We start from the raw sequence: 144,179 nt of genomic DNA, 5'->3' as shown, positions 1-144,179 counted from the left end.
AATATCGTTTCCTAAACTGCAGTCACAATAACTCCACCATATGCTTCGCAACCGCTGCTTTCAGTCTGCCGACAACAGTAAACAGGTGTTTCACTGTAAATGAGGGGTTTTTCGTTCAGGTAGCACTCCACACTGACAGATGACACTTGATATTGAGTGGGTGAGGGAATTTCAATATGGGGATTCTGGCTGTACATATTGCAATGTCTACACAAAGAATATGGCTTTTTTGGTGTCGTCAGCCCTTTGTAACCAACCTGCAACCTAATGGTGGAGATAGGAGGTTGGTTGTTATTGTAGGTTTGTTTTCAAAGGGCTGACGACACCAACATTTGCCAAAAAAAGCTATATTCTCTGTGGTATAGGGAGGACAGAGCTATTCGATGGAGCCCGCCCCACATAAAGAAATATAAAGTTATGGGAAATCCTGGTTGTTGTAATGTAGATGGTAAGGTGTAGACTGGAGAGATGACGTAGTCATAACCGGTCCGTTCTCCAGCCTGCAGTACCATGGGGTCTGTGTTAACATGCAGAGCATGAGCTGCTGATAGATGCCAGCCAGGGTGGGTGGATCTGTCTGTCTGTCTGTCTGTCTGTCTGTCTGTCTGTCTGTCTGTCTGTCTGTCTGTCTGTCTGTCTGTCTGTCTGTCTCTGTGTGTGTGTGTGTGTGTGTCTTTCCCAGTCTTGCATTTAATGAACGTTGGGCCTTTCATGACAGCTTTCATCATCATTCTTTTGGACAGTGTCAGAAGCACTGCAGTGGCTCATCTTTAGCCGTCCTTTTCACATGCACACGCACGCACGCATACACGAGAGGTGGGGGGGGAATAAAAAATTAAGTCTGGTTAGCAGACAGCATGTTGCTGTGCTGGGTACAGATCAATCCTTGTTCATATCCTGGATATGATAAATAAGATCTACTACTGCCATCTAGTGGTCAAGATAGGAGCTTTCCTCTTTTTCTATAATGTAATATTTCAAAATATGTTTAAAACGATCATGTCGATGTCATGGACTGTAAGTCCAACAATCATTTTCTAATAGAATCGTTACATTTCCCCAGCCCCATCCCTCAAACTATGTGACAGGACTACTGTTGGGGTGAAACACAAGCCCAGGATGGAGGTGTTAAAGTACAGAAGAAGTGAGGATTTTAGGGATTAGGGACTACTTGATAAAGTATACTGGAAATAAATTAATTTGGATTACATAGTTGTGTACAAGTATGATGTAACTTTCACCTCCACTTACACGCACATGTGCGCGCATGCACAAACACACACACACAGAAAATCTGTCAGCACCAACTAGCTTTTCAAACACTTCATGACAGATGGTCCTTCCTGTATGTGTGAGCTTGTAATGTATTCCCCCATTCTGGTGTGTGTGTTTCTGTGAGTGTGTTTTTCTGTGTGTGTATGTGTGCGCGCGTGCATGTAGTGTGTGTGTGTGTGTGTGTGTATGTGTGTGTGTGTGTGTGTGTGCGCGTGCATGTGTGCGTGTAGTGTCTGTGCATAAGAAGAAGAGTTTATTTGCAGAGAGGGGTGAAAGGAACGAAAGCAGGTGTTAATGAAACAAAAGAGAGGTGGAGGAAAGAGTTTTATGCTAATGTTCCTCTGTCGTCTATTCTAAAAGTCCTAAGGTCAGTATAGTTACATTGAGAGTAGACCTGCTATGCCTCCTTCTCTTCCCCTCACTCTCTTCCTCTCTCTCTCCTCATCCCCATCTCTCTCTCCCTCTCAGAAGTGCACTCCTGGAGTTAGTATACTTTAGTTACAATGAGAGGAGCTTCATTTAAATATGGAGGATGGTGTTGTTGATTGGATTCATGCATGGTACAATGAGAGTCAGATGAGACTGAAACTTTGAGATGAGAGCAACGAAATGATACATATCGTAGAAATTGACTATAGATGTCTATCTTTTTATCACACGAACGCACACAGACACTCCAACTCCACACACAATCCAAACCAAGAAGCTGTAAACACAGTGTAGTTGCGATAAGGTGAGAAAAAGGTGAGTGAAGGTTTGGAGGTAACACCTTTCGGAAAGACTGCAATTTCCCTGGAGCAAGACGCATGCTGTCAGAATCACTCCTGTGTGTGTGTGTGTGTGTGTGTGTGTGTGTGAGAGAGAGAGAGAGATTTTTTTTTATATACAAAATAAATACTTTATTTGGCCCAAAAATGTACATCATTAAAACAAACTTTATTTCATTTGAACAGACTAGAAAGGGGGGGCATAGCAGTCATCAGACTTTATGCCAACACTACTATCTCCAGGATCTCGCTCACTTCTATTCAAACTCTGAACACAGCAATGGATAACACAACACCTGCTGTTTCTACACTGAACAAAAAATAATTGCAACAATTTCAAAGATTTTACTGAGTTACAGTTCATATAAGGGAATCAATCAATTGAAATAAATAAATTAGGCCCTAATCTATGGATTTCACATGACTGGGATTACAGATATGCATCTGTTGGTCACAGATAACTTTTTTTTAAAGGTATGGGCGTGGATCAGAAAACCAGTCAGTATCTGGTGTGACCACCATTTGCCTCATGCTGTTGATTGTGGCCTGTGAAATGTTGTCCCACTCCTCTTCAATGGCTGTGCGAAGTTGCTGGATATTGGCGGGAACTGGAACACGTTGTCGTACACGTCGATCCAGAGCATACCAAACATACTCAATGGGTGACAGGTCTGGTGAGTATGCCGGCCATGGAAGAACTGGGACATTTTCAGCTTCCAGGAATTGTGTACAGATCCTTGCGACATGGGGCTGTGCATTATCATGCTGAAACATGAGGTGATGGCGGCGGACGAATGGCACGACAATGGGCCTCAGGATCTCGTCATGGTATCTCTGTGCATTCAAATTGCCATCGATAAAATGCAATTGTGTTCGTTGTCCGTAGCTTATGCCTGCCTATACCATAACCCCACCACCACCATGGGGCACTCTGTTCACAACGCTGACATCAGCAAACCACTCGCCCACACAATGCCATACACACCGTCTACCATCTGCCCGGGACAGTTAAAACCGGGATTAATCCGTGAAGGGCACACATCTCCAGCGTGTCCGTGTCCATCGAAGGTGAGCATTTGCTCACTGAAGTCGATTACGACGCCGAACTGCAGTCAGGTCAAGACCCTGGTGAGGATGACGAGCACGCAGATGAGCTTCCCTGAGACGTTTTCTGACAGTTTGTGCAGAAATTCTTCAGGTTGTGCAAACTCACAGTTTCATCAGCTGTCCGGGTGGCTGGTCTCCGACGATCCCAAAAGTGAAGAAGCCGGATGTAGAGGTCCCGGGCTGGCGTGGTTACACGTGGTCTCCGGTTGGACGTACTGCCAAATTCTCTAAACCGATGTTGGAGGCGGCTTATGGTAGAGAAATGAACATTTAATTATCTGGCAACAGCTCTGGTGGACATTCCTGCAGTCAGCATGCCAATTGCATGCTCCCTCAAAACTTGAAACATCTGTGGCATTGTGTTGTCTGACAAAACTGCACATTTTAGAGTGGCCTTTTATTGTCCCCATCACAAGGTGCACCTGTGTAATGATCATGCTGTTTAATCAGCTTCTTGATATGCCACACCTGTCACATGGATGGATTATCTTGGCAAAGGAGAAATGCTCATTAAGAGGGATGTAAACAAATTGTTCACAACATTTGAGAGAAATAAGTATTTTGTGCGTATGGAAAATGTCTGGGATCTTTTATTTCAGCTCATGAAACATGGGACTAACACTTTGCATGTTGAATTTATATTTTTGTTCAGTGTATACATGTGTGTCATACACATTGCACACAAACAGATATATTGCAGTTTTGATCTGGTTGACTGGGGGTTCAAACCTGTCAAATCGCCCAACAGTCAAAAAGTCAGAACTTGCATTTACATTTGTACATTTTAGTCATTTAGCATAGGGTTTCCTTCTTCAGATGCACACTTACAAACAGTATCGACCAAGGCAATCACGGAAACCGTGGAGACTCATTCCAATACAATATAATTCTGTTTGGTAGCCAAACCAATGAAAACCCAACCATACACCACTCAATATTCATTTAATACATCAATTTTGGGAATTATGTTAATGATATATACCCATTGATTCTTACAGAAATGCCTCATAAGCTTAGTTCAACTGTCGTACCCCATCAGAACCCAAAATGTAAGCTTGTATTACTCGAATGTTTGTAAACAATCTAAATGTAAACAAACTGTATAGCCATGGTTAGAACTATAATTTTGATATCATGGATGGTCAGCCCTTTCACTGGGGATGGGACACTTTCACATGTCCCCCCCCACATTCTGAAATTGCATTTTAGCCCCCCCCAGTTTTATCATTGGAATGTGATACAAAACAAGGTTACGGTGTGCTTTAGGACCATGCAGACGCCTCCGAGCAGTCGGGTAGACTGTTTGGAGTGTATACCCGACTGGATACAAAAATATATATATATATATATAATAATAATAATATTATGTCCCCCCCCCACACACTTCTGAAACCAAAGTTGCGCCCCTGCTTGCATCCATAGCTCTGTCTATTAATTTGAGCGTGGTTACATTTCTCCAGGCCCATCCCTCAGCTTTTTACCAAATCAGAGGTGGGGTGACCGCTTTTGTTATTGTTTCAATTAATGATTCTAACTTTAAAGCACGCTCACTAAAAGAAGCTAGGAAACAAATCAACTGGGAGAGTGGACAGTAAAACAGATGACGAGAGAGTTGGAGTCAGTGCACTTGAGGACTGCAGTGTCTGCTGAATTTAGCTTCTTAAGACTTGACTTAGCAATGAAAGCCACATGTGTGCGTGAATGCACGCACACACACAGTGACATAACCAGCAAAGGAGTCAGATAGCTACTAGAAGCAGTTCGACTGACTGCAAATACTGCTACACAATGGAAATGTATTATGCATTCCACACACACACACACACAAACACACACACACACACACACACCTCGCAAGGACTTTGTCCAGAGCATGGCAAACCCCAGATAAGAGTGTCAGTGATGAGAGAACAGCTGCTGTGTGCTGTAGAATAGCCCTACCCTATCTACATTCACACAGATATCTACAAGCACTATTCACTTTAATACAATACAGTGTTTTATCAGAAATATGCTTATTGGCTGGAAAGAACATATCAACAAAGTATGACTCGTCTATTGTGGTCAATGTATTTCACATGCCATACAGTGGTTTAATTTCCTAACCAGCAGAGGGCACTGTTCACTATCAAACCCATAGCACTCACTTCTGTCATCATGAAGTGCTTCGAGACGCTAGTTAAGGTTCATACCACCTCCACCTTACCCGACACCCTAGACCCACCTTAATTTGCATACCGCCACAACAAATCAACAGATGACGAAATCGCCATCACACTGCACACTGCCCTATCCCATCTGGACAAGAGGAATACCCATGTAAGAATGCTGTTCATCGACTACAGCTCAGCCTTCAACAACATAGTGCCCTCCAAGCTCATCATTAAGCTTGGGGCTCTGGGTCTGAACCCCGCCCTGTGCAACTGGGTCCTGGACTTCCTGACGGGCCGACCCCAGGTGGTGAGGGCAGGCAACAACACCTCCGCTACGCTGATCCTCAACAGGTGGGGGGCCCACAAGGGTGCGTGCTCAGCCCCCTCCTGTACTCCCTGTTCACCCTTGACTGTGTGGCCACATATGTCTCCAACTCAATCATCAAGTTTGCAAACGACAAAACAGTGGTAGGCCTGATTACCAACAATGAAGAGACAGCCTACAGAGAGGAGGTGAGGGACCTGGTGGAGTGGTCCAGGAAAATAGCTTCTCCCTTAACGTCAACAAAATGAAGGAGCTGATCGTGGACTACAGGAGACAGCAGAGAGAGCACGCGCACATCGACGGGGCCGCAGTGGAGAGGGTGAAGAGCATAAAGTTAATCGGCGTGTACATCACTGACAACCTGAAATGGTCCAGTCACACAGACAGTGTGGTGAAGAAGGCACAACAGTGCCTCTTCAACCTCAGGAGAATTAAGAAATTCAGCTTGGCCCCTAAGACCCTCACAAACTTCTACAGATACACCATTGAGAGCATCTTGTCTGGCTGTATCACCGCCTGGTACACTTCAGCTACCACAGCGACTGAAATGACAGCAACACTTAAAGAGCTGCATTTCGTTTCAGAATAGGTGGCAAGGAATAAGTTAGTCCTAAATATTTCAAAAACTAAAAGCATTGTATTTGGGACAAATCATTTCTAAACCCTAAACCTCAACTAAATCTTGTAATGAATAATGTGGAAATTGAGCAAATTGAGGAGACTAAATTGCTTGGAGTAATCCTAGATTGTAAAATGTCATGGCCAAAACATATTGATGCAACAGTAGCTAGAATGAAGTCTGTCTATAATAAAACGCTGCTCTGCATTCTTAACAGCATTATCAACAAGGCAGGTCCTACAGGCCCTAGTTTTGTTGCACCTGGACTACTGTTCAGTCGTGTAGTCAGGTGCCACAAAGAGGGACTTTTTGCAATTGGCAAGGCTGGCCCTTGGATGTACACAGAGAGCTAACATTAATATTATGCATGAAATCTCTCCTGGCTCAAAGTGGAGGAGAAATTGACTTCATCACTACTTGTATTTATGAGAGGTATTGACATGTTGAATGAACCAAGCTGTCTGTTTGAACTACTGGCACACAGCTCGGACACCCATGCATACCCCACAAGACATGCCACCAGAGGTCTCTTCCCAGTCCCCAAGTCAAGAACAGACTATGGGAGGCGCACAGTACTACATAGAGCCATGACTACATGGAACTCCATTCTACATCAAGTAACTCATACCAGCAGTAAAATTAGATTTAAAAAACAGATACAAATATACCTTATGGAACAGCGGGGACTGTGAAGCAACACAAACATAGACACATGCATACAAACACACGATAACATACGCACTATACACACATGTACACATGGATTTTGTGTTATAGATATGTGGTAGTAGAGTAGAGGCCTGAGGGCACACACTGAATAGGTTGTGAAATCTGTTATGAATGTATTGTAATGTTTTTAAAATGTATAACTGCCTTAATTTTGCTGGACCCCAGGAAGAGTAGCTGCTGCCTTGGCAGCAGCTAATGGGGATCCATAATAAATACAAATACAAATTGCACCGTCCGCAACCACAGGGCTCTCCAGAGGATGGTGCATTCAGCTCAACAAATCAGAAGGGCACACTGCCTGCCCTCCAGGACATATACTGCACCCGGTGTCAATGAAAGGCCAAGAAGATCACAAAAGGACCTCAGCCACCCAAGCCATGGCCTATTCACCCTGAAACAATCTAGAAGGCGGAGACAGTACATGTGCATCAAAGCTGGGACCGAGAGACTGAAAAACAGCTTCTATCTCAAGGCCATCAGACTGTTAAATAGCCACCACTAGCTGGCCTCCACCCAGTACCCTGTCATGAACTTTAGTCACTGTCACTAGCCGGCTACCACCCGGTTACTCAACCCTGCATCTTAGAGGCTGCTGCCCTATGTACATAGACATGGAACACCGGTCACTTTGATAATGTTTACATACTGTTTTACCCACTTCATATGTATGTACTGTATTCTAGTCAAGGCTCATCCTATATAACTACTGCTGTACACACCTTTTCTATTAAATACTGTCCATAATGTCTATACACACCATCATATACATTTATATTCCGGACATTGCTCATTCTAATATTTCTAAATGTCTTATTCCTTTATTTCCTATTTCTGGGATTTGCGTGTATTGTTTTGTATTGTTTTGTATTGTAAGGCATTACTGCACTGTTGGAGCTAGGAACATAAGCATTTCGCTACACTAGCGATAACATTAGCAAAATATGTGTACGCAACCAATAACATTTGATTTGAACAGAAAATTTTAATCTGAAAGAGGGCTGTTGCTAATCAAGCTGGTTGTCTTTTCTACATCGCTTTACTAATACCAGTGCTTGACATGGGCAGGAGCTGAGTACTGGCACCTCAAATGTTCTACTTCTTGAGCTCCTGTTCCTCTTATAGAATATTTGCTCGGAAGTATTGTGGAGCTCCTGCACCTAAATATAAACAGTACTGGCACCCAAAATGAGTACCGGAACCTATTTCAGTCCAAGTCAAGCACCGGCTAATACGCAGTAATCTTTATGATGTAATTGTGGCATTTCCCTTGACATACTCAGGTATTACTATAGATGCCTTTATACAATTTCTATAAGAGTAAAGAGCACACACTCACATTATTATTTGGACATAATTATGTCTTCCATTTCTAGAAACGTCCCTTTTTCAGGACACTGTCTTTCAAAGATAATTAGTAAAAATCCCAATAACTTCACAGATCTTCATTGTAAAGGGTTTAAACACTGTCTCCCATGCTTGTCCTCTGTAGCTCAATTGGTAGAGCATGGCGCTTGTAACGCCAGGGTAGTGGGTTCGATCCCCAGGACCACCCATACGTAAAAATGTATGCGCACATGACTGTAAGTCGCTTTGGATAAAAGCGTCTGCTAAATGGCATATTATTATTATTATAAACAATTAATGAACATGCACCTGTGGAATGGTCGTTAAGACATTAACAGGACGGACAGCTGATCATCCTCGCAGTGGCAGACCACGTATAACAACACCTGCACAGGATCAGTACATCCGAACATCACACCTGCGGGACAGGTACAAGATGGCAACAACAACTGCCCGAGTTACACCAGGAACGCACAATCCCTCCATCAGTGCTCAGACTGTCCGCAATAGGCTGAGAGAGGCTGGACTGAGGGCTTGTAGGCCTGTTGTAAGGCAGGTCCTCATCAGACATCACCGGCAACAACGTCGCCTATGGGCACAAACCCACTGTCGCTGGACCAGACAGGACTGGCAAAATGTGCTCTGGGACCTGTTGGATCGGAGGGTGAGGGCTAGGGCCATTCCCCCCAGAAATGTCTGGGAACTTGCAGGTGCCTTGGTGGAAGAGTGGGGTAACATCTCACAGCAAGAACGGGCAAATCTGGTGCAGTCCATGAACTTGTTCAGTTTATGTCTCAGTTGTGGAATCTTGTTATGTTCATACAAATATTTACACGTGTTAAGTTTGCTGAAAATAAACGGACGTTTCTTTTTTTGCTGAGTTTATGACAATGGAGTGATACATGTGGAACTGAGACCTGTCCCTAAAGTGGCTATAGAGGGCAGCAGAGAGGAACCCACTGACTCACCAGTTTGGCTTTTATCAGGCCGTCGTGGGTCCTGCCCTTCTCAGGCCGTCGTGAGCCTCCCCTTTCCCCCCTGCTGAGGTTGCTGTTGCTGCTGCTGCCTGGAGCACCGCTGCACCTCTCTCCTTCTGGGCCAGCCGAGATAGTCGCTCCTGAACCTGGGCCTGCTCCAGCTCAAACCTACACACAGGACATAATGACACACGTGAAAAACACAACACGTGACAGTGAAGATCTATAGAGCAGGGGTGACCAACCTTTAGTATATGGAGCTATACACCTTTAATGATAGTCCATAACTCCCTTGTGTTTAACATCCAATCAGTATCACTCTTGAGGTTGAAGGTCAAGGGGATATGTAAATGTATGGTCTTGCAGTTTGATGTGTGCCTGCATGCACAGTGTTTACCGTTACCATGCTTCAGATATAAAGCTAAAAGTAATAGTACTTCAGTCTCCATTGTCAAGTTAATTCTACCGTGCCATTCTACCGTGCCATCTAGAGCACGACACAACCTTCCTTTTTTTGTGATGAATTGTTTATTTGATTTGAGGAACAGGGGAAAACACACATAACAAAATAAAAAACAAAAGGGAAGGATGACCACTAACGTTACAGCATGACCACTAACGTTACAGCATGACCACTAATGTTACAGCATGACCACTAACGTTACAGCATGACCACTAACGTTACAGCATGACCACTAATGTTACAGCATGACCACTAACGTTACAGCATGACCACTAACATTACAGCATGACCACTAACATTACAGCATGACCACTAACGTTACAGCATGACCACTAACGTTACAGCATGACCACTAACGTTACAGCATGACCACTAACATTACAGCATGACCACTAACATTACAGCATGACCACTAACGTTACAGCATGACCACTAACGTTACAGCACCATGTTCCAACATTTTGATGACAGTAGCTAGGTTTCCATCCAATTGGCGACAGACTTTCATGTGAATATTCAAAAATCCGCATAAAGAAATTATGCAAATTTTCCACCAGTGGTGTGTTTCCACCAAAAGGACTTGTTGCAGATAGAAATCAGTGCGTGATGACGAAGTGCACATAAAATGTACTTTTTAGCTCAAGTTTTCATGTACCGAATACAAATCTAAAGTTAATTGTGTTTCCATTGTATTTTCAACTCTACCGATAGTTTTGTCACAAAAACTGTTGCATTAAATAGCAAATGTGCCTACTCTGGTCTTGGCACATGCGCTCTAGCCAACAGCTGGCAGATACAGTGTGGGTAGGCTAGTCTACATGATGATGATTATTATGGATAAACGCGAGAATATTTTCATTTGTCAAATGTTAGTGAAGCATCGATCATCATGTCACCAGAATAAGACCCTCGATATTTATCGGAAAGGATCACTGTGCACTTTCACCACCCTGTGAAGTTCATCACACATAATAAACTGCATGGTTTCCCGAGTAGTAGTGGGAGGACCACAAAACATATTGTGTGAAGTCAAGTTTACTTCGATATGATGGTTATTATGTCAATGCTCGCACATAATGAAGTTTCCTCCACCATTTCTCGCAACAACAAAAAATTATAGACACAGACCTGCTTGGGCCAAGAAACACGAGCAATGGACATTAGACCGGTGGAAATGTGTCCTTTGGTCTGGAGTCCAAATTGGAGAGTTTTGGTTCCAACCGCCATGTCTTTGTGAGACGCGTTGTGGGTGAAAGGATGATCTCCGCATGTGTAGTTTCCACCGTAAAGCACGGAGGAGGAGGTGTTATGGTGTGGGGGTGCTTTGCTGGTGACACTGTCTGTGATTTATTTAGAATTTAAGGCACACTTAACCAGTATGGCTACCACAGCATTCTGCAGCGATACGCCATCCCGTCTGGTTTGGGCTTAGTGGGACTATCATTTGTTTTTCAACAGGACAATGACCCAACACACCTCCAGGCTGTGTAAGAGCTATTTTACCAAGAAGAAGAGTGATGGAGTGCTGCATCAGATGACCTGGCCTCCACAATACACCGACCTCAACCCAATTGAGATGGTTTGGGATAAGTCGGACGGCAGAGTGTTCCAGGTGAAGCTGGTTGAGAGAATGCCAAGAGTGTGCAAAGCTGTCATCAAGGCAAATGGTGGCTATTTGAAGAATCTCAAATATAAAATATATTTTGATATGTTTAACACTTTTCTGGTTACAACATGATTCCATATGTGTTATTTCATAGTTTTGATGTCTTCACTATTATTCTACAATGTAGAAAATAGTACAAAATAAAGAAAACCCTTGAACGAGTAGGTGTGTCCAAACTTTTGACTGGTAGTGTAGGTTAGTTAGAAAGTAAGTACTACTATACAGTGGGGAAAAAAAGTATTTAGTCAGCCACCAATTGTGCAAGTTCTCCCACTTAAAAATATGAGAGAGGCCTGTAATTTTCATCATAGGTACACGTCAACTATGACAGAGAAAATGAGGGAAAAAAATCCCGAAAATCACATTGTAGGATTTTTAATGAATTTATTTGCAAATTATGGTGGAAAATAAGTATTTGGTCAATAACAAAAGTTTCTCAATACTTTGTTATATACCCTTTGTTGGCAATGACACAGGTCAAACGTTTTCTGTAAGTCTTCACAAGGTTTTCACACACTGTTGCTGGTATTTTGGCCCATTCCTCCATGCAGATCTCCTCTAGAGCAGTGATGTTTTGGGGCTGTCGCTGGGCAATACGGACTTTCAACTCCCGCCAAAGATTTTCTATGGGGTTGAGATCTGGAGACTGGCTAGGCCACTCCAGGACCTTGAAATGCTTCTTCACGAAGCCACTCCTTCGTTGCCCGGGCGGTGTGTTTGGGATCATTGTCATGCTGAAAGACCCAGCCACGTTTCATCTTCAATGCCCTTGCTGATGTAAGGAGGTTTTCACTCAAAATCTCATGATACATGGCCCCATTCATTCTTTCCTTTACACGGATCAGTCGTCCTGGTCCCTTTGCAGAAAAACAGCCCCAAAGCATGATGTTTCCACCCCCATGCTTCACAGTAGGTATGGTGTTCTTTGGATGCAACTCAGCATTCTTTGTCCTCCAAACACGACGAGTTGAGTTTTTACCAAAAAGTTCTATTTTGGTTTCATCTGACATTCTCCCAATCCTCTTCTGGATCATCCAAATGCACTCTAGCAAACTTCAGACGGGCCTGGACATGTACTGGCTTAAGCAGGGGGACACGTCTTGTACTGCAGGATTTGAGTCCCTGGCAGCGTAGTGTGTTACTGATGGTAGGCTTTGTTACTTTGGTCCCAGCTCTCTGCAGGTCATTCACTAGGTCCCCCCGTGTGGTTCTGGGATTTTTGCTCACCGTTCTTGTGATCATTTTGACCCCACAGGGTGAGATCTTGCGTGGAGCCCCAGATCGAGGGAGATTATCAGTGGTCTTGTATGTCTTCCATTTCCTAGTAATTGCTCCCACAGTTGATTTCTTCAAACCAAGCTGCTTACCTATTGCAGATTCAGTCTTCCCAGCCTGGTGCAGGTCTACAATTTTGTTTCTGGTGTCCTTTGACAGCTCTTTGGTCTTGGCCATAGTGGAGTTTGGAGTGTGACTGTTTGAGGTTGTGGACAGGTGTCTTTTATACTGATAACAAGTTCAAACAGGTGCCATTAATACAGGTAACGAGTGGAGGACAGAGGAGCCTCTTAAAGAAGAAGTTACAGGTCTGTGAGAGCCAGAAATCTTGCTTGTTTGTAGGTGACCAAATACTTATTTTCCACCATAATTTGCAAATAAATTAATTAAAAATCCTACAATGTGATTTTCTGGATTTTTTTTTCTCATTTTGTCTGTCATAGTTGACGTGTACCTATGATGAAAATTACAGACCTCTCTCATCTTTTTAAGTGGGAGAACTTGCACAATTGGTGGCTGACTAAATACTTTTTTTCCCCACTGTATGTTCCGTGACAGTGAGGAAAATGTAATTGTGACAGAGAACCAATTGTTCTGAATGCCATAGCCAACCAATATACATCAAAAGCATACATCATGATGAATGTGAACGTACAAAATTAAAACATTGCATTTGATAAAATATGAATACATCGCATTTTTATGCATTAAATCTCTGAAGATCAAATCAGTCAGAAATAATTAGTGTACAGAAAAACAGAACAGAATGAAGCATCACATCTGGGGACCGTCACCATCAGCATGACTAGCATCTATGTGGCTCCTACCACAGTTTACACAGCTCAGCAGTACCACTGACAAAAAACCCAGGATAGAGGGGCTGAGTGAATGTGGTCTGGACTCTGTGGAGGAGGGTCATTGTGTCAGAAACACTGTAGAAGGACAGAGTACCTGCCTTGTGGTCCTGGTACACACCTACTCTGGAGGACTGAGGGTCTGATACTTTAGTCTCAACATTATTGTGTCTGAAATGATAACCACCATTAATGCAAACTAAACTCCAGGACTTGTCATTGTGTCCAAATGCATTACCACTCCTTGTTCTGCTGATGTCTTTATATGAGACTGCTGTAAAAACCCACTTCCCACTCCACTTCACCTCCCAGTAACAGCATCCAGACAGACCCTCCCAACATAGCACCATCCGGTTGTTTATGAATCTGTCTGGATGATCAGGATATGGTTGTGCATGGCGTTTAGAGGTCACCTTTCTGTTCCCCTCAGACAGAGAGAGTTCTGTATGTGCTGTGTTTGAATCCAGTGTGAGCTGACAGGAATATTGTAAGAATTGTTCTCTGGTCTTGGGCTCTGGAGGCAGTAAAACATCCACTTTATTGACTGTAGTGGAGATCTTGGTCCATTCTCCTTCAAGGAAGTCTTCTAGTTTCTCTCTCAACTCAGACACGGTCTTACTCACATCTCCAAAGTTTTGAAGAGGACGGACAGCGATGCTGGGTAAATCTGAAGATACACTGGGACTGGAGAGAGACCGATAACTCTGGAGGAAATGGATGTGATCCTCTGTGTTTGAGAGCTGCTCCAGCTCAGTGCTTCTCCTCCTCAGCTCAGCTATCTCCTGCTCCAGTTGCTCCAGGAGTCCTTCAGCTAGACTCACTTGAGCCTTCTCTTGGGCTCTGATCAGCTCCTTCACCTCAGAGCGCCTTCTCTCAATGGAGCGGGTCATCTCAGTAAAGATCTTCTCACTGTCCTCCACTGCTGCCTGAGCAGAGCACTTGAGAGACTCCACAGCCTGTTGAAGCTCCTTCAGCACTTTCTCTCTCTCCTGGACTCTCTCCTGGACCTTCTGCTGACGCATCCCCAGCTGCCTTTGTTTCTCAGTCCTCTCTAATGCAGCTGACACTGCATCATGGCCTTTATGTTCATCCATTGTACAGATATAACAAACACACTGCTGATCGGTACGGCAGTAAATATCCAGCAGTTTGTCATGACGAGAGCAGATCTTCTCCTGTAGTTGTGCGGTGGCTTTGACCAGATTGTGCTTCTTAAAAGCAGGAACTTCATAGTGAGGCTGGAGGTGAGTCTCACAGTAAGAGGTCAGACACGCCAGACAGGACATGAGGGCTTTCTGCTTTCTGGTCCCAGTACAGAAATCACACGCCACATCTCCAGGTCCAGCATAGCACAGAGCAGGAGGGGGAGCAGCCTGGAGTCCTGTCTTCTTCAGTTTTTCCACCACCTCAGCCAACAAGTTATTTTTCCTCACAGCAGGCCTTGGAGTGAAGGTCTGTCTGCACTGGGGGCAGCTGTAGATCCCTTTGTCATCATCCTGATCCCACCAGCCTTCAATACAGATCCTACAGTAACTGTGTCCACAGTGAATAGTAACCGGCTCCTTCAGTAGATCCAGACAGACAGAACAACAGAACTGGTCCTGGTCCAGCAGAACTCCCTGTTGAGCCATTTAGACTGTTGTTGTTCACTCTCAAACATACAGACGACACAGAGACTCAGATCAGTTTCATTTCCTCAGAAGATAATTTGTGGAAGGGGGAGGGACTTCCTGGTTCTACCAGAGGGGTAGGGTTAAAGGGAGCGAGTGAGGGAGTGAGGAAGGGTTAGGGAGAGACAGAGAGAGAACTTCATGCATCTTCAAGAGAGGACAGAGATTTGTGTTCCTAGGTTAGGGCCCTTAATATGGAATAAATCAAATAATGAACCTTCTCAAATGTGAGTTGTTAGAATATATGAAATAGATGTTGTTCAAAGTCTAAGGTTTTTGTGTAAAAAAGGAAGCCCTGATATAAAATCTATGGGTAACACTTTCTATGAAGTACATGTATAATGATTTATAACATCCTTTTTAATGCCTTATAATATACTTCTAATGTATTATGAAACTGACTAGATGTGTGCATAATTACTTATACTTATAACGTCCTCTCACTGTCAACTGGGTTTATTTTCAGCAAACTTAACATGTGTAAATATCTGTATGAACAGAACAAGATTCAACAACTGAGACATAAACTGAACAAGTTCCACAGACATGTGACTAACAGAAATGGAATAATGTGTCTCTGAACAAAAGGGGGGTCAAAATCAAAAGTAACAGTCAGTATCTGGTGTGGCCACCAGCTGCATTAAGTACTGCAGTGCATCTCCTCCTTATGGACTGCACCAGATTTGCCAGTTGTTGCTGTGAGATGTTACCCCACTCTTCCACCAAGGCACCTGCATGTTCCCGGACATTTCTGGGGGAAATGGCCCTAGCCCTCACCCTCTGATCTAACAGGTCCCAGACGTGCTCAATGGGATTGAGATCCGGGCTCTTCGCTGACCATGGCAGAACACTGGCATTCCTGTCTTGCAGGAAATCACGCACAGAACGAGCAGTATGGCTTGTGGCATTGTCATGCTGGAGGGTCATGTCAGGATGAGTCTGAAGGAAGGGTACCACATGAGGGAAGAGGATGTCTTCCCTGTAACGCACAGCGTTGAGATTGCCTGCAATGACAACAAGCTCAGTCCGATGGTGCTGTGACCCTCCACCTCCAAATCGATCCCGCTCCAGAGTACAGGCCTCGGTGTAACGCTCATTTCTTCGACTATAAATGCAAATCCGACCATCACCCCTGGTGATACAAAACTGCAACTCGTCAGTGAAGAGCACTTTTTGCCAGTCCTGTCTGGTCCAGCGACGGTGGGTTTGTGCCCATAGGCGACGTTGTTGCCGGTGATGTCTGGTGAGGACCTGCCTTACAACAGGCCTACAAGCCCTCAGTCCAGCCTCTCTCAGCCTATTGCGGACAGTCTGAGCACTGATGGAGGGATTGTGCGTTCCTGGTGTAACTCGGGCAGTTGTTGTTGCCATCCTGTACCTGTCCCGCAGGTGTGATGTTCGGATGTACCGATCCTGTACAGGTGTTGTTACACGTGGTCTGCCACTGCAAGGATGATCAGCTGTCCGTCCTGTCTCCCTGTAGTGCTGTCTTAGGCGTCTCACAGTACGGACATTGCAATTTACTGCCCTGGCCACATCTGCAGTCCTCATGCCTCCTTGCAGCATGCCTAAGGCACGTTCACGCAGATGAGCAGGGACCCTGGGCATCTTTCTTTTGGTGTTTTTCAGAGTCAGTAGAAAGGCCTCTTTAGTGTCCTAAGTTTTCATAACTGTGACCTTAATTGCATACCGTCTGTAAGCTGTTAGTGTCTTAACGACCGTTCCACAGGTGCATGTTCATTAATTGTTTATGGTTCATTGAACAAGCTTGGGAAACAGTGTTTAAACCCTTTACAATGAAGATCTGTGAAGTTATTTGGATTTTTACGAATTATCTTTGAAAAATAGGGCCGTTTCATTTTTTGCTGAGTTTAGGTGGTTATAAAACTCTGTACAATATTTTACAGATAATTAATGGGGAAGTTCACCCTTAGATCTTATATGTTTTTGTCACGGATTCAGCCGAAGCTGTTCCTCCTCCTTGCTCGGGCAGGCTTCGGCTAGAGTACTAGCTGCTACCAATCCATGTTTCTATGTTCGACTGGTTTTGTCTGTATTGGTCTCACCGGTTTCCCAATATGTAATTATGTCTTCCCTATTTAACCCTCTGGCTCACACTGTGTGTTGTGCGTGTTTGTTCATGTTTTGGTTGTCGTATGTGAGCGGGTTTGTTCCTCCCTGCGGAGGTATGTTCATTATGTTACCTACGAGTAAAGTACGTTTTTTGATTAGCTCTGTCCTGCGCCTGACTTCGTCCTACCGCATTACACTGACACCTTGACAGTTTTGTTCTATGAGATAATCTTCATCAGCTAACGTCACTTTTTGTGAAATTTAAAGCATTTATGTAGTGAAAAAAATCACAAAGTCTTCATTTTTAATTTTATTTTATTTCACCGTTATTTAACCAGGTAAGCCAGTTGAGAACAAGTTCTCATTTACAACTGCGACCTGGTCAAGATAAAGCAAAGCAGTGTGATAAAAACAACAACACAGAGTTACATTTGGGGTAAAACAAAACATAAAGTCAAAAATACAACAGAAAATAGAAAATATATATACAGTGTGTGCAAATGTAGCAAGTTATGGAGGTAAGGCAATAAATAGGCCATAGTGCAAAATAATTACAGTGGGGAAAAAAAGTATTTAGTCAGCCACCAATTGTGCAAGTTCTCCCACTTAAAAAGATGAGAGAGGCCTGTAATTTTCATCATAGGTACACGTCAACTATGACAGACAAAATGAGAAAAATGTTTCCAGAAAATCACATTGTAGGATTTTTAATGAATTTATTTGCAAATTATGGTGGAAAATAAGTATTTGGTCACCTACAAACAAGCAAGATTTCTGGCTCTCACAGACCTGTAACTTCTTCTTTAAGAGGCTCCTCTGTCCTCCACTCGTTACCTGTATTAATGGCACCTGTTTGAACTTGTTATCAGTATAAAAGACACCTGTCCACAACCTCAAACAGTCACACTCCAAACTCCACTATGGCCAAGACCAAAGAGCTGTCAAAGGACACCAGAAACAAAATTATAGACCTGCACCAGGCTGGGAAGACTGAATCTGCAATAGGTAAGCAGCTTGGTTTGAAGAAATCAACTGTGGGAGCAATTATTAGGAAATGGAAGACATACAAGACCACTGATAATCTCCCTCGATCTGGGGCTCCACGCAAGATCTCACCCCGTGGGGTCAAAATGATCACAAGAACGGTGAGCAAAAATCCCAGAACCACACGGGAGGACCTAGTGAATGACCTGCAGAGAGCTGGGACCAAAGTAACAAAGCCTACCATCAGTAACACACTACGCCGCCAGGGACTCAAATCCTGCAGTGCCAGATGTGTCCCCCTGCTTAAGCCAGTACAAGTCCAGGCCCGTCTGAAGTTTGCTAGAGTGCATTTGGATGATCCAGAAGAGGATTGGGAGAATGTCATATGGTCAGATGAAACCAAAATAGAACTTTTTGGTAAAAACTCAACTCGTCGTGTTTGGAGGACAAAGAATGCTGAGTTGCATCCAAAGAACACCATACCTACTGTGAAGCATGGGGGTGGAAACATCATGCTTTGGGGCTGTTTTTCTGCAAAGGGACCAGGACGACTGATCCGTGTAAAGGAAAGAATGAATGGGGCCATGTATCGTGAGATTTTGAGTGAAAACCTCCTTCCATCAGCAAGGGCATTGAAGATGAAATGTGCCTGGGTCTTTCAGCATGACAATGATCCCAAACACACCGCCCGGGCAACGAAGGAGTGGCTTCGCAAGAAGCATTTCAAGGTCCTGGAGTGGCCTAGCCAGTCTCCAGATCTCAACCCCATAGAAAATCTTTGGAGGGAGTTGAAAGTCCATGTTGCCCAGCGACAGCCCCAAAACATCACTGCTCTAGAGGAGATCTGCATGGAGGAATGGGCCAAAATACCAGCAACAGTGTGTGAAAACCTTGTGAAGACTTACAGAAAACGTTTGACCTGTGTCATTGCCAACAAAGGGTATATAACAAAGTATTGAGAAACTTTTGTTATTGACTAAATACTTATTTTCCACCATAATTTGCAAATAAATTCATTAAAAATCCTACAATGTGATTTTCTGGAAACATTTTTCTCATTTTGTCTGTCATAGTTGACGTGTACCTATGATGAAAATTACAGGCCTCTCTCATCTTTTTAAGTGGGAGAACTTGCACAATTGGTGGCTGACTAAATACTTTTTTTCCCCACTGTACAATTAGTATTAACACTGGAATGATAGGTGTGCAAGAGATGATGTGCAGATAGAGATACTGGGGTGCAAATGAGCAAAATAAATAACAATATGGGGATGAGGTAATTGGGTGGGCTAATTTCAGATGGGCTGTGTACAGGTGCAGTGATCGGTTAGGTGCTCTGACAACTGAAGCTTAAAGTTAGTGAGGGAGATAAGAGTCTCCAGCTTCAGAGATTTTTGCAGTTCGTTCCAGTCATTTGCAGCAGAGAACTGGAAGGAATGACAGCCAAAGGAGGTGTTGGCTTTGGGGATGACCAGTGAGATATACCTGCTGGAACGCATACTACGGGTGGGTGTTGTTATGGTGACCAATGAGCTAAGATAAGGTGGGGAGTTGCCTACGAATATGTAGTGAGAACCAGCCAACAAGAGCGTACAGGTCACAGTGGTGGGTAGTATATGGGGCTTTGGTGACAAAACGGAGGGCACTGTGATGGACTACATCCAATTTGCTGAGTAGAGGGTTGGAGGCTATTTTGTAAATGACATCGCCGAAGTCAAGGATCGGTAGGATAGTCAGTTTTACGAGGGCATGTTTGGCAGCATGAGTGAAGGAGGCTTTGTTGCAAAATATGAAGCCGATTCTGGATTTAACTTTGGATTGGAGATGCTTAATGTGAGTCTGGAAGGAGAGTTTACAGTCTAACCAGACACCTAGGTATTTGTAGTTGTCCAGATACTCTAGGTCAGACCCGTCGAGAGTAGTGATTCTAGTCGGGTGGGCGGGTGCTAGCAGCATTCGATTGAAGAGCATGCATTTAGTTTTACTTGTGTTTAAGAGCAGTTGGCGGCTACGGAACGAGTGTTGTATGGCATTGAAGCTTGTTTGGAGGTTTGTTAACACAGTGTCCAATGAAGGGCCAGATGTATACAAAATGGTGTCGTCTGCGTAGAGGTGGATCTGAGAATCACCAGCAGCAAGAGCGACATCATTGATATACACAGAGAAAAGAGTCGGCCCAAGAATTTAACCCTGTGGCACCCCCATAGAGACTGCCATAGGTCCAGACAACAGGCCCTCCGATTTGACACATTCAGGCAGGTAGCTTAGTGGTTAAGAGCGTTGTGCCAGTAACCGAAAGGTCGCTGGTTCTAATCCCCGAGCCAACTAGGTGAAAAATCTGTCGATGTGCCCTTGAGCAAGGCACTTAACCCTACTTGCTCCTGTAAGTCGCTCTGGATAAGAGTGTCTGCTAAATGACAAAAATGAAATGAAATGAAATATCTGATAAGTAGTTGGTGAACCAGGCGAGGCAGTCATTTGAGAAACAAAGGCTATTTAGTCTGCCAATAAGAATGGTGGTTGACAGAGTCGAAAGCCTTGGCCAGGTCGATGAAGACGGCTGCACAGTACTGTCTATTATCGATCGTGGTTATAATATCGTTTAGGACCTTGAGCATTGCTGAGGTGCACACATGACCAGCTCAGAAACCGGATTGCATAGCGGAGAAGGTACGGTGTGATTCTAAATAGTCTGTGATCTGTTTGTTAACTTGGCTTTCAAAAACTTTCGAAAGGCAGGGCAGGATGGATATAGGTCTGTAACAGTTTGGATCTAGAGTGTCACCCCCTTTGAAGAGGGGGATGACCGCGGCAGCTTTCCAATCTCTGGGGTTCTCAGATGTTACGAAAGAGAGGTTGAACAGGCTAGTAATAGGGGTTGCAACAATTGCGGCGGCTAATTTTAGAAAGAAAGGGTCCAGATTGTCTAGCCCAGATTATTTGTAGGGGTCCAGATGTAGCAGCTCTTTCAGAACATCAGCTGTCTGAATTTGTGTGAAGGAGAAGCGGGGGGGCATGGGCAAGTTGCAGCGGAGGGTGCAGAGCTGGTGACCGGGGTAGTGGTAGCCAGGTGGAAAGCATGGCCAGCCGTAGCAAAATGCTTGTTGAAATTCTCGATTATTGTAGATTTATCGGTGGTGATAGTGTTTCCTAGCCTCAGTGCAGTGGGCAGCTGGGAGGAGGTGCTCTTATTCTCCATGGACTTTACAGTGTCCCAAAACTTTTTGGAGTTAGTGCTACAGGATGCAAATTTCTGTTTGAAAAAGCTAGCCTTTGCTTTCCTAACTGCTTGTCCTAACTTCCCTGAAAAGTTGCATATCGCAGGGGCTATTCGATGCTAATGCAGTACGCCACAGGATGTTTTTGTGCTGGTCAAGGGCAGTCAAGTCTGAGGAGAACCAGGGGCTATATCTGTTCTTAGTTCTGAATTTTTTTAATGGGGCATGCTTATTTAAGATTGAGAGGAAAGCACTTTTAAAGAACATCCAGGCATCCTCTTCTGACAGAATGAGATCGATATCCATCCAGGATACCTGGGCCAGGTCAATTAGGAAGGCCTGCTCACTAAAGTGTTTTAGGGAGCGTTTGACAGTGATGAGGGGTGGTCGTTTGACCACGGACCCGTTGCGGACGCAGGCAATAAGGCATTGATCGCTGAGATCCTGGTAGAAGACAGCGTAGGTGTATTTAGAGGGTAAGTTAGTCAGGATGATATCTATAAGGGTGCCCATGTCGTGATGGATCAGCGGGGCTCCGTGTCGACTCTAGGAGGTCCAGTCCGGTTGACAGAGAGTTAGATAGCCGGGAGATGGGCCTGACTCGAGGTTAGCTCAAGGCTGATTAGCCAACAACAACATCCATTTGGTTGCAGCTAGCTAGTTGTGATGATCCGGAGTTAAAGGTCCAGTGATTCAGGTGATTCCGGCAGAAAAACCGATATGTTCTGGGTCGATAACGCGCTGTGCAGACAGTGCAGACTGGCCGATAATAGTCCAGGCTAGAGCTGGCTGGTAGGTAGTGCAGGCCACGGACAATGGTGAAAAACCGCTCATGGTGGCTAATAGCAAGTAGCTAGTTAGCTGGCTACTCCCGTCCAGTAGACAGCGAGGTAGATAGCCGGGATATGGGCCTGGCTCGAGGCTAGCTCAAGGCAAACTGGTGCTTGCTTCGGGGGCAGTGGGGATTAGCCAACAACAACATCCATTCGGTTGCGGCTAGCTAGTTGCGATCCGGTGTTAATGTCCAGTGATTCAGATATTCTGGCAGAAAATCCGATGTTCTGGGTGAAAACCGCTAACAGTGTCTAATAGCAAGTAGCTAGTTAGCTGGCTAGCTAGTTTCAACTGGAGATTCTAGATAAAAGGTAAGTCAATAATAGAATCCGTTCCACATTGAGTGAAGCGGGTTGCAGGAAAGTACACTGCTCAAAAAAATAAAAGGGAACACTTAAACAACACAATGTAACTCCAAGTCAATCACACTTCTGTGAAATCAAACTGTCCACTTAGGAAGCAACACTGATTGACAATACATTTCACATGCTGTTGTGCAAATGGAATAGACAACAGGTGGAAATTATAGGCAATTAGCAAGACACCCCCAATAAAGAAGTGGTTCTGCAGGTGGTGACCACAGACCACTTCTCAGTTCCTATGCTTCCTGGCTGATGTTTTGGTCACTTTTGAATGCTGGCGGTGCTTTCACTCTAGTGGTAGCATGAGACGGAGTCTACAACCCACACAAGTGGCTCAGGTAGTGCAGCTCATCCAGGATGGCACATCAATGCGAGCTGTGGCAAGAAGGTTTGCTGTGTCTGTCAGCGTAGTGTCCAGAGCATGGAGGTGCTACCAGGAGACAGGCCAGTACATCAGGAGACGTGGAGGAGGCCGTAGGAGGGCAACAACCCAGCAGCAGGACCGCTACCTCCACCTTTGTGCAAGGAGGAGCAGGAGGAGCACTGCCAGAGCCCTGCAAAATGACCTCCAGCAGGCCACAAATGTGCATGTGTCTGCTCAAACGGTCAGAAACAGACTCCATGAGGGTGGTATGAGGGCCCGACGTCCACAGGTGGGGGTTGTGCTTACAGCCCAACACCGTGCAGGACGTTTAGCATTTGCCAGAGAACACCAAGATTGGCAAATTCGCCACTGGCGCCCTGTGCTCTTCACAGATGAAAGCAGGTTCACACTGAGCACAGGTGACAGACGTGACAGAGTCTGGAGACGCCGTGGAGAACGTTCTGCTGCCTGCAACATCCTCCAGCATGACCGGTTTGGCGGTGGGTCAGTCATGGTGTGGGGTGGCATTTCTTTGGGGGGCCGCACAGCCCTCCATGTGCTTGCCAGAGGTAGCCTGACTGCCATTAGGTACCGAGATGAGATCCTCAGACCCCTTGTGAGACCATATGCTGGTGCGGTTGGCCCTGTGTTCCTTCTAATGCAAGACAATGCTAGACCTCATGTGGCTGGAGTGTGTCAGCAGTTCATGCAAGAGGAATGCATTGATGCTATGGACTGGCCCGCCCGTTCCCCAGACCTGAATCCAATTGAGCACATCTGGGACATCATGTCTCGCTCCATCCACCAACGCCACGTTGCACCACAGACTGTCCAGGAGTTGGCGGATGCTTTAGTCCAGGTCTTGGAGGAGATCCCTCAGGAGACCATCCGCCACCTCATCAGGAGCATGCCCAGGCGTTGTAGGGAGGTCATACAGGCACGTGGAGGCCACACACACTACTGAGCCTCATTTTGACTTGTTTTAAGGACATTACATAAAAGTTGGATCAGCCTGTAGTGTGGTTTTCCACTTTAATTTTGAGGGTGACTCCAAATCCAGACCTCCATGGGTTGATACATTTGATTTCCATTGATAATTTTTGTGTGCTTTTGTTGTCAGCACATTCAACTATGTAAAGAAAAAAGTATTTAATAAGATTATTTCATTCATTCAGATCTAGGATGTGTTCTTTAAGTGTTCCCTTTATTCTTTTGAGCAGTGTATATTTAGTAGAATGATGAAAAGTGTGATAGGGAAATATGTACGAAATATGTACGAAAAATACAAAAAAAATACAAAAAACAGGCTATTTACACGGACACACACATAGTACACGACCGCACTGCTACGCCATCTTGGATATGAATCTTCATAATTCATAAAGGTCATGTTAACTGACTGCTATTATCTCATAGAACAGAACTTATCAAATCTCCAAAGCCTGTGTTAACCTGACCTTATTTTCGGTGTTTATTCCGAAATACTATTCATTTTTCCCATAGGGATGGCTGAAGGAAGCAGAGGTAACTCCTTTCCGGGTTTTAGGACTACAGGCTGACAAGCTCTATTACGGTTAACAGTTACATTTTCTTCTTGTAGCCTACCAACTGCTACAGTGTTGCGTCCTGTCCAGTCCACAACGCATAGTGTCTGTATTTCAACAACTGCTGCACTACAGTAGAGTATTTGACAGGTCTACAATAATGTGAGAGCGACAGTAGCAGCAACAGCGCCTCATGGACAAAATACTCCAAGAAACAAGGTCAGTTCCAGGCATAGGGCCCCCGGCCGCTAGGGGGCCCCCTTTAGGAACTCAGTCGGTGTCTCAGGTTACTATTTAGATTAAGAAAAGTAGAAAAAAACAGGTGCAATTTCGAAATTTGCAGTTTTTCTCAGTTAACCATGTCAGATAATTTTTAGATCGGTAGTTATTCTAGCCAGTTAACTAAACTTGTAATCACGTGCCCAGGGGACCTGACCTCTAATGGGTCCCCATTGATTTTGTTCGTCATTCTCACTCAGATATCATATTAACATGGCAAGTCATTACAAAATGTGGAGAATTGCAGGAAATTAGCTTTAAAACTGCTACAATTTATCTCCAATCCACATGAACAAACATTACAGTTTACTATAGAATACTATTGTACTTACTATAGAATTCTGTAGGAAACTGTAGTTAACTGCAGAATACTATACTTCACACTGTAGTATCCCTCAATTGTGTAGTGCTTAATATAGAATTTTGTAGTATATTGTAGAATGCCATATTACACACTGTACTATCCCTTGATAATTTGAAGTACTTACTATAACATCGTATAGTACATTTAAGAAATAAGGCATGAGGGGGTTTGGTACACTACATGACAAAAAGTATGTGGACACCTGCTCGTCGAACATCTCATTCCAAAATCATGGGCATTAATATGGAGTTGGTCCCCCCTTTGCTGCTATAAACAGCCTCCATCTTCTGGGAAGGCTTTCCACTAGATGTTGGAACATTGCTGTGGGGACTTGCTACCATTCAGCCACAAGAGCATAAGTGAGGTCGGGCACTGATGTTGGGCGATTAGGCCTGGCTCGCAGTTGGCGTTCCAGTTCATCCCAAAGGTGTGAGATGGGGTTGAGGTCAGGGCTCTGTGCAGGCCAGTCATGTTCTTCCACACCGATCTCGACAAAACATTTCTGTTGGGACCTCGCTTTGTGTATGGGGGCATTGTCATGCTGAAACAGGAAAGGGCCTTCCCCAAACTGTTGCCGCAAAGTTGGAAGCACAGAATTGTCTAGAATGTCATTGAATGCTATAGCGTTAGGATTTCCCTTCACTGGAACTAAGATGCCTAGCCCGAACCATGAAAAACAGCCCCAGACCATTATTCCTCCTCCACCTAACTACGCATTGGGGCAGGTACCGTTCTCCTGGCATCCACCAAACCCAGTTTCGCCTGTCGGACTGCCAGATGGTGAAGCGTGATTCATCACTCCAGAGAACGTGTTTCCACTGCTCCAGAGTCCAATGGCGGTGAGCTTTACACCACTACAGCCGACGCTTGGCCTTGCGCATGGTGATCTAAGGCTTGTGTGTGGCTGCTCGGCCATGGAAACCCATTTCATTAAGCTCCCGATGAACAGTTGTGCTGACGTTGCTTCCAGAGGCAGTTTGGAACTCTGTAGTGAGTGTTGCAACCGAGGACAGACAATTTTTAAGCGTTACGCACTTCAGCGGTCCCGTTCTGTGAGCTTGTGTGGCCTACTACTTTGCGGCTGAGCCGTTGTTGCTGCTAGACATTTCCACTTCACAATAACAGCACTTACAGTTGACCGAGGCAGCTCTAGCAGGGCCGAATTTTGACGAACTGACTTGTTGGAAAGGTGGCATCCTATGACGGTGCCATGTTGAAAGTCACTGAGCTGATTTTATACACCTGTCAGCAACAGGTGTGGCTGAAATGGCCAAATCCACTAATTTAAAGGGGTGCCCACATACTGTTGTATATATAGTGTTTATTGGTAATATGCCACAGCTAAGGGCTGTTCTTATGCACAACACAACGTGGAGTGCCTAGATACAGCCCTTAGCTGTGGTATATTGTCCATATACCTGATAGATTAATTATTAATGACTAATTATTACACCCTGAAACTGTGTATAATGTGTTAGAAATGTGTGAGTGTAGGACCAGTAAAGACTCAGCAATGTGAGTAAGAGTTAGGCCAGACAAAGGACAAGGAGAACTGTCTACAGACAACTGAGAAACCAAGATAAAGAGGCCTCCCAATTTAGGGAGGGGAGAAACTGTTATGAAAACATGGTGCAGAATATTGTGAGAACGGCAATAACTGAGGAATGCAGAGAGTAGGCTATGATAAGAAAGTGTGTATATCTGTGTGTGTGTGTGAACTGATGGTCAGGAGAGCAGTTTTAGAGTGGAAAACTACAGCCCGCCTACAGAGGGGAGGGATTTTTTTGTATGATGTATGAGTATAAAAGATGGACTCTGAAATTGTGATGGCAGAATTCTCAATGAATAAATATCTCTGACTATGCAGACCGGGACTCTGTCCGTTACTTAAATCCCAAAAGACTTACAACCTTTTGGGAGACGCACAGAGACACTGAAATTGTTTGTTAAATAATTCACATAACAATACCATAACCCATCGAGGTGACTTACTGCCATTATAAACTGGTTACCAATGTAATTAGAACAGTAAAAAGTCATTTTTGGTCTTACCCGTGGTGTACGTTCTGATATACCACGGCTTTCAGCCAATCAGCATTCAGGGCTTGAACCACCCGGCTTATAATGTAGAATACACTACACTGTCGTATCATCATCATCATGTGTAGTACTTACTATAGAATGTTGTAGTATACTGTAGAATACTATTGAAAATACAGTATTATCTGCAAAAAAACACTAGTAAATACTACAGTAATGTCCACAAAAACAATACAGTATTTAATGTGCATAAACACTCAATCCATTCCCCTCCCCAATATCCCAATGTGTGCCACCCATGACTGAGAAACTTACATGCCAAGTATAGACCATATATTGTGTTCCCTACAAGTTATAGAAAAGAGCAGAAGCTCTGAACTACCCATTCAGATTCCAGTCCTACCTACAGGTTTTGGAAAATTTGCTCTTTTAGCATTTGTCCTGTAGGTTTCCTCAAAGAGAAAGCACCCACATGTCCAAGATAAAACAAAAACACTACAGTAATGTCCACAAACACACTATAGTATACTACAGTCATGTCCTCAAAAACACTACCATACTACAGTAAAGTCAGCAAAAAATCTACAGTGAATACTATAGTATATAAATATACTAACCTCAGTATTTATACCAAAGTATACTACATAAAAAAAAAGTATGTGGGACCCCATGGCAAAACTGGTAGAATTACAGGAAATTAACTTTTAGAAAATAAAAATATTCTCTCCACCATCAAGAGGGGGGGGCACTAAAAGGTTTTGCTTGCGAGATGCCCCCCCCCACCCAAACCTTGCTTAGGGCCTCCAAAAAGGCTAGAGCCAGCCCTGCCAAGAAAGGTCACTTTCCAGGACATCCAGTATTCTCAACTGGCCAGTATTCTCTACAGTATAGGTGGATGACTAAGTCGCTTTGGATAAAAGCGTCTGCTAAATGGCATATTATATTTATATTATATAAAATAATCAGTATGCAATTACATTTGACCATGTATCATAGGCGACCATAAGGGGGCTGGGAACTGTACTTCTGTAGTCATCCCCTGCCTCCTAGAAATCAAAATCTCCAAATGCTATGTATGTTTGTACAAGAAAGATGATTGGATATGCAAAAAAAAAAAATATGTCATACATTCCACGCTTTGGCTAACACATGAAACATGAAACAATGCATGCATCACTGAAAAACTTACTGGGACTACTTTTCCATTTGCACTACCACAACAAAACACCAAGAGGAGACACGGTCCAAAGAAAATACATACTGGCAGGCTATAGGAATGAAAAGGAAGCATGTTTTAATAGTCTCTCATGGAATGCTGAAACACATCAACACCGTTATTTTATAGCTCAATGATCATGGGTTGAATTTTCTACAACGATATACTATTAAATTAAAATAAATTGTTCACAAATTGCTGGCATCAAGTATCCTCACTCTTTTTCAAAGTTCTTTCACTTACCATCTTAAATATTGTATTAAATCTTTAGCCTGACTGCACTTGCATTTGAAACCCACACCCAAAGACCTTATAAATATTATACTCAAATCATTGTGAATAATTTTGTACCTCAAATGCAACCCTTCGGACATGTCTATAGAAATAGAAGCCAGTGTTTGAGAGCAAGCTACAGTCTGTTGATGCAGGGCAAGTGTTGGGAAGAGCAAGGTAGAAGACTCCTATAAAATACTATAATGGCAATATAAACGCTTGCTTTGTGGTGGCTTACGCTTATGAAAAAATAAATATATTTATATTACATACTGATGCTATCACAGGGCAGAACAGGCTCGTGGTAATGACTGGAGTGGAATCAGTGGAATGGTATAAAATACATTGTCATTCCATTCACTCTGTTCCGGCCATTATTATGAGCCATCCTCCCCTCAGCAGCCTCCCCTGGATGCTATATGTCACATGAATAACTTTACCCACTTCATATTTTACCATACCAAACGTATAACATTCCAAGGAACAATTCTCTTTGGGAGAATTAATATCAGTGACAAAATCAAGTGGGCATAAACAAAACTAAAATAAAAAAAGGGACATCGTAATTCACACAAACTAGAATGACATTGTTTTCAGCCACCAATGGAATTGGTTTCCCAGAAAGCCATGTGTTGTGAGCTACTAAGTTCACAGCAGACATACAAGTAGGAATTAATGCAAGGAAGTAGCGCTTCATGAAAATTGGTCTTTAGGGTGCGTTGAGCATCATGAGCAATCAGATGGACTGTGTTTAAAAGTTGCTCTTTCTTTGTGATGAAATCAGGGCTTTGACTATAAAGAAAACATGGGCAACACCATAAGGTGACTTAATCAATAATTTCATATATTGAAAACCACAAATGTCAAGTCCTTAAAATAACCTTGAATACAATGTATATGGGCATGAATATTTATTGATATAAAAAAGACATAGTTTAACCACAAATGCTATTCCTGCCTTCTCCATCTCATTTGATTGGTGGTTGGAAAGTTTTACTTTCAGCAGGAATGATCAGCTGATGGAACTACCTATCGACATAAAACCGAGCAGTAACTAAAATAAATAAAACAGTCGGCAAACAATAACATAAAATAGGTAGAGGTGATGCAGGTGCGACATGGCGTCCATTTTGGGTCTCTCCCAGTTCCAGCAGCAAGTTACAAGGATACCAGTTGCACTGCTAATAGTCTGACACGGCATACAAAGCCCCTGCAGACTCAAGCCGAAGAGTTCTTCAATTAATACAATGACGGTACACTGTAGGCTTTCAATCATCAACGCGAGGGGAAAAAAGGACTGATAACAAAAATAAAAAGAATTAAGCACACTTGATCTATTATGAGTGACACAATTTAGAGAAGGGTCCTAGCGTGATAAGAACAGGTCTGGCCTATAGGGAGCGAGGCACAGTTGTTCAATACGAGATGATTAACGAGTAGTCACATCTAATACAAGGCCACAGTTAATGGACTTGACCTCACCTGACCCCTTCGATGGGAATGTATTGGACATTACCTTTACACTTAACATAGATTTACATTGTCTTCTTATCTTTGTCGTCCACAGACTCACTTACAGGGGGGATAATACTTGACTGGACTGAAGCTGTGGAAATATCCCCAGCAGATAATGGTAGGAAATGTCATGTTTGAGCCAGAATGGATGAGGCAGCAAGAACCAAAATGGAGAATATGGAAAACAGATAGGGGCTGAAATGAGTCAAACTCTCAATTCACATTGTCTCCAGAGGAAGAGGGAGAGAGAGAGCCATAGCAAACTCCAACCTCTCCACTCACTACTCAACCAGTCCCACATCTCCTACTAGCACACATCCCCTATCCTGCCCTTTCATTTCCTCTACTCTCCCCTCTTCTCTTAGGCGTTGATTGCCCTCCAGCAGTCGCTGTTGATGCTGCCCGCCCCGAAAGGACCAGAGGCCACGTCGTCCAGGTAGGCAGCTATGCCGGTGCCCATGGACACGGCAGTCAGGCCGTCTATCTGGGTGCTGGAGTAGAAGGAGCCCTGTTCCAGCTGCTCCTTGCGGCCCAGGCCTGAGGCGGGGGGCAGGTGGACATCCGTCTGGTCGTCCGGCTCGTCCACCTGGCACTTGTAGGAGAAGAGGACCTTGGGCTCCGAGCTGGAGGAAGGAGGAGAGAAGGATTAAGAGAGATGGTAGAGAGAGAGAGAGATGGTAGAGAGAGAGAGAGATGGTAGAAAGAGAGAGATGGTAGAAAGAGAGAGGGGCAAGGAGAGAAAATGAGAGTGAGAAAGAGAAAAGACAGGAGAGAGAATGTATCGCAGTAAAAAGCAACCAAACATGAATCATGCAGTCGGGAACATTGCCTGTGTCCTCCATCCTTCTTTCCTCAATTCATCTCAAAGCTCATTGGCGCAGAGGATCTAAGATCCCTCCTTTGAACCCCTCCTCCAATGAGCCTTGAGAGGAATTGAGAGGGGGAAAAAAGGACAGAGGAAGCAAGGATTTGACATCAAGTAACATTTTCAGACAAAGCCATCGTTTTTGGCCTTTGACCTACGTACCCGAAGAAGCCTTTGAGGAAGGTGACATAGATGAGTGGGGCGAACACAGAGAAGTAGAGGAAGGTGGTGACGTCCACACAGCTGTTCCAATCACACAGAAACACATCAGACTTTAAAAGGGAACTGACTGTTATTTATTTATTTTTCTTTAACCTTTATTTAACCAGGTAAGCCAGTTGAGAACAAGTTCTCATTTACAACTTTGGATTGGAGATTCTTAATGTGAGTCTGGAAGGAGAGTTTACAGTCTAACCAGACACCTAGGTATTTGTAGTTGTCCACATACTCTAGGTCAGACCCGTCGAGAGTGGTGATTCTAGTCGGGTGGGCGGGTGCCAGCAGCGTTCGATTGAAGAGCATGCATTTAGTTTTACTAGTGTTTAAGAGCAGTTGGAGGCTACTGAAGGACCCTAGGCGGCAGCAGTGACTAAAGAGCTCCATAGGCCGGCACCAGAATAACACTAGGCTTCAGTTAGGCTACACAGAAAACATCAGAACATGGACACTCCCAACACAAGCTGCTCTGCTTTGAGAGGAAAGTGAATTTCAGATATGTCCGAAGGAATAATACAAAAAAGATTGGACATTTTTACTTAGTCCCTCAGCTATAAGGTCTATGTAACACTGTCATAACATTAGGTCAGCAGATAAAAACCTTGATAAATCCATTGCTTTGCAGTTAGGCTACAGTTGATTGATTAAACACAGACCTAGAAGAAACAGGGGACTACGCGCTGCGATCAATGCTCCCAAGTGCGATTGATAGGAATGTTTTCAACCGTGTTTTGATCTTCATTAGGATTGCTTAACATATTCTTGAATCTCCAACACGTACAAAGCCAATGGAATGTTTTCTATCTTTTTTTCTACACACAGAAGCAGCCACTCACCAGAGCCCCTCTATGATGCCGGCACACAGCAGGGCACTGCCCAGCCCCTGGACCAGGTTGAGCAGGGACAGAATGGCAGCGTACACATAGAAACTCTTCTTAGCTGTGGAGGGAGAGGACCAAGATGAAACAAGGAGTATGCAGGTTAAGAATGGCACCGGAGGAGATGGCTGCCGTTTTACAGGCTCCTAACAAACTGTGCTATTTTGTGTGTTTTTTCACGTTGTTTGTAATTTCTTTTGTACATAATGTTTCTGCCACCGTCTCTTATGCCCGAAAAGAGCTTCTGGATATCAGAACAGCGATTACTCACATCGAACTAGACAAATATGTTTTATTTAACAAGTCGGATGCAAAGGATTTACTCAAGATACCTGACCAGGCCAAAATCCCCGTCATTCGCATGAAGAGAAGACGCAGATACAGGGGACGCAGGTCAGCGAGTGGGTAACCCACCTCTACCATCCATCCCAAGAACAACAAGGTAACCTGCCTAAATGACTACCGACCCATAGCACTCACGTCTGTAGCCATGAAGTGCTTTGAAAGGCTGGTCATGGCTCACAACACCATCATCCTAGAAACCTTAGACCCACTCCAATTTGCATACCGCCCCAACAGATCCTCAGATGACACAATCTCTATTACACTCCACACTGCCCTTTCCCACTTGGACAAAAGGAACACCTACGTGAGAATGCTGTTCACTGACTACAGCTCAGCGTTCAACACCATAGTGCCCTCAAAGCTCATCACTAAGCTAAGGACCCTGGGACTAAACACCTCCCTCTGCATCTGGATCCTGGACTTCCTGACGGGCCGCCCCCAGGTGGTAAGGGTAGGCAACAACATATCTGCCACACTGATCCTCAACACAGGGGCCCCTCAGGGGTGCGTGCTTAGTCCCCTCCTGTACTCCCTGTTCACCCACGACTGCGTGGCCAAGCACGACTCCAACACCATCATTAAGTTTGCCGACGACACAGTGGTGGTAGGCCTGATCACCGACAACGATGAGACAGCCGATAGGGAGGAGGTCAGAGACCTGGCAGTGTGGTGCCAGGACAACAGCCCCTCCCTCAACGTGATCAAGACAAAGGAGATGATCGTGGACTACAGCAAAAGGAGTGCCGAGCACGCCCCCATTCTCATCGACGGGGCTGTAGTGGAGCAGGTTGAGAGCTTCAAGTTCCTTGGTGTCCACATCACCAACAAACTATCATGGTCCAAACACACCAAGACAGTCGTGAAGAGGGCACGACAACGCCTATTCCCCCTCAGGAGACTGAAAAGATTTGGCATGGGTCCTCAGATCCTCCAAATGTTCTACAGCTGCACCATCAAGAGCATCCTGACTGGTTGCATCACCGCCTGGTTTGGCAACTGCTCGGCCTCCGACCGCAAGGCGCTATAGAGGGTAGTGCGTATGGCCCAGTACATCACTGGGGCCAAGCTCCAAAAGGCTTCTTAACAGCTTCTACCCCCAAGACATAAGACTGCAGAACAGCTAATCAAATGGCTACCCAGACTATTTGCATTGACCCCCTCCCCCTTTTTTTACCCTGCTGCTACTCACTGTTTATTATCTATGCATAGTCACTTTACCCCTACCTACATGTACAAATTACCTCAATTATCTTGACTAACCTGTACATTGACTCGGTACCCCCTGTATTTAGCCTCGTTATTGTTATTTTGTTGCTCTTAAATTTTTTACTTTAGCTAATTTTGTACATATTTTTCTTAACTCTTATTTTTCTTAAAACTGCATTGTTGGTTAAGGGCTTGTAAGTAAGCATTTCACGGTAAGGTCTACACCTGTTGTATTTGACGCATGTGACAAATACAATTTAATTTGACCTCTGCAGCTATAGTATCTACTGCTGCTGAACTATGAAAGACCACTCCTAAAAACATTTGTCTCTGGGAGGCTAAACAATCAATTAAAAAAATCTGAATGTGAATAGATTTTTAGATTAATTCTCAATGACAACATTCTAGAACTGAGTTATCACTCATCTAAGTCTGGAATCCAGGGTTATCTGGTTAATGATTATACAATGTTGTTATGTGGTTCTTTCCTTGTAGAATGTTGACAGCTGTATAGAACACAAGGCCACTCTCCAGCTAATCATTAACATGAGGGATAGTAAAAAAACTAACTGTGGTAGATGAGGAAAGGACCCTGAAAAAAGCCCTCTGACATCAGTACACTACATTGCCAAAAGTATGTGGATACCCCTTCAAATTAGTGGATTTGGCTATTTCAGCCACACCCGTTACTGACAGGTGTATAAAATCGAGCACACAGCCATGCAATCTCCATAGACAAATATTGGCAGTAGAATGGCCTTACTGGAGAGCTCAGTGACTTTCAACGTGGCACCGTCATAGGATGCCACCTTTCCAACAAGTCAGTTCGTCAAATGTCTGCCTTGCTAGAGCTGCCCCGGTCAACTGTAAGTGCTGTTATTGTGAAGTGGAAAAGGAGTGGTAGGCCACACAAGCTCACAGAATGGGACCGCCAAGTGCTGAAGCTCGTTGCGCGTAAAAATCGTCTGTCTTCAGTTGCAACACTCACTACCGAGTTCCAAACTGCCTCTGGAAGCAACGTCAGCACAATAACTGTTTGCCGGGAGCTTCATGAAATGGGTTTCCATGGCCGAGCAGTCACACAAGCCTAAGATCACCATGCGCAATGCCAAGCATCGGCTGGAGTGGTGTAAAGCTCGCCGCCATTGGACTCTGGAGCAGTGGAAACGCGTTCTCTGGAGTAATTAATCACTCTTCACCACCTGGCAGTCCCGATTAACAAATCTGGGTTTGGCAGATGCCAAGAGAACACTACTTGCCCCAATGCATAGTGCTAACTGTAAAGTTTGGTGGAAGAAGGAATAATGGTCTGGGGCTGTTTTTCATGGTTCGGGCTAGGCCCCTTAGTTCCAGTGAAGGGAAATCTTAATGCTAGAGCATACAATTACATTCTAGACAATTCTGTGCTTCCAACTTTGTGGCAACAGTTTGGGGAAAGCCCTTCCAGTTCCAGCATGACAATGCCCCCGTGCACAAAGCGAGGTCCCTACAGAAATGGTTTGTCGAGATCGGTGTGGAAGAACTTGACTGGCCTGCAGAGAGCCCTGACCTAAACCCCATCGAACACCTTTGGGATGAATTGGAACGCCAACTGCGAGCCAGGCCTAATCGCCCAACATCAGTGCCCAACCTCACTAATGATCTTGTGGCTGAATGGAAGCAAGTCCCCGCAGCAATGTTCCAACATCTAGTTGAAAGCTTTCCCAGAAGAGTGAAGGCTGTTGTAGCAGCAAAGGGGGGACCAACGCCATATTAATGCCTATGACTCACAAGGCAGGGATATCCTCTCCCTCACTGGGGTTTTGGGAAGGATGACAACCAAAGAGTAGCCCTGGAAGGAAAAGGACCAGTATTAACCTTTTTTATTCTCAAACAGTTTATTCAATTAGTGCTTTTTTGTTTACAATGGTTGATCCATTGGTACTTATTTTCATTCCAATCTAAACTATGAGACGGTTAAATTGCATGTCCAAATGTGTGGGACACACATATTCAATTCTACTCTTTCTCAAAACATACGAGTGATTAAAAACCTCTCATATGATAACTTTATATTTTATACAATTACATTAATAAGATTGTAAAAAATTTAAAGCACTGCATTTGCTTTGCAGCCATTGGCCGCTCACCAGGAAGAAGAAGGAGGAGCTGGCCAACCAAAACTGCCGTCCTCCGTGGCCATAGATGTTGAAGTCCTCGGCAGACAGGTGCTCGTCAGGGTACAGGATCTCCAGAGTGCCCTGAGGGGGGAAGGGGAATAGGCCTGGTTAAGAGAAAACGAGGTATCTGTGGAGCTGTGATTGGTTGAGCTGGTTGGGGCATGGTGCTTCTAACACCAGGGTCTTGCTCTGTAGGGCACAACATAGTAAAATGTAAAACATAGTCAAACTAAAATCAGCATTCAGGACTCTAGTCTTACCTGTGTGATTGAGTAGCCCAGTGCCAGTACAGCAGTTATAGCCAGCACACGCTTTATACTGGACTGACTCTCAAGGTGGCCTGTCAACAGAGGAAACGCTTAGAAGGGGCTTAGACGTCATGCATTCAACAGCACCACTAAGGAGTTGAAAGTGTCGGTCTTTAATAATGGGAACGAACACAAAATAAATGTAATATGACAATGATTCCACCATGCCAATTAAAATAAAAACAGTAGAATTTTTAATGCTGTAGTAATAATCAGGGATGTGATTTTTCCTGATTAAACAATAATACATAAAACAAATCTGTTGTCCTGCTCACACCCCTGGCTATGCCAACAGGTGCATACAGCTTTACTGTTTACACTGTCTATAAAGACCCTAATCCCACCCTCCTCTAGGAACACATTAAGTTTAAACAACTCATATATCCACCTCGGTTTATACAGTGCATGACTATATGAGTACATGTGTGACTGTAGTCATACCAGTTGAGGTGACCAAGTGAGACCGGCCGACAGGAAATTGTCTTGTTTTAGGTTTGCAGATCATTACAAATTTTGACTGTACATTGCAAATTAGTTTAACTAATGTGCTGTTTTTTTACTACCCCGTCCTGACACACACATCAGTAATGTACTTCTCCATATTGTCCTAACAAATTCAGCATGTGCTTGGTAGCGTTTGTTTTCAAATCCTGTGTAGCTCAGTTGGTAGAGCATGGTGTTTGCAACGCCAGGGTTGTGGGTTCGATTCCCACGGGGGGCCAGTATGAAAAAATTTATGCACTCCCTAACTGTAAGTCGCTCTGGATAAGAGTGTCTGCTAAATGACTAAAATGTAAAATGTAAATCCTTTACAATTAGCATGGGTGCCAGTCTGTTTCTGCTATCAAGGGGTTGACATGATAGCACAAGCAGATTCTGGGATCAGGCTACTGCATAATGGCTTTGAGTTACAGGAGATGGCGTTATGAATCAAAATACTGTGGTGGTTATTAGAAGACCTACCGAAAGCCAGTCCCAGGATAATCACACTGAGCTCAATGGCCAGCAGAAAGAAACGGGTGATCTCCCACAGCACCTAAAGGAGAAACAACATTATTATCTATGCATAGTCACTTTACCCCTACCATATGTACAAATTACCTTGACTATCCTGTACCCCACACATTGACTCTGTACCGGTACCCCCTGTATATAGCCTCGTTATTGTTATGTCATTTTATTGTGTTACTTTTTATTTTTTACTGTATTTCTTGAACTGCATTGTTGGTTAAAGGCTTGTAAGTAAGTATTTCACTGTAAGGTCTACACCTGTTGTATTCGGCGCATGTGACATAACATTTGATTTGACATTGAGAAGAGGTAAATGTCAGTAGTCTCAAAAAGCCTCTGCTCCTCTTCACCTTTCCTTCATCTGCACTTCTCTTTCACTTATCCGCTCTTCTCAGATCAGTGTCATTTTTACATTTTATATATGCACTTTTCTGCACCATGCACTTTTTGGGCATCTTGAGGTCCTAATAAATTATTTTTATTTTTGCATTTTAGCCTCTGTTTTGGATTTATCCACATTCTCAAAAGTGTGCAGGTCGGCAGGTAGCCTAGCGGGTAGGAGCGTTGAAACAGTAACTGAAAGGTTGCTGGATCGAATCCCCGAGCTGACAAGGTAAAAATATGTCATTCTGCCCCTGAGCAAGGCAGTTAACCCACTGTTCCCCGGGCGCCGAAGACGTGGATGTCTGATTTAGACGGTTGGGTTAAATGCGGAAGACACATTTCAGTTGAATGTATTCAGTTGTACAACTGACTAGGTATCCCCCTTTTCCTTCTATCCTTTCTATCACAGCAACCTATAAAATACGTTTTACCCCAGGACACTTTACAAGATGACTATCTCAGAAAATAAAGAAGCACTCAGATATCTGCCGTGTTTGTCCTGATCATGCTCTCTTTGTGTTTTCAGATAATCATCTTGTGAAGTGTCCTGGGTTATTATGCTTTTCTGGATTCCTAAGTCCCCCAGGGTACCCCTTTTCCCTTTTTACGCAAGATGGGCTGAAGCTGGGGACACTCTCTCATTCACTAATGATCTACCGCCATATAACATTCATCTGGGTGTAGTGCATTACAAATCCAAAGTATTTTTGCATCTACAAGGGCTGTTGAAAGGAGCCTTGAGCTGTTATGAATGATGATAAGTCTATAACACACTACAAGTGGGATAGAAGGCACTGTAAATACCATGAGCACAGGTGGTTCATAGTGTGTCACCATTTATGACCCACATGTGGCCTTACCTTGTCAATGATGGTGGCAGCACTGGATGCACTGACCGTCATGGACACTATGGCACGGGTGATTCCCACCGCTGCCACCACAAACACCTGGGAGGACAAGGGTCAGACATCCATTAAATGAGGGGTTGTGGGCAGGGGGGGGGGCAACAGGTTCGTCCGTATCCATATCTGTCAGTCTCATTGTGTTCATGTCTGTGTAGGGTAGAAAACCAATTTCTCAAGAGCCATGTTTGAGATAGCAATTACCATCTGATATTGTGAAACGAATCAATATGAATCCAGTTAACCCACTATGTTATTACTTTATTTTTGCTAAATTCTATATTTAGCATTTCAAGCATGTCAGAGAGCTGTCAAACTACAGGTAATTAGCCTTAAAAAATTAGCAAGAGCCTACTTTTTGTGTGTATACACTGCTCATCTGCACAAGTCCTACTTCCAGAGCTTGGATATAAGTGGTTACCTACCAGAATGTAGAAGGTAATGAAGATGGGGCTGGAGGTGAGTGTGATTTTGGCCCTGGCTGAGGGCAGCTTCCACATCAAGAACATGAAGAAGACTACATTGGGAATGAGCAGCATGAGGTCCCAAAACCGCACTCTGATGGGGAGAGAGAAATAGACAACAGCACATGAGGAGGAGATGTGAAAATGTCTTGGCAGCTTGTGCTGTGAAACCCTTGTTTTAGACCAATCCAAACCCTGTCACCTGCTGTGCATTTTACACTGAGTGTTCAAAACATTAGGAACACCGTCCTAATATTGAGTTGCACCCCTTTTTGCCCTTAGACAACCTCAATTTGTCGGGGCATGGACTCTACAAGGTGTCGAAATGTTCCACAGGGATGCTGGCCCATGTTGACAACAACTTTGGGTGGTGGACCATTCTTGATACACACAGGAAACTGTTGAGTGTGAAAAACCCAGCAGTGTTGCAGTTCTTGACACAAACCGGTGCGCCTGGCACCTACTACCATAACCCATTCTAAGGCAATTAAATATGTTTTCTTGCCCATTCACTCGCTGAATGGCACACATACGCAATCCATGTCTCAATTGTCTCAAGGCTTAACAGTCCATTAACCCGTCTCCTCCCCTTCATCTACACTGATTGAAGTATATTTGACAGGTGACATCAATAAGGGATCATAGCTTTCACCTGGATTTACTTGGTCAGTCTATGTCATGGAAACTCAGTGTAATGTTTTGTACACTCAGTGTATGTGGTCGTTATTTCAAAAGAGTAAGTGCTGTTCTTCCTTCACTACACCAGTCTTTATAACCACATTAAATACAGAACAACAGTTCCAGCAATGTGAATGTCACACCTGAGATGACACCTCTTGTCTTAACATGTTTCAAAATGTAGCATTGAGGTAATGCAGTACGTTGAAAATATGTACAATTATAGTGACAGGAACAACACAGTCCTATCTGGCTTACCTTAACTCGCCAATGTCCTCGTATAGGACCTGCAGACATCTGTGAGGCTCTGGTCCCCAAGTTGGGGTTGCTGATGTGTTCTCCACTGAGGTAGTAGGCAATACGCTGCCATTGTATTGCGCAGATCTCACCACCGCAGTCACGGTGTCAAGCATAATGCATTCAAAGCCTAGTAGTAGGGGCAGATATGTGTTACAGGGGCTACAATTGCCACAATGGGTTATTGTTATTCAAGGTCAATTAACAGCGGTTTTCTTGTTCCCCAACGTAGCTATATTTACATCTGCAGATAGATTGGGAAATTATTCAACAAGGGTTTCTTCGACACGCTTGCTGTGTCAGCTCTGTAGCCACAACGTTACGTTACTGGCTGTCTGTTCAAATGTGTATTTCTCCACGTCAGGAGGTAAACATTGAGTATCGGTGAATGGAACAGTGTCACGAAACTTACTGTTAGTTGGCTGACGTACAAAATCATTAAGCTAACGTTAGCTGGAACGCTTCTAACTAGATGTAACGCTAGCTAGTTTACTAAAATTAGCTAACTCCTAGTAGCTAGCTAAGTATAATGCTGACTGGCGCATCTAGTTACTAAACGCTAGCTATCTAACTTACACTACTAGTAACGTTAGCTAGGTAACTAGATAACGACGTTAAACTTAACAAATAAAATGCTCGCTAACGTAACGTTAGCAATCATCTTACCGTTTCAGTAGTCTCAAATTCAAGGGCAAGTTGTATATTCTGCAGGACAATAACTTTGGTAAACGCAACCTAGCTATCATACTGTTGTCTAATACTGTTTAATTAATAAATTATCCGAGCTATCTAGTCACCTGACAAACCACTTTCGTTTATTTTCTACATCGACCTGTGCGCAGGCGTAGCAGAGGGAGGTCTCTAACCGATGGACATTGTGTGGGGGAGGGGCTGGTCCAACATAAAAAATATAGGCATTTACATTTACATCATTTAGCAGACGCTCTTATCCAGAGCGACTTACAAATTGGTGCATTCACCCTATAGCCAGTGGGATAACCACTTTACTTTTTTTTTTTTGGGGGGGGGTAGAAGGATCATAGGCCTAACATGAAACATATTTTCACATGACCCTCCCCTTGTACTGTAAAATAAACTGAACACCCTCCCCTCTCATAGAATTAACTCAAAATAATGTTTACCACCACAAATAACAATAACTGTAGCGACCATGTGTTTATAAACGTGGATATCGACTTTGCCACAAAAGCAAGTCGATGCCACACAGGGCTACAGGTCAGAAGGTTGAGGGTTTGCCGACCACCACAGACGAGCTCACTCTCCCTGCCTGTTCCATTACACTACAATGATCTGCTAGGTAGGAAATAAGATTTTCAACATTTTGATGCCATATTTATAATTATATAAAACACATTTTTCAAACAACAGGTTTCTGTGCCAATGCACCACACAACCAATAAACAAAGCATACCAACTTCGGACACTTCAATATCATGGTTTGAGTTTTCAACACGACAATAAACAGACTATGTCCATTTCGACAACCAGAAAATACATCCCTCCCTACCTTGTACAGTCGTGGTCAAAAGTTTTGAGAATGACACAAGTATTGGTCTTCACAAAGTTCGCTGCTTCAGTGTTATCAGATATTTTTGTCAGATGTTACTCTGGTATACTGAAGTATAATTACAAGCATTCCATGAGTGTCAAAGGCTTTTGATGGTTGGGAGAAGTTGCTCTCGGAGGATGTGTTGGTACCATTCTTTATTCATGGCTGTGTTCTTAGGCAAAATTGTGAGTGAGCCCACTCCCTTGGCTGAGAAGCAACCCCACACATGAATGGTCTCAGGATGCTTAACTGTTGGCATGACACAGGACTGATGGTAGCGCTCACCTTGTCTTCTCCGGACAAGGTGTTTTCCATATGCCCCAAACAATCGGAAAGGGGATTCATCAGAGAAAATGACTTTACCCCAGTCCTCAGCAGTCCAATCCCTGTACCTTTTGCAGAATATCAGTCTGTCCCTGATGTTTTTCCTGGAGAGAAGTGGCTTCTTTGCTGCCCTTCTTGACAACAGGCCATCCTCCAAAAGTCTTCACCTCACTGTGCGTGCAGATGCACTCACACCTACCTGCTGCCATTCCTGAGCAAGCTCTGCACTGGTGGTGCCCCGATCCCGCAGCTGAATCAACTTTAGGAGACGGTCCTGGCGCTTTCTGGACTTTCTTGGGCGCCCTGACGCCTTCTTCACAACAATTGAACCGCTCTCCTTAAGTTCTTGATGATCCGAAAAATTGTTGATTTAGGTGCAATCTTACTAGCAGCAATATCCTTGCCTGTGAAGCCCTTTTTTGTGCAAAGCAATGATGATGGCACGTGTTTCCTTGCAGGTAACCATGGTTAACAGAGGAAGAACAATGATTTCAAGCACCATCCTCCTTTTAAAGTTTCCAGTCTGTTATTCTAACTCAATCAGCATGACAGAGTGATCTCCAGCCTTGTCCTCATCAACACTCTCACCTGTGTTAACGAGAAAATCACTGACATGATGGCAGCTGGTCCTTTTGTGGCAGGGCTGAAATGCAGTGGAAATGTTTTTGGGGGATTAAGTTCATTTTCATGGCAAAGAGGGACAATTAATTGCAATTCATCTGATCAGTCTTCATGACATTCTGGAGTATATGCAAATTGCCATAATCAAAACTAAGGCAGCAGACTTTGTGAAAATTAGTATTTGTGTAATTCTCAAAACTTTCGACCACGACTGTAGAATTGCCCAGTATCGAAGGCTTGGCTTGACAATCTCCGAATGTCATTAAACTTTTTGGTGTTTTGTAACAGAGGTCTCTTTCCATTCATCAATTGACCGCTGCACAGTTTGGATTGATTGATTTTATTTGTTAGTAAAAAAAAACATACTTATAAACACAAACATATTTTAAAAATGAACGCGATTGCACAATAAAGACGGGGACTTATTTCCGTTGTGGTCACAATTTTTTATACATAAATACATATACAATTACATAGATACAGACTAAAAAATGATCTACCTCCAGACGAGTATGAGGGGGGAGTTTAAGTACAATTCTTACAAGTTTGTTTGGCTGGTAGTTTATTCTTTAGATGTTTGGGGCTGCTGGTGAATCATGACGTGAAGGCATAATCAAAGCGATACTCTATAAAATAAATAAATATGCCATTTAGCAGATGCTTTTATCCAAACCGACTTACAGTCATGCGTGCATACATTTTTTTGTGTATGGGTGGTCCCGGGGATCGAACCCACTACCTTGGCGTTACAAGCGCCGTGCTCTACCAGCTGAGCTACAGAGGAGTACTTTAGGGTGTCTATAGCTAGGTTTCCATCCAATTGGCGACAGATTCTCATGCGAATATTCTAAAATCTAAGCCTATAGGCTTAGCTGTCCACTGTATTAATATTGGAATAAATATACAGTACCAGGGTTTTTCTTTATTTTTACTATTTTCTACATTGTAGAATAATAGCGAAGACATCAAAACTATGAAATAACCCATATGGAATCATGTAGTAACATAAAGTGTTAAACAAATCAAAGTAGCCACCCTTTGCCTTGATGACAGCTTTGCACACTCTTGGCATTCTCTCAACCAGCTTCATGAGGTAGTCACCTGGAATGCATTTCAATTAACAGGTGTGCCTTGTTAAGTTAATTTGTGGAATTTCTTTCCTTCTTAATGCATTTGAGCCAATCGGTTGTGTTGTGACAAGGAAGGGGTGGTATACAGAATATAGCCCTATTTGGTAAAAGACCAAGTCCATATTATGGCAAGAACAGCTCAAACAAGCAAAGAGAAACAACAGTCCATCATTACTTTAAGACATGAAGGTCAGTCAATCCGGAACATTTCAAGAACTTTGAAAGTTTCTTCATGTGCAGTCGCAAAAACCATCAAGCACTATGATGAAACTGGCTCTCATGAGGACCACCGTGTCTTTGTGAGACGCAGTGTAGGTGAACGGATGATCTCCGCATGTGTATTTCCCACCGTGAAGCATGGAGGAGGAGGTGTGATGGTGTGGAGGTAATTTGCTGGTGACACTGTCTGTGATTTATTTCGAATTCAAGGCACACTTAACCAGCATGGCTACCACAGCATTCTGCAGAGATACGCCATCCCATCTGGTTTGGGCTTAGTGGGACTATCATTTGTTTTTCAACAGGAAAATGACCCAACACACCTCCAGGCTGTGTAAGGGCTATTTGAACAAGAAGGAGAGTGATGGAGTGCTGCATCAGATGACCTGGCCTCCACAATCACCCGACCTCAACCCAATTGAGATGGTTTGGGATGAGTTGGACCTCAGAGTGAAGGAAAAGCAGCCAACAAGTGCTCAGCATATGTGGGAACTCCTTCAAGACTGTTGGAAAAGCATTCCAGGTGAAACTGGTTGAGAGAATGCCAAGAGTGTGCAAAGCTGTCATCAAGGCAAAGGGTGGCTATATTGAAGAATCTAAAATATATGTTGATTTGTTTAACACTTTTTTGGTTACTACATGATTCCATATGTGTTATTTCATAGTTTTGATGTCTTCACTATTATTCTACAAGGTAGAAAATAGTAAAATAAAGAAAAACACTTGAATGAATAGGTGTGTCCAAACTTTTGACTAGTAGTGTAGATATACAGTGCATTCGGAAAGTATTCAGACCCCTTAACTTTTTCCAGATTTTGTTACGTTACAGCCTTATTCTAAAATTGATTAAATTGTTTTTTTTCCCCCTCATCAATCGACACACAATAGCCCATAATGACATTACATTATTTTGTTATTTTTTTGTGTGCAATTTTTTATCATTTTTTAACCCCAGAAATATCACATTTACATAAGTATTCAGACCCTTTACACAATACTTTGTTGAAGCATCTTTGGCAGCGATTACAGCCTCGAGTCTTCTTTGGTATGACGCTACAAGCTTGGCACACCTGTATTTGGGGAGTTTCTCCCATTCTTCTCTGTGGATCCTCTCAAGCTCTGTCAGGTTGGATGGGGAGCGTCGCTGCACAGCTATTTTCAGGTCTCTCCAAAGATGTTAGATCGGGTTCAAGTGTGGGCTCTGGCTGTGCCACTCAAGGACATTCAGAGACTTGTCCCGAAGCCACTCCTGCGTTGTCTTGGCTGTGTGCTTAGGGTCGTTGTCCTGTTGGAAGGTGAACCTTCACCCCAGTCTGAGGTCCTGATCACTCTGGAGCAGGTTTTCATCAAGGATCTCTCTGTACTTTGCTCTGTTAATCTTTCCCTCAATCCTGCCTAGTCTCCCAGTCCCTGCCACTGAAAAACATCCCCACAGCATGATGCTGCCACCACCATGCTTCACCGTAGGGATGATGCCCGGTTTCCTCCAGACATTAAGTTTGGCATTCAGGCCAAAGAGTTCAATCTTGGTTTCATCAGACCAGAGAATCTTGTTTCTCATGGTCTGAGAGTCCTTTACATGCCTTTTGGCAAACCTTTATTTAACCAGGTAAACCAGTTGAGAACAAGTTCTCATTTACAACTGCGACCTGGACAAGATAAAGCAAAGCAGTGCGATTAAAAAACAACAACACAGAGTTACATATGGGGTAAACAAAACATAAAGTCAAAAATACAACAGAAAATATATATACAGTGTGTGCAAATGTAGCAAGTTATGGAGGTAAGGCAATAAATAGGCCATAGTGCAAAATAATTACAATTTAGTATTAACACTGGAATGATAGATGTGCAAGAGATGATGTGCAAATAGAGATACTGGGGTGCAAATGAGCAAAATAAATAACAATATGGGGATGAGGTAGTTGGGTGGGCTAATTTCAGATGGGCTGTGTACAGGTGCAGTGATCGGTAAGGTGCTCTGACAACTGATGCTTAAAGTTAGTGAGGGAGATAAGAATCTCCAGCTTCAGAGATTTTTGCAGTTCGTTCCAGTCATTGGCAGCAGAGAACTGGAAGGAATGGCGGCCAAAGGAGGAGTTGGCTTTGGGGATGACCAGTGAGATATACCTGCTGGAGCGCATACTACAGGTGGGTGTTGCTATGGTGACCAATGAGCTAAGATAAGGCGGGGATTTGCCTAGCAGTGATTTATAGATGACCTGGAGCCAGTGGGTTTGGCCACGAATATGTAGTGAGGACCAGCCAACAAGAGCGTACAGGTCACAGTGGTGGGTAGTATATGGGGCTTTGGTGACAAAACAGATGGCACCGTGATAGACTACATCCAATTTGCTGAGTAGAGTGTTGGAGGCTATTTTGTAAATGACATCGCCGAAGTCAAGGATCAGTAGGATAGTCAGTTTAACGAGGGCATGTTTGGCAGCATGAGTGAAGGAGGCTTTGTTTGCGAACTAGGAAGCCAATTCTAGATTTAACTTTGGATTGGAGATGCTTAATGTGAGTCTGGAAGGATAGTTTACAGTCTAACCAGATACCTAGGTATTTGTAGTTGTCCACATACTCTAGGTCAGACCCGCCAAGAGTAGTGATTCTAGTCGGGTGGGCGGGTGCCAGCAGCGTTCGATTGATGAGCATGCATTTTGTTTTACTAGAGTTTAAGAGCAGTTGGAGGCTACGGAAGGAGTGTTGTATGGCATTGAAGCTCGTTTGGAGGTTTGTTAACACAGTGTCCAATGAAGGGCCAGATGTATACAAAATGGTGTCGTCTGCGTAGAGGTGGATCTGAGAGTCACCAGCAGCAAGAGCGACATCATTGATATACACAGAGAAAAAGAGTCAGCCCGAGAATTGAACCCTGTGCCACCCCTATAGAGACTGCCAGAGGTCCAGACAACAGGCCCTCCGATTTGACACATTGAACTCTATCTGAGAAGTAGTTGGTGAACCAGGCGAGGAAGTCATTTGAGAAACCAAGGCTATTTAGTCTGCCAATAAGAATGCGGTGGTTGACAGAGTCGAAAGCCTTGGCCAGGTCGATGAAGACGGCTGCACAGTACTGTCTATTATCGACCGCGGTTATAATATCGTTTAGGACCTTGAACGTGGCTGAGGTGCACCCATGACCAGCTGGGAAACCAGATTGCATAGAGGAGAAGGTACGGTGGGATTCGAAATGGTCGGTGATCTGTTTGTTAACTTGGCTTTCAAAAACTTTCCTTTTACTGAGGAAGAGAAGTTTAGGCCTAACCACAGAGCTATAGAGATATACTGGTGGAATGCTATGACACCGACATGCAATTATTTATGTCAGATAGCTACTGCGTCTGCTATACATATATAGATCTACATGAGGGGGGTAATTCGTTAATTTTCTATCCGAATATTTTGTCTAAAGAAAAGCATTATATTGTTAGATTATAGAAGTAACTCCGGTAGGCTTAAAACAGTCTAAAAGCACATCACTCCGGTTCTTAAATCTTTACATTGGCTTCCAGTCAGTTACAGAATTGATTTCAAAGTGGTGCTTTTAGTTTATAAATCTTTGAATGGTTTAGGACCCGAGTACATGTCTGATATGTTTGAAGAATATAAACCGAGCAGGGCTCTTATATCCATGAACACAGGTCAGCTAGTAGAGCCCAGAGCCCAAACTAAACATGGAGAAGCTGCGTTTAGCACTTATGCTGTACACAACTGGAATAAACTACCAGAAGATCTTAGATGTGCCCCAAACGTATCCATTTTAAAATCCAGGTTAAAAACACTTCTCTTTTCACGTGCCTACGACTGAGCACTTAAACTTAACCACACTGTTTAGCCTTATAGCTTCCTATGTTTTTATCCCATTTTAAATTTTTTATCTTTATACGTTTTTTTTGATTGTTTTTTTATTATTATGATGTTTTCATTATTTTTGATAAACATCTTTGTAAAGCACATTGAATTGCTTCGATGTATGAATTGTGCTATATAAATAAACTTGCTTGCTTGCTTCCTCACCTCAAGTTCAACTGTCAGAGTCAGTTGGAGCGCCGGGGGCGTACTGCCTTCATATCATAGGCCTACAGTAGCTAAAGCTTAATAATAGCCACACCATACCAAACCTTCACAAACATTTCTAAACGTTATTAGGGTAATATCAAAAGTAAGTCAAGCCATTGTTTATAGGGAAAATATGAGCAGAAGAGTGATTGTAAACAAAGGAAAACACGCACTACCCTCCCCTGTGCCCAATAAAAAAAAAACACAAAGCAACAAAAAAAAAGTTTAACAACCCTCCCCTATTTTGGACCACCTCTCCGCCCCAGTAAATTTCAATCTGTACCTTACTGCATTGCATTGTAGCACATCTAGTGCATGCCAGGGCCCCCAGCTCTACCGTTTTGTTGTATCTTCACTTTATTGTCCCAAACAGTTTATTTCATTGAAATAAGGACATATTTGTTGGAGATTTACAAAGAATCTAGGCCTATTTGGTCATTTCAATTAGGGTTATGCTACCCATGGGTTATTTGTCATTCAATGTAAACTATAACTCTTTCCCTTGGGGAGAGTGGGGTATGTTGGTCAATTTTTTTGATTCAGCATCACTACATCAAGGGAAATATAGTATTCTTTCTAAAAATATATATCTACATTTATTTCAGGATGTTATGTATTGTATACCCGGAAATAATCAGAATTCATGTAAACATACGTTTTGAAAACATAGCTTGTCCAAAAAAAGTGGTCTCTAGGAACAACTTACCCCGGGTATGGGTAAATTGAGCATAGGGACAGGGTAAATTGAGCAGCCTTGGGGCAATACCATGTTCACGTGCTAGTCGGAACTAGGAAATGTACGCGTATAACTACAACTAGGTCTAGGCCATTTACCATATTTGACGATATACCGGTATTGATGCAAGGACCGGTTTGGGATTTTACTTTACCTTCTATAACGATATTTGAATGTTTGGTTTGTTAAATGTAATACGGCGTGTGTAACGTCCATTTTTACAGTTTACTTCGCTACTTGAGCCATCTCTATCAGCTCGCTCTCTCCATGCCGCTTTCCACACAGACCTAGCTCCGCCCCGTCACTCCGACCACGAGACACTTGCATTTAGTATGCATGGTCAATGCAGCACATGCAACAATGTTGATGAGAGAAATGCTGTTTTCACTTTGCTTCTTAATATAAATCCACTAGCGTTCTATAATTACACTATTAGTTTGTGTTTCTTACATCTGCAAACAGCTAGTTTATCTTAGCAAGTTGGGCCTAAATCTTGTTAGCCGTTAATGCTAATCGCTAGCTAATAAATGTACTGAGTCAGAGCAAACATAATTAGCTATACAGCCTGATAATACCAGTGATAGTGTAGACCTAAATCAGCATGTTGTTAGTGAAACAGTGTCTTGTAAATCAAAGAGGAATACTCAAAGCAAGAATATGTTGGCTACATTAAGTAGCTAAGAGAAAACTTTATTCTTCTTCTGTGGGTTTTATGGCAGACTACAACCCAAAAAGGTGTATTCCCGCAACTAACTGGACGGGTTGAAAAACCCAAACAAGGTTTTAAAAAATCCATATGTGATAGGGAAACTAACTTAATCCACCTAAATAAAAATAGTGCATTGACCAAAACAAAACTTCCACTTCTTCCTTCTTTCAAATCTCCATATCTCCCTTCTCAGGCTCTAGGGCCTGAGAGGATGGTACGGCTTGTGACAATATTCCATGTACAGTTGAAATCGGAAGTTTACATACACCTTAGCCAAATCAATTTAAACTCAGTTTTTCACAATTCCTGACATTTAATCCTAGTAAAATTCCCTGTCTTTGGTCAGTTAGGATCACCACTTTATTTTAAGAATGTGAAATGTCAGAATAATAGTAAAGAGAATGATTTATTTAAGCTTTTATTTCTTTCATCACATTCCCAGTGGGTCAGAAGTTCACATACACTCAATTAGTATGTGGTAGCATTGCCTTTAAATTGTTTAACTTGGGTCAAACGTTTTGGGTAGCCTTCCACAAGCTTCCCACAATAAATTGGGTGAATTTTGGCCCATTCCTCCTGACAGAGCTGGTGAAACTGAGTCAGGTTAGTAGGCCTCCTTGCTCGCACACACTTTTTCAGTTCTGCCCACAAATGTTCTTTAGGATTGAGGTCAGGGCTTTGTGATGGCCACTCCAATACCTTGACTTTGTTGTCCTTAAGCCATTTTGCCACAACTTTGGAAGTATGCTTGGGGTCATTTGCGACCAAGCTTTAACTTCCTGACTGATTTCTTGAGTTGTTGCTTCAATAAATCCACATAATTTTCCTTCCTCATGATGCCATCTATTTTGTGAAGTACACCAGTCCCTCCTGCAGCAAAGCACCCCCACAGCATGATGCTGCCACCCCCGTGCTTCACGGTTGGGATGGTGTTCTTCGGCTTGCAAGAAACCCCCTTTTTCCTCCAAACATAACGATGGTCATTATGGCCAAACAGTTCTATTTTCGTTTCATCAGACCAGAGGACATTTCTCCAAAAAGTACGATCTTTGTCCCCATGTGCAGTTGCAAACCGTAGTCTGGCTTTTTTATGGCGGTTTTGGAGCAGTAGCTTCTTCCTTGCTGAGCGGCCTTTCAGGTTATGTCGATATAGGACTCGTTTTACTGTGGATATAGATACTTTTGTACCGGTTTCCTTCAGCATCTTCACAAGGTCCTTTGCTGTTGTTCTGGGATTGATTTGCACTTTTCGCACCAAAGTACGTTAATCTCTAGGAGACAGAACGCGTCTCCTTCCTGAGCGGTATGACGCTGCGTGGTCCCATGGTGTTTATACTTGCGTACTATTGTTTGTACAGATGAATGTGGTACCTTCAGGCGTTTGGAAATTGCTCCCAAGGATGAACCAGATTTTATGGCTGATTTCTTTTGATTTTCCCATGATGTCAAGCAAAGAGGCACTGAGTTTGAAGGTAGGCCTTGAAATACATCCACAGGTACACTTCCAATTGACTCAAATTATGTCAATTAGCCTATCATAAGCTTCTAAAGCCATGACATCCTTTTCTGGAATTTTTCAAGCTGTTTAAAGGCACAGTCAACTTAGTGTATGTAAACTTCTGACCCACTGGAATTGTGATACAGTGAATTATAAGTGAAATAATCTGTCTGTAAACAATTGTTGGAAAAATTACTTGTGTCATGCATAAAGTAGATGTCCTAACCGACTTGTCAAAACTGTAGTTTGTTAACAAGAAATTTGTGGAGTGGTTGAAAAACGAGTTTTAATGACTCCATCCTAAGTGTATGTAAACTTCCGACTTCAACTGTAACTCCTCCGCCAAGAAATCTTTCAGTCCCAGGAACCGCTCCACCGCATCCACAATGATATCTATCTTCCTGGACCTTCTCTCTACCTTGGCAGTGCCATTTATCACCATAGCTATGAAAGCCACAAAGTTCACCTTCTTAACCTTTAAAATGTCAGGGTCCTGCTGGTGAAAGGCAACCCCTGCAGCGTACAGTGAAGGCCTATCCACCATCATGGACTCTTCAGGAGCACCATTCAAACCCTCAACCCTTTTAACACCTGCTGCAAATGAAATGTTCTGGACAGCCCTGACTTTGGCCACCTCATTCTCTTTCACCATTGTAGGGCAATCGAACAATGTATCTTCATGGTTCCCACCACAATTGCAACATGTCACATTTTCCTCACTTTTATAACACATGATATGATATTTTCCACAACTTGAACATCTTGGCTTCTCCCTTCTGCAAACACTTGAAACATGACCAAAAGCTTTACAATGATCACACTGCATTGGTCTTGGGATAAATGCTTGGACTCTGTAGTTTATATAACCCAACTGCACTTGAGTAGGGAGAGACTCCATATCAAAAAACAAAAGAACAGATAGACCACTTTTTCCCCATTCACAACACAATTCATCCGACGTGCATCAATCACTCCAGGAATATTTTTAATCTCTTCAAAATCGACTTCCCACGAGGCGCCAGATATAACCCCCTTGAGTGGTGCCCTGTTCCGAAGAGACACACATGACACTTCAAACTTATCAATTCGGGTGAGATGCAACGCACATTCCTTCTGATCCGCAGAAGCACAAAAAACTAAACAAGCCCCCCTCTCGTGATCCTCACAGCCTTCACTTTACCCAGCACACTCTCCACCAGTTTGGATATCTCAAATGGTTTCTTCAATATTGGTAATCTGCTCAGCTGCTCCTCATGAACAAACCGTCCTCCTACTAGATACGAAGGGACATTCTCATCACTGTACACTACTTTGCTCCGTTTTCCATTCTTTTGGACAATACTCCAATTCTCCTTGATTCTACCACCATTGGATTCAGAATCCACTTCATCGTCCGCTTCAGCCATCTTTCCTCCGTTCATTGGCCTCTCAGCCTAAACTAGAGAAAACATTCAATGTAGCTGAAGATTATAGGGTCCCCTAGGAAACACTTAAGGAAACACTTATCAACACTTGATTTCCTATTTCCTACCCTGTCACAATAACCCCTCCCTTGCATTTTCATTCGTTGTTGTCACGATCGTCGGAGGAAGTGGACCAATGCGCAGCGTGATAAGTGAACATACTTTATTTTGTTGAGAACACCACCCGAACAAAACAACAAACGATACGAAACGTGAAGTCCTTGGTTACAATACAAACCATACGGAACAAGATCCCACAACACACTGTGGAAAACAGGCTGCCTAAGTATGGTTCCCAATCAGAGACAACAAGCAACAGCTGATACACGTTGCCTCTGATTGAGAACCACACCGGCCAACATAGAAACAAATGAACTAGATAATCACCCTAGCACACAAAACACATAGAAACCACACACCCTGGCTCAACATAATAGAGTCCCAGAGCCAGGGCGTGACAGTACCCCCAAAGGCGCGGACTGTGACCGCGCCAAACATAAACCGAACAGGGGAGGGCCGGGGAGGGCCGGGTGGGCATTCCTCCTCGGAGGCGGTTCCGGCTCCGGGCTTGACCCCCACCCTCCAACAAACCCCCCAAAGCGTCTGGCCCTGCTGGCCGGAGCTGGACTGAACACTGGTGGAGCGGATTGCTCTAGCTCCGGAGTGGAGCAGCTGACCGGTGCCGGACCAGGCACCGGTGGAACAGGCACGGGCTGTGCCGGACTGATGACGCGCACCACAGGCTTGGTGCGGGGAGCAGGGACGGGCCGGACCGGGCTGACGACGCGCACCATTGGCTTGGTGTGGGGAGCAGGGACGGGCCGAACCGGGCTGACGAAGCACACCACTGGCTTGGTGCGGGGAGCAGGAACAGGCCGGACCGGGCTGACGACGCGCACCACAGGCTTGGTGCGAGGGGCAGGAACATGCCGGACCGGGCTGGCGACGCGCACCACAGGCTCGGTGCGAGGGACAGGAACAAGCCGGACCGTACTGGGGACACACACCACTGGCCCTATGCGGGGATCAGGAACGGGCCGGACCGGACTGGCAACACACCCCAGTACCTCTCGCCGTGCCTCTACATTCTCCTTCCCCCTGGTGACCAGTGACTCCCGTAACCTGGCGGCCTCCTTTGCCAACCCGCTGAACCACTCTATCCCGGCCTCCTGCTGCCCCGTCGTCCACGGCGTGAGCCCCCCCCTAAAAAATGTCTGGGCGTCTCTCCTCCCCGTGGGCCAGGCCTCCATGGCTCTCGCCAGACTCTCGCTCCTCTGCTCCAAAGTCCAGCCTCTCTCCTCCTCACGCTGCTTGACCCAGTCGAGGTTGATATTCATTAGAGTCCTCTCTGGCGTTGGCTCCTGGACACGCTGCTTGGTCCAGTTATGGTGGGATCTTCTGTCACGATCGTCTTGAGAAGTGGACCAATGCGCAGCGTGATAAGTGAACATACTTTATTTTGTTGAGAACACCACCCGAACAAAACAACAAACGATACGAAACGTGAAGTCCTTGGTTACAATACAAACCATACGGAACAAGATCCCACAACACACTGTGGAAAACAGGCTGCCTAAGTATGGTTCCCAATCAGAGACAACAAGCAACAGCTGATACACGTTGCCTCTGATTGAGAACCACACCGGCCAACATAGAAACAAATGAACTAGATAATATCCCTAGCACACAAAACACATAGAAACCACACACCCTGGCTCAACATAACAGAGTCCCAGAGCCAGGGCGTGACAGTTGTCATGTCAAACAACACTGTATTCAAAGTGCCAACTACTATATTATAACTATAGAATTAGAATAATCATTCTATCTCAATGATTCCAACAGTTCACCCAAGTGTTTTGCTCTAAATCGCAAGTCAAATCACAATTGCAACATTTGGTTAAAAATAAGGCCTAGATTGTTAGCTCATATCGTGCAGCCCTTCGTGGCAGTGTGGAAATGATCTCAAATGAGTGCAACAAATGCAGCAATTGATGAAATTGCAAAATAAATTGGGGGTTGAAGTTGAATTGAACAGTATAAAATAATCAGAATGGAGAAAGACCCATTGAGATCACTTAGAATGTACAGTGGGGAGAACAAGTATTTGATACACTGCCGATTTTGCAGGTTTTCCTACTTACAAAGCATGTAGAGGTCTGTAATTTTTATCATAGGTACACTTCAACTGTGAGAGACGGAATCTAAAACAAAAATCCAGAAAATCACATTGTATGATTTTGAAGAAATTAATTTGCATTCTATTGCATGACATAAGTATTTGATACATCAGAAAAGCAGAACTTAATATTTGGTACAGAAACCTTTGTTTGCAATTACAGAGATCATACGTTTCCTGTAGGTCTTGACCAGGTTTGCACACACTGCAGCAGGGATTTTGGCCACTCCTCCATACAGACCTTCAGGTTTCGGGGCTGTCGCTGGGCAATACGGACTTTCAGCTCCCTCCAAATATTTTCTATTGGGTTCAGGTCTGGAGACTGGCTAGGCCACTCCAGGACCTTGAGATGCTTCTTACGGAGCCACTCCTTGGTTGCCCTGGCTGTGTGTTTTTGGGTCATTGTCATGCTGGAAGACCCAGCCACGACCCATCTTCAATGCTCTTACTGAGGGAAGGAGGTTGTTGGCCAAGATCTCGCGATACATGGCCCCATCCATCCTCCCCTCAATACGGTGCAGTCGTCCTGTCCCCCCCAAAGAATGATGTTTCCACCTCCATGCTTCATGGTTGGGATGGTGTTCTTGGGGTTGTACTCATCCTTCTTCTTCCTCCAAACACGGCGAGTGGAGTTTAGACCAAAAAACCTATATTTTTGTCTCATCAGACCACATGACCTTCTCCCATTCCTCCTCTGGATCATCCAGATGGTCATTGGCAAACTTCAGACGGGCCTGGACATGCGCTGGCTTGAGCAGGGGGACCTTGCGTGCGCTGCAGGATTTTAATCCATGACGGCGTAGTGTGTTACTAATGGTTTTCTTTGAGACTGTGGTCCCAGCTCTCTTCAGGTCATTGACCAGGTCCTGCCGTGTAGTTCTTGGCTGATCCCTCACCTTCCTCATGATCATTGATGCCCCACAAGGTGAGATCTTGCATGGAGCCCCAGACCGAGGGTGATTGACCGTCATCTTGAACTTCTTTCATTTTCTAATAATTGCACCAACAGTTGTTGCCTTCTCGCCAAGCTGCTTGCCTATTGTCCTGTAGCCCATCCCAGCCTTGTGCAGGTCTACAATTTTATCCCTGATGTCCTTACACAGCTCTCTGGTCTTGGCCATTGTGGAGAGGTTGGAGTCTGTTTGATTGAGTGTGTGGACAGGTGTCTTTTATACAGGTACCGAGTTCAAACAGGTGCAGTTAATACAGGTAATGAGTGGAGAACAGGAGGGTTTCTTAAAGAAAAACTAACAGGTCTGTGAGAGCCGGAATTCTTACTGGTTGGTAGGTGATCAAATACTTATGTCATGCAATAAAATGCAAATTAATTACTTAAAAATCATACAATGTGATTTTCTGGATTTTTGTTTTAGATTCCGTCTCTCACAGTTGAAGTGTACCTATGATAAAAATGACAGACCTCTACATGCTTTGTAAGTAGGAAAACCTGCAAAAATCGGCAGTGTATCAAATACTTGTTCTCCCCACTGTATGTGTTGTCACCCTAGGGTCGCACACTACTCATAAAGCAAATGTTGAACTTTTATTATTCAGAAACATAAAATACCTAAAATACTGTGATATTATATTTTGGCCATATCGCCTAGCCCTAACTACAACCAGTTAGCAAGTCGGAAATGTCCGTTTCCTAGTTCCGACTAGCACGTGAACGCGGCATAAGTGGGTAATGGTGTCCTGTGACAGTAGGTGATGGTAGGTCAACGTTTAATTAATGGAATGGGGGTGTGGCGATTCTAGCATGTAAATGTTGTTGGGGCAAACTCCCAAAACATTTTTTTAGATGCATGCCAGCAAAGTCACTACACAATACTAAACAATACACTAGAATGGTGACAAATGGGGCCCACAAACTGTTAGGGCTTACATGAATCTATCCCAAGAGCAGAGCTTTCTTTTTAGCACCATGGAGTGAATCCTTACCACTGCTACACCTGGCTATCAGCGGAGCCTTGTCTGGCAGCGAAACAGTTCATTCAGCCTCATTTGCTACCTTAAAAAAAACATAGCTGATATGGCTGACTTGCTTAAACAAATTTGGTATCTACTGACAATTGAGATGTACAAACTATGCCATAAGGGGACGACGAGCGGATAAGAGGCAATCCGTAATTTCGATTCAGACGTAGTCAATATAACTATTTGTTCAGCACTTTTGAAATGTACAGCGACAGAATTCAGAACATGGGCCATTCTTACAGTGTTCTCCCTGTACACCAAGTCTGAACCGTAGGATAAATAAAGGGGGCATATAAGCAGACAATGAAAGCTCTTACAATATTCAATGATTACATTTCTCTAAAACAGGCTATAGGCTACATGTGCACAACCAAGTCAGAACAGTAGGCTAAGTTATGAGGGGGAAAGGGACCAGATTATTAGGGTGAGGCACATGGGCTTCTAACAGCTTACTACACAATATACACTTAGTATTACTTTCTCAGCTACAGTATACATATCTCCCTGGCATATTACATCATTTATGTAGCAGCATACAATAAATTTTTGTACCCACCTGGTTGTGCTGTGCTCACTTGAACAGGAAGGTGGCGGTCCCTGTGGGCAAATGTTGTCATCAAAGTCTGGCATTCTCTGGATTTATGGTGCTTTCAAGACAACTGGGAACTCGACAAAAAAAGGTTGAATCATGATGTCAGTGATCTTCAGGTCGGAGCTCTAGAAAGAGGCCACAGTTCCCGACTTCAAATTCCGAGTTGAATGAGTCCCCTCGTTTTTTCAGAGTCCCCAGTTGTCTTGAACTCACTGAAGTCTGAGATTTCCCAGTTGTTTTGAACGCGGAAGAAGTCATGCTGGATTGACAGCATGGCCAATGTATTTAAACTTTTCTGGACCATGGTGTTGAATGTTTATCCTTTTAAGCTTGGGAAAGAGACCCTTAAACCCAGACTTGGACCAAACACCCACTCCACTGAATAGCAGGCTAGTGATTGCTTTGCAATGCTTGCAGTTAGCCACACCGATTCCTTTCAAACCACTCATTGTTGAATTTGCGATTTCCAACTTGTTGTGTAATGTTTATATCCAATGGCCGATGAGCACCGACACCTTTGTCTATAATTTCTCTTCATATGACAAGGATTGAAAAGGATTTGCCAGTAGATTGTTGACGTGATTCATGATGATGACTGCTTGTGTAGCTTGCTAGCTAAGATTGTTAAAGTATGATGTTGACATGATCAGTCCAATCAAAGCTACAGTAGATATAACGTGATTTGACATCATTTTATCTGTGACCAATGACCTTGAGCCTTCTTGAATGGGCACTTCTAATGTAACTCTATGACAGCACCCAAGGGGCTTGAATTTTTGAGCTCTCCCCGTAGATTTTGCAGTGATGTAGTGTCCCAATGAGTGACGGAACACTGAGCCAATCACGGCGCAACTACAGAACATTACCAACCCCTGCGCTCTGTATTTTCCGCTGGCTGCCCCACCACCACAGAAAGTACTGAGCTAGGCTGAACCACGTACATTTTGTAGCTGCCTTACTCAAGAAAGCAGAAAAAAAGACCATGTTTGTATGCGGCTTTATTAAGTCAATGAATGTATTTATTTTTACATTGTTTGCAAACTGATATGTGACACATATTAATGCCAAAATAACACACAAAACAGGCACCTGCCCTGAATGACGGGTCGCCACTGGGTATATTGTATATCTTAAATGTATGCCTACATTCAGATATAGATTTCTCTGTTCAATACCACTTACCCTTGTCTGGGACAGGGATGTTGTTTCGATGTGCCAATTTGTAGGCAAGTTCTCTGCATTTGAGGCTACTAAACCCATTAAACTGGTCCGCGAGATTCTTGATATGTTTAACAAGCTCGGACTTCATGTTATCAGATAAATTGTGTTGTGTGCCTCTCTTTTGCACAGGTACATGTTAGTTTTCTTTTTTTGTGAATGTACCTCTTCAGTGTAATTCATCCCTTGCTGCTGCTCAAATGGACTTCCCTTCATTGGCTGCTCTCTCAAGAACCTCAAGGGGGGCTAGACCCCTGCTTGTTTTACGTTTGTATACATGGGGCATGATGATGTCTGCTCTGTAACAATAAAAATGCACTCTTGATTTCATATGGATGACACATTGCAAAAATAATATGCATATTATTCATAAAACTGACAAACTGTAATCATCATTTGGATGGGGTATGGTGGCCATTGGCTCAACTTACCCCAAGGCAAACATTTTGACTATATTAGCCCACACAGCTACAAGGATGCACTTTAAATGCTTGGTTTAGACCATGCAGCTACAAGAATCATGAAACCTATAAGACAAAATATTTATTAGACTTCGTGAAACATTTTGGGACCAGCTTGCTTACCACTTTTTCCATGTGGTTTCTTCCGTCAAACTCCATAAAATCTGGTCACATTATTAATTTTGTGTATGGTTTCCTAGAAACAAGGGGTGGCTCAACTTACACCACTCTCCCCTACTGCCATCCACAGACCAAAACACCTATTTGTCTCTACAACCAGAAACAAAATTAAATGTAAATAACAAAAGTTTGGTATGTATACAGGATTAATAAAAACAAAAGTCTATGTAATCTCACATGGTTCTCAATTGTTCCAGTGACAGTTCAAGAGCATACTGTTATGCGTGCCTTCGGTTGGCCTGACATCATCCTATAGGCCAGATGCACCGGCTCCGTGAGGTTCGCCTTAAAGGTGTACACGTGAGTCTTCCCACTGCACTGGCTGACGTTATAGAAGCTCAGCCTCTGAGTCTTAAAGCTCAGCGTGATCTCCAGTCTGTGTACTGCCGGGGTTCTCTTCAGTGGAACATCATGGCCCTGCTCGAAGGACCTGAGCAGGTTATCGAACCACATCAGGCACCAGGAGCCGCGGCTACTCTCTAGGGCGCTCGCTAGCCCGCTGCGTGCTAACATCCCGCTGTAGCACACCCCTATGATCCAAGGAGAAGATCCGTCCAGCTCCACCTCCCAGCGATGCTCACCTCCGTAGAAGCTCTGGGTGCTCAGCACCTGGAGGAAGTTGCTAAACCTTGTTGGCAGGGCCGGGTAGGGCTGCTTTTTGGCGCTGAAGGTCACAGTCTTCAGATCCTCTGACAGCACCAGGCTGGGGTGGGCCGTGTCCAGGTCAAAGGTCACCTCTGAGGGGTTGAGGACGTTGCGTAGGGAACGCTGGGCCATCCCGAGCCCCTCCCTCAGCTCTGCGCTCCTCCGTTCCAGCTCGTCACAAGCGCGGTCCGGGTTAACTTTAGCCTCAGGACCGGTGTTGTCGTGGTCCAGCTCCTCTAGAGGTTGCTGGGCCATCAGCTCCATGATGCGCGGTTGTGCCTCCTGAAGCCCCTCACTAAACACCCCACTGTCTTCCTCGGTCAGGAGGGATTTGGCTCGGAGCTGGGCCTCCCTCAACTTCTCTCGGATCTCTGAGACTTGGCGTACGCGGCTGCCTAGGCTCTCCTCGGCAGGGAGCAGTTCCGCTTCAATCAACTCCATCATCCCAGTAACGTAGTTGATCGTCAGCTCAGTCATCTGCTCCAGCAGCTTGGTTGCCTTGCCTCTCAGAAGGGCATTGGCGGCCCTGACCTCGACCTCCCTCTCCTCCTCCCTCCTCAGCTGGTCCTCAGCCATCTGCAGCCTCACCGTCAACTCCGTTACCTGAGACGCTAAAACAAGTTTAGACTTGTCCATTATCGCCATCTCCATCTTGACATCCACCAGTTCGTTTATCGGAAAAGTAGGGTGCGCTGCAGCTGCATCTCCCAAGCCTGTGTGCTGTAACTCCTGTTGCTCTATGTCTAACAGACATTCAGAGGTCTCATCATCATTTCTCTGGTTAGGTGACACTACCCCCTTGTGGCATTCACCACCATCTCCATCTGTGACGGATCTGACCTTTCCTGCTGTGGTGGCTTTATAGCTCTCGATGATGCTGCACATCTTGAAGTTCTTCACCAGGCCCTGGGGGCCCTGGTACTCAACCTGGCATTCGGGGCAGCAGTGGGGGGCCGTGTCAGTGTCCATGTACTTCTCAAGGCAGGCTGAGCAGTAGACGTGGCCGCAGGGCAGGGACACAGGGTCGGAGAAGAGGTGCAGGCAGATGGGGCAGCTCAGGTCCAGCACCAGGGATCCTTCAGTCTCAAACAGTGACATGCTGGCAGTGGAAGGCTCTAGAATGCACAATAAAAAAGCAAGAAAGCGTTGTAAAAACACTACATCAAATAAGAATGTAATTGAGTAAAAAAAGAAACGTAAAATTCAAGTAGCAATTAGTAGTATATAGGAATTTCTTACTTTGAATTACATTGTGTATTTCAATAAAACTGAAGGAGACCTTAATGTGTGAGTGTATGCCTTAGAAAAGGTTAGTGACCACTGCTAAGTCAAGATCACTGAGTCAAAATCCAAGCCAAGATCTACTGCTCAGATTTTTAAAAAACATTACTTAAAAAACATAAGCCTATGCAACAATAACCAATTAAAAACAGTTATGTAGCAACAAGGTTTGTGCAGTAGGCTATGGCCCCAATACATTAGCACTGCATATTGGCTATGATTGAGTTGCCCTGCCAATGTTGTTCTTCTCTGACAATTTAGAAATTATATTTCAGCATGTTAGGTATATGTTCACATTGGTAATATATATTTTGTTGTATTACTTGTGAGGGAGGCTAGTCCAAATCAATGTGTCATAAAAAAAAAATGCACTCCCTCCCCAACGTAAAAAATATTTTCACATGACCCTCCCCTTGTAATGTAAAATAAATTGAACACTCTCGCCCCTCATAGAATTTACTCAAAATGATGTTTACCACCACAAATAACAACAACTGTAACATGGATATTGACTTTGCCACTTCAGCATGCTTTTGCGGCACAGTCGATGCCACACAGGGCAGAAGGTTGAGGGTTCGCCGACCACCAGACGAGCTCACTCTTCCTGCCTGTTTCATTACACTACAATCAGAGCTGGCTGCAGATAATGATTAGCTCGGTTGGAAAATCAGATTTTCAACAATTTGATGCCATATTTATAATTATATAAAACAAATTTTCCACCAACAGGTTTCTGTGCCAATGCACCACACAACCAATAAAACAAAGCATACCAAATTCTGGCACATCAATATCACAGTTTGCGTTTTCAACAACACAATAAATAGACTATGTAAATCTCCACAAACAGAAAATACATCCCTGCCTACCTTGTAGGCTTACCCAGTATCGAAGGCTTATTAGCTTGACAATCTCTGAATGCCATTAAACTTTTTGGTGTTTTGTAACAGATGTCTCTTTCCATTCATCAATTGACCACTGCACAGTTTGAATTGATGCATTTATTTAATTTTTCAGTTTAAAAAAATACATATATACACACACACACACTTTTCTTAAGTGACCGGGATTGCACAATTAAGTCAGGAATTTGATTTTACTCATTTCCATTGTGGTCCCAATTTCTTTTTTTACATAAATACATATACAATAACATAGATAGACACATTACTGAGATTGAGACAAAAACATTCTCAACCTCCAGATGAGTATGAGGGGGAGTTTAAGTACAATTATTACAAGTTTGTTTGGCTGGTAGTTTATTCTTTAGATGTTAGGGCTTGCTGGTGAGCCATGCATGATGTGCAGGCATAATCAAAGTGACACTGAACTAGCGCACTTGCCAGAGTCTTTAGGGGGTATATAGCTAGGTTTCCATCCGATTGGCGACAGATTTTCATGTGAATTTTCAAAAATCGGAATAAAAACAATATGCCATTTCAGAGTTTCCTTTAGGAAAATGTGGCGCCGCACAACATGACAGGGAAGATTTTAATTTACCGGACATTTGAGAAATGTTTGCCAGTATGCATTCTACAAAACGGTGGAATAGGCCAAATATGATAACAACTGATGGCAGTAGCTAACTACTGTAGCTAACTAGCCAGCTAACCTCTGTAGCTAGCCAGCAAGCTAAATAGATTGCAAACGGGTTAGCATAACTCTAACCAAACAAAAAATAGTTTAAAAAAAATATTATCTAGCTGGCTAGAATTTATGAGGCCAGCAAACACGTTCCTTACACCCTAGGAACGTATTTCCTCCAACGTTATAATGAAAAGGTGTCTCTCGGTCCCAAAACAAGTTTCTGGAGACGTGTGGGAGGAGTGCTGATGACGTCGCCCACTGTATGCGCTTTCGGTATCCTGATTGCGTCCAGACTGAGGAGAAATCTGCACACAATGCATCCCTGACCACCACCTGAAGTGGTCAGCCAGATCTGAACACAATCATACCACAAAGCGACTTTTGTGCATCTAATCTATAAATTATATATATATATATATATATATATATATATATACACTACCATTCAAAAGTTTGGTGTCACTTAGAAATGTCCTTGTTTTCGAAAGAAAAGCTATTTTTTTGTCCATTAAAATAACATCAAATTGATCAGAAATACAGTGTAGACATTGTTAATGTTGTAAATGGCTATTGTAGCTGGAAATGGCTGATTTTTTAATGAATATCTACATTGGCGTACTGAGGCCCATTATCAGCAACCATCAGTCCTGTGTTGCAATGGCACGTTGTGTTTGCTAATCCAAGTTTATCATTTTAAAAGGCTAATTGATCATTAGAAAACCCTTTTGCAATTATGTTAGCACAGCTGAAAACTTGTGCTGATTAAAGAAGCAATAAAACTGGCCTTCTTGAGACTAGTTGAGTATCTGGAGCATCAGCAATTGTGGGTTCGATTACAGGCTCAAAATGGCCAGAAATAAAGAACTTTCTTCTGAAACTCGTCAGTCTATTCTTGTTCTGAGAAATGAAGGCTATTCCATGTGAGAAATTGCCAAGAAACTGAAGATCTCGTACAACGCTGTGTACTACTCCCTTCACAGAACATCGCAAACTGGCTCTATCCAGAATAGAAAGAGGACTGGCAGGCCCGGTGCACAACTGAGCAAGAGGACAAATACATTAGTGTCTAGTTTGAGAAACAGGTGCCTCACAGGTCCTCAACTGGCAGCTTCATTAAATAGTACCCGCAAAACACCAGTCTCAACGTCAACAGTGAAGAGGCGACGCCAGGATGCTGACCTTCTAGGCACAGTTGCAAAGAAAAAGCCCTAGCTCAGACTGCCCATCTTAATCTTTTATTGGCCAGTCTGAGATATGGCTTTTTCTTTGCAACTCTGCCTAGAAGGTCAGCATCCAGGAGTCGCCGCTTCACTAAGTTTTCATAACTGTGACCTTAATTGCCTACCATCTGTAAGCGGTTAGTGTCTTAACGACTGTTCCACAGGTGCATGTTCATTAATCGTTTATGGTTCATTGAACAAGCATGGGAAACAGTGTTTAAACCCTTTACAATGAAGATCTGTGAAGTTTAGATTTTTACTAATCATCTTTGAAAGATAGGGTCCTGAAAAAGGGACGTTTCTTTTTTTGCTGAGTGTATATATATATATATAAAGGAAGAGAAACTTAGGCCAAACCCCAGAGATATGACGGTGGCATGCTACGACACCGACATGCATTTCTTTATGTCAGGATGACTACTGCGTCTGCTATACATATATAGATGTACAGGAGGGTAATTCGTAAATTTCCGATCCAAATATTTTGTATAAAGATAAGCAATATATTGTTAGATTATAGGAGTAACTCTGGTAGGCCTGAAACAGTCTTCCTCGCCTCAAGTTCAACTGACGGAGTCAATTGGAGCGCAATGGCCTGCCTTCATATCATAGGCCTGAAGTAGCTAAAGCTTAATAATTACCACACCATACCAAACCTTCACAAACATTTCTAAACTTTATTAGGGTAATATCAAAAGTCAAGCCAAGCCATTGTTTATAGGGAAAATAGGAGCAGAAGAGCGAATGTAAACCAGGCAAAAAATGCACTACCCTCCCCTGTACTAAATAAAAAATACAAATTAAAAAAACCTTCCCTGTGCTCAATTTTAAAAAACACAACCCTCCCCTGTGCAAAAAAAAAAAAAAACTCTGTCCCAGTAAATTTCGATCTCTCTCTTAGAGTATGTTTGGATGGCCAAAACATGCGTAGTTTAGTCCTTCAGGGCTGTAATCTCTGAGGAAACCTACACCAAGTACAGGTTTAATCATTTTTAATTAATCCAACAGACAACTCAAACAGCTACCATCAAACAATAGTATTGGGCCTACTTCCTCTTGTACAGTAGTGTAGGCCTCATTATATTAAGTGCATGTGTCAGGTCTATTCATTTGACTTGACCTAGTCTAGAAATGAAACAAATCTTACCCGCATGCCCTGTAGCTCTTCTGAGAGTGAGGTATAGCCTATATTTGTTCATAATTCATAAAGAAACTCAGACATCTTAAACACATCCCAAATGTTTACCGAGTGACTAGGCTAAACTTTGGCAACATGTCAGATCTCTCCACAAACTGTTTGCCCTTATCAGCTCAAGGTCCAATATGTGTTTGCAACAGCGCGTTGCAGATAACTTTCGATTTCCTGTGAATACAGTTTCTAAATCACGCTGCCCAGCAACATTCATGTAAACTCGCGGGATCAGGAGGCTTTGGAAGGCTAGTTTCGATTCCCCTTGTCGGTATAATACAAAACAACACGCAATTAACCATTACAAAAATATATATCTTACCTAAAATCCTGTTTAGTAGGATACGATATTTTTAACGTGGAGACGTTGTCGTTGTTGATATTGCATTTAAATCCGACTTTTTTTTTTTACATCACGCACATTCGGATAGGAACTGCACAGAGCCGCACCTGTTGATCACCGCACGACTGGGAACGATTGTTCGGTGAATACTAATAGTGAAGACAAACTGTAGAAACACGATAGTTGTCTTGAATTATCCATAGCCTACTTCCACCGTGACATCAAAAGTGCCAGTCCTTGATGAAATTAATTATTAACCTACTTCCTGCTATGTTGCAAGTTACCTGGGCGTTCACTGTATTTACAGTCAAAATAAAACTGGAACAGTCCTATTCTCTAATATTAAAGGGATAGTTCACCCAGATTACAAAATTTCATTTCAGTTTCCTTACCATATAAGCAGTCAGTCCATGGACAAGGTATGACAGCAATCCCTGCTTTGGTTTAGTTTCCCTGGAACTGTTTTCACATGCTATCGTTTATCGGTAGAGCATGGCTTTGCAACGCCAGGGTTGTGGGTTCGATTCCCACGGGGGGCCAGTATGAGAAAAATTAAAATAATAATGTATGCACTCACTAACTGTAAATCACTCTGGATAAGAGCATCTGCTAAATGACTAAAATGTAATAAATCCCATTCAAGTCAAGGGACTGATTATAATTTTTTGTGCATCATATTCAGTGCCAGTGAAACTAAACCAAAGCATGGCTTGCTGCCATACCTTTTCCACTGCTTAAGCCTTCTGCATGCTTCGGTTTGAACTCGGCTAGGCGAACCGAACGAGTGTGCTCCCATACTCCCTTAAAAGACTGTTGGTCCATTTTGAGACGCCATAGCCAGTAGTCAGAATTAATCTAAGATAACGCAAGAAATATGTTATTAATTTTGACATTTTTGTGAAGGAGATTTTACATCTAACTAAGATGTTTGGTGCAGTATTTCTCAAGTGAATTTTTTTTAATGAAAACGATTCGAACAAACACTACATTGAAGAATCCCTACTGTCAACCTATCACCTACGTAGGGGGGTATACTTTTTTGTGTGTGCGCGAACAGCCGAAAACCCCCCTGAGGAAAACCAAAACGTCAAAAAAATTCATCATAATACACTGTTGCCAGAGAATTGAATGTTCATTTCTCTACCATAAGCCGCCTCCAACGTCGCTTTAAAGAATTTGGCAGTATGTCCAACCGTCCTCACAACCGCAGATGTGTAAGGTGCCATGTGGGCGAGCGGTTTGCTGATGTCAACGTTGTGAACAGAGTGCCCCATCGTGGCGATGGGGTTATGGTATGGGCAGGCATAAGCTACAGACAACAAACCCAATTTCATTTTATTGATGGCAATTTGAATGCAGAGATACCGTGACAAGATCCTGAGGCCCATCGTCGTGCCATTCATCCGCCGCCATCACTTCACGTTTCAGCATGATAATGCATGGCCCCATGTCGCAAGGATCTGTACACAATTCCTGGAAGTTGAAAATGTCCCAGTTCTTCCATGGCCTGCATACTCACCAGACATGCCACCCATTAAGTATGTTTGGGATGCTTTGGATCAACGTGTACGACAGCATGTTCCAGTTCCCGCCTATATCCAGCAACTTCGCACAGCCATTGAAGAGGAGTGGGACAACATTCCACAGGCCACAATCAACAGCCTGATCAACTCTATGCGAAGGAGATATGTTGCGCTGTATGAGACAAATGGTGGTTACACCAGATACGGACTGGTTTTCTGATCCACGCCCCTACCTTTTTTAAGGTATCTGTGATCAACAGATGCATATCTGTATTCCCAGTCATGTGAAATTATTAATTTTTATTGACTGATTTCCTTATATGAACTGTGACTCAGTAAAATCTTTGACATTTTTGCATGTTGCTTTTATTCTCCAATAAAGCTTTTATACTGCCAAATTCTCTAAAGCAACGTTGGAGGTGGCTTATGGTAGAGAAATCAACATTAAATTATCTGGCAACAGCTATGGTGGACATTCTTGCAGTCAGCATGGCCATTGCATGCTCCCTCAAAACTTGAGACATCTGTGGCATTGTGTTGTGTAACAAAATTGTACATTTTAGAGTGGCCTTTTATTGTCCCCAGCACAAGGTGCACCTGTGTAATGATAATGCTGTTTAATCAGCTTCTTGATATGCCACACCTGTCAGGTGGATGGATTATCTTGGCAAAGGAGAAATGCTAACTAACAGGGATGTAAACAAATTAGTTCACAACATTTTTGAGAAATAAGCTTTTTGTGCGTATGGAACATTTCTGTGATCTTTTATTTCAGCTCATGAAACATGGGACCATCGCTTTACATGTTGTGTTTATATATATATTTTTTTCAGTGTAGATCATTTGAAAATAACAACAACGACAGGGCTCTTCAGGTCCAATGCAATGTCTCTCTACACAGAGTCATTGCTTTCACTTAGGATGACATTAAATCATATATTTCTAAATGTAATAAAAGGGATACTTCCGGATTTTGGCAATGAGGCCCTTTATCTACTTCATAAGAGTCAGATGAACTCGTGGATACCATGTCTATATCTCTGTGTCCAGTATGAAGAAAGTTAGAGGTAGTTTTGTGAGCCAATGCTAACTTGCATTAGCGCAATGACTTGAAGTCTATGGGTATCTTCTAGCATGCTAGCAGATACCCAAAGACTTCCAGTTAACTGACTACGTGTGCTAGCGCTAGTTAGCAACTTCCTTCAAACTGCACGCATTAGTTCATCTGACACTGGGAAAGTAGATAAAATCCTGAAGTATCCCTTTAAATATGAAAGTTTATAAATCATATATAAGCAAAAAAGGCACCTTGTCAGACCAGACCATGGCCATTTCAATTACCCAAACAGTCCATTCACTCAACCCTGGAATGTATCTGAAACGGAACCCCCCAAATTCACATAGGGCCTAGTTTAAAACCATATCGAAAGCATATATAGATATCCATATGGCTGTGCACAAAACCAAGTGGTGCAGTACCTTGAAGGGAGAGGTGTGACCCGAGCCTGCTGTTAACTTGTAGTAGCAACACACGTTCTGCTCAGATCTCTCCCATAACAAACCTCCACCAAACTCTAGCTAATGAATATCCAATTGCTACCAAACCCGTGATGCCAGAGCTCCACATAAGTCAAACATAAACTAGATAAAAAAAGCTTGCTTCCAGTCAAAAGCAGCAGTCCTTTTGGTCTAACTCTGGGTTACACTTACAGTATTGTCTGAGCCACAATATCCTCTTTGGAGTCAACATGCACACACGTTGCTTTCTATAGTTTTTCTTTTACATTGATCACATTTGAGCGCTATAATTATTTTTACTTTTTTACTAATCTCATGTAAAACATTAAGAATGGTTACTAGGTCATGTAGACGTTCAATGTTCCACCATCACTTGGGAAGAGTGGACCGCAGTCTGTCAGTCTATTGTCTACTTTTTTGGGTGAACTATCCCTTTAAGTACTGCAATGAACTACAGGGAGTACAGGTTTTAAACTAAGCCCACAACAAGAGGGGTGTGAACAGTTTGTGTCATGAACAGGGCTTGTGCATGAAGGGGGGCGTGGGATGTTCCCCAATACTGGACAATTTGGGAAACCCTGTGCTAAATGACTAAAATGTAAATATAAATTGAATTCTTGAGCAGCACAAGGGTTTCCCAAATTGCCAGTATCATTTGGATAATGGCAATATGGTATGGCCAGTGCAGCATATCTTTTTGCAATCATGTACTGCACAATATGAAGTCACAGTGTTGCGTAAAATGTATGTCATCGGTGCATATTTGGTCTAAATTTTGCTCTGTGCTTGTGTGTGTCCCAGCAAGTGTGGAAAGCCAGACACTTCAATTTTGTTCTCTATTGCATCAGATGAATCGACACAGAATATAATAATATAGAGTATATTAAATGAGAACCTTGCACATCTACAATATTCCAGACCATGAATGCTTATTAAAACAATTTCTGAATTCAGAAAGGGATCGAAAGAGAGAGAGAAAAGGGGTGATGAGAGAGAAGGAAAAAGATAGAGAGAAAGAGGAGGAAAGAAAGACAGAGTGTGTGTGTGTCTAGTCCAGAGGACAGGTCCAGTGGTGTGTGTGTGTGTGTCTAGTCCAGAGAGGACAGGTCCAGTGGTGTTAGGGGCTCTCTCCAGTAGGAGAAGTGGCTGAACTCAGGGCAGTCGAAGGAGGACGACATCCCATCCTCAGAGATCATAGGGAAGAAGTGTTCCACCAGCTCGCTCAGGTGAGTGTACCTGTGACACACGCACGCGCACACACACACACACACACACACACACACACACACACACACACACACACACACACACACACACACACACACACACACACACACAATAATCAGGAGTCTACTGATATATTCAGACTCTTGGAACAGACATGACAGCATGCTCAAAACCAAAGCATGCAGCTATCAGGAGCATTTTTTAAAATTAAAGAATGTTATTAAATTGAGAAACTGTACTGTATGTATTGAGTGTGCACTTATGGAGGAGTGGCCTGATGATTGTCACTCCTCTATTGGCTAGTGTACTTACGAGGACTTGTTGCCTTTGTTCTTCTCCTGGATGAGTTCTCCCTTGGGGTTCACAGTGAAGATCCTGGTGTCACGGACACCCACTTCCTTATAAGCATAGGCATCCTGGGAAATCCAGACAACACTCAAATCAAGCTTTATTTAAAATACATTTGAAAAACTTGAATCCATCCCCAAGAGAATGGATTGAGAAACAATGGCCAAACACAGACAGCGAGTCAGCGGTGTGTGTGTGTGTGTGTGTGTGTGTGTGGCAGTGTCTGAAATCTGTCTTGCCTACCACCTACTAAAACTACATACCGTGTACTTATCATACTACATACTATTTAGAACGTACTGTTTAGTAAAAATGTATACAGTGAGCAACAAATATCAACATACTAGGCTCACCTACACTGAGAATGCACCGTCAAATGCGCAATTGTGTTGTTTCCCGCCATTTGTTAATTTTGGTACAGCCCGTCCCCTATAAAACGTTATATTTTCACATACCCAAAGCGCCTACTATTACAAACGCAAGTCGGGGAATCGGACGCAGCCTGTGTGTGTGTGACTGTGTGTGTGACTGTGCGTGTGTGTGTGTGACTGTGCGTGTGACTGTGCGTGTGTGTGACTGTGTGTGTGTATGTGTGTGACTGTGTGACTGTGTGTGTGCGTGTGTGTGTGACTGTGTGTGTGTGTGTGTGTTTGTGACTGTGTGTGTGTGTGTGGCTCACATTGGTCCTGTTACCAAAGGCTGCATAGAAGGGCTGCCTCTGGGGGTTGAACAGGTCTCGGATGTCAGTGAGGCAGGCGATCTTGAACACCTCCGGCTTCTTCTCTACCACCTCTCTGTGCAGGGCAGAGAAGAAACTGCTGGGGGCCAGCAGCACGGGGCCCTTGGGGAGGACAGTGCCTTTGTCGTTCACCCACTGCAGGTAGCCCTTGGTGATGTCGGCCATGCCGATGGCCCGTGCCGAACAGTACAGGAACTTGTAGCCGTTTCTAGGAGGGAAGGAGGGAGAGAGAGAGAGGGGGAGAGAGAGAGGGGAGGGGTTACCCATTGGTAATAAAACAACAACTGGATACAAGCATCTTGACAGTGATCAATGGCTTCCAATGAGAAGCACAGAATGGCACATTCATTTAGAGTGGGAAGTGTCATTTTACAATGTCGCCATTTTGGCTCAAAATACAGAGTTTTGGAACCAACTCATGCACAGTAAATACTGATGGTGGAGGGAACGGCTGCGTCTTGTTCATTATGAACCAAACAGAAGAAAACAGACTGAAAGAGAGAGAGACTATCTGTAATATTAATAAATGCTCATCTTCGTTTACAGTTTCAAAACGTGACTGGTTACACTTACTGGTGGATTTTGTGGTAGAGACGGGCGATGCCGTGGTGTGTCCAGTCTTTCCCCAGCTGAGGTAGGATATGACCCAGGGCATCAGACCTGTAATGGGCAAGGAGACAGATCATAAAGCACTGAACACACACAACACACACATATTCACATGTACATACAGATTGGATCATACAGGGCCATGATGGTGCTAAACTCTCTCTAAAAACACTGGGTAGTACCTTTCTTACATGCAAACACACACACACACACACTCACTTTGTGATGGTGCCATCGATGTCTGAGATGACGACGCGGTCGTCCCAGTTCCACAAGTAGATGGCGGCTTCGCAGCGACAGGTGCCCTGGTACTGAGTGGTCACGCTGAACATAACCTTGTTGGCCCCCTCACGCAGGTTCAACTGCTCCTGATCGCAACACAGGGTAGGGATTATGAGGCAGTGTGTGTGTGTCTGTGACCGTGTGTGTGACTGTGTGTGCAGGGTTTTTCTGGATCAAACAGGGGCTTAGGTGTTGGGCGTGGCAGGACATTTTTGAGGCCCCCATCTTGGCGGTGTAGAGAAAGTTGAGCATTTTAAAGCCAATTTCCTGTAATTCTACACATTTGTCCATGGACCTGAGAAATGTTTGTAGTTTTAAAGCAAATGTCCTGCGATTCTACATATTCTGCCCTGGAGCTGAGAGAAAATGTTGCCATTTTAAAGATAATTTCCAACAATTCTATGCATTTTGCCATGGCTACTGCTGTGTTCTTTTGCTCAAACATAACAAAAAAAGATACTGCTAAATTCATTGCTTTTGGAATGTTCAATTCTCCCTGACTGTCTAACTTTTATTTTGGTGATTGTTAGTTATCAAACATGATATATATATTTTTAATATATATATATATATATATATATATATATATATACACATACATACATACATACAGTGGGGAGAACAAGTATTTGATACACTCACAGATTTTGCAGGTTTTCCTACTTACAAAGCATGTGGAGGTCTGTAATTTTTATCATAGGTACACTTCAACTGTGAGAGACGGAATCTAAAACAAAAATCCAGAAAATCACATTGTATGACTTTTAAGTAATTAATTTGCATTTTATTGCATGACATAAGTATTTGATACATCAGAAAAGCAGAACTTAATATTTGGTACAGAAACCTTTGTTTGCAATTACAGAGATCATATGTTTCCTGTAGGTCTTGACTAGGTTTGCACACACTGCTGCAGGGATTTTGGCCCACTCCTCCATACAGACCTTCTCCAGATCCTTCAGGTTTCGGGGCTGTCGCTGGGCAATACGGACTTTCAGCTCCCTCCAAAGATTTTCTATTGGGTTCAGGTCTGGAGACTGGCTAGGCCACTCCAGGACCTTGAGATGCTTCTTACCGAGCCACTCCTTAGTTGCCCTGGCTGTGTGTTTCGGTTCATTGTCATGCTGGAAGACCCAGCCACGAGCCATCTTCAATGCTCTTACTGAGGGAAGGAGGTTGTTGGCCAAGATCTCGCGATACATGGCCCCATCCATCCTCCCCTCAATACAGTGCAGTCGTCCTGTCCCCTTTGCAGAAAAGCTTCCCCAAAGACTGATGTTTCCACCGCCATGCTTCACGGTTGGGATGGTGTTCTTGGGGTTGTACTCATCCTTCTTCTTCCTCCAAACACGGCGGGTGGAGTTTAGACCAAAAAGCTCTATTTTTGTCTCTTCAGACCACATGACCTTCTCCCATTCCTCCTCTGGATCATCCAGATGGTCATTGGCAAACTTCAGACGGGCCTGGACATGCACTGGCTTGAGCAGGGGGACCTTGCGTGCGCTGCAGGATTTTAATCCATGACGGCGTAGTGTGTTACTAATGGTTGTCTTTGAGACTGTGGTCCCAGCTCTCTTCAGGTCATTACCCAGGTCCTGCCGTGTAGTTCTGTGCTGATCCCTCACCTTCCTCATGATCATTGATGCCCCACGAGGTGAGATCTTGCATGGAGCCCCAGACCGAGGGTGATTGACCGTCATCTTGAACTTCTTCCATTTTCTAATAATTGCGCCAACAGTTGTTGCCTTCTCACCAAGCTGCTTGCCTATTGTCCTGTAGCCCATCCCAGCCTTGTGCAGGTCTACAATTTTATCCCTGATGTCCTTACACAGCTCTCTGGTCTTGGCCATTGTGGAGAGGTTGGAGTCTGTTTGATTGAGTGTGTGGACAGGTGTCTTTTATACAGGTAACGAGTTCAAACAGGTGCAGTTAATACAGGTAATGATTGGAGAACAGGAGGGCTTCTTAAAGAAAAACTAACAGATCTGTGAGAGACGGAATTCTTACTGGTTGGTAGGTGATCAAATACTTATGTCATGCAATAAAATGCAAATTAATTACTTAAAAATCATACAATGTGATTTTCTGGATTTTTGTTTTAGATTCCATCTCTCACAGTTGAAGTGTACCTATGATAAAAATTACAGACCTCTACATGCTTTGTAAGTAGGAAAACCTGCAAAATCGGCAGTGTATCAAATACTTGTTCTCCCCACTGTGTGTGTGTGTATATATATATATATATATATATATACATACAGTGGGGAGAACAAGTATTTGATACACTGCCGATTTTGCAGGTTTCACATTGTATGATTTTTAAGTAATTCATTTGCATTTTATTGCATGACATAAGTATTTGATCACCTACCAACCAGTAAGAATTCCGTCTCTCACAGATCTGTTAGTTTTTCTTTAAGAAGCCCTCCTGTTCTCCAATCATTACCTGTATTAACTGCACCTGTTTGAACTCGTTACCTGTATAAAAGACACCTGTCCACACACTCAATCAAACAGACTCCAACCTCTCCACAATGGCCAAGACCAGAGAGCTGTGTAAGGACATCAGGGATAAAATTGTAGACCTGCACAAGGCTGGGATGGGCTACAGGACAATAGGCAAGCAGCTTGGTGAGAAGGCAACAACTGTTGGCGCAATTATTAGAAAATGGAAGAAGTTCAAGATGACGGTCAATCACCCTCGGTCTGGGGCTCCATGCAAGATCTCACCTCGTGGGGCATCAATGATCATGAGGAAGGTGAGGGATCAGCACAGAACTACACGGCAGGACCTGGGTAATGACCTGAAGAGAGCTGGGACCACAGTCTCAAAGACAACCATTAGTAACACACTACGCCGTCATGGATTAAAATCCTGCAGCGCACGCAAGGTCCCCCTGCTCAAGCCAGTGCATGTCCAGGCCCGTCTGAAGTTTGCCAATGACCATCTGGATGATCCAGAGGAGGAATGGGAGAAGGTCATGTGGTCTGAAGAGACAAAAATAGAGCTTTTTGGTCTAAACTCCACCCGCCGTGTTTGGAGGAAGAAGAAGGATGAGTACAACCCCAAGAACACCATCCCAACCGTGAAGCATGGCGGTGGAAACATCAGTCTTTGGGGAAGCTTTTCTGCAAAGGGGACAGGACGACTGCACTGTATTGAGGGGAGGATGGATGGGGCCATGTATCGCGAGATCTTGGCCAACAACCTCCTTCCCTCAGTAAGAGCATTGAAGATGGCTCGTGGCTGGGTCTTCCAGCATGACAATGACCCGAAACACACAGCCAGGGCAACTAAGGAGTGGCTCCGTAAGAAGCATCTCAAGGTCCTGGAGTGGCCTAGCCAGTCTCCAGACCTGAACCAAATATAAAATATTTGGAGGGGCTGAAAGTCCGTATTGCCCAGCGACAGCCCCGAAACCTGAAGGATCTGGAGAAGGTCTGTATGGAGGAGTGGGCCAAAATCCCTGCTGCAGTGGGTGCAAACCTGGTTAAGACCTACAGGAAACATATGATCTCTGTAATTGCAAACAAAGGTTTCTGTACCAAATATTAAGTTCTGCTTTTCTGATGTATCAAATACTTATGTCATGCAATAAAATGCAAATGAATTACTTAAAAATCATACAATGTGATTTTCTGGATTTTTGTTTTAGATTCCGTCTCTCACGGTTGAAGTGTACCTATGATAAAAATTACAGACCTCTACCTGCTTTGTAAGTAGGAAAACCTGCAAAATTGGCAGTGTATCAAATACTTGTTCTCCCCACTGTATATATATATACACACACACACACACACACATACACATATCAGTACCTGTCAAAAGTTTGGACTACTCATTCAAGGGTTTTTCTTTATTTTTTAGTATTTTCTACATTGTAGAATAATAGTGAAGACATCAAAACTATAAAATAACACATATGGAATCATGTAGTAACCAAAAAAGTGTCAAACCAATCTAAATATATTTTATATTTGAGATTCTTCAAATTGCCACCCTTTGCCTTGATGACAGCTTTGCACACTCTTGGCATTCTCTCAACCAGCTTCACCTGGAATACTTTTGACTGGTACTGTGTGTGTGTGTGTGTGTATATATACATATATATATATATATATATATATATATATATCCATTATCTTTTCTATATAAGTTAGTGCCGTGAAAAAGTATTTGCCCCCTTTCTGATTCTCTATTTTTGCATATTTTTGATATCAGATCTACAACCAAAACCTAATATTAGATCAAGGGAACCAGAGTTTACAAATAAAAAATAAACTTATTTTATTTAATTAAAAGTTATGCAACACCCAATTCCCCTGTGTAAAAAAACAATTCCCCCTTACACTCAATAACTGGTTGTGCCACCTTTAGCTGCAATGACTGCAACCAAATGCTTCCTGTAGTTGTTGATCAGTCTTTCACGTCGCTGTGGAGGAATTTTGGCCCACTCCTGCATGCAGAACTGTGTTGGTTTTCAAGCATTAACTGCTTGTTTCAAGTAATGCAACAACATCTCAATTGGGATTAGGTCTGGACTTTGACTAGGCCATTCCAAAACTTCCAATTTGTTGTTTTAACCATTTCATGTAGACTTGATTGTGTGTTTTGGATCATTGTCTTGCTGCAGGTTCCAGCTGCGCTTCAGCTTATGCTCACAGCCGGATGGCCTGACATTCTCCTGTAGAATTCTCTGATACAGAGCAGAATTCATGGTTCCTTCTATTAAGGCAAGCCGTCCAGGACCTGAGGCAGCAAAGCATCCCCAAACCATTACACTACCACCACAATGATTGACCAAAAAGTTGACTGAAGTTTGCCAAAAAGAACCTGGAAGCACCTGAATGATCATCAAGACTCTTGGAATAATTATCTATGGACAGATGAGTCAAAAGTATAACTTTTTGGATGACATGGGTCCCATTATGCCTGGCGAAAACCAATCACTGCATTCCACAGTAAGAACCTTATACCAACGGTCAAGTATGATGGTGGTAGTGTGATGGTTTGGGGATGCTTTGCTGCCTCAGGACCTGGACGACTTGCCTTAATAGAAGGAACCATGAATTCTGCTCTGGGGACAAATTCTTTTTCACAGCACTGTATATCGGGATTTTGTCATTTAAGTTTACAGTGAAAACGTTTTCGATCCCAAAAAAGGAACGTAAAAAAGTAATGAATTAATATATTTATTTTTTTACTTTGGACTTGCTTAGGCAGCCCGCCCAAGGATTTCAAAGGCAGAACAATTCCTGGTGTGTGTGTGGTAGTGAGGACATACTATCTGTTCGGAGGTGAGGCGTAGGGACTTGCGGTACATGTGGCTAAAACACTGGCCAGTGTTTATGGTCTCTAAGGTCTCTGATGATAGGTTGCCCACTCTGCCTAGGCCCGCCTCCTCGTCACTAGTCAGGTCATCCAGAGTCGCCCTGAAAAGTCACACATAGCTGATGGCATAGTAATTCTGCCAAAATAAACGACAATCGGTCATATGCGTTACGCATGAGGAACAGTGTGTGTCTGTGTGTAATCACTCACAGTATGTTTGTTGAGGGACCAGTGACAGACACAGAGGTTGAGACTTCAGTCTCTGCATGTGCCTCCTCTTGGTCCTGCTTAGAGTTCTCTCCAGTCTGCCATAGGGAAAGACAGAGAAAATATTGTTGTTGCTAGGCAGCTCTTTACCATTATCCTTCATTATAAAATGGGTAGTTTGGATCCTGGATGCTGATTGGACGAGCAGCATTCAAAGCTTATATGCCGATATTGGCACTGCTAATAAAGTGGAGTCGCAATTCAACGGCTCAGACACGAGACGTATGTGGCAGGGTCTACAGAGAATCACGGACTACAAAAGTTAAACCAGCCACGTCGCCGACACCGACGTCTTGCTTCTGGACAAGCTAAACACCTTCTTCGCCTGCTTTGAGGATAACACATTGCCACCAATGCGGCCCACTACCAAGGACTGTGGGCTCTCCTTCTCCATGGCAGACGTGAGTAAGACATTTAAGCATGTTAACCCCCGCAAGGCTGCCAGCCTAGCCGCGCCCTCAGAGCATGCGCAAGTGTCCCCACTTGCTTCAAGATGGCCAGCATTGCTCCTGTAACCAAGAAAGCAAAGGTAACTGAACTAAATGACTATCGCCCCATAGCACTCACTTCTGTCATCATGAAGTGCTTTGAGAGACTAGTCAAGGATCATATCACCTCTACCTTACCTGTCACCCTAGAGCCACTTCAATTTGCTTACCGCCCCAATAGATCCACAGACGATGCAATCGCCAATACACTGCATACTGCCCTATCCCATCTGGACAAGAGGAATACATATGTAAGAATGCTGTTCATTGACTATAGCTCAGCATTCAACACCATAGTACCCACCAAGATCATCATGAAGCTCGAGGCCCTGGGTCTGAACCTCGCCCTGTGCAACTGGGTCCTGGACTTCCTGACGGGCCGCCCCCAGGTGGTGAAGGTATACAACAACACCTCCACTTCGCTGATCCTCAACACTGGCGCCCCACAAGGGTGCGTGCTCAGCCCCCTCCTGTACTCCCTATTCACCCATGACTGCGTGGCCAAGCACGCCTCCAACTCAATCATCAAGTTTGCAGACAACACAACAGTAGTAGGCTTGATTACCAACAATGATGAGACAGCCTACAGGGAGGATGTGAGGGCTCTGGGAGTGTAGTGCCAAGAAAATAACCTCTCACTCAACGTCAACAAAACAAAGGAGATGATCGTGGACTTCAGGAAAAAGCAGAGGGTGCACCCCCCTATCCACATTTATGGGACCGCAGTGGAGAAGGTGGAAAGCTTCAAGTTTCTTGGCGTACACATCACTGACAAACTGAAATGGTCCACCCACGCAGACAGTGTGGTGAAGAAGGCGCAACAGAGCCTCTTCAACCTCAGGAGGCTAAATAAATTTGTCTTGGCACCTAAAACCCTCACAAACTTTTACAGATGCACAATTGAGAGCATCCTGTCGGGCTGTATCACCGCCTGGTACGGCAACTGCACCGCCCACAATTGCAGGGCTCTCCAGAGGGTGGTGCGGTCTGCAGAACGCATTACAGGGGGCAAACTACCCGCCCTCCAGGACACCTACAGCACCCGATGTCACAGGAAGGCCAAAAAGATCATCAAGGACATCAACCACCCGAGCCACTGCCTGTTCACCCCGCTATCATCCAGAAGGCGAGGTCAGTACAGGTGCATCAAAGCTGGGACAGAGAGACTGAAAAACTGCTTCTATCTCAAGGCCATCAGACTGTTAATTAGCCATCACTAACACATTAGAGGCTGCTGCCGCCTATAGAAATCACTGGCCACTTTAAGAAATGGAACACTAGTCACTTTAATAATGTTTACATATCTTGCATTACTCATCTAATATGTACAGTGGGGGAAAAAAGTATTTAGACAGCCACCAATTGTGCAAGTTCTCGCACTTAAAAAGATGAGAGAGGCCTGTAATTTTCATCATAGGTACACGTCAACTATGACAGACAAAATGAGGAAAGAAATCCAGAAAATCACATTGTAGGATTTTTAATGAATTTATTTGCAAATTATGGTGGAAAATAAGTATTTGGTCAATAACAAAAGTTTCTCAATACTTTGTTATATACCCTTTGTTGGCAATGACACAGGTCAAACGTTTTCTGTAAGTCTTCACAAGATTTTCACACACTGTTGCTGGTATTTTGGCCCATTCCTCCATGCAGATCTCCTCTAGAGCAGTGATGTTTTGGGGCTGTCGCTGGGCAACACGGACTTTCAACTCCCTCCAAAGATTTTCTATGGGGTTGAGATCTGGAGACTAGCTAGGCCACTCCAGGACCTTGAAATGCTTCTTACGAAGCCACTCCTTCGTTGCCCGGGCAGTGTGTTTGGGATCATTGTCATGCTGAAAGACCCAGCCACGTTTCATCTTCAATGCCCTTGCTGATGGAAGGAGGTTTTCACTCAAAATCTCACGATACATGGCCCCATTCATTCTTTCCTTTACACGGATCAGTCGTCCTGGTCCCTTTGCAGAAACAGCCCCAAAGCATGATGTTTCCACCCCCATGCTTCACAGTAGGTATAGTGTTCTTTGGATGCAACTCAGCATTCTTTGTCCTCCAAACACAACGACTTGAGTTTTTACCAAAAAGTTATATTTTGGTTTCATCTGACCATATGACATTCTCCCAATCCTCTTCTGGATCATCCAAATGCACTCTAGCAAACTTCAGACGGGCCTGGACATGTACTGGCTTAAGCAGGGGGACACGTCTGGCACTGCAGGTACTGGCTTAAGCAGGGGGACACGTCTGGCACTGCAGGATTTGAGTCCCTGGCGGCGTAGTGTGTTACTGATGGTAGGCTTTGTTATTTTGGTCCCAGCTCTCTGCAGGTCATTCACTAGGTCCCCCTGTGTGGTTCTGGGATTTTTGCTCACCGTTCTTGTGATCATTTTGACCCCACGGGGTGAGATCTTGCGTGGAGCCCCAGATCGAGGGAGATTATCAGTGGTCTTGTATGTCTTCCATTTCCTAATAATTTCTCCCACAGTTGATTTCTTCAAACCAAGCTGCTTACCTATTGCAGATTCAGTCTTCCCAGCCTGGTGCAGGTCTACAATTTTGTTTCTGGTGTCCTTTGACAGCTCTTTGGTCTTGGCCATAGTGGCGTTTGGAGTGTGACTGTTTGAGGTTGTGGACAGGTGTCTTTTATACTGATAACAAGTTCAAACAGGTGCCATTAATACAGGTAACGAGTGGAGGACAGAGGAGCCTCTTAAAGAAGAAGTTACAGGTCTGTGAGAGCCAGAAATCTTGCTTGTTTGTAGGTGACCAAATACTTATTTTCCACCATAATTTGCAAATTAATTAATTAAAAATCCTACAATGTGATTTTCAGGAATGTTTTTTTCTCAATTTGTCTGTCATAGTTGACGTGTACCTATGATGAAAATTACAGGCCTCTCTCATCTTTTTAAGTGGGAGAACTTGCACAATTGGTGGCTGACTAAATACTTTTTTCCCCCACTGTATATACTGTATTCTATAATATTATACTGTATCTTAGCCATGCTCTGTCATTGCTCCTCCATATATGTTTTGTTAATTCCATTCCTTACTTAGATGTGTGTGTATTGGGTATATGTTGTGAAGTTGTTAGATATTACATGTTAGATATTACTGCACTGTCAGAGCTAGAAGCACAAGCATTTCGCTACACCCGCAATAACACCTGCTAAACACGTGTATGTGACAAATTTGATTTGATTTTAATAGTTCCTTCTGAGTTATCACTGTGCCGCCATAAGAATATCATCATGTTCACGATGCTGTCTGAACCCTCTCTTGAATTTCTCTCAACAACGGCATTTATCTGTGACTATATTCATGATATAGCATGGCCTTTTGTGCCTTATTGCTTAAATAAGATGATGATTCATGAAATTCCAAACTGACTAAAATGTCAATTGTAAGGTGTGTTGGTGCTGGACAGGAACAACATATGTAGAGGCTGTGGGTCCCCAAAATACCTGGGTCGTGTTTATTAGGCCACACCCTAGCAAAACATGTTGCAACTGAAAACAAAAACGATTGTTTCTTATTGGACAAGTTCAGATAGTACCTCCCTGTCTTCTTCCGTTTTGTGCCTACTGAACACAACCCTAGCCTGGATTGAGAAAGCCTGTGATAGGCTAACTGGTTTGGGTTAGTTGAGAAACCTTGTGATAGGCTACCTAGTTTGGGTTAGTTGAGAAAGCCTGTGATAGGCTACCTGGTTTGGGTTAGTTGAGAAAGCCTGTGATAGGCTACCTGGTTTGGGTTAGTTGAAAAAAACCTGTGATAGGCTACCTGGTTTGGGTTAGTTGAAAAAACCCTGTGATAGGCTACCTGGTTTGGGTTAGTTGAAAAAACCCTGTGATAGGCTACCTGGTTTGGGTTAGTTGAGAAAGCCTGTGATAGGCTACCTGGTTTGGGTTAGTTGAGAAAGCCTGTGATAGGCTACCTGGTTTGGGTTAGTGTCCATGTCCTTCCTCCTCCAGGAGAACCACCAGCGGCCAGACTTTTTGGGCATCTTGTCCTTCACCAGCTGGTCAATGGCACTCTACAGACAGACAGTACAAGGTTAAAGGTCATATATATCACACCTGTCACCACTTTCCCAACTATCTGGCCTTTCTCCTGAAGTGTGCACTCATACACTACTCCCCCATACATTGGTATACAGTAGGTATGAGCCAGAGAGACTTCCCTTCATATTTCTTTATACTAGTCATTTAATTTCAAATCCATGAAGGGAAGTGAACAAGGGTAAAGATTGGAGATATAGGCCTCCTGTAGCTCAGTTGGTAGAGCATGGCGCTTGCAACGCCAGGGTTGTGGGTTCAATTCCCACGAGGGGCCAGTATGAAAAATGTATGCACTCACTAACTGTAAGTCGTTTTGGATAAGAGCGTCTGCTAAATGACTAAAATGTTTAAAAAAAAAAGTTAAATATACCTTTGGTAGATTCTTTTGAAAAACTTGCATTGACAGGACCATAGGGGCAGCCACTGCCCAGTTATAATACCTAAAAGAGCACCAAAAAAACATGAATTTGTCAACTGACAGACACATTGAAAACATATGATGGCAGAACTACAAGCAAACAACAGATTGTACAGCATTACCAAATGCAACTCTAACACTTACTTTGAGTTGATGCAGATAACCAGGTTTGGATCTTCGATGATTCCAGGGTTGCTCACCATATCCTGGTAGTTCACAACATGTTCCATAAACTGATCTGGAACAGAGGCAAATGGCAATAGAGAAAGTCAAGAAAAAGTATCATCAATCCAACTGTTACAAATGGGTAAGAATGCATAGGTTACTACATGTTCATATTTCATCTAAAAAAGGTCCGTCTTCATTAGCTTGATAAAGATCATCACTAGAAGCAGCAAACGGTGAGCGGATGTGGTTCCTTCCATCGGACACATACACAACTGCACAGAAATAGACATTGCAGGAAAGTTCTCCTGCAACAGGGTGATCAAATTAAGATCCTACATCTGTACACACGCACCTTTGTTGATTTGGCTGGTGTGGCCGGTGCGGCCGCAGAGGGACATGCTAACATCCAAGTGGTCGGTGGTAGAGTCGGACAGGTACTCTGTGCCGCTGTCCATGGCCCCACTGCCCACCGACTGTGGAGACTGGTTACCAGAACTGGACCCTTGCTCCGCACCGGGCCGCGAGCATCCTTCTGCCTCACTGAGAGGAGAGGGATAGCCATTAGCAAAATCTTCTACCACTATGCCTTTTACGTGCCTTTTATGTGTTTACTTGAGAAGTGAATTGCCTGAGTTGAAATGGAATTGACCCCCAGCCTGCATTCATGTACATAATGGCCTCACGGGGGCCAGTATGAAAAATGTATACACTCACTAATTGGAAGTCGCTCTGGATAAGAGCGTCTGCTAAATGACTAAAAAAATAAATAAATAAAAACACTGATATTTCATCATTATGGTGAGGGAACAGAAAGTTCCAAGCTGTTGCATTTATCAGGTGCTATTCCTAAAGGATCTCATAGTAGGAGTGGGATCAATAGGTTCAAACTCTGAGAAACACTCAGAAATGACTATTGATTTGGTATAGGATGCGATACAGTCTATGATATCTTATGTCTGCTGATGTCCATGTGAGTCCCTAGCAGTGAGACCTGCCTTGTGAGGACACAGTAACGCCTAAGATAAGATAACATTCCTCATGATCAGGTTAGGGAATGCATCCTGCTACATTATCCACATATAGAGTTAACTGATTTGTGTCATCCTTGACACTGAGTAAGTGTGGTTTGCGGAAGGCATGCCAACTGGGAACTTGGGTCATATCGAGACAGAAGTTGGGGAAAGGTGACATATTTTGGCCTAGATATTATGAAATCCATTGCATGTTGACCTCCATTAATATTTTTCCATGGAAGACACCAAAACCAAATCATCATATTCGGTGGGACATGAAAACCCCAGTGGAGGTAGAGCTACTTTCTAACTTAAAGTAGCTCTATGGTAGAATCCATGCACTCATCTATCATGTAAGCTCACTGGCCGTGTCCGAATACCTGTACTTGCGTTCTAAATAGTAGGCATTTTGGGTATGCAAAAATAAAAGTTTGATAGATGTGAAATTGTAAATATTTTGTATGCTTTAACTGTCTAGAGCAGTGCTGCCCAACCCTCTTCCTGGAGATCAACCCTAATTTAACACACCTGATTCTACTTATTAAATCAAATCAAATCAAATTTTATTGGTCACATGTGCCGAATACAACAGGTGCAGACATTACAGTGAAATGCTTACTTACAGCCCTTAACCAACAGTGCATTTATTTTAAACAAAAAAAGTAAGAATAAAACAACAACAAAAAAAGTGTTGAGAAAAAAAAGAGCAGAAGTAAAATAAAGTGACAGTAGGGAGGCTATATATACAGTAAAATAAAGTGACAGTAGGGAGGCTATATATACAGGGGGGTACCGTTGCAGAGTCAATGTGCGGGGGCACCGGCTAGTTGAGGTAGTTGAGGTAATATGTACATGTGGGTAGAGTTAAAGTGACTATGCATAAATACTTAACAGAGTAGCAGCAGCGTAAAAGGATGGGGTGGGGGGCAGTGCAAATTGTCCGGGTAGCAATGATTAGCTGTTCAGGAGTCTTATGGCTTGGGGGTAGAAGCTGTTGAGAAGTCTTTTGGACCTAGACTTGGCACTCCGGTATCGCTTGCCGTGCGGTAGCAGAGAGAACAGTCTATGACTAGGGTGGCTGGAGTCTTTGACAATTTTGAGGGCCTTCCTCTGACACCGCCTGGTATAGAGGTCCTGAATGGCAGGGAGCTTTGCCCCAGTGATGTACTGGGCCGTACGCACTACCCTCTGTAGTGCCTTGCGGTCAGAGGCCAAGCAGTTGCCATACCAGGCGGTGATGCAACCAGTCAGGATGCTCTCGATGGTGCAGCTGTAGAATTTTTTGAGGATCTGAGGACCCATGCCAAATCTTTTTAGTCTCCTGAGGGGGAATAGGCTTTGTCGTGCCCTCTTCACGACTGTCTTGGTGTGTTTGGACCATGATAGTTCGTTGGTGATGTGGACACCAAGGAACTTGAAGCTCTCAACCTGTTCCACTACAGCCCCGTCGATGACAAGACCTTAACTAGCCGAATCAGATATGCTAAATTAGGGTTGGACTGACAACCTACAGGACAGTAGATCTCCAGGAAGAGGGTTGGGCAGCCTTGGTCTAGAGTCTAAACCCTGTCTAAACCGGGGAGGTGGAAACATAGAATTTAGCATTACTGCTATTAGCCAATAGAAACGTATTGAATAACAGATTCAATACATGTTACAACAGATAGTCCAAAACATGTATCTAAAGGAAGCTTGTTCTGAAGTGTCTGTCCTATATCTGAGAGATATAAGAACATGTATTTATCCCCTTATTTTAGGCACTAAACTATCTCCATATATACAATTCCATTCATTTGCACTGGTACTGGGGACCTTCAGAGGAGTCCCAAGACGCTTGTGGGGGTCGTAGACCAAAACGGAGACCTTTCACCGCAGATGTGGAAGGGCGATATTGGCGGATGTGGTGGATTGAGAAGCAGACAATGCAACAACAAAAAAAGATATCTCTAGCTGAAACAGAGAGATTTTGATGGGGATGTTTTTATTATGTTAATTCAATTTCCACAGGGGGTGCGGAAATTGTAGGCCAAGGGTTAAATGCAGGTTGACGTTTATTGTCATGAATCTTGCCCTGGAGGCAGAACTGAGCAATAATTGAGGAAGAAAAGGACGGAAAGAAGGAAGGAGAGCAGGGAGCTCTTTACCTTTTAGGTGGGAAGTAGAGTGCTGCCACCTCTGGGTCCAGGTTAGACAAGTCATCCAGGTAGATGTCGGAGGGTCCCAGGTGCTGACTGCGTTTACCTGTGTTCACACAGCACAGCAGCACAGAGACTGAGCACAGAGAACCACCACACAATTCAAAGTAATGTCAAAACCAACACTCAAATCCTCTTGAAGATATTACTATAATGCGTATACCTGCCCAGGGTTTAGGGATTGAGACGAGATCTGTTTCTCACCTTTCTTCTTGTCCTGGTGCTCTGCTGAGCTAGACTGCTCCTCCCTCAGAGCCTCAGTGGCTAACACATCTGTCACTCCAATACTCTCTGCAGCCTGATTGGTCAGGGAGTGGTCTGTGGCTCTGGACGTCATTACAACTCCGTTCTCTGTCTCCTCCCCTCCCTCGGTGCAGGGCTCAATCCCGCTGTCGCCCTCACTCAAGACAACTCCTGGCCCCTGTCCATTGGGTTCTGGAAAGGCACTGTGATGGTCTGGGTGTGCTCTGCTACCCAGACACTCTGTGGTAATGGGACCTAAGTTGGCTGCACTGGCATAGCTAGTTGTGTTAGCCAATCTAGCCTTGTTAGTTAAAGCTAAAGTAGCTGTGCTGTTGCTAGCTAGCCTGTCTGCGCTGATTGTGGCAGCTTTGCTACCTTTTCTGGATGGGATGTGTGTGTCTATACAGTCGTTTTCAACTTGGCTAACCATGTTAGCTACACATTCAACATTTGCTGTGCTTACTTCGCTAGCTTGTCTATCAGTATCGCCTACATTAGCAATGCTAATTTTGTTAGCCAGGGAGTTTATGGAGTCTTCCAGCTCCGGGTTGGATGGGGACTCCTCGGCTACTTCATCCCCTGCCTGCTGGGTCTCTACTTGTGGCTGCGTTTCCATTTTTCTAGGCCCTGGGGCTTGGGGCGAGTCTATGCTAGCCATCGCTAATGATGCCAATGTTAGCGGCTCTGAGAGCAGCTCTGAGGTGGGGTGATTCGGGGTGGAGTGGGCCATATTGGAGGCTCTCTCCAGGTCTATGGGGGAACTTTCTGTGGGTTGGACCGCTGGTCCGGTCCTGGGCATGGGCCTGACCACCACCGCCACGCTACTGCTCGCTCGGACACAGCTGACCACGGGCTCCAGGCCCATGTCAAAGGAATCCTGCCGCTTGATGGTGCGGAAGTGGGAGCTGTCGGAGCAGCGGACGCCAGGGGAGACATGCTGCACCTCCACCCTCCCTCTCTCCGTTGGACACATCTAGAGGGAGCAGGGAAAACAAAGCAGTCTGGTGATGGAGCTACTGAACAAACTTTTTATGACACCTGTACGTCCTGTTATGACATGCCCTGTTATGACACCTGTACGTCCTGTTATGACACCTGTACGTCCTGTTATGACATGCCCTGTTATGACACCTGTACGTCCTGTTATGACACCTGTACGTCCTGTTATGACACCTGTACGTCCTGTTATGACACCTGTACGTCCTGTTATGACATGCCCTGTTATGACACCTGTACGTCCTGTTATGACATGCCCTGTTATGACACCTGTACGTCCTGTTATGACATGCCCTGTTATGACACCTGTACGTCCTGTTATGACATGTCCTGTTATGACACCTGTACGTCCTGTTATGACATGCCCTGTTATGACACCTGTACGTCCTGTTATGACATGCCCTGTTATGACACCTGTACGTCCTGTTATGACATGTCCTGTTATGACACCTGTACGTCCTGTTATGACATGTCCTGTTATGACACCTGTACGTCCTGTTATGACATGTCCTGTTATGACACCTGTACGTCCTGTTATGACATGCCCTGTTATGACACCTGTACGTCCTGTTATGACATGTCCTGTTATGACACCTGTACGTCCTGTTATGACATGCCCTTTTATGACACCTGTACGTCCTGTTATGACATGCCCTTTTATGACAACCGAATGCCATGTTATGACATGATGTGTTCTAACACCTGTATGTACTGTTATGACACCTGTACGTTGTGTTATGACATGCCCTGTTATGACACCTGTACGTCCTGTTATGACATGCCCTTTTATGACAACCGAATGCCATGTTATGACATGATGTGTTCTAACACCTGTATGTACTGTTATGACACCTGTACGTTGTGTTATGACACCTGTATGTCCTGTAGGGATGTGCATCTTGCCTTTCAAGCACCATTCGATTCTCATCTAGATACATGGGCTCTGATACAATACAGGAACGATACATTTTCTAAATTTAAATCTGATAGTGATGGAGCTCAGGAGCTGGGCCTCTGAGCTGGATCTATCTGAGCTGAATTCTCTCGGTCTGAGCTGAATTATCTCGTTTGTTTGTGTGTGTGTCATAGCTCATATCTGTAGAAATTAGCTATGACATAACCAATGAATATAGCACAGCTTTGTATTTCACCCCAGTCTTAAAGGCAAATGGTTTTGACCATTTGGGGCGTTAGGTAGCCTAGCGGTTCAGAGCATTGGGCCAGTAACCAAAATGTCGCTGGTTCGAATCCCCCGAGCAGACTAGGTGAAAAATCTGTCAAAGTGCCCTTAAGCAAGGCACTTAACCCGAATAGCTCCTGTGTAAGTCACTCTGGATAAGAGCGTCTGCTAAATGACTCAAATGTAAAATGTAATCATAGGCCTACAGTGCAGCTGAAAATAATTATTGCAGAAATTACATCTTTACCCTGTTCATGTAAAAATGACCAAATAAACAGACTATTTAAACCAAAACTACCTTAAAATGAGGAGGTTCACCATTTCTTATGGTGAACCTGGCAATCGAAAAGCCCCAATCAGCAGCAGCAAGATGTGAGTTGTGTCCACTCCGGTAGCCTACACAACTCTTGTCGGTAAAACAATTTTCTACAGTGCATTTGGTAACAATGACCCAGCAAATTACATTGGTTGTCACCCAACTAATAAAGCCCATGACTTGACATTGCGAAAGCCATTTTACAAGCATTTGAATGCTGAAGATGCTAGGAATATTAGATCAGGGAGGCTCTGGTTGGTGAGAGCAGCTGCACTCTGTATGTACAGTTGCTATCTGACTTGGAGATCAATGACTTTCACATTTACATGCTTAGTTCAATAGGCTACTGAAGGAGAGGACGCATCAACTCAGTCACAAAAGATTAGATATTTTTGGAGGGGGGAAATGCAATTATATGAGTAAAAGAACGTTAGTGAACCGGCGGTTCATAATGTTTGAATAAATGTTCTGACCAATTCATGCTACCTTTGGATCAGTTTGGGCTCCCGCGGACCGATGCACTTGCATCTTGAACTTTTGAGCTGGGGACTGATGCCCATCAGTGAATTGTTACATCCCTAATGTCCTTTTATGACACCTGTATGTCCTGTTGACACCTGTATGCCCTGTTATGACACCTGTATGCCCTGTTATGACCTCTGTATGTTCCGTTATGACACCTGTATGCCCTGTTATGACCTCTGTATGCCCTGTTATGACACCTGTATGCCCTGTTATGACACCAGTATGCCATGTTATGACCTCTGTATGCCCTGTTATGACACCTGTATGCCCTGTTATGACACCTGTATGCCCTGTTATGACACCTGTATGCCCTGTTATGACCTCTGTATGTTCCGTTATGGCCTCAATTTGACCTGTTATGTCATACCTCGGGAAAGCCGCCCCAGTTCCACTGCATCTGAGGCCCTGAAGACTCCGGAGGCTTCACCAGCAGCTCAGAGTCACTCTTGGGGGAGGAAGGACGACTATAGAACACACTGGAAATAGAAGACGCAGAGAGGCTAATTAATATAAGGAAAGAGAGAGAAACTGTTGAGAAAGAGACCAAAAGACAGACAGACAGACAGACACACACAGAGAGAGACAGAGAAAGAGAGACAGAGATGGACGGGGGGGTTGAAGAAGCTCTCAGAAGGCTCTGATGAAGGCCATGCATACGTAAGCTAAGCTAGATAAACACAACTGATAGCGGCAAGTGCAGTGTGCAGGTTTTTTTTTTTTTTTTTTTACAATAATTCCAAATAATTCCCACACACCTGCAACAAGTAACCTCAGATGTGCGAGTGCGTTTCCTAATTTGAGAGAGAGAGAGGGGGGAAAAGAGTGACAAGGACAGAGAGAGTTCATAAACTGGAGAAAGAGGGGGATAGAGAGAGAGAGTTCATAAACTGGAGAAAGAGGGGGACAGAGAGAGAGAGTTCATAAACTGGAGAAAGAGGGGGACACAGAGAGAGAGAGTTCATAAACTGGAGAAAGAAGGGGACAGAGCGAGAGAGAGTTCATAAACTGGAGAAAGAGGGGGACAGAGAGAGAGAGTTCATAAACTGGAGAAAGAGGGGGACAGAGAGAGAGAGTTCATAAACTGGAGAAAGAGGGGGACAGAGAGAGAGAGTTCATAAACTGGAGAAAGAGGGGGACACAGAGAGAGAGAGTTCATAAACTGGAGAAAGAAGGGGACAGAGCGAGAGAGAGTTCATAAACTGGAGAAAGAGGGGGACAGAGTGAGAGAGAACATAAAAGATAATTCAAATGCCAACTTATTTTAACTGACTACTAGGTGCGGTTTCTAGGACACAGATTAGCCTAAAACTGGAGAATTTCCATTAAATTATTTTTTGTCCAGGATTAGGCTTAATCTGTGTCCAGGAAACCACCCCTTAAAGTGCTAGTAAGTTGTCTGACCTGTTGTCTGGCCTTAATGGCCAAATGTACTCTTACATCTCTACTCGCTATAGCCAGAAGAGGACTGGCCACCGCTCAGAGCCTGGTTCCTCTTTAGGTTTCTGCCTTAGTTCCTAGGGAGTTTTTCCTAGCCACTGTGCTTCTGCCTGCATTGCTTGCTCTTTGGGAGTTTAGGCTGGGTATCTGTAAAGCACTTTGTGACAACTGTTGATGTAAAAAGGGCTTTATAAAATACATTTGATTGATTGATTGCCTGACCTCTCTGAGGGGGACCCCTCTCCGTCTGAGTGAGGGTGGACGTCCCTGATCTGCATGACCACCAACTCTTCATGTGGCTCCTCAGACAGCGAGAAGTACACAGACTTACTGTTAGGGAGACAAAAGAGTCAGCCACAGGGTATCAGAACACTAAAGCTGATCATTCAAAGTCTCATACCGGATGCTAAATCTAAACATATATGACCTGGGTTGAATATGTATTCGTCTTCCACCTAACACTTGAGGTATGCCTGATTTAACTTGGATGGCACAATGAAACCGATAGAATAGTAATTTTCAAACAATGGAATTAATGTTTTCAATGGTAGTTGATGGGTCGTTCCACGAAAAGAGTACATTTTGCGTCCCTTTGATATTTTAAGTAGAACTTGTGCACCGATATTGCATTTTAAAAGCCTGTTATCTTACATGAAGTGCCCTTTATTATAGACCACATGGAAAATTCAATAAATTCAATTTTTTATATTAATAAAGACTTGCTAAAGTGCCCAGAATCTGTCTCTCGTCATGTTTTTTAGAGTTCTAGCGAAATTTTTACCCACTTAACACCACAATTTCTCCAAGTTTTCACCATCATTGTAAGGCCCTACTTACGTTCTTGCTTTGACAATCATTTCTGAAGATTATAATTTATTTCATGTGATTAATTTACGTCGGTCCTTCATTTTAAGGTCAACCCTGCATATCACTTTTTAACCACATTACTTTACTAAAATATTTCAGTTGTTGTGTATATTACATTTGTTTTATCCCATGACTTTATTTCATTCTGTTAATTTGTATTTTAAGAATAATGACTAAAGGATTTCACCCCAAATACAGTATAAATGTGTGAACGGTGTTAGAGTTATAATGTAGTGGCAACCCACTAACAGAGGGGGGCGGGACTAAACATTCCAGGGTGAAGGGGACTGAGAAAACAGGTTAAAAAAAGCCTCCTAAAGGTGGGCGGAGCAAAGTGCCTTTGTGTGTCAAGGGGTATAAAACAGGAAGTGTATGGGTTTTGGCGCCAGAGCTCTCCATGAATAAAAAGACAGATCATTCTTGCTGGTTGTGAACCTTGAATCATTTATGATTAAAACCAGGGCCTTACAACCCCTGGTAATGATTCAAGCTTAGGTTGAATTAGAGATAGAAATTCTCGTGACACATTCCAAGTCATTATCTCATCTCTTTAGAGCAGCTGCCTATGCTGTCTGACAAAATCACTATTTTGTAGTTCTTGAAAGTAAATAAGGCTTACATTTATGACTGCTGAATACCAATACCTCACGAAGCAACTGCTCTCTATGTATCCCCTCATGATCGCGCAATTCTTCTGTCTCACGTTGCAGGCGTAAAAGAAACACAGACCGGACAAGTAGCCGCGCAATGGATATCACGTTTTCTGCACTAAACTATGTAGAACATTGGCCTGTTGGAAACTACAACTGCGTACTACGTCGCGCAGTTTGGGCATGATCTGATTTATCTCTAGAGAAACTGCAGAGCAATGTGCGCATTGAGCTCACAGATAAAAAACAAACAAAATGAAATTCAAATAATTGAACTGACGTTGGTCAATTAGAAACCGAAAAATAACCAACATTTCAGTTCATCACTGAGCACTAATAGATAGGCTAGAAATGTTTTAACAATTTCACATTTTTGGTGAAGCTTGCATTCAATTGCCATCCCTGTTGCACACAACAAGCTTCCCTGTCACATGGGTATTTATGGCTGATTTAAGATGAAAACCTCAACCCTGTTACAGTCAACCCTGTCATTTATTTTACTTAAACCCTTGAGATGGTATTTTTATTTTTATTTTATTAAGTTGAACGTGTGCTCTTTATGACAATGTTAAAATTTGGCGAAATGTATATAATTTTTTTACCAAGTTAGACAGGGGTTGCGTTTTTCACGCAGAAAAAAAAAGGTAAAACGCATACGAAATATACATTTACATTTACGTCATTTAGCAGACGCTCTTATCCAGAGCGACTTACAAATTGGTGCATTCACCTTATAGCCAGTGGGATAACCACTTTACAATGTGTTTTTCTTATTTATTTTTTTATCTTATTTATTTTTTTAATCTTTATTTTTTATTTATTTTTGCTGCATTTTGTAAACGCAGATCTCAAATTGTAATTTCTGCTCAGACTAATTTTGTGCTTCAGTTGCACTCGGATGAGAATTCATGAATGGGCATCTATCAGCAGACAGCACTCTGACTGATGTGGAGCTACTTTTCTCAGTGTAGCCTACTTTTGTCCAGTAAAATGCTATATTTACTTCAAGCAAAACATTAGGAAATGTAGCTGGCTACATTCTTTCTATGATAAACATTAGAAATTGGCACAGTTTTTTTTGCTTTTTCATTGTAAGCTCATTAACTTTTGTGGCTGCTAACCAAATAGCATTGCACTTCTGTTGTCATCTGATGAATGAAGCTATTTTCTGCCGAATGTGTTGCAGTAACTTATATTTTCTGTCAAGGAAAATTATAGTTGCACGCCCCTGATCCTTCTACTGAAGCAATATTTTTCCCCCCACTTTCAATATAAAATGCAGGTCAAATGGTTTAAAATGCAGATTTTTTGATCTGCGTTTGGAAAATGCTGATTTCTGAACTCTAAAATGACACCTGTTACACTACCCACAATGTACTCTATTCATGGAATGACCCTGACAGTGACCTGGCGAGCATGGGCGTGGTGGGCTCTTCTTCTTCCTGTTCTCCTGACTGCTCCCTCTCTCTCTCGTCGGACGAGGAGCTACCATCTTCTCTTAGGTGGGAGTCGGAGCGTATGCGTTTGCGCCGCCGCTTTTTCCTTCGTGTGCTTCCGGAACTGGGGAGCCCCTCAAAGGTTTCCTCGGAACCCTCCGGCAGCTCGATGTGGATGGGCGACGTGCAGAGGTGGGCTGGCACTCTGGACTGGTTGGTGGGGGGAAAAAAATTCACATTTCAAACTAAAGGTAAAGTACTTACTATGCTACACATACAGTGCATTCGGAAAGTATTCAGACCACTTGACTTTTTCCACATTTTGTTACACTACAGCCTTCTTCAAAAATGGATTAGATGTTTTTCCTCATCATAAAAAACAGAAATACCTTATTTACATAAGTATTCAGACCCTTTGTTATGAGACTCGAAATTGAGCTCGGGTGTATCCTGTTTCCATTGATCATCCTTGAGAGGTTTCTACAACTTGATTGGAGTCCACCTGTGGTAAATTCAATTGATTGGACATGATCTGGAAAGGCACATATAAGGTCTCACAGTTGACAGTGCATGTCAGAGTAAAAACCAAGCCATGAGGTCAAAGGAATTGTCCGTAGAGCTCAGAGAAAAGATTGTGTCGAGGCACAGTTCTGGGGAAGGGTACCAAAAAATGTCTGCAGCATTGAAGGTCCCCAAAACACAGTGGCCTCCATCATTCTTAAATGGAAGAAGTTTGGAATCACCAAACTGAGCAATCGGGGGAGAAGGGCCTTGATCAGGGAGGTGACCAAGAACCCGATGGTCACTGACAGAGCTCCAGAGTTCCTCTGTGGAGAGGGGAGTAACTTCCAGCAGGACACTCATCTCTGCAGCACTCCACCAATCAGGCATTTATGGTAGAGTGTCCAAACGGAAGCCACTCCTCAGTAAAAGGCACATGACTGCCCGCTTGGAGTTTGCCAAAAGACACCCAAAGCCTCTCAGACCATAAGAAACAAGATTCTCTGGTCTGATGAAATTACAAATGAACTCTTTGGCCTGAATACCAAGCATCACATCTGGAGGAAACCTGGCACCATCCCTACGGTGAAGCATGGTGGTGGCAGCATCATGCTGTGGGGATGTTTTTCAGCGGCAGGGACTGGAAGACTAGTCATGATCGAGGGAAAGATGAACGGAGAAAAGTACAGAGAGATCCTTGATGAAAACCTGCTCCAGAGCGCTCAGGACCTCCGACTGGGGCGAAGGTTCACCTTCCAACAGGACAACGACCCTAAGCACACAGCCAAGACAACGCAGGAGTGGCTTCGGGACAAGTCTCTGAATGTCCTTGAGTGGCCCAGCCAGAGCCCGGACTTGAACCCGATCGAACATCTCTGGAGAGACCTGAAAATAGCTGTGCAGTGACGCTCCCCATCCAACCTGACAGAGCTTGAGAGGATCTGCAGAGAAGAACGGGAGAAACTCCCCAAATACAGGTGTGCCAAGCTTGTAGCGTCATACCCAAGAAGACTCGAGGCTGTAATCACTGCCAAAGGTGATTCAACTAAGTACTAAGTAAAAGGTCTGAATACTTATGTAAATGTCATATATCCGGGGGGGGGGTTTAAATTAATTTGCAAAAATGTCTAAAAACCTGTTTTGGCTTTGTCATTATGGGGTATTGTGTGTAGATTGATGAGGAAAAACAATTTTTTCATCCATTTTAGAACAAGGCTGTAACATAACAAAACGTGGAAAAAGTCAAGGGGTCTGAATACTTTCCAAATGCACTGTGTCAATAAGCTACAGAAGAAAGAAAATAGGTTACATCATGTCACCTTCCCTTTTAGCTTAACACGTCTACAAAAAGAGGTTAACCTCCACGACTGAACAAACCTATAGGATCAGATAGTTAAAATAAAATGTTTATAGACATACCTCAAAATCCTCATTTTCCTCCACAAAAAAAGCTTCTCCGTTGTCCCCCAGCTTCATTTGCAGGTGAACTGGCTCCCCATTGATCTCAATGTCCACCTGCAACACACGGTCACTGGCAGTGTGTGTGTGTGTGTGTGTGTTTAAGAGAGAGAGTGTGCATGCGAGAGAAAGTGTGTGTTTATGTGAGAAAGGGTAAAAAAGTGTGTATGTGTGTGTGTGTCTCTCTATCCGCTTATATACAGTACACCTCCATTTGTAGGCAACACCACACACTCCCATCTTCTTCTTCACACTCACCACTTTCTCCTTGGAGCGCAGCACCCCAAGCTTGCCGAAGCGCACATGGAACGGCGAGCACTGGAGGCTGCCGTCGGGCTGGCGCACCACGATGACATCGATGGCCCCCGTGAGCGTGGCCGGGTTAAGGCCCCGGTATAGTTCCTTGACCGTCACAAACACAGTCTCCGCCAGCTGCCCCACGTAGTTCATGGTCTGGGACTGGAGGGGAGAGAGCGAGAGGAGAGAGTGGGTCAAGGGGCAATTATTGTCCAATGTTTACACAATTCTTTACCAATCAATCTTATTGAATTGAGAACACACGAGACCTCAAGAAAGCTACAAACAATATCAATGTCATGTGTTGTCATTATTAATATGGCTAAAAAGAGATACAAGCTATCCTCTGTTTCCCCCCATCTAAGATATAAACTCAGCAAAAAAAAGAAACGTCCTCTCACTGTCAACTGTGTTTATTTTCAGCAAACTTAACATGTGTAAATATTTGTATGAACATAACAACATTCAACAACTGAGACATAAACTGAACAAGTTCCACAGACATGCGACGCACAGAAATGGAATAATGTGTCCCTGAAGAAAAGGGGGGTAAAAGTAACAGTCAGTATCTGGTGTGGCCACCAGCTGCATTAAGTACTGCAGTGCATCTCCTCCTGATAGATTAATTATTAATGACTAATTATTACACCCTGAAACTGTGTGGAATGTGTTAGAATGTGTGAGTGTAGGACCAGTAAAGACTCAGCAATGTGAGTAAGAGTTAGGCCAGACAAAGGACAAGGAGAACTGTCTACAGACAACTGAGAAACTAAGATAAAGAGGCCTCCCAATTTAGGGAGGAGAGAAACGGTTATGAAAACATGGTGCAGAATATTGTGAGAACGGCAATAACTGAGGAATGCAGGGAGTAGGCTATGATAACAAAGTGTGTATGTATGTGTGTTTATGCATGTGTGTGTGTGTGTATGTACAGTGGGGAAAAAAAGTATTTAGTCAGCCACCAATTCTGCAAGTTCTCCCACTTAAAAAGATGAGAGAGGCCTATAATTTTCATCATAGGTACACGTCAACTATGACAGACAAAATGAGAAAAAGAAATCCAGAAAATCACATTGTAGGATTTTTAATGAATTTATTTGCAAATTATGGTGGAAAATAAGTATTTGGTCAATAACAAAAGTTTCTCAATACTTTGTTATATACCCTTTGTTGGCAATGACACAGGTCAAACATTTTCTGTAAGTCTTCACAAGGTTTTCACACACTGTTGCTGGTATTTTGGCCCATTCCTCCATGCAGATCTCCTCTAGAGCAGTGATGTTTTGGGGCTGTCGCTGGGCAACACGGACTTTCAACTCCCTCCAAAGATTTTCTATGGGGTTGAGATCTGGAGACTGGCTAGGCCACTCCAGGACCTTGAAATGCTTCTTACGAAGCCACTCCTTCGTTGCCCGGGTGGTGTGTTTGGGATCATTGTCATGCTGAAAGACCCAGCCACGTTTCATCTTCAATGCCCTTGCTGATGGAAGGAGGTTTTCACTCAAAATCTCACGATACATGGCCCCATTCATTCTTTCCTTTACACCAGGGGTGTCAAACGTCCGGCCCGCGGGCCGGATCAGGCCCGCAAACGGGTTTAATCCGGGCCGCGAGATGATTTAAAAAAAAAAAAAAAGGAAAAAAAAATAATATATATATTATTAATTTTGTAAAGTATAAAAATGCGCTGCAATTTTTCAATAAAATAAACGGCTGTTCCAATTGCGTCCACTGGATGGCGCAATAGCAATTGTGTTAAGCAAGCAAACTGTTTATACCGGGGCAGAGCAAGTAGGTCAAGCACGTGCAGCCAATGAGCTACTTTGTTTTGCCCGCAATATTTATTATGGCTTCTACTTTTAACATTATGTGCTTTGGCACCCTCATTGCCCCAATATGTCTCTGTCAAAAAAGAGAAAAGTGGACGCAGAGTGCAGAGTGTTCCAAGAAAAATGGTAATCCTATTTATTCACTGAATTGAATGGGAAAGCTGTATGTTTGGTGTGTTCAGAGCATGTTGCAGTGCTGAAAGAATATAACCTTCGTCGCCACTATGTGAGTCTTCATGCCGACAAATATGACAACTTTCAAGGACAGCGGAGATGAGAGAAGGTGAATGAACTGTTGGCGGGTCTGAAGAAACAGCAGTCTGTGTTTACTCACAGCCGAGACATCAGTGACGCTGCAGTGAAAGCTAGCTACCTCATTGCTAATGAAATCGCAGTGGCTTCAAAACCATTTAGTGAGGGTGAATTTGTAAAAACATGCATGATGAAGGCAGCGGAGATTGTGTGCCCTGAAAAGCGGCAGGCTTTTGCAAATATCAGCCTGACAAGAAACACAGTTGCAGACAGGATTTCCGATCTTTCAGTGGATTTGGACAGCCAGTTGAATCAAAAAGTAAAGTCATTTATTGCGTTTTCGGTTGCAATTGATGAAAGCACGGACATTACAGATGTTGCACAACTGGCCATTTTCATCCGCGGAGTTGATGACACATTGACCGTCACCGAGGAGTTCGTGGAGTTGGTGCCGATGACAGATACAACGACAGCAGCTGATATTTTTACCGCACTCGTCAGCACGCTGGACAGGGTCGGAGTGGACTGGTCCCGCGCTGTCAGCCAGGCTACAGATGGTGCGCCCTCAATGATCGGGAAAAAAGCAGGCGTTGTGACAAAGTTCAGAGAGAAAGTGCAATCTGCAAATGGAGGACGTGATTTTTTGACTTTTTACTGTATTTTGCACCAGGAGGCTTTGTGTTGCAAGTCATTAAAGATGGATAACGTCATGAAGGTGGTCATCCAAACTGTTAATTTCATCCGATCCAGAAGCCTGAATCACCGTCAGTTTGACAGCCTTCTCAGAGAGAAAGACCACATCTATGGCCTGCCATACCACACTGAGGTAAGATGGTTAAGCCGAGGTGCTGTGCTGAGGCGTTTCTTTGATTTACGAGAAGAAATTGAACAGTTCATGGAAGAAAAGGGCAAACCAGTGTTAGAATTTCATTCCGCAGAATGGATGCAGGACCTTGCATTTATGGTGGATGTTACAGAGCACCTGAATAACTTGAACAAACAGCTGCAAGGGTGCAACAAAGTTGTCACGCAGTATTATGACAGCATACGTTCTTTCAAGTTGAAGCTGTCATTGTGGGAGACGCAACTTGCCGGTGGTGATGCAGCTCACTTCCCCTGTCTGAAAAATGTGTGCGCGACCCAACATGTGGCAGACATGAAGCGGTTCAAAGATAAAATAACGGGACTGTTACGGGAGTTTAAGCAACGCTTTCAGATTTATGTTTTTATGTTTCTATGTTGATGTGCTATTGTTTTTAATTGATTTTATTTTATTTGTATATTTAACCTATTCTTGACTCTGTGGTTCTTGCACTTGTTTGGGGAACAGGATTTCATTCTTTTTATCTACATTTCTGCCTGAGAAATGACACCCTGATATAGTTCTGTGATCTGTGATATACTTCTGTGAATCACTGAGGCATTGTGTGTTTGTGTGTTCTTTGTCCTCAGAACTTTCAAATAAACTTGACGTGTTTTATGATTAATAGTGATGTTGTGCTTGTACTATTTTGGACACACTGTCCTCAGGCTCCAGCTTTATGTTGTATGTTGATCGTATTAAAACAAAGAAAACAATCTGAAGTTGTTGTTTTTAAGTTATATATATACCATGATTTTTCCGGTCCGGCCCACTTGGGAATAGATTTTCCTCCATGTGGCCCCTGAGCTAAAATGAGTTTGACACCCCTGCTTTACACGGATCAGTCGTCCTGGTCCCTTTGCAGAAAAACAGCCCCAAAGCATGATGTTTCCACCCCCATGCTTCACAGTAGGTATGGTGTTCTTTGGATGCAACTCAGCATTCTTTGTCCTCCAAACACGACGAGTTGAGTTTTTACCAAAAAGTTCTATTTTGGTTTCATCTGACCATATGACATTCTCCCAATCCTCTTCTGGATCATCCAAATGCACTCTAGCAAACTTCAGACGGGCCTGGACATGTACTGGCTTAAGCAGGGGGACACGTCTGGCACTGCAGGATTTGAGTCCCTGGCGGCGTAGTGTGTTACTGATGGTAGGCTTTGTTACTTTGGTCCCAGCTCTCTGCAGGTTATTCACTAGGTCCCCCCGTGTGGTTCTGGGATTTTTGTTCACCGTTCTTGTGATCATTTTGACCCCACGGGGTGAGATCTTGCGTGGAGCCCCAGATCTAGGGAGATTATCAGTGGTCTTGTATGTCTTCCATTTCCTAATAATTGCTCCCACAGTTGATTTCTTCAAAACAAGCTGCTTACCTATTGCAGATTCAGTCTTCCCAGCCTGGTGCAGGTCTACAATTTTGTTTCTGGTGTCCTTTGACAGCTCTTTGGTCTTGGCCATAGTGGAGTTTGGAGTGTGACTGTTTGAGGTTGTGGACAGGTGTCTTTTATACTGATAACAAGTTCAAACAGGTGCCATTAATACAGGTAACGAGTGGAGGACAGAGGAGCCTCTTAAAGAAGAAGTTACAGGTCTGTGAGAGCCAGAAATCTTGCTTGTTTGTAGGTGACCAAATACTTATTTTCCACCATAATTTGCAAATAAATTCATAAAAAATCCTACAATGTGATTTTCTGGATTTTTTCTCTCTCAATTTGTCTGTCATAGTTGACGTGTACCTATGATGAAAATTACAGGCCTCTCTCATCTTTTTAAGTGGGAGAACTTGCACAATTGGTGGCTGACTAAATACTTTTTTCCCCCACTGTATACTGAGATCATGTGACACTTAAATTGCACACAGGTGCACTTTATTTGACTAATTATGTGACTTCTGAAGGTAACTGGTTGCACCAGGTCTTATTTAGGGGCTTCATAGCAAAGGGGGTGAATACATATGCATGCACCACTTTTCCGTTATTTATTTTGTAGATTTTTTTGAAACAAGTAATTTTTTTCATTTCACTTCACCAAATTGGTTATTTTGTGTATGTCCATTACATGAAATTCAAATAAAAATCCATTTAAATTACAGGTTGTAATGCAACAAAATTGGAAAAACGCCAAGGGGGCTGAATACTTTTGCAAGGCACTGTAAGCTTAAGCTTAGAAGAATCCCCACAAAAACTAGGCCAAAACCAAATAACAAAAACTATCAAACAGGAAGCCCTAGGTAATAAGGATGTTCTAGTTTCATTCTGATGATCAATACAGTTATCAAGGCTAAAGGCGTCAGCATGCTTCAGTTCGGCTAGTGCCTAGCCGAACTCAGCTTGGTGAACCGAACGAGTGTGCTCGTATACTCCCTTAAAAGACAATAAAAAAGCGTCAATAGCATTGTTTGTCAATTTTGAGATGCCGTAGCCAGTATACACTTCCTCAAAATAGTCAGAATTAATCTAAGTTAACTCAAGGAATCTGTCATTAATTTAGATGTGCAGTTTTCCATCTAATATGTTTGGTTAAGTATTTCTCAATGAAAAGATTTGCACAATAACGAGTCATCTCTCGTTGAATGACAACAAAGACTTTATTGAAGAATTCCTACTGTTGACCAATCACTGACGAAGGGGTGTAGACTTCAGCTTGCCTCGAGAAAAGCCCCAAAAAACATTACCGAAGTCCAAAACATTGGCATAATATATGCAGCAACTCTTACGAACTGTTTCGGCTGGGAAGCATGCGGATGCCTTAAGGCTCATCGTGGAGTCAGCGTATGGTCACAAAATGTTGAATGTGGATTCAATTGAATGAATAGAAACGATAAGACCAAAACTAGGAGTTTCAGCCCTTACCAACAGAGAGAAGTGAAGGTGTCCCTTCCCCACAAAGCCTTGTTCCCTGGACCCCCCTGACGCCATCAGAAGCCCAAACTACCTTCATCCCCCCAGAATAATTTGCGCTCCCCAGAATCGGTTCACTGGCCCTCCAGTTAGCCCTACACTCGGCTACATTTTGGACACTTAAGACTCCAAAGCCACCTTTGCAGACCCACGGATTTTCGGCCCCTACAACTGTCCCGATGAGGGTTTTCTATTTGCCGTAAAGGTCTAGCATAGGGCTAATAGTCTACCCAACTCTAGGCCTATCTGTTCTGAGCTGGGAGGCAATATAACAGTCTATAACGGTCACTGCTCCCTTGATCATTCAAACACACACACACACACACACACACATAATTCACCTTTCCCCTCGTGCTGCACATGACAGCCAGGCCAGCAGTTTCTGAAAGGCTTGGCCGATCTATTGACGAAACCTCCGCTCTGCTCCAACACACACACACGTCAGCAGATGCACTCTGGGCTTGACTGCTACTCTCTAGCCAGTCTAAAATGGACTCTCTAGCAACCATGACGCTCAACAACAACACCAGAATAAACCCTACTGTTTATCAACAACAGTTTCTATTGAGGAATTGAAGGCCGTACTTTTGGGAACTTGAAGGGATATCCTCTTCACAATGTTCACAGATGAACAGAACACAAAAAGGTGAGTTGGTGCACACTGCACAAGGGGGTGAGGGAGGAAGTATGGTGTGAATAGAGGTCCACACAGTGCAATTGACCGAATAGCCTAACCATGCTGCTTCTAGAAAAGTAAGCAGGGCCACTGGAAAGCTCCTGGGCTACAGCGATGATGGTGTGATAGTGTTCTTCTATTTGCTCTGTTAGGCTTTTCTAGTAGCGATTGATACTTTTTTTGAGTGATACATTAGGCTACTTTGTAAAATAATTTGCGAGGTCAGCAGTAATGGAGTCTGGACACAAAGCCCACGACAGACAATGACAGTTTGTGTGGAGACAAAATGGAGGTAATGCAAATTGAGTATGGGGGTTTGGGAAAACTCCTGACTTTCGATACATTTCTAGCAAGCCAAGAGTAGGCCTATTATTTCACATTTAGACGTTCATCCATGATTAAGCTAGTTGAACTGTAGTACTACTGCAGTAAGGCTTCTCAGATCTCTATGAATGGCCGGTATGTGAATGACTTGTGACTTCGCTGCTGATCCTTTCAAGCATTAGACAAAGTGTGCGATTCCTACATGTCCTGATGTGTAAGACAGGCTACAACAATAATTTCCTTTCATTTTGATAGGCATGCATCGTAGCCATGGAAAATCATTCATTCAGATTTGACAAAGTGGTAGAGATAATTCAAAGGCAAACAAGCCAGAGGCAAAAAAAGACTCATCCCATCTGTTAAAAGCCACCCACTCTGTGTGTACCTCTGACATATGTGCTACCAGCAAGCCCCTGATGTGGAGCAAATAAAGGCCATCACGACATGTAAAACAGGTGGAGGTGGAATTTGCCATCGTCACATGATCTAATAGCATCAAATTTGATGCAAAAATCCTTGCTCCCTCAATAATTACTTTGCGGTTTATTAATTTTAGAGATGGGCCAGATTTCAAACGAGAAATTATTTGGACAAAACAAACTCAGACATGCCTAACTGGGGGAGAACGTCAGATGTTTTGAACAGAATTTACCTTGAAAGCAGCAGGCTGTTTACTTATGGGCACTTAGGCTGCATTTACACAGGCAGCCCAATTCTGATCTTTTGCCCAATTATTAGCAAATGATCTGATCTGATTGGTGAAAAGACCAATTTGTGGAAAAAATATCAGAATTGGGCTGCCTGTGTAAACGCAGCCATAATATTCCAATAATAAGTTAGTTCGACTATTGAACCAATTCAAGCCACATTGTTCACGGGAGTCTGGTCACTGCAGTGGCACAAGTCAATTGGGCTGCTGTTAGCATACACAGCCTAGCTGATCTGATTGTTCAAAAGACTAATTCGTGAAAAAAATATCAGAATTGGGCTGCCTGTTAAAATGCAGAGTTTGCCACATTGTTTCAGCAAGACCAAATGGTTTCCACTAGATGGGCCAGCGACAAAGTCACAATTGGCTATAGTGTAAATATGAATAAACAAAATGTAGCTTTTATTTTAAGGTTAGGCATAAAGGTTAGCAGTGTGTGGTTAAGGTTTAAAATCAGATTTTAAGAAGATCCTTTTTAGAAATGGGCGGGGTTTGACATTGTGGCTGTGAACAGACAAAACGCGCTTCCAAGTTATGATTAATAAAAAAATGTATAATGACGAACATCCAGACAGTTAGCCTGGCAGTGTGCATGTTTAAAGCAGATTACGTTCTGTAACTATCGTTTTCAAAACAGTTGCGTAGCTAAAAGCAGTTGGTGGTGATCTACCAGCTAGCCAGCCATCATAGCTAACTTGGCTAGCTAGTTGTCAGGAAATTCATATTCTGGATATCAACAGGATCGACCCAACTCCTCGTCTCTTGCGACGCGGCTAGCTGACGTAGCTACTATTAGGTTCGCTTTACAAAAATAAACATGATAACATATCAAAGTATGATTATCTCGCATATCAACTTTCTATCTATTTACCTACTAGAACTTTTAAACAACGTTAAAGTAACGATTCTGTTGATTTGATCTTACCTGGCAGACCGAGTTCCCGAAAAATTATTAAATGACACTTCCTACTTCAGGCACCTGCGCACACGATTCTCTGTATGGAAGAAGATTCAAGTCAATCATTCGAATAACCAATTAAAATATGGAGGAAAGCAAAGAACACGGCTCTGGTTTGTTTTGTACACAGTGCGTGCACCCAGAGCCATGTATTTAGACGTAAAATGATTAATCTGGGGCAAATGCGATTAAACATGCCGTAGTTTAATAAAATGTATTAAACTACGGCACCAAGAGTCTTAATTTACATTTGTAAAGAAAATTAATTATTATTGAACTGAGGATATATATTACTGAATGTTTAATTACTGTTTTACCCACTTTATATGTATATACTGTATTCTAGTCATGGCTCATCCTATATAACTACTGCTGTACACACCTTTTATATTTATATACTGTCAATACACACCATTGTATATATATATTCCGGACTCTGACATTGCTCTTACTGATATTTCTTAAATATTTCTATTAACTTTTTTGGATTATGTGCTTATTGTTTTGTATTGCTAGGTATTATTACTGCACTGTTGGAGTTAGAAACACAAGCATTTCGCTGATACCATCTGCAGATATGTGTAAGCCAATTAACTTTGATTTGGCAGAAAATATAATTTATGAATGGGATCGATTAATTAATAAGATGAAAAACAATATTACAGAGATCAGAATAGTCACACAATTCGTTGACATCACAATTATAGCACTGTTTTGTTTATGTCAGGGTTTCACAAACTGGGTGCACGTTTTGGTTTTTGTCCTAGCACTACACAGCTGATCCAAATAATCAGGTAATCATCAAGCTTTGATCATTTGAATCAGCTGTGTAGTGTAGGGCAAAAACCAAAACGTGCACCCCTTAGGGTCCCGATGACAGACATTGGGAAACGCTGGTTTATGTTACGAATCAGAAAACTATCATTATTATTGTAGATTATACAAAACGCCCTCTGATAACTTTCTCTGGCCACCAGAGGGCATCCTTTTCTTGTTTACAGGCCAGGGTATGCAATGGGCTCCAGTATACTCCGCACACAGTCGTAGCATAGGCAATATAAAGCAAAGCATAGGAGTTTCATAGGAGCGTCATTCCAGGCAGACATTTATACCCAATGCATGTAAACAAATCGAATGTGTATTTGTCACGTGCACAGGATACAGCAGGTGTAAACAGTACAGTGAAATGCTTCCTTGCAAGCGCAATACACACATACATTATTTATTTGTACATATTAAGTACAGGTTATTCTGTAAATGTAAAATGTGGTCAAAGCAAAACTATCTTATTGCAAACAGCTTCCCTATCTGGATTGATAAAAAACACAATTTCCATAAACACATCATTTGCATAGGTCCACTGAAAAAGAGAACCTGAAAAGTCATTGACAAACCCTTTATACACTTCAACCTTACATTTACGTCATTTAGCGATTTACAGTTAATGAGTGCATACATTTAAAAAAACAAATTATTACTGGCCCCCCGTGGGAATCGAACCCACAACCCTGGCGTTGCAAACGCCATGCTCTACAAACTGAGCTACATCCCTGCCGGCCATTCCCTACCCTACCCTGGACCAATTGTGCGCTGCCCAGTGGGTCTCCCGGTCGCGGCCGGCTACGACAGAGCCTGGATTCGAACCAGGATCTCTAGTGGCACAGCTAGCACTGTGATGCAGTGCCTTAGACCACTGCGCCACCCGAATTCACTATTTTATACTTTTCTTAAAAATGTCCTGCAGCGATTTTTGGACTTCTCCTGTTGAAAAGCGATATCCCAAGTATAAATACAGTAAAGTACACACACTAAAGCAAAATAGTGTTTTTTAGACAACCGCAAACTTCCAAGGAGTAGGGCATTCAAGGAGTTGGTCTGATGGTCAAATGTGATGTCATCAGCCTCCCCTTGGTTGAGGAACAATAGACCTATTGAGATGTGCCATTTGTAAAGTAAATCAGGTGTTAAATGAGGTGAAAAGGAAACTGGTTGAGGAGTTTAAGAGAACATCTATTTACATAAAGGTTTCCCTTGTGCCATACTATTTAATTAATGTGACAAACATAATTTAATTACTTGGGGTGAATTTGGATAAAAGGACATTGACCAAATGATGTTAACACAACTACTGTGTAGGTTAAAACAATTTCATCTGTGCTACTCAAATGTGACCAGATACTTTGTTTCTTGGTAGGTATTTGCAAAAACAATAACACAATAATATAAAAGCGTAATTTCATTGGAACAGCCCAACAGTTGTTCTCAATACGGCAGAGAACAGTACAACAGAAGAACTGATGCTACTGTACAGCAATGGCATGATAAAAGGTGTTCCCTAGAGATCCAGACAGTAGCTTGGCCAGACAAACTGCCTTATTAAGGAGTCCCCCAGGCAGCTTTTCAAACGGGGAGCTTCAGAACACCAGAGAACCCATCTCCTCTGCACAGTGGCCCTTTAGTTTTTTCTCTAAATAAGGCAGGCTTATCGGAGTTCCTGTCATTTCGGCCACATTCCCATTGCCAAACATCCCTAGCTCCGCTGTGGCAGTGGCGAGCTGCAGGCCTGCACATTCTTTTCCCTTGTATGGGTAAATGCCTGTCCTGGGCTGGCTCTGTTTGGGACAGCCGGGCCAGGCGATTGGCCGGGGGAGGAGTGGGAGGGGCTGGTTAGAAGACTTGCTTTAAACAAACTCCTCAGTGGAGCTGCCTGCTTCCCTTCCAACTAAGCACTGAGACCCAGACAGAAGGCCTTAGAGAACTCCCCAAAACAACTACTATTCACCTGAAGCCAAGGTGAGAAGGATTTTTAAAAAAACATTTTCCTTCTGTTTGAATGTTGTTTATCTTAGAGGGGTTTTATGTTGGGATTAGATGTAGCACTTTAAAGCATTAGTCAGAATTGTATGGGAAACTGTTAACAAGAGTAAAAGCTGCGTTAAAGGTGGGGGCTGGATAGGGTTTCTTCTTGCATGCCCAAAGCGACCAGTTACAGGTCTAGGGTCATCTGGAGTAACTTCTCATCACGGTGGTGCTCTGTAGCCCCAACAACTGTGTTGTGGAATTAAGAGTTGACCAATTGTCAACACTCTGTGACCTGTATAGAGCTTTCTAAACTCTAGAGCAGGGGTATTCAACTCTTACTCTACGAGGTCCGGACCCTGCTGGTTTTCTGTTCTACCTGATAATTAATTGCACACACCTGGTGTGTGTCCCAGGTCTAAATCAGTCCATGATTAGAAAATGCAGTGGAACTGGCTTTGAGGTCCAGAGTTGAGGGCTGTAGAGCCTCACTTCTACTCTACAGCCTTTCATGTTTACCTGTTTTTAGACAACGAGAGGTTGGTTGGGTCTGTTGAAGTGTGTTGCGTTTATAAACTTCCCCGGTGTTGACCCCTCAGAAGTAGTAGTGGTGTCCTGTGATGAGAGGTTAAGTGGTTAGGTCAAGACAGTGATTGACATAACTGTGAGTGTGTGTGTGTGTCTGGTCAGTGGGGCCCTGGCTGCAGATATGAGGTGTGGTGGGTACACTGATAAACACGCAGTACATCAGAGAATAAAAAACCAATGATGAAGTTGATCTTTAAATGTTTTCAAAACCTCATCGGTGAGTCAGCCAGTCGAGAAAGCTGAGGAATTCAATGGGTTGCAGAAGCAGTGAAGTCATTCGGGCCTAGAAATTCATTCTAAAGAGATCTAGTTTGTTGGAATGAGATGAGGGTTTGGACAAGACTAATTTATCCGTTTGAATGGTTGTGCAAGCCGTCCTTACAAGGACATAGGGATCTAGTCGTCTCTCCACAAGAATGTGAAAGATTACAGGAAACTATAAATGTTTACAGGAAATCAGTAAACTAGACCCTGAGAAAGTCACTTCTAACATTCTCATTTTTGAACAATCCCCTAGGCATGGTGATGTGTTATAAATACATGGAAAAGAGATGGACTGTGAGGACTTCTGAGAATAAACATTTGCCCAGGGCCCAACATCCTAATCTTAAAATTCCTTCATCCTCTGAAATGAAGCTGGACAATGAACAGGCAGTTAGCCAGTGAAAAACTCCCTTACATCTCTGTTACCTCCGATAGCAAGCGTAGAGACCGCAATAGAGTAACGTGAACAAACGCTATTGAAAGGAACAAGCAACTGCTCTAACATGTAACAGTATATAGTGAGAATCAAGTCAACTTCCCCATTGTAGAGAATCAAGTCAACTTCCCCATCGTAGACACGTTGTGCTGATTCATGGTATACTTTGTAAATCTTGGTAACCAATGGTACCATTTTTGGTGGGTAGTAGGATGGAGTGAGAGACAGACTTGTCGTTTGCCTAACATTTGACTAGGTTGTATCACTGGACAACTGGGTCCAGTAGGGATGAAACGTTTAAAAACATTATCTCGTTTTGTGCCTGCTGAACACGTCCATGATTTTGTGATCTACCTCTCTCACACACATGCAAACACACACCGACACACGTCGTTCCCATCTATGCTCAAATAAGGCTTGCTAAATGACGCTAAGGTAGCCTGCTTTGTGTCTTGGTTACCAGTATTTATATCTCCTGTATCACATGCCAGTAGAGAGAGAAACAAAATATACTCCATCAGTCATCCAACATATTTTACCATATGAGAAAGAGCTTTTGTGTGGAGAGTTTCCCTGAGTCTAAGCAAATCATTGATCTGAATAACATGCTTCAGTGGCTCTCAATGCATTATGCCATAGTCTGGCAGTCAATGAACTCATTATACCTCAAAATGACTCAACCTTAATGACCTGTTACTTCCTGTATGGTATTGGCTCTCGCTCAGTCAGTATTCTGATGTGCCACCACCCAGCAGCACTATCACCGCCTGTACACACGTCTTCAATGACGCACGCACACTGAGCCCCGCGTGTGAGTGACGGATCTGAGTTTGGCCCGTTCTCCAGGATACCAGGTCACTATCTTGTGACATCTTCACACTGTTCACTGCAGGATGACACTTAGTTAGCAGTGGAACCACCTGCATCTTTAGTGCAGAGAGCAAGTGTAATTTGGAGGTCGATTGCATCTGGCACCAATGCAGAGACTGAAAATGGAATCATTGAGAATAAGTACTAACCAATTTTCTGGCGCCAAGTAAAGTCCCTAGACAATTTGTAACATTGTAGCTCATGTATGATCATTTTCAACACATATCGCAATCACACTGATGAGGGTTGACATGTAGGCCTAACTAAATCAGGCTTTTGCATTTATGCTCTAGTGCCATGCTAAATTAATAAAGAGCATTTTTCTTTATTCAAGCTTTTTTTGGGGGGGGGACATTTCCCAAGGGACAGAGGAGAACCATCCTTCTCTTCCTCAGTATAACAGCCTACTCTTGGGAGTCTTATCTTTCATCCAACTGTAACCATCCATGTCCAATTCTGCACCCCTTAGGCCCATCTAACCACCATCATGTCCAGCAAACGTGCAAAGGGGAAGACCACCAAGAAGCGCCCCCAGAGGGCCACGTCCAACGTGTTCGCCATGTTCGACCAGTCTCAGATCCAGGAGTTCAAGGAGGCCTTCAACATGATCGACCAGAACCGTGACGGCTTCATCGACAAGGAGGATCTTCATGACATGCTGGCCTCACTGGGTAAGACACAGGCCAAAGGGGAACCCATAGGAACCTGATGTTAGTGGGTTGACTATATTCTATATACAAGACCTAACCAGCGTATACTCACCAATTCTAGACTTTAACATCCTCCCCAGAAACAGCCTTGTACATGTATAGCAACAGAACATTTCCCAGCTAAATACCAGTACTGTAAAATAGAGCGCTAACAATAAGCATGCAGACCGGTAATAACATCCTACTGGGCACAGACGTTGGTTCAATGTCATTTTGTGGAAACGACGTTAATTCAACCAGTGTGTCCCCAGGGGGATTGAACCATAACCTATATCTTTACTCAATGGCTACTATTGAACAGAACTCAGATTTGACCCCGTAACGTTGACCATGGTGTGTGTGTTCTGTTGTGGTCCCCAGGTAAGAACCCGTCGGATGAGTACCTGGAGGGGATGATGGCTGAGGCGCCAGGGCCCATCAATTTCACCATGTTCCTCACCATGTTCGGAGAGCGCCTCAACGGCACCGACCCGGAGGACGTCATCCGCAACGCCTTCGCCTGCTTCGACGAGGAGGGCTCTGGTGAGACACACAACTGCACGCACACTCTCCAATGTCAAACCCTAGCATCCACCTTCACAGTAATGTCAAACACTTAAAAGGAAAAAACAGACCGACATCTTTTCCTCGATTTGTCTCAGCCTCTCTCCTTACCTCCTTCTCAACCATATTGGAGAAGGTTCAATGTCCCCCCACTTGGATCTTCTTCTCCAATGTGTTTAGAGTAGAGAGGATGAGACGAAATCGAGGAAAGATAACTTAAGAGCCAGACGATGACCCGCCTCTCTCCCATTTGTAGGAGTGATCCACGAGGACCACCTGCGAGAGCTACTGACCACAATGGGCGACCGCTTCACTGACGAGGAAGTGGATGAGCTGTTCCGTGAGGCGCCCATCGACAAGAAGGGCAACTTCAACTACGCAGAATTCACCCGCATCCTCAAACACGGTGCTAAGGACAAGGATGACATCTAGAGAGACTGACGACTGCTTCGCGGCTCGCACACACAGTGCTTTTTAGATGGAATGGACTTATTTTATAGTCAATGGTGATTATCCATTGAAGAGGAGTGTGTCTCAGCTAAATGCATCTCAATAAGTCTGTAGTGGCTTCCTCTCTGTATCCTTTCTGAAATTCCCAGTGATTTGAATATTGCTTTACTCCTATCCAGTCCAGGAAAGGTGACAAGGTGAGAGGAAGCAATATTACTCTTGAGATGTACTGAATGCCTGTGTGTGCGTGCCCCCTCCCTCCCCTCCCTCCCTCCCCTCCCCTCCCCTCCTCCCTCCCCTCCCCTCCCTCCCTCCTTGTGAAAAAAGAACAGCACTACATACCAGCCAAGTACCTCTCCTTGCCTCTCACACCAGCACCAGCACTGCCTCCGTAAGAAACTGCACCTTCTATCCAGGAGTTGGAAAACCACATTGTAAAGGACTCTATTGTATTCTATTAATGTTTTTGACAATCAAAGCAGGTTGTATTTTACCATCATTGCTTAAATGCTTATCATTCCACCCTTCTTTCAAAGGACCATGTTTCTCAGTGCTAGTCATATCCCCTTGTCATCTGGTCAGGTCTCTTCTAACTCTGCCTGCATCGATGCATCACAACCTCATTCAAGCTAAAACATTCAACATGAAGGGTCAGACCTGTTCAAGAAAGAGCAGAAGGAAGAAGTTGGGCTAGGTTGTGTTTGGGTATAATCATGTTTGGGTTGAATTATTGTTTAAGGAAATGTAGCATGCCTGTATAGGACCAACGAAGGACCCTGAAATGACACGTTCCACTGTGTCCTTTATTCCAGATGAGTAATTTAAATGTCCTGCTGCATTCAGTGCAGCATTGTATACCTTTAATATTCTGTATCTGAGAAAATAAAAGATGTTCCATACCCAAGTACTGATTGATATTCTCTTACATTGCAGTTGTGACACTTCACTTTGATAAGTACACTTTATATTTTCTAGATTTAATTTATTTAACTCTGCATTGTTGTTAAAGGACCCGTAAGAAAGCATTTCACTGTTAGTCTACAACCTGTCGTTTATGAAGCACGTGACAAATAAAAATGTGTGATCAAATGAAGTGGTCCACTGTAATGAAACACATGATCCCACTATGTGAAAGGTTAAAGCACTTTGCACCAGATATTGACTAGGTAGTATTTCAAGAGCCACTGAGTCTTAGCTGAAATCAGTAGCGGTGAAACTGCCACAAGACGTAACTTCAAACAGTGAACACCATTTCCCCCCACCCCCCCTCGGACATCATTGCACATGAGAGAACAGTCGTATGTACAGATTTCTTTTTTACGACGATGCTCCTCTACCCAGTTTAAAAAACAAAACAAATGCGCCTAGGGCAGCCAGTGGCACCATTTCTCATGCAGATCTCAGCTTTAAAGGTCATTAACATTGTTTCACCTCGTGCAACAAAAAAGCTACATAAACTAAAGGAATGGAAACAAAATAACGAGGCTATATCCAAGTAAATGTGCAGCGGTACGGGTTAGTCAAGGTAATATGTACATGTAGCTAAGGGTAAAGTGACTATGCATAGATAAAACCGAGTAGCAACAGCATCTTATGTGAGTGAAGAAACGTGAATGTACAGTCCATTTCGGAAGTATTCAAACCGTCACTTTTTCCACATTGCTACATTACAGCCTTATTCTAAAATGGATTTAAAAAATAATACACACAATAGCCCATAACGACAAAGCGAAAACAGGTTTCTAGAAATGTTTGCAAAAGTACTATAGTCCCATGTAGCTCAGTTGGTAGAGCATGGTGTTTGCAACGCCAGAGTTGTGGGTTCGATTCCCACGGGGGACCAGTATGAAAATGTATGCGCTCTGGAAAAGAGCATCTGCTAAATGACAAATGTAAATAAATAAATACATAAGTACTTAGACCCTTTGCTATGACACTCATATTTGAGTTTCCATTGATCATCCTTGGGATGTTTCTACAACTTGATTGGAGTCCACCTGTGGTAAATTCAATTGATTGGACATGATTTGGTAAGGCACACACCTGTCTAAATAAGGTCCCACAGTTGACAACGCACGTCAGAGCAAAAACCAAGCCATGAGGTTGAAGGAAATGTCCGTAAAGCGCTGATTGTGTCAAGGCACAGATCTGGGGGAAGGGCATCAAATTATTTCTGCAGCATTAAAGGTCCCCAAGAACACAGTGGCCTCAATCATTCTTAAATGAAAAAAGTTTGGAACCACCAAGACTCTTCCTAGAGCTGGCCGCCCAGCCAAACTGAGCAATCAGGGGAGAAGGGCCTTGGTCAGGGGGGTGACCAAGAACCCGATGGTCACTCCGACAGAGCTCCAGAGTTCCTCTGTGGAGATGGGAGAACCTTCCAGAAGGACAACCATCTCTGCAGCACTCCACTAATCAGGCCTTTATGGTAGTGTCCAGACGGAAGCCACTCCTCAGTAAAAGGCACATGGCAGCCTGCTTGGAGTTTGCCAAAGGGCACCTAAAGGACTCTGACCATGAGAAACTAGATTATTTGGTCTGATGAAACCAAGATGGCCTGAATGCCAAGCGTCACGTATGGAGGAAACCAGGCACCGCTCATCACCTGGCCAATACCATCCCTACGGTGAAGCATGGTGGCGGCAGCATCATGTTGTGGGGATGTTTTTCAGCGGCAGGGACTTGGAGACTAGTCAGGATCGAGGAAAATATGAACTGAGCATTAAAACCTGCTCCAGAGCGCTCAGGACCTCAGACTGGGGCGAAGGTTCACCTTCCAGCGCACAGCCAAGACAATGCAGGAGTGGCTTCGGGACAAGTCTCTAAATGTCCTTGAGTGGCCCAGCCAGAGCCCGGACTTGAACCCGATCGAACATCTCTGGAGAAACCTGAAAATAGCAGTGCAGTGATGCTCCCCAGCCAACCTGACATAGCTTGAGAGGATCTGAAGAAAATAATGGGAGAAACTCCCCAAATACAGGTGTGGCTGTAATCGGTGCTTCACAGTACTGAGTAAAGGGTCTGAATACTTATGTAAATGTGATATCAGTTTCGTATTTAATCCATTTTAGAATAAAGCTGTAACAAAATGTGGAAAAAGTTAATGGGTCTGAATGCTTTCCGAATGCACTGTGTGGCATCAATATGCATGCAAGTGTGTTTTGTGTGCATCTGTGTAGTGTGTGTATGTGTTCAGTCCAGTGAGTGTTCATCGAGCTTGTGCAAGAGTCGGTGCATAAAATAAATAAGGGGGGCAGTGCAAATAGTGCGTGTAGCCATTTGATTAACTGTTCAAGTCTCATGGGGTAGAAGTTGTTAAGGAGCCTTTTGGTCCCAGACGTGGTGCTCCGGTACCACTTGCCGTGCAGTAGCAGAGAACAGTTTATGACTTAGGGCCTTCCTCTGACACCGCCTGGTATAGAGGTCCTGAATGGCAGGAAGCTCAGCCCCAGTGATGTACTAGTGTAATCCCATCCCAGAAGGTGACCATCCAAAAGTTAAGTAGACCTCTGGACTCAACTTAGATGGAAATCGTTGGATAAAACTGGGGGAGGGGGATATCTTTCTCATGTAAATTATTTGTTATTAATCTTTGTGCTTCGAGACAAAAGGACATGGTAACAGTTCAGTTCTATAGAAACAAACAGCACATGGATCAGAATATGAAAAAATGAACTTTTATTCTCTGAAATGCTTGTACAAAACACATTTAAAGTTTAAGGCATATATTGCACGGACTATTCAAAAGTTTCTATGTAGAAGGGGTATGTTCCCTCAATCCCAGGTTTAAGGCACAATAGCCAGTTATACTGTCCATACATCAGCCATGATTCATACAGTGAAATGGAAAAACATCTTTAGGATGCAATTGGTCATATTGAGAAGCTACACATTTTCATTTCAGCTACAATTCATGCCAAAAAAAAAAAAAAAAAACACACCTGACGATGTATTTACATGCATTTTCACATTGGCATCTACGACCCAAGTTTCATTCTGCATCCAAAACCTGATATAGATATCTCCTTTCTAAATAATGTCCAGTATCCAGCTGTTTCCAGTATCGCAACAAGTAACATGTAGTCACAGTGGCATGTAGTATTGTATAAGTAGTATTGTATAAACCACGTACCCGCTTTATAGTACTGTATGTCTATTCACACATTAAAATTGCAACCATTATTTCTTACTATTCACTATGACCCGGAACCTCAGACGCACCAGTAGTGTTTGCTGGCCGAGAGTACTTATCACATGTGAGCGTAATTTTCCAACAGAGTGCGCACCAATTTTACACATAGAAACGCATTAAAATGTTGGCAGTCAAATCTACAGCAGGTCCCTAAAAGACAGCGCGCTGAACGATCGGCAGACGAATGCTAAATCCACATTCGGTGCCGTGTGTGCGAGCTTTAAAACTCTTTAGAACATCTCCGTTAGTGGAATACCTGTACGATCTACCTTTCCCAATGACAACTCAGGAAACAGTGCCGACATCCAGCCGGTTAAAAGCAATCGAAGGGTAGCCTACATATCTGGGAGATATGACATGGCGGAGAGAATGGGATCAGTGCTCGTCACAAATCCAGGCTAATAATAACAGAATTCCATATCAACTCTTCTCATGCTTCTAGCTGTAAAATAAAACATTGTAATGGCATGGTCGTTTCATGCGTAACAGTTGAAAATAGAGGAATGTTGGACCTGTTTGAACTGACCTGACAGAAAAATAAAAATACTTTGCAGCAGCACTGTGTGTTCACGTAGGGTCCCACAAACGTTTGTGCTGCGTTTAAAGTTAGGATTTGGCCATAATATGTGGTATTTGAAATAAGACCGTTTCATGGAAACTACAACCGTATAAGAATGAGTAACACTAACGAGAGGATATACTCCGCTAACAGAGAGGGAAAATAAAGAGAGGAAAGTAGAGTCCAATTTTCCAGACAGAGTTTGCTTCTCAATAACTTCCTCAATGACTTCAATACAACACCGACCAGCCTTTGTCATCCAAGGGAACAACTACGGGCATTTCAATTAAGACATATTTGGATTTGAAATACAAGGACCAAATCTTAAGGCTCCAATGATTCGCTACTTGGGTCAATCCCTCTCCAAACAGGATGACCCAAAAGCTTGAAAATGTTTGTAACAGGCTTCAACCATAGAAGACTATGGCATACTAGCGCACTTATCATAGCAAGTGTTACTTTACCCTTAAGAATGAGGAGGCAGCCTGACGGTGTCACCTGACTAAACCTTTAGCATCGACCACAAAATTGAGTTCTGTTACAGGACCAATGTGACCTTACACCCCCATCGGTCACACACACACATCGTCTTATAAGACACACACTGGGATTCCACCTCCTTCACATCCACATTAAAAACACTACGTCCCTGGAAATCATACACGATGCATAAAGATAATACAAACAGAGAGCAATACAAAAAAAAAATTCCTCTTTTTCACACACACATATATACATACAACACAAAAATACTGCTTACCTGCTAAGATACTATTTTGGAAATGGGTTTAAATGAATATTTTAAAAAGAAATAAAAAAATTATATAAAAAAACACCGACGGGTAGTGTTCACTTTCTTTGCGACTGATGATTTGGAGGATGGGTCTTGAATGTAGAATCCCTGGTGGCCACATGTTTACAGTAGCTTTAAGGCAAGGAGAGAGAAGGACATTGTAGCTGTGCAGTCAGGCACACCGCAGTACAATCAATTTCCCTTCTGCCTGTCTTCCGGCATTGTGAGGTGGTGGTGGGGGGGCGTCGGAATGCTCGAGATTGTGAAGTCCGGACATTTTTTTAAAAATATATCTAAAGTGCATGAACTGTACTGGAGGAGCACGACACTGGCGCTTGAAACACACACACACCATTGTCTCAGCCCCAGGTCCGCCCTCATTTAGCCTTGGTGGGAATGATTGACAAGCTAGGCAGCCTGGGTTTAAAGTCATCGAGTCCCGCTTTATACATTCAAGTCCGGTACCGCTACTGATGAGGCTAGATCTGCTGGTGCTGGCTTCAAGACTTAAAAACCGTATATACCAGGGGAAGGAAATGTACTCCTTGTCCGCTTTTGGAAATAGTTGAGATAGTGGAGTTCAAAATTACATAATAGAACTTTGTGTTGTCGTTCTTATGTTGACATCACATTTAAACAATACTCTGGAATGTTGACAGGTTCCGCCCAGCAACAGCCCCCATTGGTTTAAATAAAGTCCTGATAAAAAATTAAAATAAAAGCTTTAAAAAGCACTGTCTTTAAAACACTTGTCTTTCCATCCCAGTGTCTGATGTATGTGTCAGTTCTGTCATATTCAAACTGCGGAGCACAGACATACAGGATCAGTGGGCTGATGAAAGGAATATGTTCTCAGATATATTTATATATACAGTTAGGGGCAGTCTCTGGGTTTGGTGCTCCCCCACATACACAAACCAGGGTGTTGTGGCTCTAGTTGACTGTCTCGCTGACGGCATGCAGGGTGTGCTGCGCCCCCCACACCGTGGCTATGGGAGTCTGTGCCACGGGACCAGGCTGTCGGACTGTAACGTCGCTGTGGACCACGCTCCACACACTGGCCACCGACTGGGCCCTCTGGACACTGCTGCTGCTGGGGATGGAGGAAGACAGGCCCAGGAATGGGGTGAGGGCTGGCGGAGGTGTTAGGACTGGGGCTAAAGTTGGGGCTGAGGTTGGGACAGGGGATAAAGTTAGTGCAGGGGTGAAGGTTTGAACAGGGCTAGGGGCTGGCACAGGGGGTTTGGTTGGGGTTGAAGCTAAGACTGGGGTGAGAGTTGGTGTAGGGATGAAGGTTGGGACATGGGTTGAAACTGGCACTAGGACTGGAATTTGGGCTGGGCGAGGAGGCAGACTTGGAGCAGGAATGAAGGCAAAGGCTGGGGTGAGTTTAGGTGCTGAGGAGACTGTGACAGGGCTTGGGACTGAAACTGGGGACACCATAACCTTTTCCGTGGGACTCTGCTCTCTGGGCGAGTCCATTGTAGCTTGGCTCGGCTCTGGAGGATGGGTCGGACCCATAGCACTGCAGCAGACCCCTGTGGCCTCTGTAGTGGCCCTATTCTGGCTCTCCTGGAGCAGGCTCATCTGACTCTCATGCTCAGCAGCCCTCTGGAGAGCTGCGTCCACCAGCAGCCTCAGGTCACTGAAGTCCTGGCTGGGGCACAGCTCCGGAGGGGTGGGGGGTGGCGTGTTGAATAGCCCGCCAGTGGGACTGGCGCTGATAACCGTGGAGCCCTTCTCCTCGGCCTCCCTCAGGAGAACGTGCGTGTCCAGCTGCATAAGGGCCTGGACGCAGCAGCCCTCTTGGCCGGGGTAGCCGGCTCCCGTCAGAATGGCCGTGGCTGTGGTGCCCAGGAGGCTGAGGTCCAGCGTGGGGGCTGGCCGGATGACCGAGGGCCGGAGTGGGGGCAGGGCTGGCGAGGGGACCGAGGAGGTGGGGCTTTCAGGGGAGCTACCTCCACCAGCAGTGGATGGGCGGCCCTCGCCTTTTCCTGCCCGCCTGGAGATGGTGAAATGGGTGGGGTCTTTGCCGTCCTTGCGGAGCAGGTCGGGGAGGAGGCGGCGACGGGCGTTGATGAACCAGTTGCATATCTGGAAAAGTGGAGGAATTCCTTTTAACAACAACGCCTGCATGACTGGGGAAACAAAAGGGGTGCATCTCAAAAGGCCAACTAGGCTTCCCTCAAGAGCCAAACTACAGATATAGATCTCAAGTCACTTGGAAAGTATTTTTTAGTTTAGTGTGCCAAGTCAACTAGAAGACACTAATAATTAGCTCAACCCATAACTCAACTGACGCGTATAACGAAGAGTTAAAACTGGTCCCAGGCCAGTTGTTTGGCCCACATATTCTCAGTCTCCCTCACCTTTAGGCCTTGTTTACCTCCCTCTAGTGGGAAACATATCCCCCACACACAGTGAGATGAGGGACATCAGACTGCTGGCATTAAAGAAGTCTCGGGTGAAAAACACTGAGCCACATAGAGAAGCGCACGGCCAGCCAGGGGCACTGCGCCGACTACACCGCAGCCTGTCTGTTTGCCGGCCACAACGCAGCATGTCTGCTCCACTTTGCTCTAGCCTCTCTCGCTCTGTCTGCTTGTGTCACCACTCCTGGGGTGTGAATGTGTGTGTGTCTTGGAGGGAAGAGGAAACATTGCATGGTTGCCTACAAGGGCTGCTGTAACGGTGTCAAATTCAACTGTACAGTAGTACATCAGTCATGGGACATTTGCTACACCGTTGTGAAACACCCTAGGGCTGAAGTAAGATGATAAGTACGAATGTAAATATAATGGGATGGATCGCTATTTATAGAATACTTAGCAACGGCCTGAAGTAGGCCTATAGGCGCTACGGCGTTTATCGCCCCGCACACATGAAACTCATGAGGCCAATAGAGAACACAATATCTGATAAACAAACAACTATCTTGGACAGGGTAATAAGTATGTAGTCATGGTTCCATCTAGGCCCAAGTGTCTGCTGTGATCAACTGTTTACACTGCACCAGGAGCTAAACAGCATATCTGGAACCATTCAACTGGAGGACATTGGAAATCATTCATTTCAACACTACACTTGTCAGAGGAGCATGCTGAAACCGAACCTAATATTTAGAAATAGTTGTTATAACAGTTAAAATAGTGTGAGTTTAAATCTATCCAGCCTTGTTAGGGTGAGTGTGTGAGATCTATCCCACAGTTAAATCCACATGATTGATTCAGCACTGTAATGACTGACCAAAGTTAGCATAATCAAAACTTATCAACATGAACTATGGAGGCCACCAGGATTAATAGTAACCACATAGTATAACCTTACAGGCACTTGGGCATTTTACCACGTGCAGGCTTTCCTTCATTAATTTTGCTTTTGACAATGTTAGGCCGATCCACCCACCTGCAGCACGGAGAGGCTGGTCTGATCTGACAGGCTGAGTTTCTCCTGCTCTGAAGGGTAGGCGTTGTAGCGGTGCTCATACAGCCAGCTCCGCAGCACAGTCACCGCCTCCTTGGGCAGGTTGCCGCGGCGACGCCGCTTGCCTGAGCCCACGCCACCTCCCGACAGGTCAAGGGGAAAGCCGTCATCCTCGAAGGGGTCGCTGTCGGACATGGCTGACGACAGCTCCTGCATCTGCTCCTCTTCCAGAGCTGAGGACGGGGAAGGGGAGTCAGTTTGGCAGTGCTAGTGTTTGCATGGTGGACACTGTGCACAGGGTTGGACATTCACTCATTTGTTAAGGAATGTATTGCATTCCCTCCAAAACAGAGATTGACATGATAAGTATCTACTTGTTGTGTAGGCCTATGTTTCTTGTTTGTTCACGTTATTGTACATTCACCGACCTATAAAGAAATAGGTTGGTGAAGTATTGATAAGTATTAGGCACAGTATGATCCATGATTTATGTCAGCAATGTGATTGATTAATGAATCAGGTTACACTGATTGATTGGTAAGTATGGGTGTAGCCCTTGATCATGACTCTCAGTTCCATTACACATAAGAGTCAAAGATGAAGGAGTCCCTGCGGCCAGGCTCTGTCGCAGCCGGCCGCGACCGGGAGACTCATGGGCGGCGCACAATTGGCCCAGCGTCGTCCAGGGTAGGGGAGGGAATGGCCGGCAGGGATGTAGCTCAGTTGATAGAGCATGGCGTTTGCAACGCCAGGGTTGTGGGTTCGTTTCCCATGGGGGGCCAGTATAAAAAAAAAAAAATGTATTCACTAACTGTAAGTCGCTCTGGATAAGAGCGTCTGCTAAATGACTAAAATGTAAATGTAAATGTAGGGGGAATTTTGTGAAGATCCCAGAATCTCAGTCTAAACATTAACATAACCGTACCTCACATGTATCTTTCATATCAGCGAGAAATAATTTTCAAATAAATAAACAGGTTAAAATGATATGCTTCTAAACGTTAACAGTGTCTGGATTGTAGTTCACATGAGGCTGTCATGGGCGAAGTGAATAGTTGAGAACTGTAGGGAGAAGGCAGAATGCCACCTAGAGTTTGAGAGAGCTAGTGTGGGTGTAGCAGACAGGTAAGCACAACTTAAAGCATGCATCAATGACAACTTATCATTAAAAGTGAATTGAACAAATACACATTCAAAACAATATCTGTCTTCATTCCCCAAATCACTATTTGTTGCACTGGGGAAGACCAATTCAAAATGGAGCATGCTTTCTCCCTGGGTATAGAATGCAGTAAATGTCTTTCTCTGGTTGAAATCTGACCCCCGGGGGCAGCCTGTCCTCACAAAGGAGATTGTGTGCATATCACTATCTCCAGCGGCGAGCGATCTATAGACCGTGCGAGGGACCATTTTCACCTCTTGCCAGGGGAATTCAGAGCACTGGAGACACTCTTCTCACTTGTTTGTATGCCCAAATTGAATGTGCTTCCAATTGTTTACAGGACGTTAGCGGTTAGCTGCTATAATCTTAAAAACTTTTATTTAAGTGCATGAAAGGGCAAAACTGATAATTGATTATAGCAAACTAAATATGCTAACTACCTAAATTGGTAAACTAGTTATTTGTACTGTCTAAAACACTGGCATGTGAGTGGTTTGAGTTCTGCTGTCAGGGTCCCCTGTAGCTCAGTTGGTAGATCATGGCGCTTGCAACGCCAGAGTTGTGGGTTCGTTTCCCACGGGGGCCAGTATGAAAAAATGTATGCACTCACTAAGTCGCTCTGGATAAGTGACTAAAATGTAAATATGTCCCTTGAACAGTTTGAAAGTAGCAGCTAACGTTACTAGCTATCCCATTACACAGCTGGTAATGACCTGTAGCTTAGCTAGTAGCTAACAATGAATGCACTCAAGGTGGATCATAAAACGTGGATCATTTGAGCCATCTAACTAAACTAGTTAGTTTGATGAGAGAGGAGGTTAGCTTGAAGTCCGTTAACTTACATGTCACACGCTGTTCCTCTATCAAACCTCAACTTTGTCTACAAAGTAAAGGCCGTTCTCCTTATCTTGGTGGAGCTAATATGATATTTTCTAAATCCTCAATGCGTTAACAAACTTCAAAGGCGTGTGCAGAAATTGAGTTGTTACATTTATTAAAATATTCAAGGCATTGCAGCCAACGTAACTAGTTAGTTAACTAGCTAGCTTAAGGCTAGCAGGCTACCAAGCAAACAATGAAGTTCGAATCAGTGATTGTAATTCGGTCTTGTTCCATTCAATCTCGTCTCTCGTGCAGTTAACTAACAATGTTCCAATAAAATCAAATACCTAGCGGAATGTTATCAATTTGCCAAATGCAGAAAATATAGCAAAAATAAGGAAATCCGGTAAATGCTCGAAAAATGAGCAAAGAAAACATTGACTAAGTTTGCTAGCCATCTTCCCACCGTCACGTAGCAAATGTACAAAGAGCCCCTTGAACGCACGCCATAGCGCATGTAGGACTGTTCTGTCGCTCCGCCAGATGGACACCATGCTTGCTTCCAAAGATAACTAGCTGGTTAGCTGTCCCTCCAAATTCAAACAAACACACGCTGCATTTGCTCGCAACAAAAAGCCGCATTCCATTTAAAACCAACAGGCGGGCACACTGGGCAAACCGTCAGACGTGGTCAGGGCAACAATTAATGCCTGGCAATAAAAATAACATGGCTAATTTCTGCCTACCTCGTTTGAAGGGTTTCATTCTTTGTTGATGGCTTGCTGGAAAACACGCAGCTGTCGAAGTTCCTTGTAAAATGCTTGCCCCGGCTAAACGTTGACAAAACGAGGTTTTGTTTCCAAGCGCACAAGGTGTTGCACGCTTTTACTTTGCTTTTCAAGGCTTCAAATATTTTTTCTTGTGACATAAGCGTGCTGTTGTTCTAGCGCGTTTCGTTGTCTCGCTAGTAGAACAAATATTTCATAATTTGTGTTGCTCGGTTCCCTTTACCTGCAGACAGCAAAGCCAGCTCTATGCCAATCTGACAGTAGAAAATGGAATGATCCCGCCTCCTGTATCTGCGCAATCCAATCACGGCTCTTTCTTTTCAGTAGACAGGCTCGTGTCATCACTGCTGGGTGACTGACAGGCGAAGCATTTAATTCAAAATCCAGTACAAGATTTGATTGAAGAATGTTGTTTTGTTTCCGACATTATTGAAATTACTCGGTCAGGAAAAATGAACACACACGACCTCTTTTTGCCAACATATTATAGTGTCCAGCAAAACAAGTGGATTTCCTCATGTCGTCGGAATATGTAAATATGCCTTTATTATGTAACCTAAACGATCATGTTTTCTTGTTACATAAATGGGATCAAAAATCTCAACAGAAACAGTGGGCCACGGCCACTAATGGATGTAATAATAAAACAGTACAAAGTCTGTACAATAGAACAGCAAAATCTTCCCAACAACTGCAGGAGAAAGTCGAGGCTTTCTCACCTTGCTCCCATGCACACACATCCTCTTTCATATGCAGCAATTTACTCTACGTGCTGTACGCGGGGCTGCCTCTGACTCTCATGTCAGGCAGTATTATTTTTTCTTTATTTTTTTTTGTCTCGCACGTAGGTAGGAATTTGCATAATGTGACAATACAATGTGACAAGACTGTGTACAGCCACTGGTATGAAAGACTAACCAAATGAGGCACTAGACAGACTACAATCTGTAGATTGTCTAGATTAGATTATAGACTAGCCTATATAGCCTAGTCTAGATTATAATAATCCCATTACTCACTATAGTAAAATAATCTCTGACACCCATCAACCCGATAGAGGATGAACAAAATAACCATTGCGAACGTTTTGAGAAAGTATTGTGTGCATTTTATTGAATGATATTCTCTCTTCATTGTACAGTACATAGTTGAACAAATGAGCTCATTGTAGTTGTATAAATAAATCTACAGCATTGTAAAAGATGGAGTGGTTCTCTGCATTCAGATTTCATTCTTATTTACAACAGAATGTGATTTTGATTAGCACATGGGGAATTACTAGCTGGTCCCAGATCTGTTTGTGCTGCGTGAGAATGAACATTTAAATTGGCAAGCCAAGACACAGCATGAACAGATCTGGCACCAGGCTATGGAATTACTTTATCATAAAATGTTAATCTTAACATGTACCAATTTTACTTAATTAATTTAGTATTCCACAATATGCTTTAATGTTACCAGAGTAGATATAAATACAGGAATCATAGTAAATCTCATTTTATGAACAAAACATCCACATTTTATCTCTACCCTTTACACTAAACCGAAACCCTGACATACACAGCCTAACTTGTATAACATTATCAGTATTGAACAAATCCTAGTCAATAAAATATGTGCTTGTTTCATAAAATATGTCATTATTGTTTGTTATAGTCTATTATTTTTTGCTACATATCTCTTCTGCTAAGAGTGTTGGTTCTACCACACTCCCGCACTCCCAACCCTTGTAGGCCAAGGGTACAAAGCAAAGTGCGCAGACAATTCAGGAGGGGGCTTATTTTTGCTTAGTAGGCCTTTGAACACAAGCGCCAGGGTAGTGGGTTCGATCCCCGGGACCACCCATACGTAAAAATGTATGCGCACATGACTGTATGACTGTAAGTCGCTTTGGATAAAAGCGTCTGCTAAATGGCATATTATTATTCGATTCCCACGGGGGGGCAGTATGAAAAATGTATGCACTCACTAACTGTAAGTCACTCTGGATAAGAGCGTCTGCTAAATGACTAAAATGTAAATGTACTCTTACCCTGGGTTACCCTTTCCGGGCATGCTGTGACCCAACAACCCCTCAAAAGTCTTGTTTAAGCCTAGCGTTGAGAGTAATGTACTGTAAATCAGTTCAAAGTGACTTCAGTCTCACATAAATTAGTTTGTTCTTAGTTTGCTGTATTGTCCAAGCAAGTATGGGAAGTGTCCACCACGACAGTCATGTCCTCTAGAAGTTTGAAATTGTCCAAAAATATACAGGAAATGTTTCGCCGTCACAATTCCATAGTGAACACATCCAAAAAATATAGTTTCCTCCCCTAATATTTCACACTTACTAACAGCACAGATGAGTTGGCTCAAAACAGGTGCAGTGAAAAGTCATTAAAATAAACCCTACTGAAGTATAGGGAGCTACGGTGTGAAAGGCGAACAGCACCACTAAATTAAGAGGAACCGGACCATGGCCACACTTTACACAAGTCTTCCAAATACAAGAGCTGTGAATTATAAGACAGTCTAAAACGTCTCTTCCTTGTCAGGTTTGCTACAAATGCATTGTTTGGTAGGCCTACAACGCATAAGTATATCAAGTGAATACTTAATGCGTAGAAACAACATGGCTAAATGCAGTTTCATAGAACACATTAAGTCAATATACTGTACACACACTGTGTAATCCACACCAAAGGGACCATGATGAAGTCCCGTGTAGCTCAGTTGGAAAAGCATGGCGTTTGCAACGCCAGGGTTGTGGGTTCGATTCCCACGGGGCGCCAGTATGAAAATGTATGCACTCACTAAAAACTGTAAATCGCTCTGGATAAGAGCGTCTGCTAAATTACTAAAATGTAAGTTGTTGAAACTTGGAAGGTGAATAAATAGCCTTGTAATTTTAGGCAAATGCAACACTATGTGAATGCATAAACCAATTCAATGCTCTTGGGCTACAACAACAAAATGAAGGGGTACTGTATGCATGTCACTATGGTTTAAAACACCTTAACACTGTGCCATAGGATATGAGCTTGAAATAGGCCTCGGTGTGGCCCTCTGGTTTGTGTATTGGAGCAGGGCCTTGTTAAATGTATGAGAGGAGCCCCTTTGCTTCCCATAGTCTCTCAGTGACAGACAGTTGCTGTCATTTAAGTATTCATGTCTTTGCAGATTAGAGTCTTGACACACCTCTCTCTCTCACCATATGCATATTAAATTATTTAAATTCCAGTCAGGCACAGACTCAAATCAAAATACAGCTGGTGGGGTCAACCGATCTCTGCCGCCTTTCGTCTAAAGCTAAGCAGGATTGGGCCTGGTTAGTGCTCCAATGGGAGACCATCTGGGAACAGCCACTGTCTGGGAGTGTTTTTTGAGGGCCAGAAGGGGACCACCAATGCCCCAGTGTGGTGATGGGGACATCCAATGTTATCAATATGGATACAGTCTGCTTTTCGACTGTTACACTAGTGTATATACCCTTATGTTATACTAGGGAAATTGTTTCCCTAGCTAGGGCTAACAGTGAGGACTTGTGAAGAGCAGAATCAACATCCTCTGCATAATCAAAACAGATGCTTTGTGAGAAGGTGTTAAATTCCACAGTTAGTCATTGTTATGTAAATGACAGCTAAAAAGTACCAGTGGCCTGGCTTTGGCCCCAAGTGAGAGCAGGTCCGCCGGAGCCATGGCCCAGTGAGACACAGGTGCTGGCCCGCGTAGATGGAAACAGAAAAGTATTTGCCTTTTGGGTAAAACACTGAGGTAAATCCTGTATAGAAATGACATTATTTTCTCCATAACCATCACTATTTTAACTCCATAGATGTAAATTATATTTTTGCAATCTAGCGGGAATCCTATATATTGTTACAAAATAGCATGTCCCCAATGTTATTACAGATTGTGTCCAAATCCTAGTACATGTCATTGGACTACAAGAACATCAGAAAATAGTTAGGACTGTTCCAGTAGAAACTAAGTTGTTCACAACAGCAAATCAAGAACACAAAATGACAGACACAGTCACACAAACCCCCTCCTTGGTAAAGGATCAAACCAACGACAGGCCACTGTCACACAAAGCCTGGAGGCGCTAACGATTGGACCCATGCTCAAATGGAGGAGCATTCAGATGACTCATTCAGAGAGGGACCAGAGCCATTGACACCCCACCATCTACTAAGCAGAGCAAAGGGGCCATCAGCAGTGTAGGCAAACACACAACAGCAAACAATAGCCTGCAATTAAGAGAGACCTCTTCCCAGGAGGGAGAGGATGATGTCCAATACAGCCAGGCCTTTCCAATGCAAAGCCTCAAGCTCACTGTGGTGGTGTGGGGGAATACAAAAGAGACATGGAGCAACTAGCTAACAAGAAACCCGGCAAATGGTTGAGCAAAAGTGAATGTCCTTTTTATTCAAGTGAACACATCGTTTGTGGCCCATGCAGAGACCCTGGTGTTGCAAGCACCATCTTCCAAACAACTGAGCCATTGTAACAACATAAGAACCACTAATTGATTAGCAGGGAAAGGTAGTGTTTGTTTGCTGGCCATTTGGTGCAGCACAACAAATGTGGGGGGACAAGGAGAAGAAATGTAAAGAAAACAAATTATGCTCAGATGAACTGGGGTAAATTGGTGAAGCAATGAGAACCCAGGGATTATTTTGTGAATAACTCAACTAACCATGTGGGGGAATTGCAAAACTGACCCAAGATCAGCGTCTAGGGTCAACTTCACCCTACACCACTTTGGACAATCAAATACCTACAGTGAGACATGTCAAACTTACTTGATCTCTCAACCCCAGATAGAGAATATGTTGTGATCATTTGACAAACTTAATCTAACGTTTTGTTAACTTTTTCTCCCAAATTTCGTGATATCCTATTGGTAGTTACAGTCTTGTCCCATCGCTACAACTCCCATATGGACTTGGGAGAGGCGAAGGTCGAGAGCCATGCATCCTCCGAAACACGATCCTGCCAAGCCGCACTGCTTCTTGACACACCGCTCGCTTAACCCGGAAGCCAGCTGCACCAATGTGTCGGAGGAAACACCGTCCAGCTGGCGACCGAAGTCAGCTTGCAGGCGCCCGGCCCGCCACAAGGAGTCGCTAGAACGTGATGGGACAAGGACATCCTGGCCAGCCAAACCCTTCCCTAACCCGGACGATGCTGGACCAATTGTGTGCCGCCTGGGATCGATCCCGGGTCCGTAGTGACCTTAGACGGGTGGCCCCCATTCCACTTTTACAGGCATCTTAAAAGAGTGAATCCGCGTTGATATAGCTATACTTACTTCCCATAGAGGCACAATGGTAATTTATAAAATTTTTTGTACCAACAACAGCATTTTCAAAAACAAAGGATGGCAAACAAATGACATAGATGTAATGTAATAGATATTTAATGATTTGTCTCAATTTAAAAAAGTGTAGGTATTTGGGGATGATATTTAACAAGGCAGCAATATGACAGGGTGCTTGGTTTAACAAATAAAAACAACAATGTGTTTCGTCTTCATTCCAGGATGATATCCTTTCCTCCAAAAGCATCATGGACAATTGAGATGTAGTGCAAAATATTACCAGTAGGGGGGATAAGATAACAACTTCCAACATGGCTTCACAAAGTGTTACTGAAGCATCTCAATAGTCAGACAGGTTTTCCTCTCCTAGACTCTTTTCTTGTCTCCTTTCCTTTCTCTAGCCATCTCTTTTGAAGAGGGTGTCTGGTCAGGATCCATGATGTGGAAAAATACATTACATTTACATGATTTTAGTCATTTAGCAGACACTCTTATCCAGAGCAACTTACAGGAGTAATTAGGCTTAAGTGCCTTGCTAAAGGGCACATTGACATATTTTTCACCTAGTTGGCTTGGGGATTCAAACCAGCGACCATTCGCTCGGCTACCTGCCGCCCCATACAGTAGCAAATATCTACAGTAGCACTGAATATTCAGAGTAGTGTATCAATAACAAATTCCCATTGCCGAGTGCAGTGTGGAGAGTAGTTACCTACAATACTGTCATTTAGCGGCCATTAGTCAAAGTTAATTGATGCTTAACCACAAGTCCATATTGGGCTTAATTCCTTTTAAATTCTCTATAGGAGGGCAATTCAAATCATGGTTGGAGTGACTGGAATTTCACAGTGGAATGGACCACATGTTTTTCAACGTATATATTGAGTCCCATGTGGGAAACGCACCTGCATCTGTGCCAACTCATTTACTCATTTACTCATTTACAGTGACGACAAAACACCAAAGGTGTGCTGGGGCAGAAGTTGGTGGAAATAAACCCCTCTAACCTTTCATTCCTGTGATATTGCTGCTGCTGCAACCAAGCTTGAGTTGCTGGAAGTACCTACTTTAAAAACCTACTGGCTTTTTAAATGTTCAATGAAATAACCACAATGATGCAACATCATTCCGCTGGTAAAGTATCTTGAAACAACGAGGAAACAATGCAGACTTAAACACATTTTGCCCAGTGGGATTGTTCTCAATGGTGGTCCTGGTCCTTCACTCTTCCCTGAATTATGTTCAATTGCTCTGATATACCCACACCATGGTATTATTCATTAGGGCACACCTTTAGAAAAGGTGAAACTGATTATTCAAGTAGTACCCCCCCGTTTGGTGCTTGATGAATATGACCTAGAAATAAATTCACAAAGCAATACAAAGACATGAAAGTACAAAGCGTGGCCATTGTCATGGGACTGTGGACATTGGCTGATGAATACATCCTAAAACCAAAATGGCAGAAAACAATATAATCTCAATGGAAAAGTAGGATATTCAAATGACATTCCAGTAAATATTGACGTGTGAGTGTGTTTTGAGTCAGTTAAAAAGTACCTAAAATTGTATATATTTTAAAAAATCATATGCCTTTTTAAAAAACAAAAAATGAACTAAGGAAACATCAATTGTGCTTTCAATAGATCTCACTTATACAAGTGGTGATATTTGACATTAAAATACCCCAATCCCATATTTCCCCCTTAGTTTTTGGTTCCCTGCTCTCCAAAATCACTTAAGAATCTAGAAATGCTTTCAATGCAGGCAAAGGGCTCTTACAAAACAAATAAAAACAAACAAAAAAGCACCAGGAAGACATAGATAGCTGAGGATCTGAAGCATGTGAGTGTGCTTGTGTGTGCTCCTCTGAGTACGTGTGTGTACATTAAACCACATGGTGGCGTTGTGCAAACTACGGGTTGGCCAAGGCATGGGAGAGTGAGGGAGGGAGTCAGGGAGGGGCGTAGGAAAGCACAAATGCTTACTCTGTCCGCTTTTTAGATTTGTTACAGCCAAGATACAGGTACATCGAAAACAGTCTTGATATAGTTTCTTTAGGAGATAATAATATCATCATCAATAACCATTTTTATAATTTTCGTAATAATCAAGAGTACTAACAATAGTAACAAAGTTTGTGGTTGAGGTTTTTCCATGGCACCCTCGTGAAAGGAGACGAGAGTTCCCCATATAGTCTACAGCCCAAAAGTTTTTATTTTCTTGTTTCCTCTCTTTCTCACTTAATCTAGATGTGCTGCCACCAGGACCAGCCTACCCTGTGTGTGTATGGAGAGAAGACCCCAACCCTCCCTCCCTCCATCCATCTCAGAGGCAGTTCCTCCTATCTCCTCCCTCCACCCCCCTCTCTCTCTCTCTCTCTCAGAGACGTGTTTGGGCCTCTGGGACGTAGATCTCGATACTGTCAGCGCTCTCCGTGGCTGAGTTCTGCCGAACCGAGGCGGCCCTCTTGGCGGCCAGCAGGCGCTTGCGGGCTTCTGTCCGGTGCTTCTCCGCCGAAGAGGTGGAAGAGGCGGAGTCGGCGCTCTTCTCACGGCCCAGCATCGGCCTCCCCTTAACGGGCTTCTTTGGCACTGGAGGAGGGGGCTCTTTCTGGTCCTCCTGGTTGTGGTGGTGAGCCGCAATGGATGGAGTTAACCACAAAGGGACAGAAGAGACGGGGGGTTGAGGGCGGAGAGATGAGAGAGTGAGAGGCGTTGTTGCTGTTAAAAGATAACCTTTTTTTGTTGATGAACTGAAAGCAGTATCCCCCCACTAAAGATTATAGGACTTTAGGACCAAATCACTTCTGAAGTTTTGTGCTTGTATGTTCATTCATGGTCAAATATGGCTTTTTTTTAGGTTTCCTGAAAAGTTTCAGTTTTTGAGATACAAGGTTTTCTTCCAAAAGCAACGAAGCAACGAAAGGTAATACAGAGGTTATAAAAAATAGCCTAGTGAGTTTCATTTGGTAGACATGGATCTTTGACAGTGACGTTTTGATTATGGTTTCTACAAAAAATGTACAAGGTGGTTGGCTTGACACATTATATGGACAATCTAGACAAAATACGGACAGGATAGACATAATATGGACAGTATAGCCAAATATAGGACATTGATGGCAACTCTTTCTTGGACTAGACACTGAATTCATATTGCATCCCTGAATCCCAAACCAACAATAACCTCTTCTCAAATATACCTAGTGCCTAAGTAGGTAGAGGCTAGAGGTTGGTTTGGTACTCAAATAATGCATTTTATGATGAGGACATTGGATGAACCACATTTAATCCAATGCAGAATCACTGCAGTCATAGTGAAATAGCGGCATGAAGTCAAAGTAGTTGAAGCACAGATCCACCGAAACGTAGTACTTTACTCAATCTACCACGCATCATACCAACTAATCACCCCGCTACAACCCCCACACGCATCATACCACCTAATCACCCCCCTACCACTCCCACACGCATCATACCACCTAATCACCCCCCTACCACTCCCACACGCATCATACCACCTAATCACCCCCCTACCACTCCCACACGCATCATACCACCTAATCATCCCCCTACCACCCCCACACACATCATACCAACTTAATCACCCCCTACCACTCCCACACGCATCATACCACCTAATCACCCCCCTACCACTCCCACACGCATCATACCACCTAATCACCCCCCTACCACTCCCACACGCATCATACCACCTAATCATCCCCCTACCACTGCCACACGCATCATACCACCTAATCACCCCCCTACCACTCCCACACGCATCATACCACCTAATCACCCCCTACCACTCCCACACGCATCATACCACCTAATCATCCCCCTACCACTGCCACACGCATCATACCAACTAATCACCCCCCTACCACCCCCACACGCACAGTGTCGCACACAGAGAGACAGATAACGACAGACACACACACACACAACCAGGTGATGGGAGTTCTTTACTAATTAGATACTTTAATTCATCAATCAAGTACAAGGGAGGAGCGAAAATCCGTAGACACTGGGACCTCCGTGGAATGAGTTTGACACGTGCCTTAACATAACCCTAAACCCAAACCCTAAACCTTAACCCTAATTCTAACCTTAACCCCAATTGTAACTCTAACCCTATGCCTAAAATAGCCTTTTTCCTTGTGGGGACCAGCCATATGTCCCCTCTTGTCCGACTTTTCCTTCTGGTCCCCACAAGGATAGTAAAACCAAACACATACACACACACATGCCCAGGAGAGAGCAGAAAGCCAGGCCACATTCCATGACGTGATGCAGCTCTGCCATTACCATGCTTGAGACATCAGATCAGAGCATGTCTTGTACCCCGACATGCATTCTCAAAGGAGGGGCTTAAACCGCAGAAACAGTCATAAACAAACTGCCCTCTTTGAGATTGAGCCCCATGCATGTGTAAAGGGACTTGTCTTCTCTCTAGCCCCTTTACATTTGGCTGGTTCATTTCACACAGGGAGGGGGGAAGTGAGAGGGGAGGTGGGGAGGGAGGAGAGAGGCCGGTTTCGGCGGCTTTCCTACCCCAGCCTGGGCACTGGGCAGCAGGGGTGGGAAGTACCTTCCGCTCGGGGGGCGAGTGGGCCACGGCAGGGGGCTGCCAGTCGCTGGACTTGAGGTGGTAGAGCTCGTCAAACTTGAGGCTGATGTCCTCGATGGAGAGCTGCAGCAGGTCCCAGAAGCCTGCCAGGTCCTGGGCTGTGGGCCGCAGGTTGGCGTTCACATTCTGAAGGGAGAGAGAAAGGATAAAATGGGGGAGAAAGAGGGATGTGGGAAAGTGGAAGAAAAGAAAGAAATAGTGAAGAAGAGAGAGGATGTAAGAAGGGCAGAGAGGAATAGGGAGGGAGAAAAGGAGAGAAGGATAAAGGGCAGATTTGAAATTAATTCAGTGTTGCTTTGCCCACTTTTGACACTAGAGGGAGCTGTCCTACAACACAATGACAGAAGACCTCTTGTCAAACTGAATAGTTGAATTCCATCTGACTTTTTCTGGGTAAATACTGTGTTTCTGTGTATGTATTCTGTTGGAAGGTGTGGATGTTGATGTTACTGTATTGTCATTTAATGTATGCCTGTAAAAACTGTATACTGCTGTATTGGGACTATTCCTAGATGTTTTCCCCTGCTTGATGAAGTATAAATACTTAATAAATAAAAAGCAATAGAAAGGTGGACTGACCACTTCACATAAACCGTAGGAAATTGGGAGGCACTCGGTTTTGCCTTATCTCCTTTTAAAGTGTGTAAACTAAGTCAGTCAGAGCAGATGGATGGTTTGACGTTCACACTTCGACTTGTTCTCTTTCAGTCGACTCAGTGCGACATCTCATTATGGGACACGCCCTCTCTTGCATTCCCCATAGTGAGATATCTCCTTCATTTTCTTCAGAGAACTGGGGTTCCATACAATTTTTTCACCTGACTCACTCATTATGTTACTAAAGCTCTTTAGTATGGTTGGGTCTGCTTGTGTTTCTTGCCCACACAGCATCTTTGCAGCTGCAACTAGACTGGGGTTTGAGCCCCTATCCACAGCCTTTTGGCTCAACTCGCCTCCTTGTTTCTATCATGCTAATTCTGCTGTCAGGATCGTCAGATAGGAGACCATTCTCTTTGTGTGGGATTTCAAAAAACACAACAAAAGATGGTAGAACTAGCATGAAAAAAGCTGAAACTGTCTTCAGCTGAAAAGGAAAACAATCTTGTTTCTGATAAACATTTCTCCTGTGTAATGATAGGAAAAGCATCCAATAGAAAATTGTCCATAAATAAATACAAAATATTGGGAAAAAACATTTATGATGTCAAACTCCTTATGAAATGGTACAGTGGTTCCACTTATTCTGGATCTGGGTGCCTTTTCATAGAATTATATCAGGATTGCACATAATTTCACAATTAATCCCTAGCCCAAAGGTTCACTACACAACCATTAATGCACAATTGGCCCAGATAAATAAAGATAAAACAATATATATAAAGTAAAGCAGGGTGTAGGATGGATGGGTTGATTATCACCATGTTCATTATTTGATTATCTGGTAATGTAAGTGTGTGGGGTTGATTATCTGGTAATGTAAGGGGTTTCTGGTAATGTACAGTGCATTCGGAAAGTATTCAGACCCCTTGACTTTTCCAAATGTTGTTACGTTACAGCCTTATTCTAAAATGGATAAAATTGTTTTTTTCCTCATCAATCTACACACAATACCCCATAATGAGAAAGCAAAAACAGGTTTTTAGAAATTTTTGCAAATCTATTAAAATTTAAAAATACATTTAAAATAAAAGACTGAAATATCACATTTGCATAAGTATTCAGACCCTTTCCTCAGTACTTTGTTGAAGCACCTTTGGCAGCGATTACAGCCTCGAGTCTTCTTGGGTATGACGCTAGAAGCTTGGCACACCTGTATTTGGGGAGTTACTCCCATTCTTCTCTGTAGATCCTCTCAAGCTCTGTCAGGTTGGATGGGGAGCATCGCTGCACAGCTATTTTCAGGTCTCTCCAGAGATGTTCGATCGGGTTCAAGTCCGGGCTCTGGCTGGGCTACTCAAGGACATTCATAGACTTGTCACGAAGCCACTCCTGCGTTGTCTTGGCTGTGTGCTTAGGGTCATTGTCTTGTTGGAAGATTAACCTTCGTCCCAGTCTGAGGTCCTTCGCACTCTGGAGCAGGTTTTCATCAAGGATCTCTATGTACTTTGCTCCGTTCATCTTTGCCTCGATCCTGATTAGTCTCCAAGTCCCTGCCACTGAAAAACATCCCCACAGCATGGTGCTGCCACCACCACGCTTCACCATAGGGATGGTGCCAGGTTTCCTCCAGATGTGACGCTTGGCATTCAGGCCAAAGATTTCAATCTTGGTTTCATCAGACCAGAGAATCTTGTTTTAGGTGCCTTTTGGCAAACTCCAAGTGGGCTGTCATGTGCCTTTTACTGAGGAGTGGCTTCTGTCTGGCCACTACCATAAAGGCCTGATTGGTGGAGTGCTGCAGAGATGGTTGTCCTTCTGGAAGGTTCTCCCATCTCCACAGAGTAACTCTGGCGCTCTGTCAGAGTGACCATTGGGTTCTTGGTCACCTCCCTGACCAAGGCCTTTCTCCCCTGATTGCTCAGTTTGGCCGGGCGGCCAGCTCTAGGAAGAGTCTTGGTGGTTCCAAACTTCTTCCATTTAAGAACGATGCAGGCCACTGTGTTCTTGGGGACCTTCAATGATGCAGAAATTTTTTGGTACCCTTCCCCAGATCTGTGCCTCGACACAATCCTGTCTCTGAGCTCTACATGTGGGACCTTATATAGACAGGTGTGTGCCTTTCCAAATCATGTCCAATCAATTGAATTTACCACAAGTGGACTCCAGTCAAGTTGTAGAAACATCTCAAGGATGATCAATGGAAACAGGATGCACCTGAGCTCAATTTCAAGTCTCATAGCAAAGGGTCTGAATACTTATGTAAATAAGGTATTTCCGTTTTTTATTTTTAATACATTTGCAAACATTTCTACGTTTTCACTTTGTCATTATAGGGTATTCTGTGTAGATTGCTGAGGATTATTATTTTTAAAATCCATTTTAGAATAATGCTGTAACGTAACAAAATGTGGAAAAAGTCAAGGGGTCTGAATACTTTCTGAATGCACTGTAAGTATGTGGGGTTGATTATCTGGTAATGTAAGGGGTTTTCAGGTAATGTAAGTATGTGGGGTTGATTATCTGGTAATGTAAGGGGTTTTCTGGTAATGTAAGTATGTGGGGTTTATTATCTGGTAATGTAAGGTGTTTTCAGGTAATGTAAGTATGTGGGGTTAATTATCTGGTAATGTAAGGGCTTTTCTGGTAATGTAAGGGCTTTTCTGGTAATGTAAGTATGTGGGATTGATTATCTGGTAATGTAAGTATGTGGGGTTGATTATCTGGTAATGTAAGGTGTTTTCAGGTAATGTAAGTATGTGGGGTTAATTATCTGGTAATGTAAGGGCTTTTCTGGTAATGTAAGGGCTTTTCTGGTAATGTAAGTATGCAGGGTTGATTATCTGGTAATGTAAGGGTGTTGGGTTGGGGTAACTTTTGTTATGTCTGGTTATTTGATGTGTGTATAGAGTATGTAATAGTATAGTTTTGTCTGGTGATATGATGGTGTTGTTGTGGGGTAGTATTGTTTTGTCTGGTTATGTGATGGTGTTGTGGTGGGGTAGTATTGTTTTGTCTGGTGATGTGATGGTGTTTTGGTGGGGTAGTGTTGTTTTGTCTGGTGATGTGTGTATGGGTGAGTTGTAATATGGAGAGTTGATCCTTACCAAGTTTTGTTCACACAGTCCTCTGAACTGCTCAAATTTCTTGGTCATGAGGAGCTGAGCACTGCCCACTGCACTGCGGACCTTCCCCAACACTGCAGATAACAGGAATACATACAAATTGAGTCATACTGACACACACGTGCACAGACAGAAAGACAGACAGGCAGGTAGACAGGCAGTCGGGCAGACAGACACTCACACACACACTTTGTTGGGGCATTGGGAATGCAATGCCAATCAACAGAGCGTGTCAAGGAGTGTCTCTCGTTGTTCCATTTAGGAACAAAACTCTAACCTAATGCTTATAAACTTTCCTCATAGCAACTGACGTGTATCTGGTCTTCCGATACATCAATTTCAGGACATTCTCAAAAACAAGACTGTTCTGCTACGTACTGAGAGTCAAGAAATACCTAGGTGTCTGGTTAGACTGTAAACTCTCCTTCCAGACTCACATTAAGCATCTCCAATCAAAAATGAAATCTAGAATCGGCTTCCTATTTCGCAATTAAGCCTCCTTCACTCATGCTGCCAAACATGCCCTCGTAAAACTGACTATCCTACCGATCCTTGACTTCGGCGATGTCATTTACAAAATAGCCTCCAACACTCTACTCAGCAAATTGGATGTAGTCTATCACAGTGCCATCCGTTTTGTCACCAAAGCCCCATATACTACCCATCACTGTGACCTGTACGCTCTTGTTGGCTGGTCCTCACTACATGTTCGTCGTCAAACCCACTGGCTCCAGGCCATCTATAAACCACTGCTAGGCAAATCCCCACCGTAACTTAGCTCATTGGTCACCATAGCAACACCCACCCGTAGTATGCGCTCCAGCAGGTATATCACACTGGTCATCCCCAAAGCCAACACCTCCTTTGGCTGCCATTCCTTCCAGTTCTCTGCTGACAATGACTGGAACGAACTGCAAAAATCTCTGAAGCTGGAGATTCTTATCTCCCTCACTAACTTTAAGCATCAGTTGTCAGAGCACCTTACCGATCACTGCACCTGTACACAGCCCATCTGAAATTAGCCCACCCTACTACCTCATCCCCATATTGTTATTTATTTTGCTCATTTGCACCCCAGTATCTCTATTTGCACATAATATTTTGCACATCTATCACTCCAGTGTTAATACTAATTGTAGTTATTTTGCACTATGGCCTATTTATTGCCTTACCTCCATAACTTGCTACATTCGTACACACTGTATATATATTTTCTGTTGTATTTTTGACTGTACGTTTTGTTTACCCCATATGTAACTCTGTGTTGTTGTTTTTATCGCACTGCTTTGCTTTATCTTGGCCAGGTCGCAGTTGTAAATGAGAACTTGTTCTCAACTGGCTTACCTGGTTAAATAAAGGTTAAATAAATGAAAAAATAAAAAAATAAAAAGCACATTTTTGAGCGCAGACTCCACGCTAAAAGGTCACTAGTCCCGAGAAAGTATGGGTTTAGAACACTACCACCTTAAGAGAGGAGATTGTCTCTACACACTTCCCCCTATCTGTACAACTAAACTGACATCTAGACTGCACACAAGGACATCTGTGAAAAGGATTTGAGTCACAGGGAGGCAAGATGATTTGTGAGGGAGAAAAACCTCAGCCTGTTCAAACAGGAACATCACATTAACGCAGCAAACCATCCCAGCAACGTTCCCAAACAAACCCAAGCAAATATGTGGTGTCTAGACTAGAGATGGACGTTAAGGCTTTTCCAATATTGTCAAAACGACTACATGGGGGCCACCCAAGAGGATTACAGTGTAATGGACAGTGTTATCCTCTTTAAAGGCAGCACTCTAAGCCTCCAAAGATACCAGGGCGGTGACGATACCAGTATCTCAATATTTTTTACACTGGTCCTTTAAAAACCTGCTGTATGTAAAATATTGTGTGCTATAGCTTGGAAAATAAATAAATGTGACTCTGTATGACAACATAATGATGTTTGTTTCCAACATTGGGCTGTTTTTCTAAAGAAGTTCAATCTGCTTCGTGTTTTGTTTCCTTGCCAATATATTAACGAGTATCGCAATACTGGCATCGTCCCTTCTTCATCCAGTATTTATTACTTTAGTCTCTGGTTTTAGTGCTGCATCAAAACGGACAAACATTTGTGTTGGTGAAATTGATTTAAAAAAAAAATAGGACCACTGGATGATGAGGTTATGGCAATGAGATTAGGGGGCCAGCAGAACCAGGTGTTTCTATGGTCCTGCAGTAATGAGATTCAATGTCAACTCTATCGTGCTAACAGTGAGAGAAATGCATGCGCGAGCACACACACTGCACACGCGCAGATACACACACTGACACAAAATGCCCTTTGCTTTTTCTTAGTTTGGTCAAGATATTCTGATATAGTATGCATGCTTGACTGAGATTTTGTGTTAGGACTGTGCAGTGTGTGTGTGTGTGTGTGTGTGTGTGTGTGTCATTTCACCCTGATGTTGAGGCACTAATCTAATCTGGGTCTGTAATCAGGTCCAGAGTACATTAGTATAATTCTGGAATTAGAGGCCTGTCTGTGTGTTAACCCCAGGTATTACCGCCTCATCCACTGCAGAGTGTGTGTGTGTGTGTTGTGGTTGAACCCTAGCCAGGCTTTGAGCCATTGGGTCAGGTCAGATCAGGTCATCAGGTCAGACCACTTTGTAGAGCAATCCACTGTCATAATGTGGATGGTGGGGCTGTATACAAAAGTGTGTCTTACCCTCCTCTGAGAGCTGGTTGTCTTTGGTCTCCTGCTCCATCTGCTGGCACCAGCCCTCCATGCGGCCCGTCTCTGCCTGCAGCAGCTTGAGGAACCAGTGGCCGTCCCGCCGGCAAGCAGGGCCTGGAAGGGGCACCGCGTTAGGGATCCCACTGCCCCCATTCCCATTCCCGTTCCCACTCTCCAGCCAGGGGTCCGGAGGGGGCAGGAACGAGGGGTCCAGGGCCGGGTCCAGGCTCTCGGCGAAGGAGTCGGAGGAGGACCGTGTGGTGGAGCGGTTGAGGAACTGCCGTAGTGGAGGTGGAGACGTACTGGTGGGATTTGATCCGTTGCCTTGGCTGACCTGCCCGTCAAACGGGGGAGAGTCCATGGATTGGCAGGCGTTGTTGACCATGCTCTTCTTCTCGGGGGCAGGCTTGGCGTGGGAGATGACCGGGAGGTCCTGTGTGTCTGAGTCTGTCTCCTGCTTGGAGGCCATGCTACTGGAGTGACTGAACCTGAAAACACACACACACAAAAGTGACACAGGAGAAAGTGGTCAATGCTCATTCAATAACAATGGTGAAAACGGACAATACATCTCTAATAATGTTATTCTGTCAAGACAATGCAATATATATTATTGTTAAGACTAATATGGATAAGTAAACTTCAAGAACCAGAATGTGCCTGCACCCTAACACCAACCTCAACCTAAAGCCAACCAAAGTCAAACCAACCCCGACTGCTTCTGTAAGTGAAAAAAACATCACATTTGTTATTCTTGTGAGTAAAAACAAAGACATGGGGAAAAATTATGACCAAGCCTTTTCCTGCTACAAAACAAACCAAGCAATGTTCTCAACGCCAGACACTTCATCCTGAACTGATCAATACAGGTATAACACACAGAACCTAGACTAGACCATAGAGATGGATAGAGGGCATACCACACAATTAACTATTTTAAAAAATTGCGTTGCACACGGTATCACTGTCTTTTGTGGCAAGTTCGACCTCTATCCATCTCTATGACTCATTACATGTATGGGAAAAGGGCTTGGCTGGGGAACGGGCAGTTCGCACAAACCCTGACCATCGTCTGACCATGGCTACGATCCTGCTTTCCCATTCAAGTGATAGAACAGAAAACGCCAAACGAGGGGAATAGACGTAAATCTGTGGAAAATACTATGGATACTTAGAAGTCTGAATATTCATGGTTAATAGGATAATAATCAATTATAATAATAGGGGGATAAGGGACAGACAGTGCGTTCGGAAAGTATTCAGACCCCTTGACCTTTTCCACTTTTTGTTACGTTACAGCCTTATTCTAAAATAGATTAAATTGTTTTTTCCACCCTCATCAATCTACACACAATACCCCATAATGACAAAGCAAAAACAGGTTTTTTAAAATGTTTGCAAATTTATTAAAAATAAAAGACTGAAAAATCAAATGTACATAAGTATTCAGACCCTTTACACAGTACTTTGTTGAAGCACCTTTGTCAGCGATTACAGCCTTGAGTCTTCTTGGGTATGACGCTACAAGCTTGGCAAACCTGTATTTGGGGAGTTTCTCCCATTCCTCTCTGTAGATTACCTCAAGCTATCTCAGGTTGGATGGGGAGCATTGCTGCACATCAATTTTCAGATCTCTCCAGAGATGTTCAATTAGGTTCAAGTCCGGGCTCTGGCTGGGCCACTCAAGGACATTCAGAGACTTGTCCGGAAGCCACTCCTGCGTTGTCTTGGCTGTGTGCTTAGGGTCGTTGTCCTGTTGGAAGGTGAACCTTCTCCCCAGTCTGAGGTCCTGAGCGGTCTGGAGCAGGTTTTCGTCAAGGATCTCTCTGTACTTTGCTCTGTTCATCTTTGCCTCGATCCTGACTAGTCTCCAAGTCCCTGCTGCTGAAAAACATCCCCACAGCATGATGTTGCCACCACCATGCTTCATCGTAGGGATGGTGCCAGGTTTCCTCCAGACGTGATGCTTGGCATTCAGGCCAAAGAGTTCAATCTTGGTTTCATCAGACCATAGAATCTTGTTTCTCATGGTCTGAGAGTCTTTAGGTGCCTTTTGGTAAACTCCAAGCGGGCTGTCATGTGCCTTTTACTGAGGAGTGGCTTCCGTCTGGCCACTCTACCATAAAGGCCTGATTGGTGGAGTGCTGCAGAGATGGTTGTCCTTCTGGAAGGTTCTCCCATCTCCACAGAGGAACTCTAGAGCTCTGTCAGAGTGACCATTGGGTTCTTGGTCACCTCCCTGACCAAGGCCCTTCTCCCCCGATTCCTCAGTTTGGCCGGCAGGCCAGCTCTAGGAAGAGTCTTGGTGGATCCAAACTTCTTCCATTGAAGAATGATGGAGGCCACTGTGTTCTTGGGGACCTTCAATGCTGCAGACATTTGTTGGTACCCTTCCCCAGATCTGTGCCACGGCACAATCCTGTCTTGGAGCTCTACGGACAATTCCTTCGACTTCATGGCTTGGTTTTTGCTCTGATACAGTGCATTGCAAAAGTATTCATCCCCCTTGGCATTTTTCCTATTTTGTTGCATTACAACCTGTAATTTAAATTGATTTTTATTTGGATTTCATGTAATGGACATACACAAAATACATTTCAATTAATTCTACAAAATAAATAACGGAAATGTGTTGTGTGCATATGTATTCACCCCCATTGCTATGAATCCACTAAATAAGATCTGGTGCAACTAATTACCTTCAGAAGTCACATAATTAGTTAAATAAAGTCCACCTGTGCGCAATCTAAGTGTCACATGATCTGTCACATGATCTCAGTATATATACACCTGTTATCAGTCCCCAGAGTCTGCAACACCACTAAGCAAGGGGCAACACCAAGCAAGCGGCACCATGAAAACCAAGGAGCTCTCCAAACAGGTCAGGGACAAAGTTGTGGAGAAGTACAGATCAGGGTTGGGTTATAAAAAAATATCTGAAACTTTGAACATCCCACGGAGCACCATTAAATCCATTTTTTAAAAATTGAAAGAATATGGCACCACAACAAACCTGCCAAGAGAGGGCCGCCCACCAAAACTCACGGACCAGGCAAGGAGGGAATTAATCAGAGAGGCAACAAAGAGACCAAAGATAACCCTGAAGGAGCTGCAAACACGTTTGGTGTTCGCCAAAAGGCACGTGGGAGACTCCCCAAACATATGGAAGAAGTTACTCTGGTCAGATGAGACTAAAATTGAGCTTTTTGGCCATCAAGGAAAACACTATGTCTAGCGCAAACCCAACATCTCTCATCACCCCGAGAACACCATCCCCACAGTGAAGCATGGTGGTGGCAGCATCATGCTGTGGGGATGTTTTTCATCGGCAGGGACTGGGAAACTGGTAAGAATTGAAGGAATGATGGATGGCGTTAAATACAGGGAAATTCTTGAGGGAAACCTGTTTCAGTCTTCCAGAGATTTGAGACAGGGACGGAGGTTCACCTTCCAGCAGGGCAATGACCCTAAGTATACTGCTAAAGCAACACTCGAGTGGTTTAAGGGGAAACATTTACATGTCTTAGAATGGCCTAGTCAAAGCCCAGACCTCAATCCAATTGAGAATCTGTAGTATGACTTAAAGATTGCTGTACACCAGCGGAACCTATCCAACTTGCCTTGAAGAATGGGCAAAAATCCCAGTGGCTAGATGTGCCAAGCTTATAGAGACATACCCCAAGAGACTTGCAGCTGTAATTGCTGCAAAAGGTGGCTCTACAAAGTATTGACTTTGGGGGGGGGGTGAATATTTATGCACACTCAAGTTATCTATTTTTTTGTCTTAGTTCTTGTTTATTTCACACACAAAAATATTTTGCATCTTAAAAGCGGTAGGCATGTTGTGTAAATCAAATGATACAAACCCCCCAAAATTCAATTTTAATTCCAGGTTGTAAGGCAACAAAATAGTAAAAATGCCAAGGGGGGTGAATACTTTCGCAAGCCACTGTATGCCCTGTCAACAGTGGGACCTTATATAGACAGCTGTGTGCCTTTCCAAATCATGTCCAATCAATTTAATTTACCACAGGTGGACTCAAATCAAGTTGTAGAAACATCTCAAGGATGATCAATAGAAACAGGATGCACCTGAGCTCAATTTCGAGTCTCATAGCAAATGGTCTGAATACTTATACCCGTTTTTGCTTTGTCATTAAGGGGTATTTTGTGTAGATTGCTGAGGAAACAATAATATTTAATTCATTTTAGAATAAGGCTGTAACGTAACAAAATGTGGAAAAAGTCAAGGGGTCTGAATACTTTCCCTAGGTTGGTATGCCAATAAACAGCATTGAGGTTTTTATTAGCAATAGGACTACTGTTGTTTAGATGGGCATCCTAAACAACAGTAGTTATACAGTATATCCTTATATAGTTGAACTCGGAAGTTTACATACACCTTAGCCAAATACATTTAAACTCAGTTTTTCACAATTCCTGATATTTAATCCTAGTAAAACTTCCCTGTCTTAGGTCAGTTAGGATCACCACTTTATTTTAAGAATGTGAATTGTCAGAATAATAGTAGAGAGAATTGATTTATTTCAGCTTTTATTTCTTTCATCACATTCCCAGTGGGTCAGAAGTTTACATACACTCAATAGGATTGAGGTCAGGACTTTGTGGTCCACTGTAGCTCAGCTGGTAGAGCACGGCGCTTGTAACGCCAAGGTAGTGGGTTCGATCCCCGGGACCACCCATACACAAAAATGTATGCACGCATGACTGTAAGTCGCTTTGGATAAAAGCGTCTGCTAAATGGCATATTATTATTATTATTTATTATTATTGTTGTCCTTAAGCCATTTTGCCACAACTTTGGAAGTATGCTTGGGGTCATTGTCCATTTGGAAGACCCATTTGTGACCAAGCTTTAACTTCCTGACTGATGTCTTGAGATGTTGCTTCAATATATCCACATCATTTTCCTTCCTCATGATGCCATCTATTTTGTGAAGTGCACCAGTCCCTCCTGCAGCAAAGCACCCCCACAGCATGATGCTGCCACCCCCGTGCTTCACGGTTCGGATGGTGTTCTTCGGCTTGCAAACTACCCCCTTTTTCCTCCAAACATAACGATGGTCATTATGGCCCAACAGTTCTATTTTTGTTTCATCAGATCTTTGTCCCCATGTGCAGTTGCAAACCCGTAGTCTGGCTTTTTTATGGCGGTTTTGGAGCAGTGACTTTTTCCTTGCTGAGCGGCCTTTCAGGTTATGTCGATATAGGACTTGTTTTACTGTGGATGTAGATACTTTTGTACCTGTTTCCTCCAGAATCTTCACAAGGTCCTTTGCTGTTGTTCTGGGATTGATTTGCACTTTTCGCACCAAAGTACGTTCATCTCTAGGAGACAGAACGCGTCTCCTTCCTGAGCAGTATGACGGCTCCGTGGTCCCATAGAGTTTATACTTGCGTACTATTGTTTGTACAGATGAACGTGGTACTTTTAGGCGTTTGGAAATTACTCCCAAGGATGAACCAGACTTGTGGAGGTCTACAATTATTTATTGGCTGATTTCTTTTGATTTTCCCATGATGTCAAGCAAAGAGGCACTGAGTTTGAAGGTAGGCCTT

The 144,179-nt window shown here is 43.6% G+C and overlaps 7 protein-coding genes and 1 non-coding gene across 12 annotated transcripts in view; 2 read left to right on the top strand and 6 right to left on the bottom strand.

The window, feature by feature from the left end:
• Positions 1-13,508: 13,508 nt before the first annotated feature.
• On the bottom strand, positions 13,509-15,207 carry LOC121550485 (tripartite motif-containing protein 16-like). The gene has a single exon (XM_041862752.2). It carries the CDS (start codon positions 15,183-15,185, stop codon positions 13,524-13,526), a length of 1,662 nt encoding a protein of 553 aa, XP_041718686.2. The 5' UTR covers positions 15,186-15,207; the 3' UTR covers positions 13,509-13,523.
• A 12,494-nt stretch (positions 15,208-27,701) lies between these two features.
• LOC121552007 lies at positions 27,702-27,758 on the top strand. The gene has a single exon (XR_005997142.1). It is a non-coding gene; the product is annotated as a U7 small nuclear RNA (small nuclear RNA).
• Positions 27,759-28,555: 797 nt separating this feature from the next.
• On the bottom strand, positions 28,556-40,839 carry LOC121551557 (transmembrane protein adipocyte-associated 1 homolog). Its single transcript, XM_041864259.2, has 11 exons — positions 40,670-40,839; positions 39,965-40,133; positions 38,990-39,122; positions 38,523-38,609; positions 37,231-37,303; positions 36,220-36,299; positions 35,930-36,040; positions 35,571-35,631; positions 32,208-32,310; positions 31,318-31,398; positions 28,556-30,913 (listed from the first exon to the last, which is right to left on the bottom strand). Exons 2-11 carry the CDS (start codon positions 40,117-40,119, stop codon positions 30,652-30,654), a joined length of 1,146 nt encoding a protein of 381 aa, XP_041720193.2. The 5' UTR covers positions 40,120-40,133; positions 40,670-40,839; the 3' UTR covers positions 28,556-30,651.
• A 17,287-nt stretch (positions 40,840-58,126) lies between these two features.
• Positions 58,127-65,536, bottom strand: LOC121551558 (E3 ubiquitin/ISG15 ligase TRIM25). Of its 2 annotated transcripts, none has more exons than XM_041864261.2 (2): positions 65,190-65,536; positions 58,127-60,705 (listed from the first exon to the last, which is right to left on the bottom strand). In XM_041864261.2, exon 2 carries the CDS (start codon positions 60,686-60,688, stop codon positions 59,150-59,152), a length of 1,539 nt encoding a protein of 512 aa, XP_041720195.1. In that variant the 5' UTR covers positions 60,689-60,705; positions 65,190-65,536; the 3' UTR covers positions 58,127-59,149. The 2 variants fall into 2 exon arrangements, with proteins under 2 accessions (XP_041720195.1, XP_041720194.1); XM_041864260.2 differs by lacking the exon at positions 65,190-65,536 and adding an exon at positions 64,826-65,148.
• Positions 65,537-67,809: 2,273 nt separating this feature from the next.
• On the bottom strand, positions 67,810-103,869 carry zgc:123305. Of its 2 annotated transcripts, XM_041864264.2 has the most exons (19): positions 103,787-103,869; positions 95,269-95,469; positions 94,972-95,067; positions 93,023-93,261; positions 90,321-90,428; positions 89,029-89,137; positions 85,606-86,617; positions 85,351-85,447; positions 82,546-82,733; positions 82,170-82,263; positions 81,978-82,047; positions 81,484-81,582; positions 76,999-77,093; positions 76,742-76,889; positions 71,394-71,542; positions 71,139-71,225; positions 70,506-70,773; positions 69,791-69,894; positions 67,810-69,487 (listed from the first exon to the last, which is right to left on the bottom strand). In XM_041864264.2, exons 2-19 carry the CDS (start codon positions 95,458-95,460, stop codon positions 69,340-69,342), a joined length of 3,303 nt encoding a protein of 1,100 aa, XP_041720198.1. In that variant the 5' UTR covers positions 95,461-95,469; positions 103,787-103,869; the 3' UTR covers positions 67,810-69,339. The 2 variants fall into 2 exon arrangements, with proteins under 2 accessions (XP_041720198.1, XP_041720200.1); XM_041864266.2 differs by lacking the exons at positions 76,742-76,889; positions 76,999-77,093.
• Positions 101,606-110,754, top strand: LOC121551561 (myosin regulatory light polypeptide 9). Of its 2 annotated transcripts, none has more exons than XM_041864268.1 (4): positions 101,606-101,798; positions 109,246-109,447; positions 109,847-110,008; positions 110,286-110,754. In XM_041864268.1, the coding sequence occupies exons 2-4, from the start codon at positions 109,264-109,266 to the stop codon at positions 110,459-110,461; spliced, it is 522 nt and encodes a 173-aa protein (XP_041720202.1). In that variant the 5' UTR covers positions 101,606-101,798; positions 109,246-109,263; the 3' UTR covers positions 110,462-110,754. The 2 variants fall into 2 exon arrangements, with proteins under 2 accessions (XP_041720202.1, XP_041720201.1); XM_041864267.1 differs by lacking the exon at positions 101,606-101,798 and adding an exon at positions 106,519-106,612.
• Positions 110,755-114,140: 3,386 nt separating this feature from the next.
• On the bottom strand, positions 114,141-122,450 carry LOC121551562 (homeobox protein AKR). Its single transcript, XM_041864269.2, has 3 exons — positions 122,177-122,450; positions 119,429-119,679; positions 114,141-118,117 (listed from the first exon to the last, which is right to left on the bottom strand). Exons 1-3 carry the CDS (start codon positions 122,193-122,195, stop codon positions 116,957-116,959), a joined length of 1,431 nt encoding a protein of 476 aa, XP_041720203.1. The 5' UTR covers positions 122,196-122,450; the 3' UTR covers positions 114,141-116,956.
• A 7,416-nt stretch (positions 122,451-129,866) lies between these two features.
• The window catches only part of LOC121551563 (disks large-associated protein 4-like), a 56,198-nt gene continuing 41,885 nt past the window's right edge, over positions 129,867-144,179 (bottom strand). Inside the window, exons 7-10 of one of the 2 annotated variants that reach the window (XM_045223803.1) lie at positions 138,591-139,087; positions 135,860-135,951; positions 132,117-132,281; positions 129,867-130,142 (exon numbers count right to left, since the gene is read on the bottom strand). In XM_045223803.1, coding sequence (XP_045079738.1) covers positions 129,903-130,142; positions 132,117-132,281; positions 135,860-135,951; positions 138,591-139,087 — 994 coding nt within the window. In that variant the 3' untranslated portion in view covers positions 129,867-129,902. Of the gene's footprint in view, positions 130,143-131,631; positions 132,282-135,859; positions 135,952-138,590; positions 139,088-144,179 lie in introns of those variants that run through there. The other variant, XM_045223802.1, reaches the window with a different exon arrangement.

This window comes from Coregonus clupeaformis, chromosome 12, assembly GCF_020615455.1.
Source record: "Coregonus clupeaformis isolate EN_2021a chromosome 12, ASM2061545v1, whole genome shotgun sequence".
NCBI lineage: Eukaryota > Metazoa > Chordata > Actinopteri > Salmoniformes > Salmonidae > Coregonus > Coregonus clupeaformis.
Note: the sequence above shows the minus strand (reverse complement) of the source record. Positions and strands in the feature narration are given on the sequence as shown.

What these genes read in the sequence shown, in the direction of transcription:
- zgc:123305 (XM_041864264.2), bottom strand. Translation starts at nt 95,460, where the DNA reads ATGAACTACGTGGGGCAGCTGGCGGAGACTGTGTTTGTGACGGTCAAG. An exon ending in TGCGCTCCAAGGAGAAAGTG is followed by an intron (nt 95,068 to 95,268) that starts GTGAGTGTGAAG and finishes CGTGTGTTGCAG; the next exon opens with GTGGACATTGAGATCAATGG. An exon ending in ATCGATGGCACCATCACAAA is followed by an intron (nt 71,226 to 71,393) that starts GTGAGTGTGTGT and finishes TGCCCATTACAG; the next exon opens with GTCTGATGCCCTGGGTCATA.
- LOC121551558 (XM_041864260.2), bottom strand. Translation starts at nt 64,877, where the DNA reads ATGAACAAATATAGGCTATACCTCACTCTCAGAAGAGCTACAGGGCAT. An exon ending in AAGAGCTACAGGGCATGCGG is followed by an intron (nt 60,706 to 64,825) that starts GTAAGATTTGTT and finishes TGTGCATTCTAG; the next exon opens with AGCCTTCCACTGCCAGCATG.
- LOC121550485 (XM_041862752.2), bottom strand. Translation starts at nt 15,185, where the DNA reads ATGGCTCAACAGGGAGTTCTGCTGGACCAGGACCAGTTCTGTTGTTCT.
- LOC121551557 (XM_041864259.2), bottom strand. Translation starts at nt 40,119, where the DNA reads ATGCTTGACACCGTGACTGCGGTGGTGAGATCTGCGCAATACAATGGC. An exon ending in CTGCCACCATCATTGACAAG is followed by an intron (nt 37,304 to 38,522) that starts GTAAGGCCACAT and finishes TTTCTCCTTTAG; the next exon opens with GTGCTGTGGGAGATCACCCG. An exon ending in GGCATCATAGAGGGGCTCTG is followed by an intron (nt 31,399 to 32,207) that starts GTGAGTGGCTGC and finishes TGATTGGAACAG; the next exon opens with CTGTGTGGACGTCACCACCT.
- LOC121551561 (XM_041864268.1), top strand. Translation starts at nt 109,264, where the DNA reads ATGTCCAGCAAACGTGCAAAGGGGAAGACCACCAAGAAGCGCCCCCAG. An exon ending in TGACATGCTGGCCTCACTGG is followed by an intron (nt 109,448 to 109,846) that starts GTAAGACACAGG and finishes TGTGGTCCCCAG; the next exon opens with GTAAGAACCCGTCGGATGAG. An exon ending in CTTCGACGAGGAGGGCTCTG is followed by an intron (nt 110,009 to 110,285) that starts GTGAGACACACA and finishes TCCCATTTGTAG; the next exon opens with GAGTGATCCACGAGGACCAC.
- LOC121551562 (XM_041864269.2), bottom strand. An exon ending in CCAGCCTCTCCGTGCTGCAG is followed by an intron (nt 118,118 to 119,428) that starts GTGGGTGGATCG and finishes CCACTTTTCCAG; the next exon opens with ATATGCAACTGGTTCATCAA.